Source organism: Sinohyriopsis cumingii, chromosome 18 (genome assembly GCF_028554795.1).
Source record: "Sinohyriopsis cumingii isolate HCF-2022 chromosome 18, ASM2855479v2, whole genome shotgun sequence".
Lineage (NCBI taxonomy): Eukaryota > Metazoa > Mollusca > Bivalvia > Unionida > Unionidae > Sinohyriopsis > Sinohyriopsis cumingii.
The window spans coordinates 43,972,523-44,094,418 of NC_142978.1; the positions used below are offsets into that span (position 1 = coordinate 43,972,523).

At 36.0% G+C, this 121,896-nt stretch overlaps 3 protein-coding genes and 1 long non-coding RNA gene across 8 annotated transcripts; 2 read left to right on the forward strand and 2 right to left on the reverse strand.

Moving 5' to 3' along the window:
* Nucleotides 1-32,748: 32,748 nt before the first annotated feature.
* LOC149776513 (myosin catalytic light chain LC-1, mantle muscle-like) lies at nucleotides 32,749-45,680 on the reverse strand. Its single transcript, XM_089940954.1, has 6 exons — nucleotides 45,550-45,680; nucleotides 45,187-45,214; nucleotides 38,252-38,398; nucleotides 35,826-35,993; nucleotides 35,373-35,459; nucleotides 32,749-33,284 (listed from the first exon to the last, which is right to left on the reverse strand). The coding sequence occupies exons 1-6, from the start codon at nucleotides 45,550-45,552 to the stop codon at nucleotides 33,250-33,252; spliced, it is 468 nt and encodes a 155-aa protein (XP_089797080.1). The 5' UTR covers nucleotides 45,553-45,680; the 3' UTR covers nucleotides 32,749-33,249.
* Nucleotides 45,681-58,420: 12,740 nt separating this feature from the next.
* On the forward strand, nucleotides 58,421-59,653 carry LOC149776514 (ribitol 5-phosphate transferase FKRP-like). Its single transcript, XM_089942455.1, has one exon. It carries the CDS (start codon nucleotides 58,675-58,677, stop codon nucleotides 59,362-59,364), a length of 690 nt encoding a protein of 229 aa, XP_089798581.1. The 5' UTR covers nucleotides 58,421-58,674; the 3' UTR covers nucleotides 59,365-59,653.
* A 15,593-nt stretch (nucleotides 59,654-75,246) lies between these two features.
* LOC149776515 (uncharacterized) lies at nucleotides 75,247-79,550 on the forward strand. Its single transcript, XR_016416055.1, has 2 exons — nucleotides 75,247-77,317; nucleotides 77,579-79,550. It is a non-coding gene; the product is annotated as an uncharacterized LOC149776515 (long non-coding RNA).
* Nucleotides 79,224-121,637, reverse strand: LOC149776516 (uncharacterized). Of its 5 annotated transcripts, none has more exons than XR_016416054.1 (11): nucleotides 121,505-121,637; nucleotides 114,300-114,508; nucleotides 111,679-111,747; nucleotides 111,198-111,212; nucleotides 109,941-110,052; nucleotides 104,164-104,292; nucleotides 100,753-100,812; nucleotides 100,224-100,339; nucleotides 98,216-98,316; nucleotides 88,220-88,442; nucleotides 79,224-79,897 (listed from the first exon to the last, which is right to left on the reverse strand). XR_016416054.1 is itself a non-coding variant. In XM_089940955.1 (10 exons), exons 1-10 carry the CDS (start codon nucleotides 121,517-121,519, stop codon nucleotides 88,339-88,341), a joined length of 930 nt encoding a protein of 309 aa, XP_089797081.1. In that variant the 5' UTR covers nucleotides 121,520-121,637; the 3' UTR covers nucleotides 80,563-88,338. The 5 variants fall into 5 exon arrangements, 3 of the variants coding, with proteins under 3 accessions (XP_089797081.1, XP_089797082.1, XP_089797083.1); XR_016416053.1 differs by having other exon boundaries at nucleotides 88,055-88,442; XM_089940955.1 differs by lacking the exon at nucleotides 79,224-79,897 and having other exon boundaries at nucleotides 80,563-88,442.
* Nucleotides 121,638-121,896: the final 259 nt, after the last annotated feature.

Sequence of the window (121,896 nt, forward strand, 5' to 3'; positions counted from 1 at the left end):
ATCCATCCAGTTTTGATTCTTGGATCGACGCTTCGCACTCCTCCTTCACCTAGTTCTTCTGTGCAAGATTTACAAAAACAACCCTTGTGGGTGTGGTGTGGAGAACGTGTGCCTAAAACGCAAATCGTCTTTTTCTGCCAAATCTTCGTGGTGTATTGTGTCATCGGGGCAGCCATTGCCAATTTGAGTTTGCAACAAGGAGACAAACAATTGTGGACCATTTTATTGAGCAGTTGCATGGGTTACCTGCTTCCTAATCCCTCCCTGAAATTCTCCTCGAACGGGAACCCCGGGAACCTTGTGTCCAGTGCCAGTGCCAGTCACCACTTCAACCACAATCAGAACCCCATTTTAGACGGAGACACGCCTCTGACGTCCAGTAATATCCCCTCGGACAGCCACAGAACTCTGGAATTATGAGTCACCAAAACCAATTTTACTTAACTTAACCCAGTGACAGTTCCATGGAGGTGTTTCCCTAGAACACGTTGTGCTGTTACACGGCCAAATTACCTCAAGCCATCCAGTTAGATCACGAAGCCCATTGGGAAGTGGCTTTAGTAGATATCATTCACCCGACCCAAGTCCTCAATGTCCTTCGCAATCAAAATTTTTTTTATGTGGAAGTTCATGACGAGCAAATGCAACAGTGGATGGATAGCAATGTCAAATATGACAAGAAAACCCGTACACAAAAGTACACCACCTATCACTTGTTCATTCCCCCAGGCTATTATTTTAGTGGTCATCATTTGGTCGGCACCATAGCCTCCAGGTTTAATGTCGTGTTTCTGAAAGCTTTGGAGCATGTCAACAAAAGTGTCACCATGGAGTACCACAAAGCAGCTCGTCGCTTCTTGATGAAATTTGAACGAAGTAAAATCGTGTCCATTTTATTTTGTCCTGAATTGTTTGACATGTTGGGCGGAGACATGGACATGAGAAAGGCCATGCTCAAGAAAAACGAACTACCCATCGTTTAAGACAACGAGTCTTTTAGCAAGTTATTTCGTGCCCCGGTAGAACTGAACCAAGGACTGAATTTGATGTTCGTGTATTCCGATGTGGTGGAGTACAACGTGGTGGGACACACCTCCGTACCGTTACTGCGTGTCATTCCTTTCAAAGTAGATTCTGCCACGGACGCTGACGAGGAAGGTGGAAACACTTACCACGTCCACCGCGAATTTGTACATCCTCACTATTTGCCTGTCAGTAAGTCGTATTTGGACACGGTCAACATTGCTATAAAAGGAGATCTGGGACAAAATATTCCATTCACCAAAGGAAAAGTCACGGTGAAACTCCATTTTCGAAAACGGTTCTCTCACGACTCGTAAGTCATGTATCCAGTGTACCGAGGGGTTGCTCGACAGCGTGGACACGGCTTAGGAGATATGTTAAAATCGGCCTTTCGTTCGGTGGCCCCGGTGTTGAAACCGATGGTGACACGCGGATTGCACGCCTTGAAAGATGCGGCACTGACGCAAGGCAAAGAATTTCTCCAAAATGTCATCATCGACAAACAAAACCCTAAAGAAGCCTTCATGAGGGCAGGCAAAAATGTCTTGCTGCAAACGGGCAAAGACATTTTAGGCCAACGAGAAACACCTATAAATGCCCTGCACGCTACCGAGTCAGACATTCAGCAAGGACAAGGCAGAAAGAGACGACGAAGAAAACACCCTTTCACCAGACTTCAAGCGAGAAAGGCCAAGAAAAGAAGAACCGTTCGAGACTTAGACGTTTTCGATTATTGAGAAAAGAGACAAAAAAAATGATGCACCGAGAATCTTGCGCTTGTTCCAAGACGGAACTGGATATGTTTGCCATGCCCCCCACGATGATGCCGAAGCAAGAATCCCAGTGGGTGAAATTTCACCCCGTCTCCTCACTGACCGATTCCGCTCCCATCGAGTTTGAAATCAAAGGACAGCCCGAAGATTACATCGATCTGAATAGCAGTTACTTGTACCTGAAAGTCAAAATTCTATATAAGACTGGAGGTGCTATAGACGATGAAGCAGTAGCTCCCGTCAACAATTTCATGCATTCCTTGTTCAGTGGAGTGGACTTGTACTTGAATAACAAACTGGTCAGTATCAGCATGGATACTTACCCTTATCGTGCCTACCTGGAAAATCTCTTGACGTACGGAATAGATGCCAAGAACACTCATCTCAATGCCTGTGTGGTATGGGAAGCTGACGAACCTACCAAGTTTGAAATATTGGAAACTGATGAAAAGAAAGACAACAATGATGGATTTGTAGAACGAAGAAAGAGAATCACGGGAGCCGACACAAGTTTAGAACTGATGGATCGTTTGCATTTGGACATGTGGTTGCAAGAAAAGTATTTGCTGAACGGGGTGGATGTTCGCCTGAGACTGAATCGTAGCAGTGCCGCTTTCCATTTGATGGCTGATAGTGACCGTTATAAAACCAAAATCCTAGAAGCCAGACTCTACGTACGCCGTGTGGAAGTGTTACCTAAAGTGGGAAACGACATCAGTCAGACGTTGAGCAGAACGACCGCCAAGTATCCCATACGACGCGTGGAAGTGAAAACCTTCACCATTCCCAAGGGACAGCGATCCATGATCGAAGATCATCTGTTCCAAGGACAGTTACCCAAACGTTTGATCGTTGGTATCGTCGAGAATACAGCCTTCAACGGAGCTGCCGAAAAAAATCCTTTCTACTTTCAACACTTTGGCGTGTCCAAAATCGAAGTCAGTCGCGATGGCAAGATCTTGTGTACCCGACCTTTCGAACCGGACTTTACCAAGAAGAATTACTTGAGATCGTACTTGTCCTTGTACGAAGCCACCGGACAGTTAGGAACCAATACCAGTCACGGTATTACGTACGAGGATTATGCAGGAGGCTACGCTTTGTGGGCTTTCGATTTCACTCCAGACCAAGGCAGCGACGAGGGACATTTCCACCCTATAAAATCCGGCCAGATTCGTGTGGAAATTCAGTTTAAAGACCGAGACCCTGATGAAACGGTGAACGTCATCCTGTATGCAGAATTCGATAATACGATAGAAATCAACAGTTTGAGAGAAGTCATCCTAGATTACTAGAAACCATGGAAGACTGTTATCCCTCTTTACCTAGTGGAGAAACTTTTAGTGTTGGATTATTGTTAAAAAATGTTAGAGTTGTTGTTGTTTAGTGTTAAGTGATTTTTGAATAAAAAATGTTGTGTTTTGAAAAAATTGTTTGATGTTATATTGTTGGATTATTGTTAAAAATGTTAGAGTTGTTGTTTAGTGTTAAGTGATTTTTGAATAAAAAATGTTGTGTTTTGAAAAAAATGCCTTTGTCTTTTGTTTAGCTATAAGAATGTTGGATTGATGCTCTTTCATTTCTTACTATCCCTCTCATGACACTCACTAAACGTTGCGACTCCAAAACCGTGTGGGGGATGTTTTCCTTCACGTCCGCGCTTTGACTTTAAGAACCGGGTTGTTTCCAGTCTAACCATCCATTGTCGACTCATCCTCCTAAGAAGATGTGCTCCAAACTAGCTAAACTCAACGAAGCCTACGTGAATTTGCATAGGGTCAGACACAGTCTGATACCGAAGCCAGAAGAAATAGAGAATGTGAGAATGTTAAAAAACACTGAAGACCTGATAGAAGAGCTCTTCAGAGAAGAAATGAACAGGGAAAAAGAAGAATGGACAGAGAAGTACAGACTTCAGAGACAGCAGCAACAACAACAAGAGCAGCAGCAGCAACCTGAAGCTGACAGAGGCTTTGTCGATTGTCGTATCGACACCAAAGAGTTCTTCTTCTCTTTCCGAAGAAGCAGACCTATCGCCAGAAAGTCTATCCTCAGAGGACATCGCATTCTTAGAAACTAAAAAGAATGCCATAGCAAACAAAACAAAACAGCCCTTTTCAGGGCTACCCAATACTCTAGAAAAGAAATAACAATCGATTTGCCAATGTGTGTAGGTAGAGTAGTGTGAAAATAAACACTAACTCTTTTTTATAAAAATGTGAGGGTATGTGTTTGTGTGTTTGTGTTTGTAAGTGGTTAAGTAAGTTGGTATGGATAGTAGATTAAAATGATGTCTTTTTTGGTGTTTGAGGTGTATATTTGGAGTTAGATTGGATTGCTTTGCGTATGTGGATAGTCTATTGAAGTGATTTATAAAAAATTTTAAAATAGTGATGGGTAGCATAAAAAAGTGAGTGAGTGTTTCTTTTAGGTCGGCGCGTTGTTTTATGGTCATGATCTAGGTAAGATCAATTGTATGTTTTTAGGGGATGTTTTCGTTCACGTCCGCGCTTTCACTATAAATTGAAACTCGTTCAGCAGTCCAGCTACTCTTGTTGATTGATCAACACCAAAAATGAACACGAGACTGGAGAAACTGTTGGAACTTCATGTGCATCTGGAATATGCCAGGCGCATATTAAATGAACTGGCCGCGGAAGCCATTGTGGAGGAGGGAAGGATAAGAGAGGAGGAGGAAAGAAGAAACAAAGAAGAGGAGGAGAGAAGATATAAAGAAGAAGAGGAAAGAAGATACAAAGAGGAGGAGAGAAGACACAAAGAAGAGGAGGAGGAGGAAAAGGAGAGAAGAAGAAGAAATTTTAGAATCCCAGAGAGCGAAAATTGGGATTCTGAAGCAACATATCCTGCCTCTGCTCTCTCCCCCCAAAAGGTAAAAAGTAACTGGGGGATAAGATGTGTATGCGGCGCCAGGCCTAGAAGGTGCCACCATTAACCAGGTGTCCATGAAGTTCCAAACAAAAAAACAGCCCTTTTCAGGGCTACCCAATACTCTAGAAAAGAAATAACCATCAATTTGCCAATGTGTTGGTAGAGTAGTGTGAATATAAACACTAACTCTTTTTTAAGATAGTGTGAGGGTATGTGTTTGTGTGTTGGTGCTTGTAAGAGCTAAGGTATGTTTGTGTGAATAGTAGATTATGGGTTTCTTTATTGTTTCTTAGCGTAGGTGAAGAGTATAGTTAGGGTTTTGTAAGCGCTCACGTAAGATTGTGTGGATAGTAGATTATGGATTTTGTTTATTGTTTTTTAGCGTAGGTGGAGAGTATAGTTAGGGTTTTGTAAGCTCTCACGTACGATTGTGTGGATAGTAGATTATGGATTTTGTTAATTGTTTCTTAGCGTATGTGGAGAGTATAGTTTTGGTTCTATTATATGAAATGAGAAAGTAGGGGGATGTTTTCCTTCACGTCCGCGCGTTGTTTGGTCATGATCTAGGTAAGATCAATTTTATGTTTTTTAGGGGATGTTTTCCATCACGTCCGCGCTTTCACTATAAGAACCCACAAAGTTTGATGTTGGAACCATTCTAAGGAATAACTGAGACAAAAATGACTCAAGTATCAGTTCTATTTAATTTATTGAGAGACATCTATTTCTGGATAATGGATGTAGAATATGTTTTAGGAAGAATAGAAGAGGAATGGAGGCATGGAGATATGAAAGACTTTATAACGAGTCAAGTTCAAGGCCTAAAGACAGCAAGAGATATCATAGCAGGGATGATTGAAGAAGAAGTCAGTAAGTCAAGAGGCTTCATTAACCCACCTTACTTCAGAGTGGGAAGTTTGAAAGAAGCACTGGATCATGTCATCCAAGTCCGGTGCTTCCTAGAAAAAATATTGTACTGGACAGAGTGGAGAAATGTAAAATGGGGATTGGAAAAGGTGAAGAAAGGGGAAGATCTGATGAGAAAAGTAATGGAGGAAGAAGTAGAGAAGATTAAAGTGAAATGGAGGGAAGAAAGAAAAGATGTGGAAAGCAAAAAGAAACAGACAGAGTTTGAGAGGATGAATGAGAATTGGATCAAAGTCCAGGAAAAGTTTAGAGCCTTGGGCCATCCAGACTGGATGCCAGAGGAGAAAAAGAAGAAGAAAGGAATAATGGAAAAAGTGAGGACTTGGTGGAAGAAGTTAAGGAGTTAGAAGAAGAAGAAGAAGAAGAAACCCAAAGGCCCTTTTCAGGGCCAGCCATATTTCTCGAAAAGAGATAGTCTTTCCATTGCCTACCCCTTTTTTAAAAAAATTTAAAAAAAAAAAAAAAAAAAAAAATCCCATGTTCAATTTCCCTTGACGCTATAAAGTCCCACCCTGTTTAAATTCCTTTGACGCTAAACCGTCCCACGATTTTTCTCCATGTTAATTTCCCTTGACGCTAATCTGACCCACGATTTTTCTCCATGTTAAATTTCCCTTGACGCTAATTTGACCCAGGGGTCTCTGTAATGCTAATTCCCATTGACGCTAATGTACCCCACTTTACTACTATCATATTTGTAATTTTCAATATATCATTTCTAAAGAATAACAAACAAGAAAGGAGAATAAACTATACACTCTGAAACAGCGGATCAAACGAACAACCTACGGTATTTTACATACCGATGACAGCTTGGACTGAGTTAATATAGTAAAAACCGAAAGTACGGTAGAACGATGAAGAAAATCACGGATCAAGATATTCTCATCAAGCAGCAGAGAGGACGAACAGACCACTTTTTGGAAGGGTCCAAATGCCGAAATAAACCTTCTTAAACAAACAAAAAAATCAAATGGCGTAAATAACTTTAAAAATCAAAATATTCTAACCACGCTGAGGCTTCTCTAATTGGGTTAGTTCATTTTTTTATTTATTTTTTCTCGAACTGAAACCTTATCAAAGATAAGCGCAAATATATTACAAAATTGAACCAACTTGAGGTCATACCCTCTGTACTGTTATAATTAAATCATTATCATATCAATAATGCCACTAGCTAAAGAATCTTACACTTCTAGATTAGTTCGAGAGAGACTAGAAGCAATCAAAATATTCCTCTTGTTCGTGATTCTGTTAGACAAAAATTGCAAGAACGTCAAGAAGCACAAGTTGAATTTGCAGAAGGCACAGAATAGTTATTTAAACCTGTTACAAAAGTAACTGAAAGAGTTGCAGAGGTCCCTGAAGGTCCTCTTCCATCAGTACGACAAACTGTGAGGTAAACTGAAAAAATATCAAAACGAACTAAACAAACGAAGAAGATTTTACGAAGACTTCCAACTGATATAGCTGCCGTACAACCTCCACCCGTCGGTGAAGAAATACTTGAAGGTATTGGCAAAGTTCGTACTGAAATCGCTGACGTGAAAAAAGATCTTGCACCTAAACCTAAAGAAAAGAGAAAATATTGCACTGATTAGTAAATTTAAAGAAGGTGTTGGTGAAGAACTTAAAGACAAAGTTAAAAGGAAGGACTTTTCTCGTGTTGCATATAATAGTATTTATCGAAAGTCTGAAATTTTAAAACCTAAATATGTTAACATAAACAATGATAATTATTTTAAATGGTTATTTCGTATGTATTACGACAAAAAATAGGCTAGAGCCGATGATGAATTATGTAATGAATATATTGACGATATAAACAGATTTTACTTAGAGGAAACAATAAAAAGCAAGAGCCTTCGTATCAACTTCCTCCACAGCAGCAAGAAATAGAACGACAAAAACTTCTTCCACCACAGCAAGAGCCCTCATATCAACTTCCTCCACCTCTGCAACAAATAGAAAAACAACAATCTTCTTCACCGCAGCAAAAGTTGATGTCGGAATTTGAAAAGTCTGAAGAGCTTCTTGAAAAAGCAAAAGTAGTAAAATCACCCTTAAGGCTATGGAAGACAAAAGCGGAAACAAGTGAAGAGGAAGGGTCATTCTTCCCTTATTACATCAGGTGGAAGTGGTCATATTACTGGTCCTAACAATGTTCTTTCTGATGTAGAACTACTATAAATTCTGATTGGAGGAAAATGTACTGGAAATAATTCTCCAGAAATCATTAATGAAATATTTGATATTTGTCGACGATTATTTACCGGCGGCATCATGGATATTAATATGTATCTCTCATTGATGAAATTGCTGATGATTATTACAGTGATTAGATAAATGAATAACAAATAAGATGATTATACATAACGCTCAACGTGGACCGATCACGGGCAGGGTAGTAAATTCACGATTACCAACTTACAAAGCATTTTACGGTGATGGACTCGGCGATGTTGTTAAAGGTTTATACCGATTGCAAAACAACTAGGAATGAAATCTATTGAACTTGTTCGTGAAATAATTCCTGGCGTGCAAGACTGAGAGTAAAAACAAATCTCCTTGGTATTAAAACTAGGGGTCCGACTGAGTAAAAAAACAAGCGTTGGTATCAAAACTTGGGGTCAAATAAAATATTTGGGGTTCTCTGAAGCGCAATTGAAGGTAAAGGGAAACACTGTATTGCATGTTTTCGATTCGATATTCACTGTCACTCGTTACACTTTTATACAATCAGTACATGATTCTAATACAAAACTATTGACACAAATATTATTATAAATATTTTATTAGAATTTTAAGTCGCATTACATTAATAATCATGTTCTCAAAGGATGGAAAATTTGGAAATGACTGGGTGTTGTTTGAGTGCACACATTATGCGAGTATCGATGCAGCGTATATTACCAACGTCTAGTGTAAGCTTGTTAAGGTTCAGATATGACGTATGAATGCTGAAAAAACAAATAAATAAACGAAATCCTATTATGTAAACTCACAATCAGTAAAATATCTAGTATTCCCACGCTATCAACAACAAACATCTTTTTATTTTTCGGGTGAAAACTGCCTTAAATCTACAAAACAGTTTTAAGTTTCGTATATAGGGGATACAGTTTTAAAATCTTTGTTTTAAAGTATTGTTAAAGTTTGGGACATCTTTATATCAGTATAGTAATATAGCCGTTTAACGCTGCGGCAATACATAAGATAAAATGCAAGTCGACAGTTTCAAAACTGTATAACAAAAAGAATAGATACACATGTTTGAATGATATTTAAAGAAACAACATATTTTTGAAGTAGAAACCGTTTGGGTTTGTCACTCATGCCCTTGCTACTCGCGAGAATGAAATTGTTCCATTTCCCTAGTGAAATATTCTTTTAATAACAAAAATGGACTCAACATGTGTACATCACAAATCTGTTTGAAGCTGCTGTCACGCCAACAAAGTTGAATAAAATCAACGATGGAATTATCGTGTCTATAGTGCAGTGTATGTTACTAGAGATGTGCACATTTTTCATTATAAGGAAACTAGGCTTGTCAAGCTTTCTGTTAGTAACGAATGTAAACGACGAATGCTATATCAATAACTATCACTGGTAAGCAGCAGGAGTGGTATTACGATTAGGACAATGACAAATAGGCGGTAATTCATACATCTAAAGCTATTTGCCTTTGCTCCAAGTCATTATGCTTGATTCAAGAATGATACTGACAGTTATTTATGTCCATCATCTTTCCATCATCTTTCTCCCTTTTGGTCCGTTTCCGTACTAGTTTTCCATTATAGGTTCATAAGAAAGACGGACAGAGAATGAGGTAAAACTGTAATCCGTACTTGTACGCACCATTTACAATTATATTTTCCAAGCATACAGTGACCACGTGCTCATAGTGACGACAAACCACACCTTTACGGTCCGTAATCTACTGCGTAAAACGACCAGTGATTATTAATAGTGAAGTTCTTCCTTCAACCTTATCTGCAATAAACATCTGCACACTTAATAACATGATATTCTCTCTCTCTCTCTCTCTCTCTCTCTCTCTCTCTCTCTCTCTCTCTCTGGCAATACCAAATGAGATCATAATTTCTTTTCTTTTTTTACGGGGCCGGTCTGACCAGCAAGACCCGTAACCCTCTAAATTTGCTAAATAATAATAATACTTTATTCAGTAATTTATGCCATCGGCCCATATTATCAAATACAATGCAAGTAAATAGAATGCAAATAAATAGAATGCGCGCCATGGTGTATAGAAATTAGATGTGGTGTTCAACATGCAAGAAAGGAAGGAAGGAAGGAAGGAAAGAGCAAAACAAAAAAGCAAACTGCTCATAATAGACAAATAACTATAAAGCACCATTGTTCTGAGTGGTACTGTCAGTATGGAATGATTCATGCCTCCATGTTGTTTTCTATTGTTCAGAATGGTAACCGAATGTAGTTTTAAAAGGTTATACTTATTTCAGTTGTGTGTGTGAATGAAAGACAAAGTTAAAGGAAATAATATGAAATTGATTTTACTAAAGCTGTTCTACCTCATATACATGTAATAATTACACTATTAAGAATAGACGTATACAGAGTTAGACAGATCTAAGCATATATATATATATATATATATATATATATATATATATATATATATATATATATATATATATATATATATAGTTAGAAAGTTAACTAAATAGCGATACAGTTGGATTGGTGCATGGTAGAACAGAAGCATGGGCTGTATAAATGACTGGACTGGTTGCCAAATGAATTTATATTTGAATGCAAAGATAGAATTTTGTGTCTAAATGTACGGACCGATTGATGAATGAATTTATACTTGACTGAAAATATAGAATATATAGTATCATTGGAAATTGTAAACGCTTCAAAACATTTTCAATAATAAGGTACTTACTCAAAAGTTGCATCTGTTCTACACAAGCTAAGTGATATATATATATATATATATATATATATATATATATATATATATATATATATATATATATATATATATATATATATATATATATATAAGACGTTGTATGATAGGTACGATAATGCAGTTAGGTGTTGTTGAATGGGCGGCACAACTGTCTTACATGTATTGTTTACTCAACATTTTAACCGGTTTCTACCAGCATATTAAACGAGAGGGGGGAGGATGGAATCATTTAAATTGGAAGTTTTTTTATTGTTTAATTAAACCAACGTTAGGTCAACAATATCGGTTGTTCAAATAGCTGGATGAGTCTGTCATGTATGATTTATCTGCAAAACTAAGATGTTTCTTTTCTTTGTTTTTAATGTTAACCCAAGTGATTTTTTTCGTTTTGTTTAAAATTCCAAGATTAGCTTAAGTGAATCCATATTCGTCTTTACGAATTAAGCAAAATGGGACAAGAAGAAATCAGGTTTTTTTTTAAATTTCATATCACTTCTAAAACATATTATGAAAAGATTGTGAAAAGAATTATCTGCTCCGTCCACCGAGAAAAATAATTTTGTTTTCACACGCGTAATAACGCACCACTCTATTTAGACGGAACGCTCTGGAAGCATAGAGAGTATAATCTCACCCACGCGACAGAGAAATCTACCTGTTTTTGTTAACCTTACTTTTCCTATTTCAGTCTGGTTACCTCAGACCAGCCGTCTCAGTCATGGTGACCACGCGCTAGGGACTACTTTATCAAGGGACGCAAGCATTGTTGCCTTCTGTTTGGCCTGAAGGAGTTGTTTTCCGATCAAGCAAACGCCGACACTGAGGGAAATTTACCAAAATAGTTTTTGGAGGAGAGAAACAAATAACTTGCAAAAATAATATTTGAAAATGCCGATAAAGATAAAACAAAAAGAAAATGGTCTACGAGCTAGGGAACATCTTGACTAGTACATGTAAAAGTCGTTAATGTTTATACCATTGTAACCCAGCTGAATCAAACACCTACTTGCATCTATTGATCATAAACAATGCACTTACCAGTCAGAAGGAATCATTTATCCGTCTACACGTTATTCCACAAGCAGATTTTCGTGTAGTATATCCTTTCGCTACTAATAGCAGCACTTGCCATATTTCCAAGACAGAAAATATAAATTTTCCAAGAAACCGTGAACTTGATAAGATCCGCACATGGTTATCCGATAGGTTCTGCATTTGGAGTGTGTTTCATACACGGGGGTAATTTTGCAACCTATATTAATTACAACACCAGGATGTTACAAACAATTTCACCTCCTCCAAAGAAAAGGAGAGTTATATAAATAGTGACACAGATCTCTAGTCACCCGTGAATAATCCAAGCACTGTCACTCATGCTAATGTAAATCTTCGTTATGGCCTTTATAGAGCTGTGTACCAGTATCATTTCATTATTTACAATATAACTCTTCTCAATTGTAAATAATGAAAATGAAATATTTTTTGTAATAAATAATAATTATTTATTCTTAATTTCAAATAGCATCGGTATAAATGTTATGATACCTCAGTACTAACAACGGTTTTATGTTGTTATTCTTTTCTTTTTTTTTTTTTTTGGTCTAACGTATAAATTGCGTACGTCGGCTGGAACGGTCAGGCAACAGCCCTCATTAACGTATTGGTATTAATGCGCCTCATGTGCACATTTGCAAAAGTGAACAATTATTTTCAGTTTAGAGGAAAATATTGAATGAGAAAAACAATCTACGTTGGGGTTTGCTCCGGGACATAGAAATCCCAGTCGCGGTGTTACATTATATGTCTCCTCACTCGGCAAGCCTCTTGGGGATGCAAATAATGTAACCCCTTGACTGGGATTTCCTTGTCTCTGTGCAAACCCCAGCGTATATTCTATTAATCATATATGTAGGAAGAATTCTAAGACTAAGTACTGTGAAATTTATAGCTGCATGACCCCTAATATTTCGAATGTATCTCATCTTAAATTACTGATAATGATAATTCTAAGAATATATCATATATCTCCCTACCACCCCACTCTACCACCACGAATTAAGTGGAATAAGAAACATCATTTTTGTCAGATATATTAATTTTAGAAGTTACTAACTACTCCTGTTGAAAAAAAATGGACGACGCAAATGTAATTTGTAGTAACTTCAAAACCGCAGTCAAATATCAAGGTTTATATCAATCATTAAATTAGTTTTTATTGTTGGTTTGCCTTTTACGCCATTTTTCAGCTCATGATATATACATGGCAGTCGTTTTAACTGGTTGAGAAAAAAAACCGATACGAACTATTGACCGCCGAGAAGTTACTGGTAAGCTTCTCAAGTACCCACATTGGCCGAGCGCGAGATTGGATCACATAAAGACCGAGGCGAGATGACAATGATCGGTAAAGCTGACCGCTTTAGACCACTCGGCCACCAAAGATTAATGTAAAGAGTAATGAAAAGTATACACTTCTTGTAAATTCCGTTGTAATATTATGCAATATCTCTCCCGATCGATCAATCAATTGATAGATCTATCGATTAATCTACAGTGCGAAGCCTTTCGCATACATTAATAAGGGGGTATAGATGGTTGAGAGGGAGAAAGGACAAGAGGACAGGGGAGAGAGAAGATAGGAAGAGCAGAGGAAGTATAGAGGTACATGATGATACAAACTGAACGGGAGAGAACGGGAGTGAGGAAGCGGGTGAAGCAGCTACGAGGGAGTGAAAGGTTGAAGTGAAAGACGGAAAAAATCGAGGATAGTGTAAAAGGTGCTTACTCTCACATTCATATCATGCCTCACCCGACCCCCCGACCCCCCCCCCCCCATTCCCTCCTTTATCTCTTGCCCTAACACCTTCCATATGACGATGCACATGATATGGGGTTGACGATCTCTTTCATTTTCCACAATCGACCTTGGTAGATGAATAACGTTTTGGGACGTATTTTTTATTAGAACTTCGTACATTTTTATGTATTCCCAAATTTCACAAAAAGTACGGGGGGGGGGAGGGAAGGAAGATTGGAAAGGAGAGCAAAATACTTTTGTAAAGAAAGTAATAATTAGAAAATATGAAACGTTTAAACAAGAAAAAATATATCCGTAATTAAGGACGTGAAATATAATGAAATGCAAATAAATAACTGCATACGTTTTTTCTCCCGAATCAGTGGAAAGAACATTTATAAAGGTGAATTCATAAGCTATATCAACGAGTTCTTAACCCCAGAATAAAAACACGAATGATGCTTTGTATCTTTTGCATATAAAAAGTATTCTACATTTTATAAATATGTTTTCTTTAAAGCGTGAATGAAATTCAGACAAACTGGGATTTATACAAGTTCGCATTGGCGCGCCTGAGAACGTCGACCAGTGAAGGTCAGACAAAAAAGTATAAGTAAGTTGCCGACTCACACAGCTTACATAACGCCCTTCAGGCGTTATTTGCTGTGTGAATCAGCAAAAAACAGTTTATACCACGATAAACTCAGGAAAAACAAAGTTAAACTCTTATAATTGAAATTTCAATTATTCGTTATGTTATTTTGTTTGAATCATTAAAAAAAAAATAGAAATCTTAATTGAACGTAGTAATACATGTTTGGATGGAGCCCCGAGTGGCCGAGTGGGCTAAAGCGCTCTCTGTTACGGATCACTGCCATCTCACCTCTGTTTGCGTGGGTTCGAGTTCAGGATTCGGCCATTGTGGGTATGTGAGAAAGCTTGCCAGTAGCTTCTCGTGGGTCGGTGGTTCTTCCCGGGGTTTTCCCGGGTTCTTCCTCCACCATTAATACTGGCCGCCATGCATAGCTTATCGTGTGCTGAAAAATGGCGTTAAACCCCACAGCAACAACAACAACAACAATAATACATGTTTGGGGTTTTTCTGTTACGCAGCTATATATAGCACTTGGGATTGTCCTGCTTGATCGTAATAAGGTCATCATAATACCAGTCCTTCAACCAATGGAAGCCAAATTTATTCAAATTTTTAAAAACAAGAAAGTAAGAATGATGTTTTCCTTTAATGCAGCAGCAGGGAGGGCGAACCGGCTCTAATTGGTTCACCTGTATTTCGCCAAAATACTACTTCCTGGGGGATCCCAAAAATCGTTTAAAAAAATGCGCGATTGTCGGTGACGCGTTAAGAGCGTCGCCCTCCCTGATGCAATGAATTAAAAAATTGTTATAACAAATAATGGCCAATATCGGAGAAGCGTATACTACTAGATTAGCTCGAGAGCGGCTAGAAGCAATTAAAAAATATATACCGCTAACAGATGCTGTCAAAGAAAAACTTCGAGCAAGACAAGAAGCGCAAGTTGAGTTTACAGAAGGTGCAGAACAGTTATTTAAACCCATTACAAAAATACCAGTAAAATTGTGACGGGTATCGTAGGGGATATCGAGGCTGACAAGGAGGATATTCTTCAATTATCAAAAAAAAAAAACTGCGGAGGTTACGGCGGCGTCGCAAGATGTTATGAAAACCCTGCCGACCCAAATTGCTGAAGCTGTAGAGGCTGCCAATAAGACACGCGCTGAAATCGATGATGTTAAAAATATTGTCGATAAACTACCTAAACCAGAAATAAAAACAAAATATTTTATTCAGGAAGGTTACGAGGAAATATTAAAGGATCCTGTTAGGTTTGCGGCGACGAGATATCGACAAAAAAGTCAGTTACTGAAACCACAATTTCATAATACTCCAGAACACGAGTGGAACGCAAGAGTATTTCGTGAGTCTAAAGGTATTTCACGGATCGGTCAAGAATATAAGGAGGAATATGATGATTTTATTCGTCAAGTTAATCGACTAAGGAGGGCTGAAACACCGCCAGCGCGGAAACTTCGGTCACGGAGACGAGAAGCATTGCCCGACTCGGATGAAAAATCCGGTGATGGGTTTTCAGGAAGTGGTTTTATTCCCTGTCCTAACAGTGTTCTTTCTGACGTAGAACGACTGGAGATTCTCATAGGACGTAAACGAGCTGGAAATAATTCTCCGGAAATCATTAATGAAGCGGCTGCTATTTCTCAACGATTATTTCAAGGCGGTATCACTGAGGCTGATATTTACCGAGAATTTATTGATGAGCTCATTGACGATTACAGCGATTAGATAAATAATAATTAGATAAGATGACCATACATGCCTCTCATCACATGCCCCAACGAATTAGGGTGGTAAATTCGCGATATCCTGTCTACAGCGCGCATTACGGAGATGGACTTGGAAGTGTTATTCAAGGATTGTTTACAAGAATAGCTCCAAAGGCGGGGCCAATTGCAAAACAATTATCGGCAAAAGCTATTGATATTATTCGCGAAAAAGCACCTGGCGCAATCAGTGTTGTTGCTGGTAAGGCGTTTTCGTCAATTAAAGACAGAATAATGCAATTATTACGACGGCGAAAAATGGTTCGGCAGCAACCAGTAAAATTACAAAGCACAGAGGCTATGCCTGCGGATGTAAGTAAAGTAATAAATCAGGCTGCAAATCAAAAACTAGCAGCACTAATAAATCAACAGGTTGGTGTGCCTTTCTCCAAAGAAATAGAAAAAAATATAACTTCGAGTTTAATAGCAGGAAGTGGTCTTCGTGTTAGACAATGATTTAAATCAACACAATTACAATAAGATGTTTCAACGTGTATCCAACGTAGCATTCGATATGGATAAACCAGTTAGAAAAGATGAATCCTTGCGCGATTATCAATATTATTCCTATGATGCAAAAACACCTAACGCGCAGGGGAGAATTGAATTTCAAGTTCATGACACAAGTAGATATTTTCTGCCCAGTGAAGCTTATATTGAAGTCGTAGGTAGAATCGTAAAAGCGGATGATACTGGATATGGAATAGGTGATCGTATTGGTTTTGTTAATAACGGCATAATGGTGCTATTTAGCAGAGCCACATACTCGATTGATGGAAAAGATATTGAATCGTGTTTGGAAAACGTCGACGTTGCCACGACGATACTTGGTCTTGCAAGATATTCTGATGGCTACGCAAGATCGGCTGGTCCAACAATGATGTTTGTAAAGGACACAACTAATCATCCAGAAAACAGAAATGTAAGATGACTGCGGCTGGGGATGCAGTTGCAGCAATGAACGATTATTTCAGCTTGGGTTTTGCTGTACGTCGAATGATGTTGAACGACAATGAAGAATTTTCATGCGCGATTCCACTATCTCATATTTTTGGATTTTGTAGAGATGTCCGAAAGGTTATATTTGGTGCTAAGCATGCAGTAGTACTCGTCAGAAAAAAACTCTGACAATGATGCAATATGGCGAGCTGATGGAGTTGATCCTGGTAAGGTAGTGTTATCAAAACTATCTCTCTGGATGCCAACAATGACTCCATCGGTCACTGAAGAACAACGGCTAATTTATTTTATGAATCAGGGTGGAAAATCAATATTATCATGGCATACAATGACAACAGATAGCACTTCTGTTAACGCTCCTGGGTTGTTCACGTGGCAAATAGGATCACAACAGGGGGTGTCAGCGCCACGACATATATTTATCGCGTTTCAGGGAAATTATAGAATAAATAATCAAGAAGCAAGTCCAACGATATTTGACCCATTTGGAGTTTCTGAGGTTTCGTTAAGAATAAACAGACATCAAGAGCCCGCTGAAGATATAAATCTGGATTTTGAACACAATGATGTTGTGCGTGCATATTATCGATTGATGTCTTATGATGGGCGTGATCAAAAACTTGACACTGGGTTGCAAATATCTCAGCGTGATTTTACAACGTTGTATCCGATCTATTACTTTTCGTTGGAACATTTGGATTTATTCAGAAAATCTATCGTTGATATAACCGTTCGGGCTCGCTTAGCTCGAGTACCAGTAAGAGTAGTTGGTCCACCGGAAGTTCCTTGAGGCGCTAGAGCAATTGCGGTCATACTAAGTGATAAAACGATGTTACTTGAAGGTGTTGGTGGGCGAATGAGAGTTATTGATGCGCCAGTGGAAAACATGTAGACAATTAGAACAACCGCGTTTATTATAAAATGTTATACAGTCACGTTAATGTCACTTTGACTCCTGGTCAGGCGAAAAAATTACAATCAAAGAACGCGAGTGTGTGGGGGCAACGATAACACTAAAAAATGATCAAATCGCTAATGGTGGCCCAAATAAGTTATCGTTGACTAAAACCCAACTGAAACATTTCAATAAAGCAAAGCAAGCAAAAACCGGAGTTCAACTTGATTTCGCTCCAAAAGCTATCAAGGATATGGTTAAAACCGGTGGTATATTTCCACTCCTCGCAGCAAAACCAGCGCTGATAGCTGCTGCTGCCCCAGCTGTCGCAAAAGCAGCCGCGTTAGGAGCTGTTGGGACAGCTGCTGGAATGGCATTAAAGAAAACAACTGGAAAAGGATATATAAAAAAGGAGCGAGTCTAAGACTTCCAGGAACTCCACCTTCATGGTACCCAAAACGGTTTTAACATAATACGAAGTATTGCACGCACCGATGTCAAATTTTGATTTGCTCGATGCTGCTAAACAACTTAAAATAAAAAAATTCAGAGGTGTTTTTATGCGAGATCAATTATCACAACAACCGAATAATCCAGAAACTGGAATTATTAATCTCGATAACAGCGAACGCCCTGGAACTCATTGGGTTGCTTACGCAATCGATCCACGTGGAATTATCTATTTCGATTCGTATGGGTTAGCACCGCCAGTTGAATTCCTCAAATACGCACGAAGTACTCCAATTCCCGTTCCAGTCTGGTATTCAACGCTGCCAACACAAACGCTAACTGATCCACCAATATGTGGCCGTGAAGTAATTAATGTTCTTGACGCGATATCAAAATCAACCAAACCGCCTCACAAAGTCGTGCACGAGTATACCGTGGGCCGATTTAATGCTTTAAACAATCCTTAAAGAATAAAGGTAGATATTTACGGAAGATCTCTCATCGAAGCAAAGATAAATTTATCAAAATATGCGACCAAAGATGAAATTTACAATCTTTTATCGTTATCCGGGATAGACCCAGATGAGGTTGTTATTTTTCAAGACCGACATGGCAAGCTAAAAACTAGTGATATCAAATTGAATGACATAGTTCTCAGGGTTCTTGGAGCTGTCCCGGACAACATTCCTGTGTTTACTGACAGCGGAAAAATCAGGGATTCAAGTATATCGTTTACAACCATCAGAGACGAGATGAAAAAGGTTGTAGCGAATCGCTTAAAAAATACCGGTGACACAATGACAGGTGAACTCAGCATGAACGGAAACAAGACAACACTGTTAAGAAATCCAACATCCCCGGAAGATGCCTCAAACAAACAATATGTTGACGCGCATTTCGCAACCCTAGAAGCGTTATTATCAAATCGTTTAAAAAACACTGGTGACACAATGACAGGTGAACTCAACATGAACGGGAACAAAATAGTAGCTGTAACAACTCCAAAATTTGACAACGACGTCGCAAACAAATTATACGTCAACACCGTAGACAGTAAATTATCCACGCTGCGGGCCGAGTATGACGTTCAGGTAAACGCGTTTTCAAGACTTCGTAGAAACTTTCAAAAAATTAATGAAACCGCAGAGGAATTCTTCGGCGCTCCGCACACCGTTGACATAAATCTTTCTGATATCAAAACCAACATTGACACGATCAAACAAACACAGCAAGATATCGTAAGTGGGATTCCTGAGATCGTTAACAAAACCAGTTTGATTAAAATTCCACCTGGAGTTACTCCCGGGCATTTTACCAATATAGTGTACACGGTATCATCTGGGTTCGCAACATGGTCTAAGCAAAATAATACTATCAAATACACCGCAACAGCCACTGGCGTGTACAGGTTTTCTGTGTTCAGTGCTGCAACATTTGAGATTTTCACAACATATCCCTGGCGACATTCCACCGACAAGTTTTCCGGGGTTGTGACTGTAATAATAAATAGCGGAACCGAAGAAGAGTTTATACTGGAAGCAGCCTATAAGACATTAAACGCAACATCTTATTGGTGGTGTTTGGAATTTGTAGCTGTAGCACCTCAATTGGTTACTGCGTAAGATAATAAATGGCTCCCCTGACGAAGTCAACGACAACAGCATCAACGACAACATTAGATGCGCAACAATATAGATACGATCAAGTACGCGAATGGCAATCAGAGTTAAAAACCCTCATCGACAAATACAACCTAAAAGTAAAAAAATATAAACGACGAGTAGTCATCCTGGATGCGTTAGTATACTCAGTATCCGCGTTAGTTTCATCCACCGGAGTAGTATTATCAGTGCTAACACCAGTAATAATCTCAGTAACAATATGCGTCTCTTCATCAGCGGCAATCGCAGGAGTTTTTAATATAATCGCAAAAAAAATATCCTCATGCACGAACACAAAATTGAACGATTATATCATACAACTAAACACAGCAACAGCCGCATACTCAAAATTGTCGTCGTTGATATCATCAAGCATCGACGATACAACAATATCAGATTCCGAATTCGCGTCAATGGTTAAGATATACGAAGACTGCACCCCCTATTTAAAAACAACAAAGAAAAATAATGACAGAATTACTTCAATAGATAGTCGAAAATACAAGCCCCCAAAGAACTTCGATGATAACGGTAAGCTCGACTAACCCTGAATTTAGTATTAATTTTCCATCTGCGATTCCCGTAAAAGAAATCGCACTAGCACAATTACGAGCATATTACAGTTGGCTTAATATCAAATCAAAATCATTTGGTGGATTACCAGCGAATAATTCGTTTGTGTTTGCAAATAAAAACAGACCCGATGGTACACTCGACTGGAACGTCATTGGGATACCAACCGGGTCTTATCAAATCGAAGAAATCGATGAGGAATTACAACGTCGAATAAAAAATATCACAGGAAAAGAATCCAAGATTAAAACAACCGTTCATGAACCAACCCTGTCTTCTGCGATCGAAATAAGCACCCCAGACTACGCCGTGGATATATATCAGAGTTCGATCAGAACAGTGTTAGGATGGCCTGAAATACCACCTGAAGCACCACCAATACCACCAGAACCTAAAAAGTCTGATTATGTCACTGATAAAAGATCGTATCATGGTTATATCCCAAAATATGAAAATAATCTGTTATGGAAAGGTGTAAATACTAAACCGGATAACAGCAGATTTCATATTACACGGGGTGATGCTTAACGTTGGGGGTGGTATTATGGATCGCCGCAGCGACCGTATCTCGAGCAAGATATCAAAATTACTCTCGAGAATATTAGCCGTGAGTATGAAACGCAACAAAAAAAATTACGTCAATTATTTACTGAGTATCTCCTTGACACGTCGTCGGCAAAAAATGAAATTATTAAGCAAATTGAAATATTAAATCAGCTTGTATTCGACATGGAAACCGTTCATCAAGCTATTATACAAACAGCAGTGGGATGGAATAAACAAGTTTTTATCCATATATAAAACAACATAGGCTGATCTACCGAATTTTAAATTTCCCGGGTATAACGCAGACGAACTAAAAAAATCCACCTCCAAAATCATTGATGGTTTCTTTGACGATATAATCACTGCATGGAGAAAAACACTGCCACCGGCAACTATTCTCCTGCACAACAATGACCCAGAAGGGACAGGGCGACATGTATCCCCGGAAATCGTAAATATAACCCATGTGGTCGCGGTCAATCTTGTGTGCGATGTAATCGATGGCATCTACAACACGGACACTACAGTATCAAATCAAGCCCAGCAAGGATTTGTTCTTTATTCATTCACCCCGAAAGATATACCACCTGGATATCTGATTGTGCAAGAGCCGATCAATTCGGTTTATTAAAGGTGTTATAATCCACTGTTATCAAGAATAAATTTCAAACTAACAGACCAATCTGGCCACCTTCTGGATTTAAGGCATGAAACGCTACATATTAATCTACTTGTGCGATCGTAACGATCTGCTATCGTAAAGATTTCTATCCTAAAAATCTCATTCAAAAAAAATCCTGACAGTCAGCGTGGATCATTTTTTTTACTGTCGCTCAGAATAATAAATTTATTTTTCCTGACAAACCCTGATTTCTAATTAATCAAACCTGTATTATATAATGTACCAGCACGTGAAGGTTTTTATACACGACAAGCAAACACTTGAAAACTACATCAAAGAGGTGTTCATGCAGTCCCCGGTCAGCACAGTTGATTTGGTTATTGATGTATTCGGTAATGAAGACTTTTTATTAACGCAGGGACAGTTAGATGAACTGCGTCAAAAACGTATTTGTGTGATCACATGTGACAGAGATCAGATTTTAAATTACGCGCATTCCTGCATTAAATTTGATCGGCTTAAGGAAATATTATTTAACTCATCAGATGCAGGTCAGATTGATTGATGTAGGTTAAAAAAAATATTCTGTATCAGATTGATGAAGGTAAAAAATATATTTTTTTACTGTCAGTGCAACCAGACCGACATCTACTTTCAATTTCATTTCCACGTACTTGACTTCATTTCCCAGTAATCGCCTTGATGAAATCTTTGATTTTATCAAGGGGTTTAACTCACGATCTGATATAATTTTTTTCAACCGTCTTGCACGACTCCGTTATCTGCATCTACATAGGAAAACGAAATCCAGCTATTAAACTCGTATGAAAAACTTGATTTTGGTTATATTTTCTGCAACACGTTGGAGTGAACTCTGGTTAATACCGAAATACCTGCCAGCCGCGTTCATTGACTGAAAATTGATCTTTTCGCCGGTCGCTATATTTAAAGATTGAACCGCTCTCTTTCCAATGCTCTTAAACCGACCAGCTATTCCACGTGCAACATTCTCGCATTGTGTGATTGCTTGTAGGTTAGATAAATTATTGTTAAGTTTTTGTCCGTCAATATGATCGATCACAAGGCCGTCTTTAACCTCTCCAAAGAAACATTCGAATACAAACCTGTGATTGTAATATATTCTTTTATTCCCAACGTTGAACATACGATAACACTGGTCAACAGTGAAATCATTACTGACTTGAAAAGGCCCTAATCTGTAGTATTTTGGTGTGCCGAACACGAATATAACTGTGAAAAATTTGTATTGGCTCTCGTTTTGAAGATATTCATATACCTCATTTTCTATGTTTCACTGTGTAAATTTCTCCAGTAGGACTGCAGCAACATCCGGAATAATGATGTAACATTGCATAATACCATCATACTCACATCATCCACAGTTGATTGCATCATTTTCTGATGCAATGCAATACTAATGCCATGCGGCTGCTGAAGTAAGTTGACGTCAGCAGTGTACTATACATGTGTAGGCCTATTATACTAATGCCAGGCGGCTGCTGAAGCTGACGTAAGCAGTGTACTATATAAAGCCCAATCAGATAGGTTCAGCATTTAAAATATTTTAGACGTTGTGCGAGACAGTTCAAGCTACTGTTACATAAAACTTATTATTTTATCCATTTACGTACAATAAAGAACAGTAATGCCTCGAAAGTGTGTTAATACCGCGGACAATTTTTGCTATATTTGTGGGGAAGTGACATTTGCCAACCAGAAGAAAAGTATCAATTCTCAAGTGAAGAAGGCATATCATCTTTACTTCGGATGCAAGGTTGGTGGCCAAGACAAGCCTTGGGCTCCGCATATATGCTGTGCTACATGTACAACACAGCTTTCACAGTGGTTGAATTGCAAAAGGTCATCAATGCCGTTTGCAGTCCCAATGGTGTGGAGAGAGCCAAGCAACCACCTAAATGACTGTTACTTCTGCTTGGTTCCTCCTCTTTCCGGCGGAATAACGAAGCGAAAGAAGTCGAGAATAGTCTACCCAAACATTCCGTCTGCATTGAGACCAGTTCCACATGGTGAGGGACTTCCTATTCCAGAACCTCCAGCAGAATATTCTCTTGATTCATCTGACGAAGACAAAGGTGAGTCGACCTGTTCTTCTCCTGGTCCATCAGCATGCAGTGATCCAGATTTTCACTGTGGTGCATCATCAACCCCACACAGAATAACACAGGAAGAACTAAATGACCTGATTCGTGATTTGGACTTATCAAAGAACAAGGCAGAATTGCTAGGATCAAGACTCCAACAATGGAATCTTCTAGAAGAAGATGTCACAATTACTGCATATCGAAAGTGCCACCAGCAATTGGAGCCTTTCTTCAGAAAGGAAAGTAATCTGATATTCTGTTCCGATATTGAGGGCCTCATGAATGCTTTAAAAATCACTCATGACCCACAAGAATGGAGACTATTTGTGGACTCTTCGAAACTGAGTCTCAAGGCTGTGCTTTTGCACAATGGAAACATTCTTCCATCTATTTCAGTAGCGTATGCTGTCCACATGAAAGAGACATACGATAACTTAAGACAGCTACTGAATTCCATTGAGTATAACAAGTACAGCTGGCACCTCTGTGGTGATTTGAAGGTAGTTGCCCTTTTAATGGGACTGCAGCAAGGATATACAAAATACATGTGTTTCTTATGCGAGTGGGATAGCCGAGCAAGGGAAATGCACTACATGAGGAAGGAATGGACTCACAGGCAGAATGTAGCCATTGGAGAGAAGAATATCCAACACCCAGCTCTGGTTGAGGCTCAGAAAATCTTGCTACCACCCCTTCACATCAAACTAGGTTTGATGAAGAACTTCGTGAAAGCCATTGACCGGACTTTGCCAGCATTCCGATACCTGCATGAAAAATTCCCTCGACTCAGCGAAGCAAAGATTAAAGAGGGAGTTTTTGTGGGTCCTCAGATTCGAGAGCTTTTCAAAGATGACCGGTTCAACAACTTGCTGGAAGGTGACGCGAAACAAGCATGGAATGCTTTTCGCCTAGTTTCTACAAACTTCCTCGGAAATGTTAGGGCAGAAAACTATAAGGAACTAGTAGAAGACATGTTGATGAAGTATAAGAAACTTGGCTGCAATATGTCTCTAAAGATTCACTTCCTTCATTCCCATTTGGATTTCTTTCCTAGCAACTGTGGTATTGTTAGTGATGAACACGGCGAACGTTTTCATCAAGATATCGCAACAATGGAACAAAGATACCAGGGAAAATGGTCCACTACAATGCTGGCTGACTACTGCTGGACACTCCTCAGAGATGCTCCCGAACAGCTGTACAAGAGACAGGCGAAGAAATCTAAGATGTAGTCAATGACTTGATTTTTTATAGGTAGGCTATTACAGTTGACCTTTTACTATTGGAATGCATTTCGTTATGTAAACATTAATTTCTTGCAGATTACAAAAAAACTAGAGCCAATTTTGCAATTTGACTGTCATATTCGTGTTCAGCACATAAAAATTGATAAGAATTGACTAATTTTATTTCAGTAACATGACTTTTGTAAAAATTTGTTGTCCAGTGTAACCAGCATTGTTAACAGCACCAACTGTTTTTTTTTACCTGCAATTTCTAATTGTGCCATCACGTGATCCTTCGTAATTCTTGATGTTACGGTGTCGGACAAATTCCTGATTCATTTCATATAACAATGTCATTTGTCTAATTTATAATTTGTCTGAAACCTAGTTATATAATCGCGCTCACATTTCAGCGCATCATTGTTATTTTTTTGTTATAATATTGCTTAAGTTCACGATATCTTTTCCCCCCGCAACTTGCGCATAACTGTGTTTTACCCCTGACCCCAACACCACATCGCAGTCACGGTATTGGTCCCAAACTCCCATTTCGAACACTTTGGGAATGTTCCCCGCAGAATTCTTTTCTACAGGATTTATTACACAAAGTTACAGATCCCACTTTAAGCCACCTGCACTGATTGGTTTGAGGCATTATATATATCATTTCTTATTTAAATGTTTGTCTTAAATACAATACGGAGGAGTTTGAGAGATTATCTGCAGTCAAGCCCCGGAAAGCTTCTAGATTCGATCTTGACAGACTAACCCCTGATTCGCGAAGGCAAGCCCGACTGGTCTGTTTCATATTATCAGAGATGCCAAAGAAGAATTTCGTAATGATGGAGCATCTTGGTCTACATTCAATATTATACGCGACACTGACGAAGTCAGCGTTGACTCTATCATTGATGTTACAATGAGTGATGCACGAGCGAAAACAATCATCGATTACCTCAATCACAAATATCATTTCAGAATAAGGTTTATTGTGCGTTCGGATGATGACAGGTGGATTATCCGTGACAAACGTGACCCTGTCCTTGCTAATGGAAAAACCGCTCTGTTAAGTAAAGATTCCAAACCAGGAATGTTAACTGGGATTTATAAACCATATTACGCTCGATCGTATCTTGTAACAGCGGTCATTTATGGACTCTATGAGCTAAATGATAGACCAAACATTAATGATCTTACTTCGATGAGATTTTCAAAGCTGAATTGTGTAGCCGAGCGAGTAATGGAACATTTTAAAAATGCGAAGCGTGGAAACGGTTTAACTGATCTGCGACGTGAAAAAATAAACAAATGGGATGAATCGGTTAAGGATACAGGAGCGTCAATAAACGATGTCGCTGAGTTATCAAGTAAATTAAAATTTCCAATGGTAGTAAAAACATTAACCGGGGGGGTTTTATGTGAATCAGTAAATAAGTCAATGGGAGCACCAATTGAAATTACTGACCATAACGCTCACGCTTGGACTAACACGTAACAATATTTCCACGAAATCGTGTTGTGAGATATTACTCGTCAGAGAGCTTTCGGAGTGGAATGTTTGATGCTATTAGCCGAATAAGCAGAAATGACCCTGTGTCATTGTGGTTGTTTAAAAGTTCCGAAGATGGCGAATATGATCAATTTGTAAGACCTAACGGCGAATTATATCGTAAAGAATCTCTCCACTAAGAAATGAGAAAACTCGCACAGAGATATTCAGAAAATACTGAGCAGTTATTAACCAATTGTTTTACAGTTCCTTCAGTTGCTGCCCACGCCGCGAGAGAGAGAAACTCATGGAGACCAACACACGCTGAGTTCCTTGAAGATGTCCAGGATAGTTGTATCGAATACGGACACGGAGGTTTGTGGAACACCGAATATAATATCGGCGAGATGATTTCCGTGGACATGACCGCGTGTTATCCCGGAAGTTTTCTTGGGATGGGCGAGTGCGCCGGATATTTTAAAAGATGTGGTCATCCTTGTCATGAGATGGTAAGAGTATCAATTAATGGTCCATTACCTGATTTTGATCTGACAGGATTTGCTCGTGTAGTGTCGTTCAAATTCACTATGAATCTTCATCCTTGTGTTATGTTTGGTTTGGCAGACACTTTTCGGAGAAACGTTGGGCGCCAATAGTGTTATTACGATATATACTTGACAGTAAAATATTGATATCGTTGGTTGTCAGTGAAGCAATTATATCATATCGACCTCAGACTTCGGTTTGATTACCAACACCAGAGCGTATCAGTCTCGATGAAGTCATCGAAGAATATTCGCGGTAATATCCGGACCTGTCCGCGGATGTCATTGTTAATGATGCTCCTAAAATTCTTAAGATTAAACTCAACAACAACGAAAAAACCGCAAAAGATCTCGGTAGAAGAATAATCGGTAAATTTACTCAGGGTGGTGCATATGACCATAAACGGCATCACTCATGATTGATTATGGATGATGTTGAATTAGATTTTATAATTATTGATACCACTGCGAGAAATATACTTTGTAATCGGGAAGACGCTTACTTGTCTGACGGAACACGGTTGGGCACAATTGTTAGTTACATCAATGTAAAATCGCCTCAGTACACACATTTAAGATCTCCGATGCTCGCTTATGTTTCTATAAATTTGCTATTGATGATAAATAGATTTCCTGACACTGCAGTTAGAGTTGCAACAGATTCATTTTATATCGATAAAAAATATTCAGAATTACTGGCTCGTTTCACAAGCAATGATGAATCATGGAGTTCGTGGAGAATAAAAAAGGAGATGTTACATTGCTATTGTGAATCCGCTGATGTTGCGGTTAAGGATAGTTATTGCAAATCAGAATTATCAGAAATGTCGTCGGCACCGTCTGTGTATGATCCAGTATCCAGACACAAAACCGTTTATTTGAACGGGCCGGGAATTTCTGGTAAGACAACTCGAGTAATCGAATTATTTCGCCAGAATTCAGATATGATTGTGCTAACACCTACACACAGATTTGCCAGGGAGATGAAACAACGAGAAGTCAATTCTTGTACTTATCATAGCTTTTTCAAATACAGCGGTGGTGTGTGGATTTCAGATCGAATGGGAGATAAATATATTCCAAAGGTTATAATTTGGGATGAAATATGTACGGTACCGTTAGAAAAATTAAAAACATTTCTCGATTGGTTATTTAAAAAAATACTGCAGTGATCACGGTCAGCCACCTCCGTTTGTTGGACCATCCCCACACGATTGGTTGAAGAATTTTGTTGATTATTACGAAGTAGTTACTGATGATCATAGATCTCTCGATGCAGAATTAAAGGAATTTAAAACATTAATCAGACTACAACCGAATAAAATTCAATGTGAAATTATGCGTGAAAAAATTTCAGAAACTTCCTTGAACGACTTTTGGAAAACGTGGAGACCAAACGATTTGATAGTGGCAAGTAGAAAGATAGTCAGAGACACACTTCAACGGCAGTTATTTCAATTACACAAGAAAAAATTTTCAACACTGCCGGTGCCATTGTGTTATAGACCAGCTGATTCGCGGATACAGAATATCGACGTTGATATACCAGAACAGTCAGGGAGGAAGCAGAATCTTGTGCTGAATGATATTGTCGCAGTTGATGTCAATGTTGTTGAAAATGCACTGCGCGCCGATAAATCCCCGTGGAAGCTAGGATACGTAATGACGATTCATTCATCTCAAGGACTGACTATCTCTGATACAGTTGTTTGGAATATTGATGATCGAATCGAGTGGTCAAACTTAGTTTACTTAGCTGTGTCCAGAGTTAGAAGAATATCTCAACTGCGAAGGATTGTTTTGGATGAGTCAATGGCTGATGAACTTAATAATGAAAACAAAAGTGATATAATCAGAAAAAAATTAACTGGTTACAAACAGAGTGACAAAAAAAAATAATCGCGATTTTGACCTTGATGTTGAATTTATTATGACACTGAAGCAACAACAGAATAATCATTGTGCAAGCTGTAACTGTATAATGTTATGGCAGTATTCGAGTAAACACCCTAGACAATTTACCGCAGATAGAAAGGATAATCGTCTTGGTCATACACGCAAAAATGTGATGCTGACCTGTCTTGAATGTAATCGACGACGGGGTGCTAGTTAAGTGATCTAGGCTTTAATTGTTTATCCTCGGGAATTACTTGTAATTGTTCACGTGTGAATCCACGTTGAGGAGCAGACGAATCCAACATGTAGATTGCTGGTCTACCAGTAGATCTAGTTATGATAGATATCTTGTGTGTCGTGATGCTCCAGATAGGATCAGTCGCTTTTTTTAATACCTTTTTCAAGTTCACCTGGTTCATATAAATATCTCACAGTGACATCACCCAGTATTGGTTGTGCTGAAAAATCACGTCGTTGTGGTATATGTTTTTTGGATATTGCGTTAATAGGTTTCATATTGGTTGTTCGAGTAATTTCATTATTTAATGCATTTGGTAATCTTGCAATCCATTCACGAGATCTCTTGTCCTGAATGAATTCCTTCGCGTATTGATATCCAAATAACTGCTCAGCAAGTGTTCGATTAAATCGCTCAACAATTGCCTGATCACGGTGAATTTCAGTATGTCCTCGTCTGATGTTGACATTATGTTGCTTCATCAGCGATGATACTGCACCCTGAAATTCTTTGCCAGGATCAACTTGTAAGAGATGTGGCCATCATAGAGGTCCTTGTTGATAAATTCGTTCAAAAGCATTGGCTACTTCAGTTGATGTCTTTGTTGACAACTGTTCTGCATCTTTTTATCTACTTGCAACATCAACTACAGTTAAAGCGCACTTATATAATTTGACGTCTTTGGATTTTAATAGCATCATGTGGCAGAAATAATATGTCAGCCTGATGAACTTCTTTAGGAATACTGACATTGAAATGAGCAAAGTGAATTTGTTTAGGCGGTCGTTGGTAGATATGCCATATTGCCTGTTTGGATAACCAATTTTTAGCAGTAACGCGCGTAACTTTTGCTGCTTCAGCGAGTTTACTAATTGCTGCGCTACCCCTCCAGTATCCTTTTGGGGAATAATAAATCGACTCCATTTATAATTAATTACCAGCAGCTAGCGCTAATTTACCTTTCATTGCCGATTTTATTAACCAACTAGCTAATTTTTCCTTGAGAGATTTATCAGTGATGGAATTTAGCGCGTGAATTAATTTCACATCTGCGAGATGTCTATGCTGCAGATCTTTACTTTTATAAGCTACATCATGAGCATGACACGCCTTATCAATAGCGTTTATCGGATACTCACCTGATTTTGGTTGATCTTGGTCATCAAGTCTGATATCAAGTCGAGTTCCTGGGCCGCAGTAATTATATCCTGGAAGATGTTTTTCTCCTAGGTATTTAGCCCACGGAGTCCCAGGTAGTTTTGTCAATTTTGCTGCGATGTCACACCCCTGTTGCTTTTTTTTTTACTTGATTTTGGCTTTGATTTTGACTTTGGTTTTGGTTTTTCACCTGACTTGCCAGTAGAGATAAATTTAAATTTCTTTGTACCGCATCGTTCACACTTGCCCGTAACCGCAGATCTATTATTTTTTGTTGTAATGGTTGTTAGATCACTTGTTGGCGTACGCGCCCTGCATTTAACACAATATAAATCCATATTTATTTTATATTATTCTAATGGAGATCACTGACTTTTCTGCTACAAAACGACGAGAACCAGTTAAGCATATTGCTGCGTTACCAAATTCTATTCGAATGATTATCATTGGTCCATCTGGAAGTGGCAAGACACAATTACTGTTGAATTTAATAATGAAGTGGATGAAGTGGGATAAATTATATCTGGTAGCTCCATCTGTAGACGATCAGTGTTGCTACGAAGTGTTAAAAGATTTTAATGAAAGCGCAAAATCGTTAAGCGGAGACGATGTTGTATTTATATCTGACATCAATGAAGCGCCAAGTATTGATGATATTGATGGGTCAATTAACAATTTAGTTGTTTACGATGATGTAATGTTGGATAAACAATCAAATCCCGCCAGGATATTTTCCAGAGGTAGACACAAAAACACAGATGTAATTTATGTAACCCAGCGGTATACACAAATTCCTAAAGTGATCAGGGATAACTGTAATATTCTTACTGTCTTTAACGGAGTTGATACTCACACGTTACGAAATATTCATCAGACCTGGTGTAGTGGTGATATGAACATGAATAAATTTAAAAATTTCTTTAGTCGTTCTAAAACAACCCCATACGGATTCGTAACATTAAACTTACATGATCCCCTAACACGGTATCGAATTGGGTTAGATAACATTTTACATGATTAGCAGCAGGGAGGGCAACGCTCTCAACGCGTCACCGACAATCGCGCATTTTTTTTTTTTTTTTTGTTACGATTTTTGCGATCCCCCAGGAAGTCGTATTTTGGTGAAATACAGGTGAACCAATTAGAACCGGTTCGCCCTCCCTGCTGCTAATGCTTACTTCTTGTCTGCCTTCACTGGCAGTGTTTATCTTATGCTGTACACGTGACTCTATAGAAGTGGAAAAGTGGTTCTCCTTACAGTTCATACAGAAATGAACGCAATTCGTTTTGATCACGTGGTAACATTCTGACCAGTGGAAATGTTACTTTCCTGTACCAGCTACTGGCATTGCAATTATATAGTTATAATGAAGGTGTTTAATATACAAATACAGACTGAACATCTGTATACAGCACTAAATCAGCCATGTAATATTCAGTGAGCGTGTGGCAAACCGAAACGTATATCTTGCATCTTATTTATAGATAAATAGATTAAACTGTCTGATTTATGCTCACTTAAATCTTTAAGATGTTTATATCTCAAAGATAGTAAGATACTTGTTCATTATCACACTCAGTATGAGTAATGAGTGTGGGGTTCAGGCAAGGCTAATTTATCACTCATACTGGTCCGGAAAGAGGTGGGCACAAAGATTGCTTTGTTTTGCATATGAAGTTACATAACGTATTATGTAATTTGCATCATAAAAGTTACTACAGGCATCAAGGAAAACAAGGACAATCTAACCTGTAGTTCATGGTTTGAAATATGGCAATAATACAACTGGCTTTTATTTCTGTTCCCATGGATCTTGACCATAATACATGCATTTGATATTCACCTAATACGTTTTTACGTAGTTTTTCTAACCCTTTCATGCAAGCATCAAAACATGGTCAATAAATCTGAGACATACAACGAATTTAAACAAATATACAAAACGCAAAGTGAACATGTGATAGCAAAAGTCGTCACACCAGACATGCGCTTGATAAGCGTGTTAAAAAAAGAACTATTCTAATCTTTTCGATCCAATTTGTTCAAATTTGGTCAACTTAGGGTTTGGTCAATTTTCCCTCTCAATTTTATGTTTTTGCCGCAATCTTTGAGGCTTTTACATCATCGTTTGCATTCGAAATACCTTAATATCAGAGTGATTTCTTTTATATTTGTCATATTCTGTAGGCTGGTGTTTGAGAGATGACGTCCTTTAAAAGGTTGTGTTGCAATCATCTTTAAAAAGCAACTCATTTGATTCTAGGTTAATGTATGACAAAACTGGTATTTATAATTCTTTCTGTTGGTCTTGGTATCAAAGAAGTAGTTGGAATTGTTGCATTTTAATTTGTATGTAATTGTGACCTTAATTGATGATGCAACAACATCATTTGAATAACCTACAAAGGTTCTAATTTCAATATAGTCCGCTAAAATGTTTTTCAAAGTCCAACAGTGTTATTGATATGAAATTGCTCATTACAAATGTTGACGGGTAAAAGGTGAACGACGCACGACTAACGATACATAGTGCTATCCGGATGCAGGGCGATACTGGAAGCTCACTTGATCCTGCTAACAGGAAAGTAAGAAATCTTCAATTTAAAGTAATATGTAGAGAAAACAAGTTTATTCGGGGAAAATTTATTACACTTTTCCTGAGTTTCATAGAGGGAGACATAATGGGTATCTTTGTCCATATTTCCCTTGTGTTCCCTCAAGCCACAGCCTCATACTGACAATGAAATGACACAAAATAGTCTTCAGCAAAGTTCCCGTCAGCTGGATCTTGTGACCCGGATGACGCAATGCAGCCTTAAGCAGTAGCGGTCACAGGATCTCTCAGATAATAAAGTAAAAACATGAACATTCGCAAACTTGACAGTTAAGAATTTATTCGGGTTGGTACTGGAGATATACAGTATGGTGTCGCTTCTAGTTGCTGGTAGATGGCGCTGTCAGTCTTTTATACGACTATTCCCCAGACTGTATTAATAGGAAAAGAACTAATATCTCTTATCGATGAACGAAACAGCACAAAATAAAACTATACAGTTCTAAATTTGGATAACGACCGTATTGGAATAGAATGAGTAGATGAGCTTGATAAGGTGGTTTAGTTGGGTCCAGCCATCACCCTTTTTACGCATTCTGCAAAATAGTAAAAACAAAAGAAAGAAAATAATCAAATATTTTTTGTTTTGTTTTCATACAGTATGCTCTCTTAAGGAATGATAATATTTCAGCAAATAATCTCGCCAAGATAGCATTGGACCATAAACATGAAACATTTTTCTTTCATTCAGAGCAATCTGATAAATGTCAGTTCTTTATAGCATAAATCATAGATAATGTTCAGGTTATGCTCTTTTAATGGAAGCATGAACAATATATTATCTCAGTGGTTTATTAACAAAAAATCGTAATATGTTTTGAAGAATAAGCAATATACTATCCCGGCATTTTATTAACAAACGGCCTCGATATGTTTTGAAAATGTAATATCCTAGTAGTCTATTAACAAACGGCCTTGATACGTGCTGAATGTGTGTTATAATAGTAGTCTGTTAAGAAACGGCCTTGATACGTATTAAACGTGTGCTATCCTAGTAGACTATTAACAAACGGCCTTGATACATATTGAACGTGTGCTATCCTAGTAGTCTATTAACAAACGGCCTTGATACGTATTGAATGTGTGCTATCTTAGCAGTCTATTAATAAACGGCCTTGATACGCATTGAACGTGTGATATCCTAGTAGTCTATTAACAAACGGCCTTGATGCATATTGAACGTGTGCTATCTTAGTAGTCTATTAACAAACGGCCTTGATACGTATTGTACTTGTGCTATCCTAGTAGTCTGTTAACAAACGGCCTTGATAGGTATTGAACGTGTGCTGTACTAGTAGTCTATTAACAAACGGCCTTGATAGGTATTGAACGTGTGCTGTACTAGTAGTCTATTAACAAACGGCCTTGATACGTATTGAACGTGTGCTATCCTAGTAGTCTGTTCACTAATGGCCTTGATACATATTGAACGTGTGCTGTCCTAGTAGTCTGTCAACAAACGGCCTTGATACATATTGAACGTGTGCTATCCTAGTAGTCTATTAACAAACGGCCTTGATACGTATTGAATGTGTGCTATCTTAGCAGTCTATTAATAAACGGCCTTGATACGCATTGAACGTGTGATATCCTAGTAGTCTATTAACAAACGGCCTTGATCATATTGAACGTGTGCTATCCTAGAAGTATATTGACAAATGGCCTTGATACACATTGAACGTATGCTATCCTAGTAGTCTATTAACAAACTGCCTTGATACATACTGTACTTGTGCTATCTTAGTAGTCTATTAACAAACGGTCTTGATACGTATTGAATGTATGCTATCCTAGTAGTCTATTAATATAAGGCCTTGATACATACTGAATGTATACTATCCTAGTTGTATATTAAAAAAGGCCTTGTTACGTTTTGAAGCATGGACAATATACTATCCTGACAGTTATCAACAAAAGACCTTGATTCGTACTGAGGAATGTACAATATACTATTTTAGCAATTTATTAACAATACTCCTTGATAAATATTGAAGCATGTGCAAGATATGATCACAGCAGCTACAAAGATCCTTGATACGTATTCAGCATGCATGTACGTTGTTTCTTAAAAAAATTCCTTGATACGTATATAACATATTGTTAAGAGTTTAATTGAATTTATCATGCTGAGGCACATCAGACATGCTTATGCAATGACATCAAAATCAAAGACTTTAAATTTCAGCGACTTGAGAGCTTGTAATAATACATCATCAAAAGTTTGCAGAATTGTCCGGTTACTAGTATATGACCTGGGGATGTGCCAAGGTATGACATATTATAAATATTTAAGCATTGTTTATCAGTTTCACGTGTTTAAAATAATCTCACATCCAGAATGGGCAAGCTGTTTTGGTCTATAATTTTTGAAAAGACAGGGGTCTACAAGAAAGATTTGCAGAACATAGAAACTATGTACACCATCCACTCAATTCTGTATTGGCCGAGACTATAAAGAAGCAGGTCTTGCAAGGCGAAATTAGAATGGTCAGATATTTGCATTGCGCGTGTCTTTATCTTTCACGTGAAAGTTGACAATATTAAATACATATTATGTGATCCTCTGTCTTCTTATATTAGCTCACCAAGTCCAAAAACATATGCAAAACAATTATGTTTCTTACCCTCATATTTGATATTGCCTTCCAAATCTTCGGTCACATCAATGTATTTTAAGATGTCATCAATTTCCTGGTCGGTAAGCTTTTCACCTGAAGAATATTAAGCATATAGGCATTTAGCTTTTGATACTATCACATATGATCGCAAATAAATTAATTATACTCGAACTCAACTTCAGTACATGAGGGTTGCAACAAATATCTCCTCTCTTAGCAATTTCCAACTAAACAACGTAAGATGAATGAGAAAGTCTTAAGGTTTTGTTGGTTATGATTACATCACCCTTAGTCAAAGAAAAAGTTTATATTACCTAATGAAACATTAAAACTGTAATTCATCGCTAAAAAGGCTCAAAATTGAGCACATCGAACCCCGTTCTTTCAAATTGAGTAACCCCACTGTTTACACCAAAATCGAAACATTTATACACCCCTAACCACTTTTGGTAAACTTACCAAGAGACCTGAGCACGTGCCTCAGTTCGGCACCGGAAATGTAACCCTGTCCTTCCCTGTCGAAGGTTTTGAAAGCCTCCATGAAGTCAGCAAAGGTTCCTGTGTCCTTCTCTTTCAATAGTTCCTGGTAAAGGGGCAGAAACTCCTCGAATTTGTATGCTTTCTCACCTGCAAAGTCAAGTATCATCTAACATTAGAACGGTGAAGCAAAGCAGTATAGCTGAGCGATTTATACCACCCCACTCCACCTCACTTCCACTCATCCCCCCCCCCCATATCGCTGTTCGGGTACGGGGATAGGGGAAGAAAGGTTTGAGGGGATGCTGGATGTGAAGGGATGAAGGGTTCATTGGCAGGGGCAAATTATGTCTTGGGAGCGGGGCACTTAAGATATAAATCTACAAAGACACCCTGAAAAATGTTCTTAAACTAGCGATGCGCAAGCAAGGAGGGTATAACTTTAATGTGCTTAAATAATTAACGTTAGTCCCGGAGATCAGAGCAGGTCACTTGTTGTACCATATACAGTGTTAAAGTGATAACGTCTTGCATGGAATTATTCGCTTTTATGTTAAGTGAAAAACCCAAATCTTGCCTAACTGGCATTATTTTAATTTTAGCGCGCGTTTTAAGGCAAGCAAGGGCACTACGAAGTAATGAGCTTGCTTTTATCATCATATTCGGCCAAATACGCTATCTAAGCATACATTTCTCGAAAGGGCAATAATTTTAATATTTTTTAAGCTTTTTTTGAAAATTTTAACTAATGCGCTTTGCGTGAAATTGTGTTTTGAAATAAGTGGGTCAGACGTGTAATCCAAACCGGAATATGCACTGCCAGCATGACGGAAGTAGTAATCTGTACTTAGTGACGTCATTCTCAAGGCGAGAAAATGTTACACTGCAAATTTATATCAACTTGTGATTAAAATCGGTAGACCATATGACAGATTTATAATTTTTTAAACACTAGATAGGCAATTTTAATAGGACTGACCACCAGCTTACGAACTGGACTGCTACTTCGGCGATTTTCAGCGCCAACCTACATTGTTATAAATACGACTTAACCCTTCGCCATCTTGCCGAAGTGTCGTTAAGTATAGTCTAAATTTTTTATTTCCTGTTCAGTGTTTATGAACATGTTCGGTGAAATTTGAAACAATGCATAGTAACGAGCAATTTGCAGTTTTATTCATCCGGATTGTGCTAATAGTTTGGAGTAAGTCAAAGCGATGTGAATCCTAGTGCACAATCAGCAGCCATTTTCTCCAGTTACCATACGTATAAAAAATTTGAATTCATGTTTTACATGGTCTTTTTTATTTACTCGTACAAATTCATAAATACCTTAACCTTTATTAGTTCAGGGTAGTATAACATATGTTTCCATTTTTTACGATTTGCAAATTCACAATTGTTGAGGAAAAACCTCCTGCACACTTATCTTAATCCGGTACTGTTGGTCAGTGTGGGCTTCACTCAGAATGTTTGTTGAGTACAGCCACAGTCAATTTAAAATCGTAACATGCTTATTTGTATTTCTTTATTTTCAAAGACGTACTAAGGATTCGTGGTTTGTGCGTGTTCACTAACTGTAGGAAAATATACTAGTAACGATTTAGTCACCGGCCATGTGTGTGGTTAGATGAAAAGAGTGATGGGGGTGTCTTAAAGGTTATCTAAGTCTGGTTTGAAAAATGTCGGATGGTCTTGATTCGACAACGTCATACAATTAGCACAACATTAACATCTTGATATTCGTCAAGATAAGTGTAATGCTGCTAAGAACACACAACACTCAACATGTATGTTGACTTGTAATGCTAAGAACACACAACACTCAACATGTATGTTGACTTCTTACTTGGTAATGAATATACACTCGAATTGAAAGTCGCTTTCCTTCAACATTTAAGCAACTGTTGTAAAGATGTTGTTATCAGCACAGTTATTCCCCTACAAGCACGCAATGATTTTATGCATAGCCTGCGATATAACTTCTCATCGATCCCTTACAATTTGGTTCAAATGACCCGGTTATAATAATACTCTATTCAGTTTACACCCCATCTACTCCCCTTTCATTCCCCTCACTGTTTAACGTCAAAATCTTTAATAAGTGAAATTAATATTTTTGCTTTGAAAATACTTTTCGCATAAACCAATATGATTTTGTAAGACTGTACTTCAGTAAAATTAAATGTTGAATAATACAAACTATTTACATTTGATTTTTTAAAAATGTGCACGTAGTGAAAACCTGGGTGTCGGGGGACTTTAAACCTGAAAATTCCAAGAAGCTTTCGGTGTAAATACGATGACATAATAACTAACACGTAACCAAAGTTAATATTAGTCAGCGTTTGCAACACGTCAATGTTTGATTGACGTATGGAATTATCGGCCACTGCATGTATACCAACCCATTTTCTTGGTGCCTCCGTTATTTTCCACTATGGCCCTGGTAGGATTGTGTCCAAGACACCTGAGAAGATCTCCGAGCTTGAAAGCATCTACCTCCCCATCTCTTCCGTCCCAAAAGTCAAACAGGTCGAATACTTCTTTCGCCTCTGAAAGGAAAACAAAACTCAAAGTTGAAGATTTTTTTACGCCAATTTAATATTGTATTGGTCACGATGGCGAAGATACTATCATTGGGAGAAAACCGACGACGCGGATGGGCAACCACTAATATCAGCATGCTTCAGCGCCATAAATAGAACCTGCAGCGGCAGCAATGCAAAACGAATAGCTTAACTACTGCTCTTTGCATAACAAGATAGATGATCTTAGGGAAACCCTGAAGACATAGAATATCAGAGATACATAGCACTGTCATTATTCCAAAACTGAAATATCTTGTGAGATACGGGTATTTTAAAATCTAGTGAAAAGCGGCTGGTATGATTGTAAACATGGTTGATGAGCGGTTAAACCAGGCACTGCTACATGAATACATTTGAAACAATTGATGGATTATTCCAAGTGAAATCAGAGCAAGCAGCATACATCATACACAACTGTGATAATATTTAATTATTTAATTTATGCTGAAACACATGCAGGTGGCCAAATAAAGAAACATCAATTTTCGAAAAACGATTATTTAAATATAGACTGCAACATGATGCTGTATGATAAACAGCATATTTTAATCTTCTCTTGAATTATTAAAAACGCAGCACTATCGTGATCTCTTAATGAATCCCATTCTTGCTTACGTCGTTATGGTGACGTAAATAGAACAACCTCATTAACAGGATCATTTGTCATGAAACGTGCATACTAAGCTCCATCCAAATACATTTTTTATGGCTGTTCTTCGTTGATAATGTATTTATTTGTATTCTGAAAGAAAAATGCCAGTGACAAAGTTTGCCCAGGGCGATTATCGTCGTTTGGCAAATCTTGATAGATGGCAAACTTACGTCACTGATCAGATAACAACGTAAAAATAAATTTTGATTTTTCAGAAAATAAATTAGCAATGTGGTTTTGAATAAATCAATACAAATTACGATTAATTCACCTTCACATTAGTTTTGACATAGTTCTTTGCTTTAGTCTGCAATATAATATTGAATTCTTTATTTTTAACAGTAATTAAATATGAACACACTTGTGCATAATACCATGAGGAAAACCTGTTTTGTGCCTTGCAATCTTTCTCAAATAATGCATTACCCTAATAGGACGTCACCGATTGGAAATGAGCACAAAACGGCAGGTGATCGTCAAACTGCAAACGCTCCGCTTTGCGATTCTTTGTTACAGTAATGTTGTCAAGTACCTGGTTGCCATGAGTAATATAAAATAGAAAACGACATCGTGTAAACTTTTCCTATCAAGCAGATGATGGGTGATTTTGCGAACATATCTGCAATAATGTCAAAATGTTCTAAGCTGTTATTTGATCAGCGACGAAATTTACATCATATTAAAATGAGACCTTTCTAAGATGTTGTCAAGATAACATTTCTATCAGATTCCAAATTTACAAATTATTTCAGGAAACACATGCAAAAACATTTTTAAAGATTAAGCATTAGAATGTCTGCAAGTAATCGTCATCACAACTATCTGGGATGGCCATTATAATGCTGACATCGATATCACTTTAAAAATTTATTTAAGTTTGGTTACCCAGATATCGGCGTCTCCAGAAGCCATTGTTCTTTACATCGCATTTCTTATTCAATATTTTTAAACCTATGTCACAACGATAAGTGCAAACATTCTGCTGCAACATGTGAAAAATAAGTAATAGTAACTTGAATGGAAATTTAGTATAGATTTGTTTAAAGCATATAACAGAGGAGATTTATGTTAAGACCAATTCTGCTTTCACCGCGTTGCAATGGACAGTCAAAAGGGGCCTGCGGAGGAAAAGGAAGCAAACGAAAACGATGTTCCCTAAACGCTGGAGCGCTACATGGCGCAATTATTTGTTTTTACGGTGAATTACATTGATAAAGAAAGTAAGGTATGCAAGATCCCACATGTAAGGTAGAAGGAAAATAGTATATCATTAAATAAGTACTCCAGTGCTGTATTATCGCAGCAAACGGGATTTCCCGAATAATTTTGAACACGTGTCGTCTAAAGGTTATTTACAAGTGAAATCTGTAGCCAGGAAAGACACAAATCTATCAGAACACAATTACCTCTAAAATGTCAACATTTTTGTTAATTCTACATTGCAAAACAACGAACATCACTTTTTTTGAACTGCATGCAATTCCATTGATCAACATTATATCAAAACTCTTATCAAACTTACTACATCCTCAGTGGTTCTTGATTACGACATATACTCAGTGTATGGTCGGATGTTTGATGATTATAGGTCATATACTGATGGCGACGTACATGCCCTTACCAGGTTATGCTTGGAATTTCATTCCAAGATAGATACAATGGACTACAATAGACTAAACGTTGCTTATGACCTTACTTATCCTAAACAAAATAAGAAAGCAATAATATTTTAACTTCTTTTAAATCAGTAATGTTGCAATTATATATATATATATATATATATATATATATATATATATATATATGTCTGTGTGTGTGTGTTTGCCCAAATTATATATATATATATATATATATATATATATATATATATATATATATATATATATATATATATATGTCTGTGTGTGTGTGTGTGTGTTTGCCCAAATTGCACTTAAAATTCAGACAAAGTTGTATAATATTTTTTTGTTTTAATTTCTACTGTTGTTATCACAGATTTCAACTTACCTGTCATTAGTGTATTCAGTTTAATCATCGGATCCTTATTTCTAATGGAAATATTCAGCCATTGCAAGCGTGGACATTATTTCTTATCGGTGAGTTGGCATTTATGTTTATTATTATAATATGCGTGTGCTACGTTAGTAAGGCAATTACCGCGATAATATCGGGTTGTTCCCCCATGGGACGACAGTCTGGGCCAGCCTCCATAAGCGGTTTTATTTATATTTACGGTATTGGATTGACATATATTTCTTTCTATAGGAATAGATAGAGGGAAAGTCAGAGAAACTTCACAATTTGTAACAATGCTGCAATAATAGAACAGTTTTAATATAAACAGATTGTATTAGGTACCGCGATAATACAGCGGTCCAGGTTAGAGAGGAAATATACTAATAAGTAAGAATACTGTAAGTGCAATTTATTTGTGTAAAAGCCAGTTATTGTCTTTGACTTCATATTCATTACAACGCCATAATCTAGATAACGTCAACACTTTCTCAAAGAAAGGGAACATATATCTTGATGTAAACAACCCGTTATTGGGATAATTATTTTAAAACTGAAACTGACATATGTACAGTCTCTATGCGGGTACAGTCTGGACAGGCCAAGACTAGCTGCAGCACCAGAATTAAGCCTTCCCATGGTTTTGAAATGTGATTTGATTAAGAGTTAAGTGACATAATATGCAGTTTTATTATATATTTCAACTGAGATAATGAAACATATCAGTGGGAGAAATATTAATATTTTTATCGCAACAGTGGTGATAACACCTTTGGAACTACTGTCTTTTCCCAATTTAAGAAATATATATACCTTTATTTAAGTTCTTCAAACTTGCATTTCTATAATAAAACCTTTTTCATTTTTCTTCTGCCGCTTCTCTCTCTCTCTCTCTCTCTCTCTCTCTCTCTCTCTCTCGCTTCTCCTTCACATCTGGATGAACAGATCTTAACATGTGTCAACTCCTGACCCTCTCTTATACCCTACGCCGTTAATGAGGTAGTTGAACTAGCATCACATTCGTGTTTGGAAACTAAGGATAAATCGGGCGTTGATTAGTTTTGATTGCAAATTGAAATACACGGACAACTGAAAATTTGATAAAGCGTCTGCTGCCGAGCTAAACTGCAAGCTTGGCAAGGACACACAAGCATTTACTTTTAAAGGTAGAAATAAGCAAAGTGAAGAAAACAATCCTTGCAAGTTAGCTCATAATCATTGGAATCTTTTGTTCCAAGATGTTGCTTGTCGTAATCTATAAGATGTTTCGAGTTACTCCACCCCAACAGTATCAATCCGCACAAGAAATATGTTAACAAAGATAAAAATGTCTTCATTTTCCTAAGAATATAGTCATTATTTTTGGCAAAGAACACAGTTGGAAATTAAATTTTGTAAAACTTTGTCACAAAATTTATTATTATCTATGTAATAATGCATCTATAAATCACATTGGCACATAATGGCGAAACAACCCACATGCAAAATAATAAAGTCTACGAAATGTAGCATAATTTAATTTTATAATAGTTCAGACCTGCGCGAACTGCAATGTAGTTTGAGTTGTCCAAAGTTAGACCAAAGCACACCTTATCAGTAACAACGACCTATTAACCTTTTACCTGTTGGACCATCATTTTCTCTTTCCGATGCAAGAACGCGTTTTCGATTTCATACATTTTCAAGAAACAAATGGATTATAAATTGTCTAAAATGAAACTTGTCTGAACTGAAGTTATAGATTTATCATACAAAATGTCAAGATGAGACAACAAGCAATGTCTCTATGAACTTTCTTCCGTGACACATTTTAAAATTTTATATGATAAATGGATGGCCCAACTTGCGTTACGCTGATTAATCAATGAAGTTTTGGATTATTAATATATATTTGAATGCTGTTTAGAAAAACTGCCATTTATTTTGACACACTGTAATCTTTGATAGATAGAATGTAAACCAAACAGTCGTGATATTGTCGCATTGATAGATCGTTATTAAGTCATTCTGGCGAACTAACAATCATCTCCTTGACGGCAATTCAAAATTGCTATTATTTACATAAGTTTTTTTCACCCCTAGCATGCGATGAAAATATTGATAGCGTACTATAAAGAATTTGTTTGGACAGTATCGAGCTGACTCCAAAGCCAAGTTTGACACGAGTCCAAAGTGTGATGTACATGATTAACCTGGCAAAAAACCAGATCCGAAAGAGACGAAATAGATACCTCCAAAATGAACAAATTTTAATCATTTCGGAAGCCTATTCCATATGTATATTGTATATTACCTACTAATTTTGGTATTATTGATACACAATTCATCAATCATTAAACATACATTGGTGTGTATTTGATATCAAAAACAGATTTGCTCCAGTTTACATTTTTATATAACTTTTTTACAATTATATTTAAGCATTAGTTCATCTCCACATAATAGGCACTTTTGTTTCCTTTTTGTTATGGCAACATTTGTTTCAGTGGCCATTTCGTTGCATTTGAAATACAAAGTACCCGCATCTTGTTCTAATGTCATGCAGTATTCAATTTATAATGCCATAAATAGGGGCATCCCTAAATCTTGAGGGCCTGTTGAGCACGCTGGCCACTGTTCTAACATAGTGTTGAGTGGGAACTAATCACTTTTACAATTTCAGCCAGTTATCAAATTCCTATCAAAGTTTATTTTTACTTTTGGAGTCGTGTATAATACATTTCCAAGTCTGTGATTCAGATGAAGAGTTAGGATATGAGCGAAGACACAACAATCACGGTCTAAATTTTATTTTAAAAAATAGTATTATTGCTAGTAGTCCCTGAATTCATCTAGACTTAATGTTTAAGTTAGGACTTGATTTTTACTTTCTGATCAGTAACTTGCGTTTTAGCAGGTAGACATGAATTAAAAAATAAATGCATGAGAAACAAAATCTGCGCTCCGAGATATACGTTGAGATATGATACAGACAACGCGTGGATTCATTTCCATTCAGCAACTCTAACTGTTTGTAAGTAGACACTTACACCAGGTTGAACATGTGGAATCGGATTAATTACGTGCAAGCACTGAACATAGGCTTCCTATATCCCATACATGCATATACCAAACAGGCTGTTCAATAGCCACTACCGAAATATTGCAGTTACTACGCATAAACTGGGCCAGACATGTACATACATGTTCGGTGTGTGTACCAGACGCCACACAGTGATAATTAAGTAGCACAGAACAGCGTGAGCAAGGGCTGGGATGAATTATTGGTTAATTGTCAATTATGTTCTCTTCTTCTACGGTTATCTAATATGAACCATATTAATACCATGCATGGTACTTTTTAGTAGTAATAAATCATAAACAAGAAAACTGACAATCTTTCCTTTATTATGTGTGCATTAATTAAATGAAACATGTTTAGTCTATTACAATGCTAAATGTGTTGGCTCTCCACTTTTTTTTTTTCAGAATGCGAAATGGACGATATTGTTCAGGCAAGTTTCATTGTAAGAGTGCATACATGGAGTTAAAATAATATTTCATTGTATGTGGCAATGAAATTCAAATTCTCCCTCCCCCTTTTATTTCAATGGTTTATTTATATCGTAATTCATAATTAGGTCAACATTGAAATAAAAATTATCGCATATTCTGACCGAAAGATCCAAATTCAGTGTTTATTATGGATCCATCTGTTTCATAAAGATGTTTGAAACCCGTGGTTTAAGACGAAACAAATATTCGCAGCATATTTTCGTTGTAACTAAGCTATTTTTAAAAATATTTTTTACAATATAAACCCCCCTAAAGATACCCAAGCACAAAACTGAAATGATAAATCACACAACCGTTTGCATGGCACTGGTATCAATATGGAAGACACCAACCATGGGAAACGCCGGCTCAATTTGCTTGCGTAGATACAAACGAAGGAAAAATACAATTAACGGAATGAATTTGGAATGGATTAGAGAACATATAACAACAAATAGTTAACTATAAAACTGGGGAATAAAAAAGCATTTGTTCATTATATACGGAACTGTTAGAAGCGTGCTTTAGGGTATCACAAATTCACATATCTTACCTTCGATTTCGAAAGATGTAAGGTTAGCCTGGAAGAATTGAGACATTTTAAAGTTGTGATTTGATAATTAAACAAAGTGTTTTTTTTTTATAAAGAAAGTTTTCACAACTATTTCCGTTCGTAGGTCAATGTCGATAAACGCTAACACAGATCTAAAGATAATCTTTAATACCAGCAATTGAAGTATGTTTAAAATTCGATTGATACACATCACATAAATTCTTTAGGTATAGATTTACGAAAGTTTGAATTTGAAATTTAGAACAGACTGGCATAAGGCTAACACAAAGAAATATTTCTATTCATTAACTCATAACACAAATACCGTTAAAACATAGAATAGTAGTAACTAGGGTAACTTACCATTATATCGACTGGTTGCTGCTACTGCCGCAAAGCGAACAAAAGAAACTAGCTGATTCTCTATTTATCTCTGGTTTACATGGAACATTTTCATTTCATCCGCGGGGGTGTATAGGTTGTTAAGAGTGCCTGACGCCAGCGGGGAAACTCTGGATCTAAAGCAATAGAAACATGAAAATGTACAGAATATTATGTATAATATACATGTATACAGTGCACAATAAATTTCGAGGCAACACTCTTTTGCATTATCACTATAAAAACTAATTCCGATTTACTTGACCAGTTATCACGAACTAGAATGGGCTCGTCCTGAAGTGATTGAATTGCCCTTCAGCCCTAATTGCAGTCAATGGATGAAAAGTGATACTCATAATAACTACAGTTAGCTGGAACATGTAAATAGTGTTTTCAATTGCGTATTTGTCCATAGGAAATATGTTGATGTACTTTTGAGTTTCAAGAGAGTCTAATATGATATTCCCATTTAGAGATAAAATAACATACAATATGGTGGGAGGTGGGGTTATGTTACTGTTAATATAGTATCGACATATAAGGCGACTGCGTACATGTATCTGAACAACAGGTCGAAAGGAAAAGTGTTTGTGAGCGGATATTACGAAATAGGATTACGCATCTGTGTGCACAATGCGGCATACGGTCTCTATGTATCTTTATCAGATTCAGGTTCTAATTAATATGCCTCATGAGTCAAGATGGATGACTTTAAAGCGATAACGATAGTTTCTTTCCCCGTTTTTGACAGATATAAGCATTTCGCAGATGACCTATAGGGATACAGCACTCTGTTTTACCTTAATATATGCAACCTTAAAGCATCCTGCTGCACGGGACTTTATATAATTCTTTGTACTTTATTTCCGATAAGAACAAAATGCAGTATATTAAAAAAAATTATCTATCTTGATAGACGATCAATGAGAGTTGCTGTCAACTGGTGATGATCGTAAATATACACTCGATGTTTATAAATGAACGTCATGGATCCATGCTTACATGTATCTGAACAACAAACCGAAAGGAAAAGTATTTGTGAGTGGATATTGCGAAATAGGATTACGCTTCTGGCATTTTTGTTTGCGTATATAGCTGTGTGTGTGTGTGTGTGTGTGTGTGTGTGTGATTTGGATTTTTAACGTAGCTTTAACAAATTTTCAGTCATATTGCTACGATGTCTGCAGTGTGGCAGTTTAAAATGATGTCTAGCACTAGGACATCATGCCGCAGACATATAGCATGATGTCCCACCCAGTCACATTATCCTAACACCAGGCCAACCAGTCATAACACTTACCTCGTAATGCTGAGCACCAAGCGAGGCAGCTGTTAGTACCATTTCTTTGGTATGACTCAGTAGGGGATTGAACCCGTGACCTCTCGCATCTGAGGCGGATGCTCTAACCACTCGATCACCAGAATGGTCCATTCATGAGGAAAGGTAGTGTTTATGTTTATGGTTATTATTTTGGTAAAAAATAATGTTGAAGGAATTCATGAGTTGTGGATTTGTAATAATTAATGCACCACTTATTCCTATCTGACCTTAATTTGTTCTTGTTTACACCAGTCCAATAAGAAAATGACAGTTTTACGTATGACTCAGCCGAGGATCGAACCCACAACCTTCCGCATCAGAGGTGGCCACTCTAACCAATAGGCCACCGGAGCGGTCGAGTATATGGCTGTCACATTTACATTAAAATGGGCATTCAAAAAAGGTCTTTGCTTATAAATTTTAACCCGTTCTACAGCGCTGTAAACATATTGAGAAAAGATGAACTACGCTGTAAAAGATTATCAGAACAAAATATTTCGAAGAAATGCATGGGTATAGACATACAATAAAATTACTCTTCTTCTGCAAAAGGGATAGTATAATTATAATGTATACAAAAAACTTACAAAAGGTTATGATAAAAGAGAAGTATGATTAGGAAGATTTCGTTACAGAACATACCGCCGCGGGATAAAATATAGAATACACGACTGGATGGTCGGAATAATACAAAGACGGACGGACTGTCAAAGTAAATCGTACATATCGTCACTTCTTACATTTATATTTGCTTCTTAAGAAATAATACTAATCATAAAGACCATTTAAAGTTTTACTGACTGTAGAAACCCTTGGCCCAGAATGGTCTCGAACCAACCACTACTACCATACCTCGACATGAACATTTTCGGTACATTGAACAAAGGAGCCTCTCCATAATTAAGTGGTAAGATACAGAAAAACTACCTCTCTTGGATGCATGTTAAAACAAAGGGTATGTTATCAGTTTATTGCAAATATAAGTGCTTAATAAGCATTGTCAGAATGAATATGCATAAAAAGAAGTGTCCGAATGAATATATTTAATAGGAACTGTCCGAATGAATATTATAAGAAGTATGCGAATGAATATGTATAAAAAAGTGTCCGAATGAATATATTTAATAAGAAGTGTCCGAATGAATATGTTTAATAAGAATTTTCCGAAGAATACGTTTAATAAGACGTGTTCTAATGAATATGTTTAATAAGACTTGTCCAAATGATTATGTTTAATAAGAAGTATCCGAATGAATACGTTTAATAAGAAGTGTCCAAATGAATAAGTTTAATAAGTGTCCGACTGAATATGTTTAATAAGATGTATCCGAATGAATATGTTTTATAAGAATTGTCCGAATAAATGTTTAATAAGAAGTGTCCGAATGTTTAAAAAAGTGTCCGAATTAATGTGTTTATAAGACGTGTACGAATTTATGTTTAATATGAAATGTCTGAACTGATATGTTTCATAAAAAAATGTCCGAATTAATATGCATAATAAAAAGTGTCAGAATGAACAAGTTCAATAAGAAGTGTTCGAATTTGTACTTTGAATACTAATATGATTCTCAATCAGCTTCAATGCAGCATGCATTTGCAAATATTTACACATTTTTTTTTTTATAGCTTTCATAACTGAATAGTAACCAAATGTGTTCTTTCTTTGAAGTAAATAAAATTTCCAATGTGCGCCCCACATCCGGGGCTCCACGCGGAGCTATATCATCTATAGCCAATAACGTAGGGTACATGTCCTGATGGAAGCAAAAGTTCATTATCAAACAATTAGTGAGCTGTCACATGAGAAATTGTTCATATAGACATATAAATACAGATTAAAGCGGGGGAAAACACATTTATTGTATTTTCTTGATTTAGTTTTCTCAATATTCTTAGAAGACTTGACTATCCATTAATGGTACATATTTCAGATTTATATATACCTATAGAAATACATGGCGGTCTCTTTTTGTTGTAGGGTTTAACGCCATTTTCAGCACAATATAGGCTATGCATGGCGGCCAGTATAAATGGTCGAGGAAGAACCCGGAAAATCCCGGGAAAAAACACCGACCCACGAGAAGCTACTGGCAAGCATTCATACGTACCCACACTGGCCGAGCCAGAGACTCAAACCTACACAGACAGAGGTGAGATGGCAATGATCCGTAACGGTGAGGGCTTTAGACCACTCTGCCAGTAGCCCTCGCCCCATGACGGTCTCTATCAGTGCAGGTACAGTTTAAACGGAGGACAAGTTTAACAGTTTTGGTAAATTACAGATTGTGATATAAAGAAGACTTAACAACTGGCAATATGGTTACCGACTAATTCCCCGCCTTACACCACCCTGCTTTGCCGTAAATACTCGCTTATAAGTCGAATCCAACCACAAATTGCACAAACCCAGATCATTCCGTTGCATAATGCACTGACTGACCTGGATGTATCAAGTTTGTCAGGAGTAATTGGTAGAACAAAACAAAAAAAACAAAAACAAAAACAAAAATACAAAAAAAAAACACATAGACTATGGCCTTGCCTGCGCATCATGAGCCAGTAGATTATTGTTTATGATGGTATCATTAGGACAAGACATTAAAATCAAGATATCTGCTCAAGAAGTCTAGGTACGAACTATAGATGCATATACAGGTAATTTGACCTATGTAACCAAACGTAGTAGCAGCAGCTGTAGAGAAAGTGAGCGATCTTTACATATGTAACCTTAACAATTGGTAGTACTACTAGTAGTTCATCAAAACGTGCCACCACCATCCCTTGGATCAAGAACAGATGGCAGAAATAATCTGCTGGCGCAAGTGGGGAAAGTTATTAATTAAGATCATCACAGCACGCTGTAAGTGGATTAGGCACGGGGTCAGTTAATATCTAAATAGCGTGTGTTTCACAGTTCAGGGTACATAAGGATAAGTTGTTGTTGTTGTTCTACGGTTTAACTCCATTTTTCAGCACAAGATAGGCTATACATAGCGGCGAGTATAACTGATGGAGGAAGAACCCTGGAAAACCCAGGGAAGAATCACCGACCCACGAAAAGCTACTGGCAAGCTTTCCCACGTAGCCGAGCCTTGGACTCGAACCCGTGCAGACAGAGGTGAGATGACAGTGATCCGGAACGGTGAGCGCTTTAGATCACTCGGCCCCTCGGAGTCTCCCATAAGGATAAGTAAATAAATAAATTAAATAAATAAATGGATCTTCAGACAGACAGACAGGTAGTACAGAGAGAGAGAGAGAGAGAGAGAGAGAGGTTGGATGGATGGGTGGGTGTTTAGGTAGGTAGGTAGATAGATAGATAGATAAGACCCCATGTCCTCATATCCTCATTAGGTACAATAATAAGCCTGTAGTTCATATTATATGTACATTTGTTTCTAAATATAATAAGCCTTTACTTTAAAACATAATTTCTCGCATTCTATAGATAATGACACTTTTTCTTCCTAAGGGATTTGAAAATGTCTAGCAATCCATTACACGTCTCTGTCATATACGCCTCAAGTGTCAAATAAACAGACTAGTATAAGCCTTTCGAATCTAGATTTCTAGTTGTGTATATGTCCATCTGTTTTCATTCCATGTCGTTCACACTTGTGCGGTGCATTCTTCTTCGTTTCTTGATCGTGATTGTCAGGCTCGATTTTCCTGCTTAATTGTCAGTCTCGACTGAGTAGAAACGGGAGCCGTCAGTAAAGAGTACACGCAATGTGGGCACGTAAGAAAGCTTGCCAGGAGCTTCTCGTGGGTCGATGGTTCTTTCCGGGATTTTCCCGGTTCTTCCTCCACCATCTATACTGGCCGCCATGTATAGCATATCTTGTGCTGAAAAATAGCTTCAAACCCTACAACAACGACAACGACAAAGAATAAACCTGCGTAAATAATATATATATATATATATATATATATATATATATATATATATATATATATATATATATATATATATATATATATATATATATATGTGTGTGTGTGTGTGTGTGTGTGTGTGTGTGTGTGGTTTACCTTCCAACTATACGAGAGAGAGAGAGAGAGATGGAGGGAAAGAATCGTGAGATTTTAATAATTGTGACAATTTATGCATACTTAGTGTTTGCCAGTTATACGGAAGTAAGCGAGATTTTCGGAGATCATCATATATGGGAAAGAGTAATAGAAAATTATATTCACTCTCTGTCATTTTCCCCACAAAATTTAGCTCTCTTAATTCATGAATATTGAAAACACATTTTAACAAAAAGGCCGGTGGTCTAAATCACTCACTTTTACCAGTCACTGCCATCTTACCTCTCTCCCGTTGTGGGTACGTAAGAAAAGTTGTAATTAGCTTCCCGTGAGTGTGTGGTTCTTGCCGTGATCTTCCAGGTTTCTTCCTCCATCAGTTATAGTGGCGCTAAACCTACGACAACATTTTTGGTGTTAGTAGTGATATTTTTTAGTCTCATTTGCTTCTTATCTTTCCTGTGTTTTTTTTTCTTTCTATCTATCTATCTATCTATCTATCTATCTATCTATCTATCTATCTATCTATCTATCTATCTATCTATCTATCTATCCGGTGGTTTAGTGGTTTGAGCGTCCGCCTCGGATGCGGGAGGTCGCGGGTTCCAACCCGGCCGAGTCATATCCAAGACCTATCAAAATGGTATTAACAGTTGCCTCGCTAAGCGCGCAGCATTAAGGGGGTAGTGTTAGGACTGGTCGGTGTTAGGACTGGTTGGCCTGGTGTCATGATTATATGTCTACGTGGGACATAATGATACGTGTCTGCGGCATCACTATAAACTGCCACACTACAGACATCGTAGCGATATGACTAAACGATTGTTAAAGCTACGTAAAAAAATCCAAACACACACACACATTCATCCATCCATCTATCTATCTACCTATCCATCTATCTATTTATCTATATATATATATATATATATATATATATATATATATATATATATATATATATATATATATATATATATATATATAAAAACTAGGCACAATTCATCCATATGACTATTCACCCACTTACATACCTATCATCCCACAGATATGAATAAAATGCAAGCCTTCATACGGTTCAGATAATGATGAATATATGAACTTCACTTTCCATGTTAGAAATGTTCACGAAATTAAAGCCATTCATTGGATATATCTCTTTAGGACTCTTCCTAACGCTGTAATTCTCTTCTTTTAAAGTATTGTTGCTTTGATTTTTTACTTGATGCACTAGCCAATAAATGTGCCTTCATGTGTTATTTGCTGTGGAAATGAGATCCGTACATGGCTGTCAGCATTTCTTTGTACATTTAAAATGGTTTCCTTTCTATAAGGTCTCCCTTCTGGTGCTAAGCGGTAGACTTGATATAGCTTTGTCAGGAAGTTATAATGTGTGATTTTGGATCACCAGCTTTCTTCACATATCCATCAATGTCGAATTGTAATTGCTTACAATTTATTGGCATGCAAGCATATCGGTAGACAGGAAATTGCACAGACAAGCAGACAGACAGAAGGAGAGACAGGCAAACACACACACACACGCACACATGCATGTATGCATACATACGAACATATATATTGATCACAAAATATCACTATTTGTTGTTGAAGTTCATAATAGCCTGATATGTCGCTAATCGTCTTTTGCTCTTCAGGACATGCCTTCCTTCCCCATATTGGTAAAAGGAAGATCTAGTCTTTATTGATCACCAAACTGCGTTCTAATCCAGCTTTAATTATCGGATCTGTTAGATATGTACTCATTTGGTTAAAGTTAGAACCAAAGTCAAAGAAAAATGGAGATGAATATTTTTGTGATGGCGCAGTATAGTTCCACCATTGTAATGTGGATGTCTCAGCACTCTTCATAGGATATGGCGGTTTTGTTAACAGCAACAGGGATGACTAAACAATCGTGTCCTATGCATTTATTTATTATTTATATATGAAAAGTTTAAACTTAAAATCATTAAACTTCACAGGGACCATATGCTATTGTATTGATATATATTATTTGCCAATTAGCAAGCATTTGAAGTGTATGTTCATACACGACATATCGTTATGGCCTTACATATAGAAAGTTTCGAAGAGTGAGGTAGATTTAATTAGCTTTCAATCTACCTACTATTGGCAGCGTAATCTGTAGGAACTCACTGTAGAAAACAAGACCTTGTAATTTCTTTTCGTTGTATCCATTGTGAATTTGGTTTCGTGCATTTATTTGAACATACATAATGATGTGCATATTATCAATCTATGTCAATAACTGACACGTGGGGGAAAACCTGCAGAGTTTTGCGGCATAAAGGCTCTGTTGTATCTTTAAATGAACTTTAATGTGGTTGTGAAACAATACAGCATGGAGCATGGTTTTATCAAGAACTTTGTGATTTATTCAAACATTAACTTGTTTGTCTGTTATGCATATTTGATGCAAAAAGCATCATAACTTTTAGTGGGGCATTTCTTGCGTTATTGATTCGAATTTTGCGGAGCCAGGGAACAACTCGACGCCAAGCAGCAATCACCAGACTGTAAAGAATGGCCATAACATCAATTATTTTTGACGGCTCGATCTGTTTGCCAAATCTCTCTGGATCCATGTTGTTCCAATGCAGAATAACCCAATCAGGCAATCGTAATGACGAGAATGCACTTGTGACCCTATTTAACAAAGATCCATTTATTCTTCAGGACAAAATATAGGAGCTACAACAAGTCATATCATATTTCAAATAAAACCGCCTGGTGGCCAGTTAGGACCCTGGGCTAATACAATAAAAATTTCATGACAAAAAATGTCAGTTGCATATTTTATATTTGCCAATGTACAGTTCGAATGATCGAGAGAGAGAGAGAGAGAGAGAGAGAGAGTATTGCAACTTAGAATTGTGCAACTTGGAATTGTGTAGGCCTTATAAACATAAAGAGGCTTTGTCATTTAAGAGCGTAGATTTCCTGTCATCCGATACATTTATTTAACCATGCTGCAGCAATTTTCTAGAAAATAAACATCCAAAGAAACTGAATTGGAAATGATGGTCTCCATGGGAGAATATAGTTTTAAAATCTAATAATTATTAAATAATTATTTTCATAAACAATTGGAATTGTTTTTGTAATCACGTATAGTCTGACTACACTTCATGTTTGATTGTATCCCTATCGATTTCAATAACGATAATCTTTAATGTGATAAAGAGTGCACAGAACTTAATCAACTGATTCATTGATTTGTAGCTTCTGAGCTGAATTGACAAGCATGGCCCTAACGTTAGCCATTCCTGTGCCTTTCTTACTTAACGGACTTTCCATACAAACTCTCCGCTATAATGAGTACACTATGGACAACTTGATTCTTAAGACAACATTGTGACGTAGTCGTCCTCTTCGTTAACTGCCGGATAATTCTGTAAATTACCATAATGCTGAGAGTTTACTGTATACCCTTTGCACACTTGTACATAGAAATTACACCGCTTGTAAATCAACGTGAAAGGCAAATATGCAGTTGTCATTGTTTTCCTTTGCTTGATTCGAGATTGTAAATATCGAAGCAGACAACATAGTATTTTCCTTCTACTTACATATTGGTGTAGTGGCCATTACACACCTTCAATGAAAATGGACTTGTCCAGGAATTGGAAATGACTGGCGAACAGGTCGTGTTTTACACTGAATACTTCCGTTTGGAATCACATGCCAAGACGATAAGGTATTATAGGGCCCCATCTGGACATAATCAGGTTTGAAATTATAAATTAATAAACAAACTGACTAAATTATGTGCATATTTTATCTCATTTGTGCGTTTCGTCTTTTAAATCAGTAAGGTGGCAGACAAAAAAAAATATTTCAACAGCAAAAAAAAAACCTACACAAAAACGGGGAGGTATATTCAGACTATAGTAATGAATAACAATCCATTCTATTTGTAACAAAATTATAAATCATGTTTAATTGAAACATATTGTACACCATGTAAACCGTTTGTAATGTGTGCCAAGTGAAAGTAGTTAAAGAACTTAACAGTGCATGTTGATACAGACAATCCTAATTACAGGATATTGTATTATTACAGATGCTGTTCATGGCGTCTTATTTAATTTATTTTAGTTTTCCTGTCGTGCCGTACGAAGCATGTTTTAGTAAGCATGCATACATTTTCATTACTAATTCCTTTCAAAGTTTTGACCCTCAGAGCCGCTGTTACGTTCCAACAATTTAGTTCGAAAAATATGATCGGATGCCAGTACATAGTATGTCAATTTATTGTTAAAACATGTTAAGCGGATTGACTCAGTGGACTTCAATTTATGGTTAAGGCATGTTTAGTGGATTGTCTCAGTGGACTTCAATTTATAAATAAAGAGTGTTTCGTGATTGTCTGGGTGAACTTCAATTTATTGTTAAAGCATGGTAAGTGCAATGTCTCAGTGGACTTCAATTTATGGTTAAGGCATGTTTAGCCTATTGTCGCAGGAGACAACGTTTATCTTACCAATTCATTTTCACAAAGGGAAGCTGTTAGTTTCACACACTTGTTGTTCTCACGAAGTTACTTTGTCTTTATGTCGTGGTCGCGATGTTAACGTGTGATTAAATTAGCTTTCGATTACAGTATGTATACACACACACACACACAAACACACACACACGTGACAGATTTTTCTAAATTCAATATGATCAGTTCGTTAAAAAGTGTTCTGTTGTGTCACACATCAATGAAGAAAGAGACATAATAAATTAAAATGTTTTTGTGGACATCGACGACAGCCCTCGTTTAGCTGTTTGATATTAATTATGTTCTATTCCCTATTTCAGGGAAAGAAATAAAATAGCACAGCCCCATGATCCCCCGACTCTTCACCCCCACCCCCACCCCCACCCATAACTAGTGCATCAGTTATTAATTTTAGTATCTTTTTTAAATACGTGGTTATAAAGTTAAACATTAGGGTCGCTGACACATTGATGTCGATTCTGCATTTGGTTAGATATCTTGCTTTGATATAATGTAAGCTTTATTGAGGAATAAACGTTAAGAATTTATTTATTTTGTCCAAGTGACTTGTTTGACAAAGAACTTGGCCCTATCAAAACTATGCAAAGTACAGAACAACAGCATAAAGACTGAGTAAATATACACCTATAATGCAAATAATAAACCTCTTAAAGTTGTATTCATCACATGTATACTGCGTTATGTTAGCTATTTGTTCGTTATGATAGCTTTTCCTAATACACGTGTGCAATATTGCTTCATTACGGAGGCCCCGAGTGGCCGAGTGGTCTAAAGCGATCACCGTTCCGGATCACTGCCATCTCACCTCTGTCTGCGTGGGTTCGAGTCCAAGGCTCGGCTAGCGTGGGTACGTGGGAAAGCCTGCCAGTAGCTTTTCGTGGGTCGGTGGTTCTTCCCTGGGTTTTCCAGGGTTCTTCCTCCACCAGTTATACTGGCCGCCATGTATAGCCTATCTTGTGCTGAAAAATGGCGTTAAACCCTAGATCAACAACAACAACAACAACCTCATTGCGTCGCAAATTATATCATGACATCATACAAGGCAAAGGAAAAAGACATACTATCCGAGGCATCAAAATGTGCCCCAAAAGTTATTTTGCTACACTACTTTCTTTTTTTAAAGAAGAACAAGTAGGCGTTTTTAACACAGTCCAATATATGTGTTACTATTCTATCGCTACCGCCAGGATTAGGAAAATGCTTCGAGATAGATACCAGTCGCAAAACGTAAGTCTGAATTTGTAGTGACACATATATGATAATGATATCACTTAAATAGTTGAATAAGAATTCCATATTTTAATTCTGTTTGCTATAGAAGATTCATTTATTATTTTTTTTTCTTTGGTCTGTGGGGTGTTTTGTTTTTATACTTTCCAAGACTATTCTATCGTTTTTTCTTTCTAAAGTTTAGTCTCTAAAATTGTTTCACAAAGGGAATTCCTTCGACTATGCAAGTAGGTCTTCGTTTGGTTGTGTATTATCTGTCTGTGCTGCTGAAAACAGTGAATAAAAACGCAACATAGGCAATACAGTAGTGCGCCACATCATTTGTATTTCATTGACGATATAATGGCATTTTATAAACGAAAACCAATGTCGGACAAGAAGAGCTGAAAAAATAAAAACGACGTGACTATGATTGAATCATTTCTGGCTCATCATCCGGAGCAAGTGAAGTTTCTTTCTTTGCTTATCAACACTTGTTATCTAATATTGCTCCTTACAGTTGCTTTAGCTGTCATGGTTCGACAATTCGATATAACTATAAATGGTCCCAGCTCTGAATAAATCAATACATCTGGAAGTTACAGCAATTACAACATGGGTACACGCACTCGGAGAAGGGAAGACTGTTACAAATAGTGGTGAACAATGATAGCTTGGAAACAAATGACTAAGTTAAATATTCTCAAGTAGGAGATTGACTTAAATTCACCAACTGCACGTTCAGTTTGACAGGTAATAACTCGCATAAAACAATTTTGCAAGTCGTTTTGACATTGCATGAAAAGGACTTCAGCAGTAAACGGGATTTCAGTGCTTCTGTATTTAAATCAGCTATGTTTCAAACGTTTATACCATGCGAAACACATTCCAAGAACAATATTAAAAACATATGACATATCGATTTAAATTATACTAATTTTAGCAGTCATCTTTTCAATTCAATCCACGATGGCTTTGCTTCGGATTGCATATCTGCTATAGGACCCATTTGAGCAATGATACACGATCAATTTTCAGAAATTCATTTTTAACGACTACAGTTACATCAGTTTCGCGTCACAAAATCTTACGATGTTGAAGGATTAACTGGTGCGGTTCATTGTGCTTTCCAGTGTTTCAGTTTCGGATTTGAAAGCATACAACGCTCCCAAAAGGAAAGCATGTCTTCCTTTCTACTATTCTCTTTACATACTAATTATTTAAATTGTGCGCAATATTTCATAGTATCCATTATGTTTGACTACATAGATAAGTACCTAGATGTTATAAGTACACTATTAATGATAAATCTGAGATGATCTGCACGAATTTCGTTTGAAAGATATTAGTCGAATAAAATGCTGGTCAAGAAACTGTCTACTGGTGTTGAAGGAAGTATTTCAAATACTCTGGTACTGCATTGCAACAACTTCCATTGGACGGTACATCAAGTTTGAAATGTATTTAACTGCTGACTTGCACATGCGCAGAAGTTGTTAACATGAAGCTTTTGTTTATCCTGCATATTCTCTTTGATCTTCAAAGACAGAATCCACTGATGAAACAACGGGAATGCAGACTGATGTAAATTCTCTTCTCCAGGGTAGCTGAACGGAGACACTATATTTGTTACAATCAATTTCTCTAAAGTCGTTGATACTTTCCTATGTTATCTGGACATTGTACGACGATGATACATAACTCTTTTATTGGAACATGATCAAATATGATTGCAAAGAAGCACAATTCTTTAGGTTGTATTTACTGCCGCAGAAGATCTCTTGCCATTCTTATCGCAGCCTTTCATTTAATAGTGATAATCATCTTCAGTTCCATTGATGTAGAAACGTTAAATGGGACCGTACTTTTGGAAAAGAAAACATTTCTTTCAAATCAATCCTTTAATTTTATACGCATAAATGGAAGCGGACTGAGTAATCACTGGAACTCGTTAAATCGATTTCATGATTATTACAAATATATAAACCATACACGATATGGGGCTTTTACAGCATTAATGACCGCTATGGAATTTAAAGAGCTTCTTGATATATTTTTCGACTTTGTGGAGATTTGCAATTCATTTAATATCAGCTTTATGCTTTACGGTGGTACACTACTTGGCGCCTATAGACATCACGGAATAATTCCATGGGATGACGATATAGACGTTTTGCTGAATATGTCTGATAAAGCAAAGATTCAACATGCAGTGCGGAATATAAGATCATATCATCTGCACTCACCAAAAGACTGGCAATGGAAATTTTATAAACAGAAGTCAGATGAAAGCATTAATGTGAGCAGATCAAAGTTGTGGCCATTTATCGATATATTCTTTTATGAGGAAAATGAAACACACATCTGGGACTGCCTGCCAAATTATAAAACAGCCTATTCCTACAAGAAAATTGATATTTTTCCTTTACAGCTAAGGCCGTTTGAAAGGAAACTGCTACCAGTGCCGTGCAATACGGAGATCATTTTATCAAAAACTTACAACATTCACTTGTGCTCAAACTCTATTTATTCCCACAAAAATGAATCATACTTTGAGGCAAGCAGGCAGCACTCCGTGCCATGCAGACGACTTCATCCCTATTATCCGTTTGTGTTCAGGAGTTATGAAAATGGGTATGTAAAGGAAATGCTCAAAGTAAACAATAATGATATTCATAGCGCACATTATTTACACAACAATTGCTAGATGATAGTTATAATGAACGGTATATTTCGAATACAACGATGTGTAGTAGATTAACAAAAGTTGCATAATTATATACAAAAAGCATTATAGCAAATATTATATATTATAACACAGACTGGAAGAGTCTATGCAACGTGCGTCGTTATAATCGCTGTAGCGTTGTATGCAATATAATTATAAGCACAGTTTTCTTTATGTACAGAATGTATGATGTAACATCATGACTGGCACTTAATCTTCCAGCTGTGACATGTTACTGCAAATGTGCAAACATTCCCAACAGCATGAAATCATGCGTGAAAGTACATATGTAATAAATAGTGTAATATATCGACAATGATATCTTTCTATTAGATCTTGAATCTCTCTCTCTCTCTCTCTCTCTCTCTCTCTCTATATATATATATATTAAAATCCTTAATTTTACAAATTTCTGTCAGTATCTATGGATGCGTATAGAATATATTTTTGATATTTTTCTTAAATAAAGAAATATACTCTTCTGCATGAATGAAAGTCCTTTCCATATTAGAATATTAAAAATAGACAACAATATGCTTTTTTCTTCTTCAAAACGTGTTGGCACCAACCGTATACAAAAATATATGAAGTCAGCTTTCATATCAATGAACATATATGACTTTTCTTACATTTTAGCGTGCATCTTGAGGACGATGTTGATTACAATGAGAGACACGATGATTATAATAAGTGTAACAACGATGTTTAAGACATGATAATGATTGTAACAATTATTATTATTATTATTATTATTGGTAGTATTATGATAGGCGTACTTCACAGAAAGTGAGAGAAGAAGAATGATGTGTTTGGACGATATATATAGGATATCTACGTTTTATTGGGTAGATATAAGGAATTATTTTTATATCAGCCAATGAATTAGTGGATTTTCAAATAGAAATGGTTATAATAATTCACTGCTGTTGATATTTTCTTTATATCTATAAAAAGCTAAGCACAAATTAGAACTTTTTTAATTATATTTAATGACAACAAACATCCAGTTGCATGAATATTTTTCCACATTCAGTTGCTGCACTGGCTGTATTGCTACAACAATATAGAATTTCCGAAATTTTACAATAAGTTTTGGAAAGTTACTCATAAAAAATTTAGCTCATACAAGCATTGCTTTAAATTGTGTATTTCATTAAAATGATGACTGTTCTCATACGACAAAAATAAAGATATTTAATATTTTGCCGCATTAATAAAGGCTACTGAATAATAGTGTTACGTTAGGGGTATTGTAGAAACATCACAGAATGGTCGCATTTGATGGACTTTATAGCGTAACATACGAATTTACCTATACAGATTTTGGTCTCGGTCTGGTTCATTTTTGCATACAAACTTAAATTGTGTGACCTTGAAAAGCTTGCTGTCTTGCTCGGTAACCGACGTTGCACACAGATTTCATTTGGCACTCAATTCGATTTGCGTCAAGTCTCATCTATTTATTTTGCAATTGTTTTCAAACATGATTATGATTGTGGTGGCACGTTAAAGTCGCTACTTAAACAACTGTATTACAACAATTAATCATGGGTTTTCCATCACACTTATTCTGTTTGTTGTAGAGTGTACGAGGTATATGGTACTCGATGGATACACTGTATATTAAATAGATGCAATAACATTTACACGGCAATTTTTGATGACACCTCCTCACTAGTTACGTAAAGTAACACTTAAGCTTTGACGAACTTTAGAATCTGTGAGAGAGAGGTGGGGGGGGGGGAGGAAGAAAGAGCAGAAAAAGAAAATGAAATACGCTTACATGTGAGAACGCAGATTTGAATAGCACAGATGGGAACATATAGACTTCATAAATGGGGAATGAAATTAGTTCCAAACGTTATATCGTCACTTTGGAGAAAAAATTTTTTATCACACTAATACGTTTCAACATTTCATTATGATATATATAATGCAATTGGAAAGATTTAATTGTCAGATAAACTGCTGTATGGAACATATTGTCTCTTTATAGCGATAAAATCAGCAAATGATAATATAGTAGGTTCTTAATTGAAATAGTATTTAACACGACGATAGCAGCAATCTTCCAATTGTCTTAAGTTAAGTTACGAAATCCGTAATTTGTTTGTGAGAGGTACAACTAATATGTATAGGTTACTGCATTTGCATGGAAAAATATGAACGAGGTTTTTTTTCTTCTTCTGATTAATACTGCACGACATTCCGAGTTCATATCTTCCCATATAAATGCAGTAACCATTTTATTATATACTCAGTTTCTTATTCCACCTAATGTTTAATTATAAAAGATACACATCAAGAAACAGAATAATTGAATTGATTCTGTATGAATAAATACATACACAACCGTAGATTCATCAATACACAATAACTTGTTTGCGCACACAGCACCGAAAAAGTGACCTATGAACTTTGTCGCGCGCTCGACAGTAGTTTATAAAAAGAATTGTTGTTTTAGTCTACTGAAAAGTAAAATTTAGAGTTATATTGTGAATGAATGTGAATTGCAAAAGCTTTTCCATTTAGTCTGGAATGGGTGGATTTTGTTTTCATGTTGACCTAACTCGAAAGTCCGGTACAGTTTCGGTTTGTATCATGTTTTGCATCACATGTCATTCGGATTTGCATAACTAATTAGGAACGTACATTTTGAGAAAATCCAATATGCATAAATATAAGTATATGTTTTACCATACTTAATACCAGCTAAAGAAAGCAAATATGTATGCCCTCTTACTTGCATCTCACTGTTTTAGGGACACCAGCTTTGACCAGTATCATACAGTGTGTGTCTTCTATCGCTAGCCTAACATTTTATCAAAATAGTTTACACGAGGAAAATTGCAGAGCAGCTGTTGTGCAACAGTCACTTTAGCCAACGGATATAATAATTTTTTGTCGTCTTGGCTTATTGGCTCTAAAGCTCTTAGTTTCCTACCAAAACCTTCAGTTGCAATTTTTTTTCTCTCGAATCTAGTATTCTGACCGACTTGTAAAATGGAACGTTTCGGATTGATATGCGATAGCCCTTCGACTCAATATGCTTTTCTATGCTATATTTTCACTGACCCTAGAACGTACTGATCATTGTCTGAGCCATTCTTTTTGCGAAAAGATACGAATATTTCTTCTAAATAACTGTTTTAATAATCAGAACAGTATTTTCAATTGCTGCGTATCTTACGTTTGTTGTTGACGTTGCAAATTATATACTTCCCGCGTGCGCATTTTTAGCTTCAACGAAAAAGAAAAAGTGCTACACACTTGATGTAGAAGTGTTAAACACACACGCTGAAATCGCGATCATTCGGAAAGGTTCAAAAACGTCTTTTCTTTCTTTGATGGCGGACTACTGTAAAATGTAGCCCCTTTTAAAAATCATTTCGGATGAATAAACAGAGACAAATATAGCAAGAGATTTATCAGTACAATCTACGACCGAATATTTTACGATATGGCTACTTTATTCAAATTTGAATTTCACTTCCTGTTATCGTCAGATTATCCAATGTCAACAAACACTGCTTCTCCTCTATTTTTGTACTGCAACTTTCCCTTTAACAACATTGCTTTGTAATAAAGAATTCAGAAACGTGGAGCCAAAATGTATTTCCCCTTAATATCTGTCAAATCTATGTCAATACCGACCACGAAACCTAATGTTTTTAATTATTAGTTATGGTGATGTGGCGGCAGCAAGCGTGTGCCATAAAATATAGTTTGTATCCCTGAAAACAATTAAATATAATAATGACTGAATAAATTGAATAATCATAATGTCGATGTAACTTCACTTGTCAAGAGAGGTAATTACAATTCAATCATCTTTATTCCAATTGAAACTTTATTTATTTTCGTTATTTATTTTCTTCAAAACCCATAAAATTCATAAAATCAAAATGTGTAATCCGTTTACATTACACTAATTCACTAGTTCATAAAACTTTCTTTGTTAAGAGTAGACATTTTAATGACTCGGAGAAACCGTTCCCAGAAAGTAGAGAATTTCAAGATTTTCAAGAGTTCTGCTGAACTTTGATTATAAAAATTAAAAATAGGTTATTGAAAGGATTCAAATAAGATGAATTAAATGATTTTCAGTCAATGAAAATTTTCCAGCTTGCAACAAAAATAGACAAAAAAACAAAAAAGAAAAAACCAAACGAAAAATAAATTCATGCATACTTTGCAATACTGAGGTTAGGCCGATAAACCTGTCCCACGTCCATGATGCTATTGATTTTCGGTTTAGGGGCTGATATCGTATATTTATTAAAAGCTGCACAAATCTGCATAAACTTCTTAGTGCACACATCGGTGTACATTTTATACATTTACCAGTATTTCTCTAAGCCGTGGATAGTTGTTTTGGTGAAATGTACATTATATCTCCGGAGCATATACTATGTATGTTGACTTCTAAATTCATGTGGAATGCACAACCATCTGTCATGTGGTCATTTTAAATGTAGCAATAATAATGGTTGTTACCAATTACATGTTGTCTAAAGTGCACGCAGGTTTGTTCCGGAAAGAATTAAATGCAGCAAAATTGTAGATTTTAATGAACAGATGACATGATACCCTCATATCGTCCATCAGTATCAACACAGAGTTTTAGGACTGATTTATCGGACTATACTGATATGTCCTCCATCATACAGCAGCCGCAACATATGGCTTTTAATTTTCGTATAACTATTCTGCTCCTTGTGTGAGTGTGCGTGTATATATATATATATATATATATATATATATATATATATATATATATATATATATATATATATATATATATATATATAATTAGAACCTAGGTTTAGAAACATGTTTACTCCTTTGACATTCACAAATAACGCCAAGAAAAGATCAAACGTTATCCATAGATAAAACTATATGTTTATCCCCCTCCAGAAAATAACACTCAGAAACTTAAATTTCTTCAAGTTCAAAATTACTCAACATAATTGTCAATAATCAAACAGCAGAAGAAAACAGATCCAACCCAACATTTTTTTTTACACGATAACACGGTCCATTTATACTTTTAAGTTAAAAATGTGTAACAATACAATCTGGGCAGAGAAAGATATCATGTGTTTTAGAAGTCTGATCAGCCTATTTTGGCGTGTTTTAATGATTCTTGACTGAGCATATCGCACAATAACAATGCATTTGCGGCAGTAACACCGGGGGAACGATATCGTAGAACTGTATCAACCTTTCTTTACCAGAAACCAGTACATTTCTAACGGAACAATGATTACTATATATAAATACCATGCTGGCACAACAGCGTCAGCAATAAACGGTGTTTAGTCAGTCAGTCACCTCCAGCTACAGCAACAAGAAATGGGTATAAATGGTACCGCCCCAAGCAAATCAATACATCTAGAACTTTAGAAATTACAAGACATGCTAATTTGCATAGAGCACAGGAGTTAAATATCATGTAAAGCGATCACGTCTCTACTAGATCTTGACATGCATATAGATTTGTGATGTTCCACATTCAGCGCCATCATATAATTGTCTGCTCCCCTATATTCACCACTCATCTGAATTGCGGTGTATTGTATGTCAGCCGATAATGGTGGAGCTAATTGAATTCAAAAGGATACTTTGTTAGTTTGACATCGAAAGTACGACTACATACCCAGAAACCATTATATGTTGATTTGAGTGACATGTATTTGCACAAATACGGAATGGAAAATTGCTTATTTACGAGTCCATTCTAGTTTTGTGCTCCGGTTGTCTCGATCATGTAAGAACAGTGTTCAAATCTAAACAATTTAAATTTGATTGGATGATGTTGTCTGCCACCGCATCCAATAAAATTCACAGACCCGAAGCACAGAAATATCTGCTCGATACGCCAAGGAAAAGATAGGGTTAAAGTATCGGAACCTTGGCTAGCGAAAATGGGAAACAGCTAACACGAGTTGAAAAGCTTTTATAGAATTGTATTGTGTACATCTTTTGCACAGGTAATATCTGGTATGTCATAAACGATTCGATATCAGCTGTGTAGCATTTGCTATTGGTAACGAGCAAAATAGATGGGTCCAAATCGGCAAGTGTAGCCTATATAACCAGGATTTAATAAAACAAAATGTTGAACCCATAATAGCTTCATGTTACGCTTATAATTAAACCGATATTTGTCAAATCTGACACCATTGCCCCCGTTTGTTTTAGAAGTAGTTTCAAATGTTTAAAGTTTAAAAAAATCATTTCAATTGTTTTCTAAATAAAATAGTATTACCGAAGTTAGGGAGTCTCTAGCTTCGGAAACAACAATGTACACACATTTCTACAGCAAATACTAAATGACCTACGAGGTAAATATCTCATGGGAAGTGATACTAGAAAAAAAATGGCTATAATAACTGTTTAAAGTTTGTAAGTGTGTGCGCGCGTTTAGACATAAACTGAAAAAGATCAAAGTATGGTGGTCTTGACAGCTGTTCAACCTCATTTCACGGACTATCGCATTTATATAACGATAGTCATGGATTAGATAATTTTTGCCAAAACTACAGTCCGTCGAAAACTTTGTTTTGGATAAACAAAATTAAAATGCACTTTTAAAGGAGACTAGAAATCAAAATGTACAGATTTTAATTCGACTGCCATGTTTATAAATTAAATATCGTAAGCGGGTAGTGATTATATTGCGTGGAAGACACCACGATTCCGTAAATTGCCGAGTTTTTCCGAGTTTTGATAAGACGACAGATCACGTGGTACCGTGACGCTATACTAGCCAGTCCTCGAATACAGACATAAACATTGGCGAGCGAGGCAGACAGGAGGGGACCACATTTGGGTTGCACATTCAAAAGTTGAATCTGCAGTCTGATATAATAGTTTATGTACTGTACTGGTAAGTGCTAAAAGAAATTTGTTAGGCACAGGCCCCGGGCTGGTGACTTAAATAAACTAAAGTCCTGAATGAAATTCCACAAGCCCGGACAGTTCATACCTGTCAACTCTCAAGACGGGAGAAAAAACCTCCCGATTTGGGGGGTATTTCCTCATCTACCTCCCGATCTCGTAATATCTCTCAATTTTGCGCAGCGAAGTCCCGATTATTACATTATGTCTATCAATTTTCATTTGTCAGAACAAAAAACCACAACCCCAAACCATTTATAAATAGATATAACGTATGCAATCCACAGTCTAAACTGCCACACTGCAGACATCGTAGCGATGTGACTGAAAAATTGTTAAAGCTACGTTAAAAATTCAAATCACACGTACACACGTCTAAATCCCGCACTGGACGAAATAATAAATATCATACAACAGTTTTTTTTTTCGTTTTTTTTCTTCTTCAGTAAATAGAACGTGAAGATTAAACATTATTCAAGTAAATTTCAGATGTTTTTAAACAACTACAACAGTACTATAGTATACAAAAAATTAAAAGAATAAAATTGTCACCAATTAGCTTAAACGAATGATCACTTTGAAATTTTCTCTGCAAACAAAATCGCATATCCATTTCTGCCAAAGAAACTCGGCCAGTTACCACCTGACATTCCTCTCCCGTATATGAAAAGTTTAATTACCATGATTAAATTACAAGAATAAAACAAAATATACCATGCAGCATATGTGGCCCTAAAGAACTAATTCTGAATAAAAATTTTATTCAGCAAACAGTGTTACATGCATTAAGACTTAAACCTAAGGAAATAAGGTGGGGCATAAAACTTGAGAAAAACAGTTGCCAGATGTACGGTAACTTGTGACTGCAGATTTGAACTGTTAAAATGAAGTCCATGGCATCGTAAGTAACAACAAAATAGGCATCGTTTATTTGGTATTCAATTGCTGGTGCTTACACATACACACGCTGTCGAACATGGTTTCTTTGAAGTATGTCCGAAGGGCAGTCCTTTTCACAAGATCAATGCAAGGATAAGGAGTATGTTCATTAGTCACACCGGCTTTTTGTTGTTGTTGTGGGGTTTAACGCCATTTTTCAGCACGATAGGCTATACATGGCGGCCAGTATTAATGGTGGAGGAAGAACCCGGAAAACCCCGGAAAGAACCACCGACCCACGAGAAGCTACTGGCAGGCTTTCTCACATGCCCACATTGGCTGAATCTTAGACTCGAACCGCCGCAGACAGAGGTGAGATGGCAGTGATCCGTAACGAAGAGCGCTTTAGACCACTCGGCCACTCGGGGCCCCCACACCGGCTTTATTGTTTGCGTACTCAAATCAAAACTTTAGCTATTTTGCAATTTAGCCAGAGCTGACCAGAATATGCAAAAGGGGCTTGTCATGGGGGAATAATAAGGCGTATCACAGGGAGAAAAGGCACGTCACATGGGCGGTCGCACATTGGGGCAAGGGGGTTGGGGTCAATAGGCTCCCCCCCCCCGTTTCTATTGTCAGACAGTTAATGTGAAACTTTGACCTCTTTTCTTTTAATCGCTGCTTTTTAAACTGCCCAAGGAATAATTTTATATCAGTTAAAATTATTACAGATTACCGTTTATACATACTACATTTTTTAAATTTTAATTTTTATAAGATTACAGAAAATTGTGTTTTCTCGAAACACGACAGGTTTAGAATCTTATTTTTAGTAAAGCTTCCATTTGGTTAAAATCAAATCTAAATTTCACCTAGGACAGTGGTGATTTAATTTAGATTGTGCCGTGTTAAGGCATGTATGTCAACATCTTGAAAATACATTTACTCATTTCACCAGCGCGATCAAAGTTTCCTCAGGCAAACAATTTTTGTTTCGACAAGCCTGACGGGCACCTCACTTTGAATACAGGATGGACCGGGACTAAAACCAGAAGGGCCCAGGGTGTCGGGCTATGCCTATTTTCGTAACTCACACGTTTAACACTTTTTCCTAGGATTTAAAATGTCCAAAGGTATGTATGGAACAGCGCCAACTTTTAGTCTAGGCCAAGCATTTGCGTATTTTTGAGCTGTCATTTTTTCATGATCCCTCTGGTAACATTCTTTTGAGAAATGTAACGAGCACATAGTGCTGTATGGTGTTGCCTTCAAATCGACTCGTTTGTAATAATATACCCATTCTTTCATTATGCCTTTGTCTTTCGGAAAAAAATATGTCCACAGGCTTTTCTTAATGTTCTATTACACCCGTAAGCAACGCAAAACGGTATTTTTACTATGGCAACTCCCACTTGGGCTGCTGGAGTCGCTACTATGACGTCACATCCCGAAAGTAACCGAATAGGCGCGGAAATTTTGCATACGAGGTCACGGAAATTCAGCTCATAGAAGATAGGCCAATATTTAAATATTGGCATTATGGTCACAGATGATATTTCAGAATAAGGTTTTCTGCTATAGTACTTTTATTATTATTCTATATTTCCATTGGTTTCTGGTCTCCTTTAAGATGTTATTGTCTCAGTGAAAAAAAAATGGAGTGACTTTATAAATTCGTAAAGCGTTTATAGACAGATTTAATAGACGTTTGTTATTATTTAACCATTAAACAAATTCATTAGTATAATCCCTGACAGACCTTACAGTTTTGAATGTTAATAATTTTTGCTTCTTTATCTCGATTGCACTTTCACTCCCAGGTTCTACACAGATGGCATACTTGTGTATTTTTGAATAATGTTGAGTTATTAATACTGCTTATAGCGGTAGTTTTTCCACTCTTTTTTTTCCCCTGAATCTATCGACAAGTAAATATTAATTCCATACAACACGGGCATATTCCAACATGGACAGAAGTTTTTAACAGTTTTGTTGCTGTTGTTGTTGGGTTTAACGCCATTTTTCAGCACACGATAGGCTATACATGGCGGCCAGTATTAATGGTGGAGGAAGAACCCGGGAAAACCCCGGAAAGAACCACCGACCCTCGAGAAGCTACTTTCAAGTTTTCTCACATATCCACATTGGCCGAATCCGAGACTCGAACCTACGCAGACAAAGGTGAGATGGCAGTGATCCGTAACGTAAAGCGCATTAGACCACTCGGCCACTCGGGGCCCCAAACAGTTTTGATTCACTGTGCCTGGTAAATTTCCTATTAATAAATAAAAAATATAAATAATACATTCCTGAATTTTTTCAAAGAAAATTCTCTTTTCTTTGTGGAAATTTTAAGGAATTTCTTAAATTTGAGGAATTCCTCAACTGTAGTTTTCAATAATAGATTTCCGTGAAAGATTTGAAAATATTTTTTTTTTTTTTTTTTGGTCTAATCATTTCACTATTTCTACATCACACAAAAATACCGAAATTGTATCGTAATGATATAACATCTCATCTGAGATGAAATGAGACAATTAGTATATCTGGGACTCGATTTCAAGCAACCAATCCAATTTATTATTATTATTTTTTTTTAATTTTTTTTTACAGTGTTTGTCATTTAATCCGTATTTAATGAAGTCCAACTTCACATAAAACTCAATATATTTACCTGGCTAATTTCCTTCAATTTTAGGCCGAAGATGCCATGTTTCTACAGTACTGGTCCCGATTATTTGTTTCTTGTGGTGCAGCCATTTGGTTCATAGCGATAGCGTGAACCTAATACATACTGGTGCCTCTCCAATAAATAAAAGTTGTTTTGTTTTAAGAATGATAGGTTCGGAAGGCTGGAAACACTATTTAGAGACCTCTTCAAATAAATGTGAGGTCTGTAATCGAATTAAAAAAGTTCCATAAGTGATTTAAAGACGTCTACAATTCATTTATAGATCTGCTAAACCAATGTTAAATTAGAGATAGGTCTATAATTCTACTATAGAGATCTGCAATTGAACTAAAAGAGTTCTCTTTAAGTTGTATGGTTCTCCAACTTAATTACAGAGGTCTACATTTCAATTATATATGTCAATAATTATCTAGATCTCTAAATGAATTAGAGATCTATAATTGACATTTAGCTCTCCAATTAAATTGCAAAAGTCTCTAATTCAACAAGAAGCATTTCTAAAGAATGAGATTTCTGTATTTAACTGAATACATGTTAAACGGCCATAAACAACTACAGCCAGGGCATGGAATGATATACTAGAGACAGCATATGTTTAGAGACCAATTTCATGGCAGGCAGATACTCTGAACTACAACAAAGTTGATTAATTTCTCAATATACCACAACAATTGTAGTGTAAATACTGGCAATATCCAAATCATATAATAACAATTGGATCCCATTTCATCTTTCCTAGACAAGAGTTGTTGATCCCCTACATCAATGAGGAGTGACAAGCCTTGCCAAGTAAATACATGTCCTATTCTACTCTTTTAGTTTTGTTCTTCTACCTTGGTAGTGTCACACTCTTACATCGGTGAGACTCAAAAGCATGTGTACATGGGCACAAGAAAGTACATTTAATTAAAACATCTGAACGACTAACGAAACATGAAAATAACTAGAGCAGAAACTGTTAAGTGTCTTAGGCACATTTTCATTCACCTAAAATTCCGAACTGAATGTTAGTATTACATGTCAAGTGATATTTTCATCACTATTATGTGTATCTCTATTACATGTATTTGTTTATCAGAATATATATGTCTGCTGTCAGTCATTCTTTATTTATCAGTTTTATTTATGGATTTAAATATATGGCCCTATTTTTAAAGGAATAGCGAAGAACTCATCACAGGTGTCAGGAGACGTCGCCCAAAGGATCATATATAGTAATTCTGAGATGTCGCCACATGGTTGTTAAGGCTTTATTTATTGTTGTTTTCTTCAACTTAATAAATTATTAAATCAATAAAATTTGCAACTTTTTAACTTTTCCATTTGATCAACTCCGCTTCTGTACTTAACGAAAAATAAGTGTTATCTGTCCCTTTTGCTCTGCTCTTCAAATCATTAGACGCATTTTATTTGGGGGAAAAAGAGGGTGTAAGCATGATGTGATGTCTGCAGTTTTATATATGTAGGGGTTCCAACCTAAAAACCCCCAAGTCATCCTGAGGTGACTTTATGGCATGGACCTCTATAATCCGAAATCGACTGAATTGGCGATGACCGTCAATAAGCCAAAGGGTTATACTATCATCTCTCTAACTGAACAATTTAATCTGATTGTTCATTGAGATTTCCTAACCACTGACGAATGATGCTTGAATTCGATAAAAAGCATCATCGACGCCTCCTCAGGAAATGCGGTCGCTACAGAGTTCATCATTATGGCTAATGCGCAGAATTCTCTAAGTTTCTGAAAGATCACTTGTACTATGCCCATCATTTAGTTCATTTCTTCTTTTTTGTCAGTGTCTGTAATTTTATTATTTCTCAATAATAACAAACCATTTTGAGCTGAACGAGAAGTTTAAAAAATATTTCACTACTAAATTACCAAAGCAAACTGAACAAGATTACGTTATTTTATTATATATAAAAACACCATGATCACGGGTACATTTTTGGTGAATATTAGTTTCCTTGATATGAATATTTGCAGAGATAGTGTTATCAATATTTTTTTAATTACATTTACATCTAAAAATGAAGCATGCATACTAGATGCAATATTAAGTAAATTTAATCGTCAGGTGAAAATGATTTAGGCGATCAATACATTTTTTCAGTTCTTCAATTGAATGCTTCCAGATCATAAATGTCATCTAAAAATATGAACCAAAGAGATGGATTAAACTTTCGTTTTGAAGAAAATCCTTTTCTAATTTACACATGCAAGGGAATAGTATGAAGGAGCCATATTAATACCCATTATTTGTATGTAATTTGTATTATTAAATTGAAAATAATTTTTTTCCAAGATAAGTTTTATTATTTTACAAATATCTTCATTAGATAGTGTGCTATTATTAGGATTGTTATCAAGAAAATACTTAAACGCTTCAATACCATCTGCATGCGGAATGTTGGTATATAGTGATGTTACATCTAATGATACCAGGATTGAAATTATCAGATAGATGTAGAATAGACTTCAATATTTTAATGAAGTAGTTGTATCTTTAATGTATGAAGGAAGTGATTTCATTAAAGGTTGTAAAACACTGTCAATAAATTTGGATAGGTGTTCAGTATATGAATCACAAACTCATATAATGGATTGGATAATTTAAAGGAAAATTATGGTCAAGATTTTTATGAGTTTTGGGTAATATGTAGAATTGAGGTGTACGTATGTTAAGAGGGAAAGTGACAAATTCCTCATATACAGATTTTGTTAAATTAGCGACCTCATTAATGTATGTTGACTTTTTTTAATTTCTAATTGACGTTCGACTTCTTTAACAATCATCTTGATTCATAATAATAGTTTGACTTATCCTTTATAATCACTATACTATCGTCATTCATTACATTAATAAAGACTTAATTTTGTCCTTAGAAATATCACCATGATATTGCTTTTTATGATTACCACTTATTATCTCTCTTGTGATCACGTATATATATAAATCTAAATATGAATCACGTAAAAGATGACTTAATTATGTTATAAAAAGATTATCTGGGTGACAAGTTTTGGGATGACTTCAACCAATTGGGGCAACTTCTCCAGATACGTTGGAAAAAGTTTTCCGCCAAAGCTACTATTTATCATAAATTTCACCATTCTTCCAATCTAATTAAAGCTCGGAAGGAAAACAATGATTTCATAAAAAGGCTACCTGGCATAATGCGCTCTTTGACATAATTATGATGTTAGGTTTAAACGACGTTCAAATATTCAGTTTAGAATTAATAGGTGCCACCCCTTAATTCAGTCAACGAAGTAGCTCGTAATTTTAATCTTTTTCTGGAGTGCTCCTGAAGTAGTGATATGATTTTCAATCAAATTTCATTAGTGACCACCTAATAACAACATTCACATGTGGTCTGAAGACAAATCGACACAGAGTGGTGTTAGCTTCTTCTGTTTACAATGGTGACATCAAATCTTGTGTGCCAGCTTTCAACTGAAATCATTTTACCACAGACGTCACCAATCAAAATCTGAATAATCTGTGCACATGGAAAATAGCTGGATATCTCTGTTCATGGAAGCAATTACATGGCTCATAATATGATGAAACATCAATATTATCAGGTTTTATTGGAACCCAATGCTGTTTATGACCAATATCTTTAAAGACTCAATACTGTTAAAATGATTTGGCATATATGAGTTTTTGCATGTAACGGCAGCATTGTGCTTTTGAAAAAAATCAATCTTTTCAAGTACATTAGTAATTTTTATAATGCTCCTTTTCACAAAATGTTTACCTGCCCCGAGATTAACGAGTGCAAAATGAAACATAATTCCAGTTTTCTGCTTTTCTCAATATCCATAAAGAGCAAAAGTTTTAATCCTACGAGTTTTCAAACAGGTGCATGTAACCTCACAAGATATATTTTAGCTTTTTCCTTTCTTCCATCCATCTGCGATCCTTGTTCATGTTGGACAAATCCACTTCCACGCACAACTGGTTTCTCTTTTTAGGTGAATATACATAGATTTATTTAATGTTCTGTATATGTCCCAACCAAAGGTCTTTTCACCCTACTCTTGAAATGGTACTAGCACTATATATAATGGGACTACAAGTGGGCAAGTGGTCTAAAGAGTGTTCACCTCTGTCAGCGTGGTTTCAGCTAATTTGTATAAATATTACAGGATGAAAACGTCACAAAACTTTAAGAGGGGCATGAGATGTCAGATGGCAACCAACATAAAACCTGTTCTCTGTAGCAACATACAGCACCATTATAGAACATCGTCTCTCAGCGCCTTTGCTGGGGCAAAAACTAAAGAGCATTACCCCACCTCAAGTGCTTTGCCCCACGCTGCCACTGTGTGGCTGTTACTACAAGATCAGAATAGGATGTTGAAAATATTACTAATTTAAACAGATGATAAAGTAAATACTTATCACAAAGAAAATAATGTTGAAATAAATGATGGAAAAACCCTCAATAAATTCATGGGCCAGCTGCAAGTACTAATACCAACACGACTTTGGGTATCTAAGTCTTGCTCGAGGAAATGTTTTATGAGGATCATAAAATGTACATTACTGTCCACCCATTGTTTAGATGTCGTATATGTAGGTTCTGATTGAACATGCTTGATTAAGGTGATTATTGATGAGTGGGTTTCAATGACCCAGAACTTTGGTCCGAGTCTGTAGCTGTTAACTAATATTACTGTGCAAAAACCATTAGTTACTTAATCTACTAAACCGTAAACATCACAGCTAGATCCCTGAACTTATAAACTTCTTTGTTTCTCGACTATCCCAAGTACAAGCCATCCACAAAACTTGGTAAAGGTAATTCTTAAGCAGACAATATTCTGCAATAACCATTTCTCGCTGAAAATGACCCCACATTCGAAGAATCTCGTGTGTTTAAGTGCACAAGATCTGCAAACACTGGTTCAGTGCTAACGCTATTATGCAAAGTCACCATTGTTTAGCAAGTGACCAACACTGTTTACTCAGTGACCTTTAGTGACAGTTTAGACCCAAAAATCGACATCATTTTTAACCTAGCATTGAAGATGGTCACAAACTCTGGTAAAGTACATGGTTTTGAACTAAAATTGGTTTGCAGAAACACATTTACTATTTGTGTCGCAGCGACATACATCTTTGATCCTCAAATCAATAAGCTTCTTCCTTACCTCATATACATGCCATACACAAAGTTTTGTCCAGGTTAGTGATGAAGTGATTCATGTTGGTGACCTTGACAACAATCTTATTTATGTAGCTCATTCTATAGAATACAATCGTCTTACCACCAAAGTATACCATACAACTGTCAAGTTCTCCTTTAACATGCATGGTAAACTGGAAAATTAGCATGAGAAATGAAGCATTAACGATTGTCTTAAGTTAATCAATTGATAAACTTATCAACTTTAAATAAATGTTCATTATGTTTGTCATACATTTCAAAATTTTCCTAACAGTTGCACAAGAAAATTAGTAATGCAAAATGGGATTTCGGCAGACTAAACAAAGAAGCAAAAACAAAATATAGTGCACCAATTGAGGTCAAGCCAATGGGCATCATAATTTACCAAGTCAAACCCCACTTTAGAGCACGTGTAGATGGAAAAATATTTGATATTAACAACGGTAGTTGCAGGTGCTTAGAAGTGTCCTATTTCAAGCGCAGGAATGTCTACTGAAGAATAATATTTTTCATGATGGTTAGTATTGATGAACTATTTCGTGTTGATAGTAGCAGATCATTTCATATGACAAGTTGTGATATACAAGATTTTTGTTGTTGTTGTTGTGGTGGGGTTTAACACCATTTTTCAGCACATGATAGGCTATACAAAGCGACCAGTATTAATGGTGAAGAACCCAGGAAAACCCTGGAATGAACCACCGACTCACGAGAAGCTACTAGCAAGCTTTCTCACTTACCCACACTGGCTGAATTCAAGACTCGAACCGGTGCAGACAGAGGTGAGATGGCAGTGATCCATAGCGGAGAGCGCTTTAGACCACTCAGCCATCCCAAGATTTATGTAACATCATTTGTATTGAATATTTTTCGAGTTTACAGATTATAAAGCAGTCTCTTGCACACAATAATCCACAGACTCATTCTTGGTAATTTTATAAAAGCTTAAGATTTCTGCATGTTTCATCTTTCTGCAAGAGTGTTTCATTCAGTTTAATAAAAAGGTATTCCTGTCAGCAAATTTTGGAAGTCCAGAAATTTTTTGGTCAAAAGTAATTACAGAAAAATTCAGTTAAACAGGAAACATGACTTTTTCAATCTTCATATACTATTTCCAATGCTAGTGCCCACTTCCTAGTCAATGTAAACAATCTACACCCAGAAGTGACAGCCTTGTTTTGATTTTTAGTGACTGGCATCATCAAGAACTGCAACTTTTCTGACATACACATTGCAAAATAAGACTATTGCACACTGGGCTTCAGAAAGGCCACACATTTTCTGATGCTGAAACTGCAAATAGATCTTGTGTTCCACATCTACATTTTACTCAGCCTTAACTCATTCGGCCCCTGAGGTTTTTGTCATTTTCGCCTGAAATGCGAGTAGGAAAGACATTTGGGGGGGGGGCTATTTCTGAATACATTGTAATACAATGGCGTTCAACAAATTTTCCACGAGACTAATGCCTAGTTGTATTAGAAACATCGTTATCCATTGGTTATTTTGCTTGCGCATGAGCAAAAGAATAAAATTTTTTTATTTTTTTTGCTTAATGGACCCATCATTTTTGTATGGAGACCACTCTTTATTCCACATGCTCACCTTATCCACTCTTTATTCCACATGCTCACCATATCATAGTTTTTGCCAAGTTTCACCTGTTTGTGTGCAGTTCAGACCAGTCTGCCTTAGATCTGAGGCCAAAAGGTCTAAAATCCGGACAAAAAATCTCATTCTGACCACGAGCGAATTGTGGATGAAGAAAAAGCAGGTCCAAAAAATGAGGTTTTTCCTTCTGTATTTTGTAATGCAACTAGAACTTTCAGATTATATGGTATCATTGTAGAGCTATATCTGCTTTTTGTAATTCCACCCAAGTTGGTGTATCTTAAATGACCTTGATGCTGCAGAGCTCGGAAATAGGGTACAGCCTCATCACGCCTACAGGCAGGATTGGGGCCGAATGAGTTAAGAATGTTTGTACAGTTGCATTTTGTCTGACCTAATCACCACCTTGTTTATACACGTTTGAAAAAGCAAAAATTAATGTCCTGCTTTGATCATTTACAATGTCTTCTTCAACAGGGTCTACATCTTTAAGAAGGTAGCTATTTAAATTATGGCTGATATTTTAATGATGGACTCCATCTTTCATCAGGCAGCTATGTAGATGACCAATGTTATTTTAATGACGGACTGCATCTTTAAGCAGGTAGCTATATAAATGATGGCTGATGTGTTTTAATGATGGACATAATCTTTAAGCAGGTTGGTTGGTTGTTGGTTGTTGTGGGGTTTAACGCCATTTTTCAGCACACGATAGGCCATATATGGCGGCCAGTATTAATGGTGGAGGAAGAACCCGGGAAAACCCCGGAAAGAACCACCGACCCACGAGAAGCTACTGGCATGCTTTCTCACATATCTACATTGGCTGAATCTGAGACTCGAACCGGCGCAGACAGAGGTGAGATGGCAGTGATCCGTAACGGCGAACGCTTTAGACCACTCGGGGCCCCCTTTAAGCAGGTAGCTATATAAATGATGGCTGATGTTTTGACGATGGACTGCAATTTTAAGCAGGTAGCTATGTAGATGACCAATTTTGTTTAATGATGGATGGCATCTTGATATAGATAGCTATATAAATGATGGTTGATGCTTTTATGATTGCATCTTTAAGCAGATAGCTATATAAATGATGACTTAAGTTATTTTGATGATAGACTGCATTTTTAAGCAGGTAACTATATAAATGATGGACTGCATCTTTAAGCAGGTAGTTATGTAGATGACCAATGTCATTTTGATGATGGACAGCATCTTTAACCAGGCTGCTATATAAATGATGGTTGATGTTTTTTATGATGGACTGCATTTTTAAGCAGGTAGTATAAATGATGGTTGATGTTTTTTTATGGACTTCATCTCTCAGCAGGTAGCTATGTTGATTACCAATGTTGCTTTAATGATGGACTGCATCTTTAAGCAGGTAGGTATATAAATGATGGCTGATGTTTTAATGATGGACATCATCATTGTTCAGGACCGTATTTACACACGTCTCGTATATTTCACGAGTGTGAGGTAATGTAAGGTCTGAAATGGTATTAGCTGGAGCATTGCTGTTGCATGCCAATAAAGTCATAATGACCCAATTTTCAGAATACATGTGCACGTATACATACCTATTTTGGGAAAACTGAAGAGAGGAGACTGATCTTTCAATCAATGCATGCAATACCAGCATGCATATGTACACAGACAAGTTTTTTTACCATTGAGTTTCATCGTATCATATCATCATCCATTCATTATGTACATAAAATACTTGAAAATAGGTGGAGTTTAATAGCTGTGAAATGATAATGTGTTGAGCTTCAACAGACTGGTAAACTTTTAAGCCCTCTCCTGGAAACTTGCATTACATTATTTAGCTTACATTAAATCTTTCAAGAACTGAAATTTATGTATGCACACATGTATATTGTAAAGGATGCACGGATGACAGGAGAGTCAGCAAGTATGCATAATTTGAATGTAGCATTCTCTTTTTGATATTTAATGATACATTTTGCCATCATCGTAAAATTCATATTGCTAGATGAAAGATAAATTATTTTGCTTTGTCAGCATACAATAGAGAGACAGACATTACTGTTTGGCTGGTCATCTGTCGGCTTATTTTGGTTGGGTGGTTTTATAAGTGCGTGTGCGATTTTGATTTTTAACGTAGCTTTAAATAAATGTCAGTCACATCGCTGATGTCTGCAGTGTTGCAGTTTATAATGACGTCAGTCACAATATCCTGACACCAGGCCGACCAGTCCTAACACTAACCTCTTAATGATGAGTGCCAAGAAAGGCAGCTGTTAGTACCATTTTTAGTCTTAGGTATGACTCGGCCGGATTAGCCAATGTTTTATTATAGGACATTCAACACGTTTCTAGATGTTGGTATATCATGTCAAGGTATGTATGCATTACAGGTATTTCAGAACATTTGTGGTTTAATGGTGGCAGCTAAATGTAAAATTTGAAATCATGTTGAATAAATGGGAGCTAAGCCTGTCTCTCTCTCACTTGACCTCTTACAGTATGTTTGCTTCGTTGGTTTTTAAAAAAATCATTTATCAACATATGCTGCATTAATATCAGAAATAAAAAAAATATCTTTTTAGCGTAACATTTTATTTTCAGACAAAACAATTTATTTCAAAAGCTGTGTTGCATCACTCATTCGTTCCTGCCTGCATGGGCTACATTCTGAACTGAACTGGAGGCTGAAAGAAAACTTCCTGAAAACATGAGTCCATGTTAAGACATGCGTTGAAGATGGCAAGTTCATCAAGGCTTTACTACTGTTACAGCTGACTGTTGTTAATTCAAAGTCCACATGGAAGAACCAAACTCTTTTCTTATCCTCATAAATGTAGACAAGCAAGTTTAACTTGTTTCCAAGTTTTATTCTGATTTTAGAAATTAAAGTCATAATAAAGAGTTCAAGTTCTTAACAGTTTAAAAAATAGAGAATCAAAATCTGGTTTTCACCAATTTCTAAAATTTGAAGAAAGCCTTTTAAATATTAGTGTTAAATCATTACATCTGGGAGGCACAAATAAAGTTTGAATTCACATTGTTGAACACAAAGTGTAGGCACATTGCTGAACAAAAAGTGTAGGATTACAAGCTTCCAAACATTTTTGTCATATGTCTCCCAAATTTTGACCCTATATACTGGCTTTGCCATGGTTTTTCTTTGGAAAATGGTTTTAGAAAATGATGGCACTAATCTTCTTCATTGGATTCCACCCATTTCTATGTTGCTTCTAGAACTGACCAAAGTTGCTAAAGGTGAGAAGAAAAAAAAATGGCAATGAATAATATACAGTTTAACTCAATCTATCTAGCAATGAAAACGTTAAAAGTTTGTAATACTAGAAGACAATGAGCAAACAGTAAAATTAAAAAGAGAACTAGATCCAGAACCGAAAATGTCATGGTGCAACCCATTTCAGCTTAACCAGACTTTTAAACATTTCAATATTCTTAGGAGTTACTTGAGCACATGATAAATTGTTTTACTGCAATAATGCAAATGTCCAAGGAATACTTGATTGTATAATGCAGATGCCAAACTTAAGGTAGCAAAACTGTAAAAGCAAACAAGATTTACCTATTTTGCAGCATTATGCTCTACATTTTTCCTTTATAATGTTAAGTCTACCCAAATCTGCAAAAGGTCGGCGAATAGGAGGCTTTCATGGTATCATGCAAAGGATGGTTTCCTCCACAATATTAGCCATCCACTGTCACCACAATTAAAATAAAGGTATTAAAGTAAAACTAAAGCATACCCGACAACCTTCCAGATGCCGCTGGAAATATTTTCAAAATTTTTTTGTGGTTGCAAAGGGGTCATCAAATCTAGGCTTAGTAAGTTGCATGATTATGTAATGAATCAAACATATCTAATATATTAATCAGTACAAGTAGCATTTTTAATTTTTCAGGAATGTTAAATGCAGGGGCAATATGATACTATTGGAATATATTTTTCTTGTTAAAAGTAACAAACTTGTAAATATATTCTTTCTTCCTATGTGACTATATGTACCAGTACAGAACCAGTAGCAATTTAAGCCCAATGATAATAAACTGTTTATCTGTTCATCCAATTCAAGGACAACGAATTCTTAATCATTCTTGGGCAAAACAATAACTACAAATTACTAGAATTATTCATAAACTATCTGATCTTTTTCTCTTCACTTGTTCCATCATTTTGCACCTATGTACGATCTAGCAGACTGATTTATTGTTATTCTATCACATACAGAAGCTATATTCAATGGCACTGTCAACCATACTTATGCTTCAATCCTGTTCTACCTGAACAGAAAAAATTCCTGTTGAAAATGTTACCCACAAACATTGATTTTCCACAATTTCATGAATTCAGAATGCAATGGATTTTTTTATTAAAAAAATTACAACCATTCTGTGAAATCTAGAATGGTTGGCATATCTAACAATATGCCTCACATTTTTATCTTAATTATAAAAAAATAAAAAATTCCCTATTCTAATACACAATGTTATTTCCAGATATTTCATGTGCTGTTCTTCTTTTGGGCAATTTTAAACTGTTCTGGATCAGGCTTCAGTTTCTTCCCCTGTTGATGTCAACTCTACACAGAGCTATGAAGCTTTTGCACTTTGTCAGGTGTTTCAGTTACAGAGGCAGGTTAATCCTTGATGTAGTCCACAAAACCGATATGAAAGTAACTGAACTTGTGAAGTTTGTCAAATGGTAGAATTCACAATAAAACTTTTCTTGTTGATATCTTGCTGAAGGTATTAATGAACTAAATGCTTTTCCAAATCAGGATATTTTTTTTAAAGAAGTCTATATATTTAGCAGTCTTTAATGAATCCTTCCACTCCCCATCATGGCTGGATATATGGAAATTAATCTATTTCAAATCAAAATGTCTGTACATTTGGCATTTTATAAAATATATGTGTGTTTGTTTGTTAAATAATTAAATTATGCAATTCTTGTTATTGTGGAATATCTTTGTTGTCTTGCATGAAGACTGTAAGGATATCAGAAAGGAGAAAGGATTTTAGTAATAGCAGGCAAGTATGACATAGTTAAAATCCATTGAACCCCAAAACTACATTTTAGCTACAATAATGCAGTACCTGCCATTACTACCTTGCTAAATTTCCATCCTCGAGGAAGAAGGATGGTCCTATTGTGAGTTGTCCAAGTAAACACATCATCTACTGACAATTGTAAATGCTATTTTGAAAATGGAGGATGGCCTGACAAAATGTTGGTCCAACACAAACGGCTTCATGCATGAATACAGTGCTCCCACAAAACATTGAACAAAGGCAGAACAGAGTGAAGGTGGAATGAGATTGCCAGCAAGGGACGTTTATGACATCATCATCAAAGAATAAGTAGGAAAAGCAAAGATGCAATAGCCCTCACATCACAGGTTTTTGTTTTCACAAGTGAAAAGATATTCCTCCATTAAAGAATGGCAAGTTGTTTGACAGAACAATCCACCAGACAATGGTGGCTCACATACTATCATAGGTACTTTTCTGAAAAAGAGATGGTTTCAACCATCTTATTTTGCTTTAGATTTATCTAAATAGAAACATTAAAGGCCATAAACAGAATGAAAGAGTTAGTCTTGAACATCCCAAAGACAGATGCATCCATGCTTTGGGTAAAAAAAAAAATGCAAATGGGCATTGACAAATTTCTCTTGGGGATTTCAATAACTCATTAAACCATGTGCCATGTTTCTGTGTCATGAAGCAGCACCATGCTTCTGAGCTCTCTAACATAAACACCATTTAAGTGGTATTACCAAAAATGGTCAAGATGTAGTTGTTACGTGGTTTAACATCATTTTTCAACAAACGATAGGCTACACATGGCAGCCGGTATTCTTGTTGGAGGAAGAACCCGGGAAAACCCCAGAAAGAACCATCGACCCACGAGAAGCTTTGTTGTTGTTGTTGTGGGGTTTAATGCCATTTTTCAGCACATGATAGGCTATGCATGGTGGCCATTATTATTGGTGGAGGAAGAACCTGGGAAAACCCCGGGAAGAACCACCAACCCACTAGAAGCTACTGGCAAGCTTTCTCACATACCCACATTGGCCGAATTCTAGACTCGAACCCACACAGACAGAGGTGAGATGGCAGTGATCTATAACGGAGAGCGCTTTAGACCACTCGGCCACTCCCATGAGAAGCTACTGGCAAGCTTTCTCATACCCACATAGGTAGAATCAGAGAGTCAAACCCACGCAGACAGAGGTGAGATGGCAGGGATCCATAACAGAAAGCACTTTAGATGACTCAGCCACTGGGAGCCCACCCACCCCCAATGTAATTGTGTAATGTTATCAAATAATGCACTTTCTAGCTGCCTTAAAAAATACAGTGGACTAAATACAATTTTAGGGACTGATTTTTTAGGCTGAAAATTACTGGAACTTCACTTCGTGGCCTTAAATCTAAATCTGGCTAGTCTGAAATGCATAAAGACCAGAGACCCTTTACAGAAAGTAAAACAGGTTTCAGATCTGAAGTTAAATGCGACCAGGACAAGATTTTCTAATAAAGAAAAAGAAAAGAAAAAATGAAGTCAAACATTCACCCTCTGCACATACACAGCTCTAATAGCGAATAAAAAAAAAACACCATCTTATATACACATAAGCATCCATTTACCTGAATATCTCTGAAACTGCTTGGATCCATTCAGAAGTGTCTCCCAGAATATGTTTGCTGCCTCAATATCAGGTGAAAATTAAGACAATTCCCAGGGGTGCAATGAGCAAACACCAAAAGCAACTGATTTTCTCAAACGTGAAAACTAGTAAATGAAATTGGAGTCGATTCCAAAATCTACTCCCCTTTTCTAAATCAAACCCTTTATATACTTACTTACAAATCAGCATTTGACATAGTCATCTAAAGTAACGTCAGATCATCCCAATTTTATTAAGTACATTCATTGCACCTTAGTAATATCTTGACAAATGCATACATTTTAGCTGTCACAATATTGGATTACCTCCCTTTGTCAGAGTCTGTTGCTTAAGATAAGCACTACATATCTAGGCAGGAACCAAAATAGTTCTTGTTGCTGTTATAGGGTTTAATGCCATTTTTCAGCGCAAGGTAGGTTATACATGGCAGCCAGTATAAATGGTGGCGGAAGAACCCTGGAAAACCCCAGAAAGAACCACCAACCCACAAGAAGCTACTGGCAAGCTTTCTCACATACACGCACTAGCCAAGACCGAGACTTGAACCCACGCAGACAGAGGTTCTGTTGTGGAAAATATTGACACTTTATCATTTCAGCTGGTTCCCAAACTGAAATAAATACCAGAGAGTTTCAAAAGAGTAATTGTCAAGAATGTGCTATTGACTGAATATTTATTATGAAAGTAAAATCCAGACCTGCCAACCCTAACGAGACCTTCTAAGGCAGTCAATTTTTTTCTTTAAATGGGGAAAGTTTTCAGTAAGGAGTAACAAAATGTAATGTACTGCTATTTTCAAACTGGAAATCATGCATTTAAAAGTCAAGAAGTCTGATTCAAGACTTATGTACTGATGGTAAACATTATGTAAAAGTTTACTTTTACCTTAATTTCCTCCAGTACAGTTTAAAAAACTGCAGTTCCAAACACTACAGAGCTCAATGGCTTCTTGATGTCTCTCAATCTGATGTAGTCCTTAAAAAAGGCTGCGGTGTTTGCAATGTTTCCCCATCATGTGATGTACTCAAATCAACATATGATGTCTATTAAACATAACTGTTGCCCTTCCTGCTTTGCCCCCAAAGAATCTGAACATTCTATTTTATTCTTCTGTTCTATCAAAACTTTTTTAAGATGCTTATTGTTCGTTTCATCCTGGCGGCAATTTAAAAAAACAAACAAAAAAAAACAATAGCTTGATCATGTAGACATTTCCAATTGCAAAAAATATGTGCAGTTTAAAGCATTTGAGGTACCCTGGCAAAATCAGTCTGGTTCCCATAATTCTGCTGATTCTAATATGAAACCCCATTTCCTAATCAGACAAGAACAAGCAAGTATCTGGATTTTACTGCAAACAATTGCATTTCCATAATTTGTGTTTTTATTTAAAACGTATATACCTTATTGGGTAAATTCTGTAAGACTTATGCCAAAATTGAAAAGTCTGCAAATGTCATGTTAGGCCAGAGGCACCTAATTTTATGAACCAGTCTATGTGTGGTTGTATATTAAATATTATATTTCAAGTAGAAAAGCAACTATTAGCTAATAATAATAATAATAATGGTCAAAATAATTTTTTGCATGTATGCATTAGTAGGCTTGACCTTAAACCTGGTCACCTCTTGGTCTCTTGACAAAGCTTGTGCTAATCCCTTAACACAATGTCCATTTTAGAGTAGCTCCCTAAAGTCTCTATACTGGAGAGGATTCTGGTGTCTGTAAAACCAGGAGAGTATGAACATAGATTAAATATGTGCTTTCTGTGTTGTCAAAAGTATAACCTTCCTCAGCTGCCTTTGCTTGACTTATAGGATGGGAAAGAGATGGCGGCTTCATCTGGAACTCATTTTAAGTCTACAACAATTCAGTTTGCTCTAAGGGTGAGACTGGACAATCCCTTCCTTTCTCCTTACTTAGAGAAGAGAGATGTGGGTATGTGGGAAAGGCTGCCAGTAGCTGCTCATGGGTCAGTGGTTCCTCCCAAGGTTCCCTGGGTTCTTCATCGACAAGTTATAGTGGCTGCCATGTATGGCCTATCCTGTGCTGAAAAATGGTGTTAAGCCCTACAATAACATCACCTCATGGGTCGAGACAGAATTATCCCATTCTTTCTCTCCTTTGCAAGGGAGGAGTGGCACCTCCCTCCAGTTTTCTTTAATAATGAAGACAGAGAAGGGGCTGGAGAGGGCCTATGTACAGTCTAGTTCACAAACTCAGAGATTCATGGTGCTAAAGGATGTAAAGGGAAATTTTACAGAATTACTACTGGGTTGTGGAAGTCCTTTAGTCCAGAAAGGCTAGAACAGGAACATGGGGATTGGAGGGGGGGGGGGGGGCGGTAAACAGACCTGATAATTTCCCTAGACTGGTAAGCTAAGCCTACTGCAAACTCACAGTAGCATATAGAAAGTGTTAGGTGGGTGGGTGGTGTGTTGGAACAGCCAATTTCACAAGACCATTGTTCAATAGCCATATGTGCAGTCGGAAGACCAATGACTAAACCTGGTGACCAGTCATTAGACAATGACCAGCCATTCACCTGAGAACTGAACAAAGAATATCCTGGAAACTTAACTCTGTTAAATGAGATCCCATCAATTTATATGCATGCCAACTTTAGCAAGATGACAGCGCTCTCCTTCTACTGGACAGGCAAGACTTGCATATGGGTATTGGTGGCTTCCTCACACCAGGCAGTGCCACAGATCCTCCCTTATTTGAGTGGGTGGGTTATTTCCTTCCAAAAAGAAATGACACTGAAAACTATAGGGAATGAAGGAGGGGTCTTCATTAGAAACAGACATGGCTCCTTTATTCCTGCCTCTATAGTTTTGTCGGCTGAAGTCCGAGGAAAAAAGGGCTATACTCTGTATAACAAAAGTAACTAAGATATGATAGTGATCATCTTTGTAGACCTACAATTGCACATTAGAGGCAATTCCTTCTGGATTGGAAACTAGTGCTATGAACTGCAAATGCAAGTTATAACATAAGATATTGGATTACTACTGTAAATAATCATTTTTTTATCATGGTAACGGTGACTTGGCAAGTATGATAAATATCATTCTCTTTAAAAGATGTCAAAAGTTTACCAATTGTTTTTCTTTACAATGTTACATGTCAGTTATTGCATCATAATGGTGAGAACCAAAATAGTGTTATTCAAACATGTATCTAAAACTAAAAGACTTCCGTTTCAAGACTTGGGATTTCCTGCCAGTATCCGGTTCTCCTCCTATTAAAAACCTCTTTCAGCCATCAATGGTAATCAAAAATACTTGCTAAATGCTGGTAGACTTCTTATAAATTCAATGCATGATTATGAAATCTTAAAAAAAGAAAACTTTAAATTTTATGGCTATTATCTATTGTTTATGTGGATTTTTTATGCCTAATTTTTTAACAAAAATCTGAAATGAGGGGAAAAGCACCAGAGCTGCCAACCCTAAAGACTCGCATTTAGTGTTAAGTGATAAAAAAATTTGTGAATTCATAAAAAAACTTTATACAAATATCTATTAAGAATGAAATACAGTAATCTTTCAATATCTTACAAATTCCTACACTCATCCATTCCAAAAATAGCCAACATTGCTTGCTGTTAAAATAGCCTCTTTCTTTAAAAATACCAAACTGGATCAACAATAAAACCAACCTACATATTCTGAGATTCCACCCTATTGCAGCCTTAGTTTCAGGCACTAAATTGTTCATGGGTACTTTCAACAATGCATCTCCATATATAATAAACTCATCTTAATCGAATTCTTGGAAAAAGCAGGATTTATTGAGCATTTAAAGAATGTACAGTTGCTATGTGGTGCATTTTAAAGAAAAATCCAGCTTGGCCCCCCATATGTTTTTGTGTGTGTGACTAGGATTTCTAACGTAGCTTTAACAATTGTTCAATCACAAAACTACGATGTCTGCAGTGTGGCAGTTTATAGAGATGTCAAGCACTGGGTCATCATGTTGCATCACCCAGTCACATTATCCTGACACCAGGCCGACCAGTCCTAACACTAACCTCTTAATGCTAGCGCCTAGCAAGGCAGATGTTAGTACCATCTTTTAAAGTCTTTGATATGACTCGACCAGGGTTCGAACCCACAACCTCCTGTATCCGATGCGACGCTCTAACCACTAGGCCACCAGAGCGGTATGACAAGTTTTTGTAACTATACAGTAAAATACAATAAAAGACTTGTTAAATGCAAATTGAACACACTGGATCTAGTTCTTCTAATATTGTGACTAGCAGTATGGGGCAATTATCAGTACCACTGCTAAACTAAAACTTAACTGGATTTTATTTCTTATTTAAGTCAACTGAGAATTAGGGTATTCAGGATTTTTTTTTGGCATGCAGCGTAAATCGGTGAATCGCAATCAAGAAACATGAAATTTATGTCAAAATTGTGATGATTGGCAGCTCTGCAACACATCTGCTTTTAGAGACACCACTAACAGAAAGACATCAAAAATATCGTAATAAAGAAAACGGGGAGATTCAGACCAATCCCAACAAGAACAAAAACACAAGTGCATTCACTCTCCCCACGGTAGATTTAGATGGAATACCCTCTAGTGAAATGCAGAGAAAAAGAAGCAAGGATATCTTATGGAATCTGACAACAGCAAAATTTGTCCAAAATTAAAATGAACATATTTCCTACCGATGTGTACATACCCTCTATCTTTAAACTATCAAACTCTTCTGCTACAACCCACATCTTCTTCCATTCCTCGTTTCACAATTACCCTAAATTCTTTCTTCCATCTTCTTCACACTTCAATGAATTTGCTTCTTCCATATTTTCCCTTAATGCTGATTTTCCTATCTTCAACTGATTACCTCAAAATGCTTTTTCCAAAGATTCAAGAAGCTACTCTTTTCTCCCCCTTTCTTCTAAACCATTCATTTTTCTTCTAAAATTCTTTCTTCTCCCCTTTCCTTCTTAACCACTTCATATTTCATTCTTCAACATTTTCTTTCTTCAATTTAACTTCAAACTTCATTTTTCTATCTTCAAACTTCATTTTTCTATCTTCAAACTTCATTTTTCTTTCTTCAAAACCTTTTGTAAAAGCAAGAATACAACATTAGTATGCATAATGTTTATTCACAAGACAAAATTGAACATAAGGCTACAAAAGTTAAAATACAAAAGTTAACAAAAGAGAAGAAATCAATCATGATTACAACATTAATACTAATAATGATGTGGATGAATACACCAAAACATGGCTTTAATGGATGCCATTAAATAAATGGCAACTGCTCATATAAGACATCATGTAGGAATCCAATTTTCTTCTTTTCATTAAGATGCTTAACCATTTTGTGAAAGACACCTGTCTACTAAGAACAAGACTGGCCCTTTGAGTGTCCTTTATAGACAGGTCTTTTCATTTGAGCTACTTTAAACACGAGACCAAAGAGGGCTTGATATCACTCACCTCATTTAATGTAGCCATTGATCATTTCACCCAGCAGGCTTATTTAGAATTCAAAGTCAAGCATATGTTAACAATGCAAATACTGCTCATAAATAACTGACCTGGTTTCATTAAAAAATATTTCCAAAGTTTTGTAAAACTGAATTATATACTATGTAGGAGGGTAACATGCTGTCAGTCAGATGCACAACACCACATCAATGTGTGCAGACTTCACTTATTACATAACCCACTTATGACCATAGTGAATTAATTAATATACACACTGGATCAAAAATCCAATCCAACTGGAACTTTGTCTCCATAGTGGTGTGAAGCTCAGTCAACCAGATACAATATTACTTCATGACTATGCATAGAGATTGATGATAATCAAATTCATGAAACAGAAGATGGATAACACAAGACAGACACAACTCCATACCATAAGCTCATATGACCATAGAGACATGTGAACTGAAGAAAAAAATGATATAAACAACAAAAACATGGAGAAATGATTCATGAAATATTTGATGATACATCGAAGTTTTTCAATAAAATTTACACTGAAGAAAACATTTCAATGTTGACGTTTGAAAATGGCTGTTCAATTAGTCCAAATGTACTGGCTTTGAGAGGCAGTTAAAAATATGCTTACTTAGCACTTATGCAATGTTAGATACTGTATGATTGTTTCACTGGAAACATAAATGGTACAAATCTTTTTAATCATAAAAACACTTAGAAAAAGCTAAACAATCAATAAATAGTCTAGTTCTTACTTGAAATGATTACTATGCAGCGTTCTTACTTGAAATGATTACTATGCAGTGTTCTTACTTGAAATGATTACTGTGCAGTGGTCTTACTGGTGTAACACTAAAGATCGAGTTTATCCGAAGAACCTGCTGCCCTGTGTTAAGTTTAAATTGAAAACCTAAAGATGGATTGTTTTATATTTGTGTCCACTTGACAAATAGCTTTGAAAAGTATTTCTTAAACCCCCAAAACCACTTTTACAATTTTAGTTTAAAATGTAAACAGAAAGAAACAAAATGTAAACAATGCTCGTTACTTCATTTTTCCTAAGTCAATTGTTTTTTTTAAGCCTTTTTGTGATCATGTAATACTAAGCATGTATTTCACACAAGAGGTACCTGGCTCATCTGCTTTTCTAAATCCCATTCAAATTTTTGTTATAGGCTTGGGGAATACAAAAAAAAAATTATATCTGCGATAACACAATATATCTGTTGTGAAAACTTTAAAAACATTTTGTCCAAAGAAAAAGCACAATGAAATGATCATTTCTCTTGCAAAATAAATCAAGCCATGCTAAGCTCAATCTTCTAAGGATATTGATATTTATGAACTAAATTACTAAAAGCCTCAAGTTTTTCTAAGAACATTTCATTTGATCCTTCTTATTTGTAATACATTTTTTTAAAGAGTAAATTTTAAAAACAATAACAGCAAATGATTTGTTACAAGACAAAGCATCATTTATGAGATAGAAATAGATATTTACATGTCAAGGAAATGTTTTGAGTCTTTTCAAGCTCATACAATTGAGAGCACCAAGTAAATATAGGTGCATTTGACCTATTTTATAAGCTCCAATGTTTATAATTTTTGGAAATTATCTAGATTTTGTTTTCTAGATTAGGACTATAAAGCGCCAAAAGTTTCTTAATCTGTATCTTCAAAACAAACAAGTTTTCTGTGAGATGATGATGCACAATGTGCATCCTTAGCAAGATATAACCATAGAAATAATTTTCTCTATTCTAAAGATTTGTTATAATCTACAATAGGGGTCTCAAACTCAAACCATCCTGAGGGCCACATGGGGGCCTTTTCAATGGCACATGGGTCACACCAACTTTGTTATCTCTCATGACACCTTAGGACACCAATTGTTTTGAGGGCCACAGGATACAGCTTGGCGGGGCTCATGCTGCTTGCAGGCCGCGTTAGAGACCCCTGATCTACAAGCTGTGCAATCCATATTTATGACCGCAATCTTAAATTGCATCATTTTATCAAAAATCAAGTGAAATGAATACATACAGATTTTGAATATTAGTAAACTATTTACAAGATGTTATATACATTAGTTAAGATTATGCTGATGGTCTGCACCATATAATTATATATCTTAGACACATAATGGCTGGTGGGCTGCCACACAAACTGCCAGGCAGAAATATGCTAACAGTTTAAATTAGCTGGAATAAATATCATTTTTGTGCAAGTTCTGCAAAACTTTGTTTTTCCTCCTTATTTTCTCACACTTTTTGTCTATGTTGGTGACTGCTAGTAATAAATCTTCAATCAGCCAGTGACTTAAAGTACTAATGTTTGTTAAATCAATGCCTTCTGCACTGCTAGAAAAATTGTGATAATTACTTGATGACATAACTGCTAACATCATGTTTTACTTAGGTATATTGCACAGCTAAGAATGCATTGAGATTGGTAAATTATATAGTTGCATTTCTTTTGTCTCTTAATAAAGGATATACAACAAAAAATTACTATTAAATGTTAATAAAAAAAAGCAGTATGATTGACCTAAAAAAAATCATTAGTGATTAATGTCCTGCCATACAACAGCCATGAATGCTGTCTGTTGCAGAGAAAGCCGATTTCTTGGTAACTGTGCAACACTGGAAAAAAGTCATTTACATACATTTTTCCTCGTACATCTAAAGGAAAGTCTATGATCTTGAACCTGTGCAATTCTGATTGCTTTTTAAATGTTCATACAGCTTTTACCCTTTATCCAATAGGCTACTTGTCTCCCATGTGCTTTTTAAATGTTCATACAGCTTTTACCCTTTATCCAATAGGCTACTTGTCTCCCATGCCTTTTTATATAAAAAAAAATGTAATGTCTATTACTTTGGGGATATTAAAAAAAAAGTACAAACGGCACTTTTAACAACTATATAGTTACATCATCCTATTCTGGGATATATATATTCAGCAGTTAATGCAAGAAAATGCACATTAACCTTTACATCTCCAAGTGACTGGATTGACTGAACCCTTAGCTATACAAAAGTATGAAGTTAAAAAAAAAAAATCCTCAAACATTTCATCCGTAAATTATATGGGAACATGGTGAGAGTCAATAATAATATAAGGATATGAGCAAACACTGGCATACATATCACTGGCACTTCACTGTATAAACTTGGAGAAAGCAAAATTGTTCCATTCATGGATAATACCACAGTGACTGGCATATTGTCTCAGAACTCCATAAAGTTCTTCAGTAGTTTACGCTATATAATTAGTTAAAATTTGTTATGAGACCTTAATTTAAATTCTTGCTGATAAAAATGATGACATTTCAAAGAGCTCAGGATTTAAAAATAAAACAAATTACTTCATGAATTACTGTAAACCAACATTTAACACTCTCAAATATATAAAAAAACATCCCTTTTTTTCATGATGGTAAATTGCTTATAAATTTTATACACTCACATGAGTGTAAGTTATTTACTTTTCACATAAAAAATTCCTCTAAAGCAAATTAATGACACCCAAATGATAATGCAACATGAAAATGATATTTTACAAAGGGACAATCAGCACTTTTGTTGACCAGGATCCACTGAAGGAACTGATGCTTACTGGCCAATAAAAAATTTGTAAGAATTCAAAACAAGTTCATCTTTTTCCTATTTTAAATTTTTAATTTTAAATTCGTGTCATATTTTCAGATATTCTAAAACACCAAATTTGATCTCACATGTCTAAATTAATGTTGACAATTAAGTGCAGTACAAAGATCTCTCTAATGGCTTTGGACCTTTAATCTGATACAAATGATAAATTAATGAACTCCTTTCAGATACTGAAACATACACTGGACAAGATTGGTTTTATCCACAAAAATTAACTTTTTGTATAAAAATCAAGTTCGTGAACTTGCATCAATACAAGTACAGTGGTCATCCTCTTGACAGGGGTTCAGAAAAAGCACCTCCCTTTAACTTTAATTAAAGGCTACATTACCAGACAACAAAATAGAACTTTGTACGATTCTGTCCCTCTCAAAACAGGTACTCCTTCTACAAGGCCGGAATTTAAGTACAAAAGTAGGTATATTTGTAAAAATAGGGACAACCTTATTCTTCAGATAGATCTACAAACTGGGTTTGATAAAATCTTTTCACACTTACTCATGTTATCTTGCTTACAAGCCATCACATATTAAAAATACCCCAACACAATCAAGAGCTTTGACCTAACAATCAATGTCAGACATTTATCAGAAAGCCATGTCTGATGTCAAATTAGCTTGTTTACTGAAAAAACAAACAAAATAAAATGTCTGATAAAATTTCATTCATGTTCAATTAGGTATGAAAGTAAGCAGTGCCATAACTATATCCCAAGGTCAGGAGCTCTCATTTTTGAAGTTGCTTATAATTCGGTAAATATATTTATTATATCTACATCATTTCAATTCAGGACTAATTACAGTAGTACCTCATTAAAATGCCATTAAATGGAGTCATACATTATGCAGCTTTATGATGAACATTTAAATTTAGCATCAATAAATGAGGTGGATCTAAGAATATACCCAATTTATAATAAGAACTGTGTTATAATAGTGGACCTTATAGTGAGAGTGTGCAGTACATAGTGCAAGAGATAAGTAAGGACCAAAAGTCAAATGCCATTCTTTCCAAAATAGTAATCAACAACAAAATTTTTAAGATGACTACTATGGTCGCCATGTTGGAGGTCAGATCAGCACCATCATAAGGACTAATAAGTTATCATAAAAATTCTTTTACTGAAAACCCATTTTCAATGTGTTCTTCTGTTTTAGACATTTTTTGGATGTCAAATCAGCATTTTTCCATTTAGGACCCTCTACATTTCAAAAGTGTATGTCAGATCGATATAATTTTCATTTAGGACTATGTACAAGTTATAATCTTCAAATGGAAATCCCATGACAATTTCACCAACCATTTAGTAAGAGTCTGGACAAGACTTTCAAGATTATGCTGGATGTCAGATCTGCAACATTTTTACTGAAGGCCACCCACAAGTCATAATAAGTGTTTGAGTGAAAAAGCCATATAGATTTGACAACATGTTCTGGAGATACAATAAAAAGATTTTGAAGATGGCCACCACAGCCGCCATAACAGCTATTCCAGGGGCACCTTATACAATAAGGACAAACTAGACCTTAGGATGTCACTGTCAAGTTTCATTACTTTCCTTCAACTGGTTTAGGAGTAGTAATAACAAACAAATGTTAATAGATGATGGATGCAGGCCCATTACCTAGGTCTTCTGGTCTTCGGCTGATTGAGAGAAAAAAAAAGAAGCAATTATCAAACTGCACTATGTTTTTTATATATACCTAACTTGGTCTTTGCAAAAGTTTTGGAAAAATACATGAAGAACAAATGAAGACTACCTACATGTATGCCAAATCTTGCAATCAAAAGTTGAAACTAGTCTATGATTCTTCTTCACCCACAAATAATAAAACTATGACACACAACTGTTCATGATTGACATTTTAAATTTTATACATCAAAAGCTTCAGATAAGCTATGCTGAAAATCCTTTTGTAAAATCAAAATACACATATCACTTGCCTGAGAAAAATACAAACTTTTTAACACTTCAAAATCTGCATTTAGCTGCAAAAAACATGTACATTCTGAAGTCACTTTTAATATAGTGCAAACAATGAAAATCTCCTTTTCAATTTGTATACTAACATGTACTAATTCATTAACATTTAACGTATCAACTTGATTATTCAACTGCCAGGCATGTATCCATTTCTGGCATTTCATAACACAAATCTCAAGGCAAACATGTCATAAAACCAGTTAAAAATTGTCTCAAGAGAATGAACAAAGTGATTAAGATACAATTCTTAAAGTCTACATGAAAAAGCAAGAATAAATCTTTTGTTCATCGTATGGGCTTTGTTCTCACATGCAATACATCTAATAGCGACCTGTGGAAAAAATACAAAAAGCATCATATTACTATTTGGACTTGACATTTTTTTTCTGGAAATCTATACTAATTCCTACAGATTAATTTCCTTCAAATGCTTGATGGTTGATGAATATGTGTTTCTGTAATATAGCTTTTTTGTACTACATACATGAACAAGGCCGGAAATGTTTTTTGACAGACAACCTTGGGTGAAAAATGCAGCTATGTAAGAAAAAAAAAAATGGAAGTTTTACTTGCCAAGAACTTCAATCATATCTCCATTTCAGGCATTAGAAGCATTCCAGGATAATCTGACCATACTTTACAAATAAACACTATACTAGTGTTGCTTTGCCAAGTACAATGTTCAAATCTCAGAACAATTTCATTCTCCTATTTAGGCGAGAACAGGTGGCTGTTTAGGTGCTGATACATCAAGCGTGATTAAAACTTTTGCTATGATTTTAAGCAGTGAATTATTTGACACTGCCATAGGTTATGTTACTTACAGTTATGCTCCTGAAGCTATTTGTTTACGGAATATATTTTAACAAGTAAAATCCAATCATAGACAAAATCCATTTTTCTGTATATGGCAACTTTCAGAAAGTTACCTCCAGTAAGTAATGACATCCAATATCTAGCCAGACTATGAAATTCACTTAACTTTTTTTCCTACATATATCTGACAACCTAATAACCACCTCTCCTTCCTCCCAATCTAAGCCAAAATCATCCGTTTGGTACCAGTTAAAAAATATGTTGCACTGGTTCATACAGCTTACTGAATTCCAGACCTAGAGAAATGCTGTTCCATGTGATTTATCGTCAAAACAGACAGGACATTTTTACAAAAATGATCACTGTGACATGGATTCTCTTTCAAATTTGACAAAAGTCTGATTTTTGGGGTAACAAAACAATTAAACTTACACCTGATCCATCACAAGTAATGTCAGTTGCATTTAGTAAAATACCTGAAAGACAGACAGGGTAGATCACCATACATTATCTCTTGTGACAATTAGTGACTTCCACACAAGCTAGCATTTCTTAAATCTTCTGTGTGCCATTTACTGAAGCTTCACGGTTTTCTTCTTAATTATTAGCTAGACTTTATGTCAGAATCCAACTGATTTCATAATTTTAAAGTTACAATATTTTTACTACATGAAATTAACATCAAGTGACCAACAGTTAAAGTCTCTCAAAAAAATGAAGATTACAACCAGAATAGCTTTACTTCTGTTCTCCAGCTGCCGTTGCAAACAATAATAAACTGATGTTGACAATAAAAGTAAGGTACATTTTCCAACCAAAAATGATTTTTGTTGCTATTTACTTTTAAAATGTTTTGGAACTTATCTTTAAACCAGTAATATAAAGCCAGGATTATCTTAATACGCCATTTAAACGCATCTACATACTATCAGCAATCCGATCTCTACTGCCATACATGGAAATCTGACAGATATCAATAATGTACATGTTACTGTGACCTCTTGAATTTCCAGTCTACTTATTTTAGCAACATATCAGAAAAAACTTGTGAAATTGTGTTAGGGAGGTTTACCATTAGTAAAGATATGTTCCTAATGATGCATGTCATTTTCAGAAATATTAAAGTTGTGATTTGATTGGTGAACCAAATGGTCAGCATAACTTAAGCTCATCGGTGCCCATCATACCTAGGACCGTGGGATCTGATTTTAATCCGATTGTGGTCATCAGCTAAATAAAAGTACTTAACCTAAGTTAGTAAATAAAATGTACCTTCTTTGGTTGCAAAGGTGCAGTACTAACCGATTTGCATCAAACGATCAAGTTTTCTGATTTGAACATGAACAACACCTGAACATTAAACATAATTTACAACAAAATCAATAATGCATGAAATGCAATTCACCGAAACTTCATTTTGGAATAAGGTTTAGAGCTTGTAAAGATTCATCCACTCCACTCTAGGAAGGATACTATGCATTTAGTGCGCCAAAACCGAGTGTGGTTGTTAGCTAAAATAGCAAAACTTTACAAAATCAAGTAAAAGATGAAATATGGGATAGCACGAGCTTTTGTTGTATGAGTGTGTTACTAATAAAGGATATAATCGACTCGAGGTGTCAAATCATGAATTTTAGGTATCAAATAACAATAGCTAAGAAAAGAAACATCATCTACAAAATGTAACCTCAAACAGAGAAGTATAAAATATTGACTACAATGACTTCCTTCTTCAACAAGAGTAGTACTCAACAAGATGCATCTCCACCCCCAACTTCGACCATTCTAGATAGGATAGTATATACTGAACATGCAAAAAAAGAGCCCCTATGGTAATGAAATACTTGTAAATATTACAGAATCCAATAAAACATGAAATATAGATCACAGTAACCTTTTGTATAAATGTGTTACCAACAGTAATGTATACAACCATCTGATCCAATCATTCTAACAACATAACAGTGGTGCTCAAAATAAGGGTCACAATGACCTAATTTAAGTAATGTTTCATAATTCCTGGTTCAATAGTGTGCATACTGATTGCAAAAAATGTATGTGGTTATGAGCTAAATGCAAAAGTTTAACTTAAAAGATAATAAAACATTAAATATTGGTCACATAGACCTATGCTGAAAGACTGTCACACTGTGAGATGCATACAATCAACTAGTTTGATGATTTTATGGTGAAATAAACTTAACAAATCTAAACAAAAGTCAATAAATATGAAATCTGGGTCAATATGGCATGCTTTTGTAATAAGCATGCAGAACTTCATTCTGATGCATCCTCTCTCCAAGCTTCATAATTCCATGTGTATCTAGGGAACACAAATCTTTACTAAATACAACAACTTCACCAATAATGTGCAAATAGTGTAATTATATAAAGTTAGCCCTCTCCCCTGCTACGAAACCCAATATAAACTTCTGTCTAATACTGAAAGAAAGTGTGAGATGCAGCAAGGCTATACAGGTGTGTAAATGTAAGGGTAGTACAATAACTCTTCAGCTGGCCATTGGACATCCCAAGTTTAATACTGCATGTTCCAACTCCCCCTTCAACTAGTCTCCACCATCAGCCACCCGATGATCATCCAGGGACCACAATGCAAAACTGACCACAATATAGTGCATCTTTATTCTATGATTACACATATTAATTTTTATCCCCAAAATTTCAAAATATCATATTTATGAAATTTTTCTTAATATTCTACACTTCAAAGGGAATCCAAGGGCAGGTGCCAATGATGACCACAGATGCAACTCTTGCAAATTGTTACCCCAACTGGGATCATAGCCTTGCCAATTTCTACCTTGTAATTGACAGATGGTTGTACAGAACCATGGAGTATATCACAATAACCTTGCTCAGCATGCAGATACAAAAACGTGATTTTGCTTACGTGATGAATATGATCTTGACCGGGACCTGGATCTGGAGTATTTACTGCTTTTTTTGGTACCTTCATAGTTGGGAGAAGAGGAGCGTTTCCTACTGAATCCACTGTGATAAAGTATAAATAACACCACTATGAGTAAATTGCTAAAATAGTGTTACTCTATACAAAAAGTCTACAAAATATCACAAATTTTCCCCAAGACTGAAACAATGCTATATGTTGCTCATTAAACAAAATATATATTATGCAGTATCTCTCAAAAAAGGATTTGTCACTGTATATAAAATTTCAATAGCTCTTTGAGACCTCAACTTGAACAAGGTTTTTTGAAGTTCATTTTGTATAGGTCATCACAGTAGGGAAGATGAAGGTTATCAAAGAAAATGAACAGCAGCAGGGAACTCTAAATATAAAAAGCAGTCCTTAACTTACACTATTGCCCTTATTATTATCTCCTAAAAAAGACTCCTCATCCAAGCTCGGAATTCCTACCGCCAATCACACAGAATAGAACAGAAGAAAAAGAAGAAAAAAACAAAAAACAGAATGAGTCTAAATACCGTATTGTAGGCTTGTGTGTGATGCGCTTCCTCCTTAACTTGGATCCAGGTTATGTTTTTGCAACCAAAATATGGTCGATAGAGGGAATCTTACATAATTAAATTTTTTAGTTTTACCCACAAAACTCTACATTTCAACAGCAGTAATATACTACCTGAAAATTTTAGATATTTTAGATATTAGTACTTGAATGGCAGCTTTTCATCCCATTATAATCACTCTGGTAGTCTTAACAGGGACTTCACTAGGCTTCGCATCTCTCGCCAAATGTGAAAGAATTTTGAAAGTAGCACTATTTTTTTCTGACCAGCGGAAGTTGCATCAAGGAAATCAAATGTCAATACTCTGGTGCACCAAAGGCCGAAGTTAAAGGGATAAAGTAGTATGCAACACCCAAAATATGGTTATATGTAACATCTTCCAATGATAACCGATTAAACAGACCCACAAAATAAGCATGGCCCTTGTTTCACAAGCTTAAATCCTTGTGAATGAAAGGGCCCTCTGATCGAAGACAATCCACCTGGAAATGGTTGATATCAAGATATCAGTGCTGTCCTTAATAGCTAGGAAAAGATGCTTCCAACCTTTTCTCCCCTTGATGCAGCCAAAGAGAACCTTAATTACCCTAACTGGCCAGAGGAGTCTATCTGGATCATTCCCATCATACCAGCAGATGTAACTGAGACTGAGTGACTCTGAAGGGAGTTGGCTACCAGTGGCTGTTTTTTCCCCCAAAAACAAACCAGGTAAACAAAAACGAGTAGCAGACTCCTAAATTGTTGTCGAGGCACAAAAAAACTGCACAATGGACAAAGAGAGCATGAGAACAATTTTAAGCTTTGTCCAACAATTCATATTGAGGTTTTGAAAAAGCATAAAACATAATTTTAAAGAGGTAATAGTTACAGGTAGTGTACCAATGCTATTGAATTAATATTTTTAACCAAAACCTTACTTAAAGTAAATGTGTTTTGACTGTGGGCAAGGTAAATGGGCCAAGTAAGCATGTCAGAGAATGAACTGTGTTAGCTTCAATATAATTCACACAAAGTATGAAGTAAATCCATTAGAAAATATAAGCAAATGAAAATCTGAAATCAAGCCTTAAACTTCTGCTGCAGAAAAGTGACTTCAATTTCTTGCTTCCCACTAATGTGGGCTTGACAATAAAGACTTTCTGAGGCTCGTTTCTTAATCTGAATGTTCTTTTTCAATTTAGAACCATTTAAGAAAATTCCAGCAGTATGTGCAATATTGATGCTCAAGTCTGGCTTAAGTGAAAATGTCACATAGGTAAAACCAGTCTTGCATCAAGGTTTGCCTCTTAAAGAGTCCAAATGGTCCCATGATATTGGAAGACGTGGGTCATCTACTGGTTAGCATAGCAAAGACATGTAAGATCAACCTAATTATACAAGATGCTACACAAAGATCCAATAATACACACCTAGTGGGTTTACCCAGGTAGATCCCTGGTGTAGGTGTGTGTGCCCTGTGTGTGATGGAATAATCCACCCTGATTCTTCTACCATCTATCTCTGAACCATTACATCGGTCTTTTGCCTAAAAAATAAAGGAGATCATAAAATTATAATGACTTAATTGATCACTGACTTGGCCTTTATAAAAATTACCTTTTATAAAGAACAAGGTTCTGCTACTATTTAAAATTTGATACATCACAGATAGCTTTTCCCAGAAGAACTTTGTGCTTAAGTATCACAATAATTTCTAAGGATGTAAATTGCTTTTGTATGTTAAAAATAAATACAAAAAAATACAGACCCCTTCATTTTCCTAAATTTAAAATTAAGATCTGCTACAATTATATGACCTATTTCTAAATTTTCTATCATATTTTCATTTACTGTGGTATTTTAAATGTCTCATTAAATCCAAAGGTAAAAGAAAACGTTAATGATATGAAAACGATAATTTCTGCACTTGCAGGCAATTTAAAGAGATCATACATTTACCTCAATTGCATCATCAACTGAATGGAAATACACAAAAGCAAATCCTCTGGATCGACCACTCTGAAAATTGAAACCAATATGATCATTAGCATTTAAAGTTTATGATATTTAAATACAAACTTCAATTTTTTTTCTCCAATCATCATGAGCAGAAACCAAACACTCCATTTGGCAAGAGTATGTCTTTGAAGTGGAAGGTATTAGTGAAATCATATGCCCCATTTCATATCCACCAACCAGTGCAACTAATTTTTTCTGCAGTCTGATTGAAATATTAGGGGCTGGCAATTTAGTTAATGTATGCATGGAGGGGGGAGGGTAACACAAATACATATGCTTGTGTATGGGGGTGGTTCAACTGATAATGTTTGTACACATAGGAAATGGGTGGGGTGGGGTGAAACCTATATAATAAATTACCTGTTCGACTGGGTTCAGTCAGCACTTGAATTTTAGCAGACATTAGTCAAACTGTTTAAAGTTATGCAGCCTATTTCTTTGATGCAGCCAGACATTCAACGTCGGTGGACTGTTTTATTAAACACATTATTACTAATCCTGTATGGTTTCTGCGTGGAATAAATATAGTCCGTTGTATAGAAATGGGGGGGGGGGGGAAGGAGATGTGTGTACGCATCAAATGTACAAATGTGGGGGTGGGGGTTAAGTCTTAGAGGATAAGACTTTATAAAAAGCAGCTTGTTCTTTTTTTCAAAATACAATCAGTGTAATGAGAGTAATAAGAACAGTGAAGACAGATTCATTCTTTATCATTCATTGTGTGGTCCTAGGTGACAGTGGTCTAAAATACTTGACTTTATTTATCACTGCCTGTGTGGCTTTGCATCTCAGACTCGGCCAATATGGGGATATGAGAAAGCTTGCCAGTAGCTTCTCATGGGTTGGTGGTTTATACTAGAGGTTTCACAGATTCTTCCTCCACCAATTTTACTAGCTGCCCGTCTTGCACTGAGAAATGGTGTTAAACCCCAAAACAACAATCATTCAATACTAACTATACTAACTACCTTCAAATCAAGCAGTTACAAGAAGCAACTGAGGCACAGATGAAATGGACTGGTCGGAATATATATTATACAGAATGTTTAGAAATAAACTTTTTCAAATATTAGATACTTGTGCGCCCATTTATTACAACTGAATTTGCTTCCAAATTTGACTTTATATATTGTCATCCTCCATTCATTTCTTCCAAAGTGACACCGAATTACTGATGCATTAAGAATATAAGTAAACTTCTTGGAAGTCAGTTTTCTGACCTGTCAGTTAAGATAACCAGAGAAAGCATGACATTTTAACTGCTTTGCAAAAATGGAATCAAAACACATCCTGCTTAAAAGTGTACATGATGATGGGTGAACAGTCACAGACAATGATACAAGTAAATGCAACTAAACTTTTAATTGTAAAAATGTCCATCTTTGAGCAATTGTCATGTTGTGTTTTGAGCCTGTGATTGTCTTTCTCCCTATCACTATTCTATGTAATGCAGTGTTTTACATCATTGCTGTGATCTCACATGAGTTCACTTCTTGATCATCCTCTTTTCAATTCCCACTATTTAATGAATATGTATGACCTAACTTTGCTTTACACAAATTGATAGAGATTTCTTTGGCAGTTTTCTGTAGAATTCCACCTTTTTCATAGGGTATATAAATCAGAAGCCTGGCATAATGGTCAAAATGGTAAAATATTTCCCCTAGGAAATCAGTCCCATTTTTGGCCAGAAATCAGAATTTTTGGCACATCAATTATTTGTTGTTGTTGTAGGGTTTAACGCCATTTTTCAGCACGTGATAGGCTATACATGGCGGCCAGTATTAATGGTGGAGGAAGAACCCAGGAAAACCCCGGAAAGAACCACCGACCCACGAGAAGTCAATTATTTGTATTAAAACTTTAAATAAAAATGAATTTTGACTAACGTCTATATCTTATACAGGAAATATTTGCTTGCATATTCAGAAATATTTAAATGCACTGATTCAATCTAAAATCAACCATAGTGCTCTACTGTTCTTTATTTTCATGTGAAATACAGTTTGCCATCAAAGGAACTTTCTTGCTGCAGAGATGAAAACCATGGGCTAATGGCATACGGAAACTCTAAAATGAATCAGATCCAAGTGTAGCAAAAAGAATACCAAAACATTTATTAACAAGAGCCTCTCTTAGGGACTAATGCTGGCATAAAAGAATTTCCTGGAATTAAGATAATTTTTTCTTTTGCCTTTCAGTGTTGATATTCTTCAGGAATAATATATAAAAAATTAACTGCTGTGGTGGACATACTGGATTACAATTTGGAACTAAGTTCATGTAGGACTATCAAGGCATCATAAAATGTCTTCTGGTGGAAACCGCATACTGATATGTCTTCCATTTGCGATGAGTAACAATAACAATTTTCAAGCATAATGCCATGGTGGCCAAATTCAATATTAGATATGCATCGCTTCTATTTACCAACTAGATATTATAAGAAAGCTTTGGGTGAAAGCACAATTTTGTTATGACCAGCCATCAATGAAAAGGAGTGACAAGATTTTCAAAATGGCCATTGTTGATGTCATATTTTATACTGGATTGGCACCATTTTCATTTAAGACCAACTAAACGTTCTGTAAAAAAAAAAAAACATGCTGAGAAGACCATTCATTCAGGAGATGATGATGGACACTGTAGCAGGCATACCAAATGTCTCAAAGGAGCCATTAGTACCAGTTAGACATACATTTTTTTTAAAATAGTAAATGATCCATGTTGAAATGACCATCATTTCTGTCATAATATTTGCATGATGGTTATCGTTGGGCCATATTTGACATCGGCTGGTCACCATTTTCATTTTAGACCAACTAAATATGACAAGTCTTGTGGCTAATTTCCCATGGCAATATTACTTTTCATTCAGGAGGATTTAGACCAGCCAACCCAACCAAGACCTTTTCTGGAAGGCAACCAATATTTTCCCCAAAGTCAGACCAATTTTCAGTAATGTGTAATAAAATATCATATAATAATATTGTAAAGTTACAAAGATGCATTAAAAAAGTTGAGAAGTGTAATCAGAAACCGACACAGCGACGGTAAACAATGCTTAACATTTAAAAAAAAAAGTATATAGACTATAATTGCCTCCAGTACACAACTGCTGTTCCAAACCCGATGAAGCCCAATGGCTTCTTGATACATCACACCAAGCTGTAATCCTTTGCTCAATTTTTCAATTTCATATGAAAAAGTAGAGATAACAAACTTGTGCTAATGGACAAACAACAGATTAGCTGTTCAGTGAGCAGTAGAGGCAAAAAATTATTTCCAACACATTCCATGAAGATTAACCCTATTCCACGCGTGCCAGAGACATTAAATGTTTTTACCAACCTGTCTGTCATATACTATTTGAACAGTATCAAGAGAGCCGAATCTGCTAAATACGTCATGCAATTCTCGTTCCTCTGTGTATAAACTTAGACCAAATACACCCAGGCACTTTGATGGTTCAGGATCATCCTAGAAAATAAAAGGCACAAATTAATTTTTGCAGACCCCTTGCAGAGCTCTCAGAAAAACCATTTCCAATGGTAAGAATAACTACGATTTATCCATGGCAAAATTTCTTAACCATTGTTTAGTTACCCAGAAATTAAGACTTTGTTCACAATCACATCACAATGTGGACAATGACAGTATGCTGAGATTGCAAGGTTTTATTTTATATAAGTTACCCAGTACCTTTTATCATGTATGAAGTTAAATCGCTCAACAGAAACTGTTTAAACATATACACAACAAAAAATATATAAGTATTTTAAAAAAAGTTCAAAACCTGTCAAGAAAATCAACAAAAAATGGGATCAGACACCAGAACCCAACACAATATATAGAAGTCTCCAATCTGGCTTGGCGCTGTATTTAAGCTACCTGCGTTACAAGTAACAGATTAACATACAATGTCTCCCTCTGTGGGATTCACGAGACATAATCAGGGTTTAAGCATTTACCAAAAACTTTACACAACTGAAAACATGGTTGCATCTAGTATGGTGGAAAAGAAACTTCAAGATTCCAACAGATCCACAGCAAATATTATAAGTGCAGTAAATGCATACTGTGTTCTGTATATTACAGTATAACACTTAATGCATGAGTTATTTATATCATTGTACAATACTAAATATATACGAGTTATTTATATCACTGTACAATACTAAATACATATCACATGTTCTATTACAGCATAACACTTAAACCTGAAATCAATTTTGTGTTTTCTAGTAAGTTTTTTAACAAAATAACCATTAAAGAAACAATCCATGGGCTGCAAATCAATTCACTTGTTTGGCCATTCATGTATCTAAAACAGTCTCATATTTCTTGCGTGTCCTGCATGTGAATGATGCATGTACAATCAAGATTTTCACATGTTTTAAATCTTGAATCACCTGTTGGTGAGCTGATAATTCAACAAGTCTGTCAAGGGCTGATGTCTGAAATCAGTATATCCAAGTTTGAAGGAATTTTCTGTCAGATTTTGCACAACAATTACAAAGCATATTTTTTTTTTTTATTTCCAGTTATGGTCGATTTTTCTTCCATGTCTGAACTGAAAAAGTAGTTTTTAATTTCTTAATGCTGGATGGACCTGCGGTTTCAGTTCCAACATATTTCAGGACATCATTATTAGCATCATCTGATATATGACAAGTTGCAGTATTCATTTCCTGTCACTGTCCCTACTGAAATAAACATCAGAGCTCTGCTATCCAAGTATTAATGCTAACTAAATAAAAAAGCGCCCAGGTCTCAACCGTTTTGCCATTTATGCATTGTTTTGCCAAGCAAGCCTCAAACCTTTGCCTTCCTGACCTTTCTTAATAACCAATCAGAATTAAGAATGTGACATACAGGAAATATGTGATGTGATTCACATCTACACAACATATCTGCCGAGAGTGACAAACAGGATCTTTACATAAAATTTTTAAAAACAAAAAATAGTGCATTCTTCATAAAAAATAGACAATTTTTTCCCTGCACGTTTCATGCATAGAAATAAAAAAAATGTGTGGGAAATCTTAAAGGGGGTAGGATTATTTCATGATGCATATCCTAGATGCAAGCTTTTGAGTACACAAAAAAAAAAAAATATGGTGTACTGACTCACAAAACTTTAACGAAAAGAGGACTTTGTAAGCACTAATGGCTGTGATCAGATCAAGTAAGCTTGATCTTGTATTGAATGAAGAATATGCATATTTTCATATAATGGCTGACAAAAACAATTAAAAAAAAAATACAATTCAAGTTACCTACAAAATGTGGAGCCATTACAAACAGACTAGTTGGCAACTTCATTTGGGCCAGGGAGTACTGTTTTAGATTTCTTTTTGTGATCAATAATTTTAACTAGCTTCAGCTGCCAAAATCAATACAGGATACATTATTACATTATTAAGACCTAAAGCCTGGCTCTCTACACTCAAGTCAATGCATTTCTAACTTCAAATTTAATGCATAATATCTCTTGCGACATAAATGTAAGGATCATTTACACAGGCTACTCCAGAAATAGTGGCAACACTGCCCATGCAGAACATAGCCCAAACTGAGAGACACATTAGGGTGATTTTATGTTCCAAATGATCCACCTGAAGCTTAACACAAAGGTGAAATTTACAAATTTTAAATTATCCTCCACTTTCAGTTAACTCTCATATGCTTTGAAATACTGTCTCTAAGCGCAAGACCTGCCAACTCTAAAATTACTGCAGTAAAGCAATCAATAATTTTTAATAAAGCTAGAGTAAGTTTTCAATAAGTGCAACTAAATGTCATGTACTGTCATTGTTGATTGGAAAAATATATCTTTATAGTTCTATGGTTCCCACGCTTTTCCAAATATAAATTTCCAGGTCTTTTCCAGGATTAAATTAATTTTTTCAAGGTTAACATATGACCATCACTGAATGGAATTAAAGAACATTCTGGATTATAAAACATGCATTTTCCAAATCTTAAGATGTTTCTCTTTCAAGACTCTGCAAAACATGTATGTCAGAAAAGATGATCATGTAGAAAACCATAAAATGAGTCACACGAAATTGGCATTTAAAGCCATTTCAATGTACAGAATACAAATTCTAACTTTAATTTGCTGTCCTGCATTATGTTAATACATAGAAACAACACAATGAGCATAAATTATTTTGTTTCCTTTCAAATCCAAAGAATTCTAGAGCAATATGTGTGCATGTTATACAAAGTAAACATTTCATCACAGTATGGAAAAATCCCAATAAATGCAAAGTTTTAGAATCTTATCTTGTAAAGAAAAAAGTTTAACCCTGAAATTATCTGTGCCAATAAAATCTCAAACAAGATTTTTCAACCAACTTAAACTCCTTAAGACGATTTGGTTAAAAATTCCATCATTTAAAGACATTTACAAAAGGGTTGATTTAAATTTTGACAAGACCTTCAAAATTATATATTGTTGTATAAACAAGGACTGAATTTTCTGTTAAAATCAACCTGTCTTTTCGTAGTTCAACAAATCAGTCCCCAAACCTGTATAGATACATGGACTCTTATCGTTTCTTAAGATATAATAAAAGAGACGACAATTTCCCACTGCTCCCGTACCATTCAAGATCTGAAACCAATGCTTTAAGCCACATATGTCACTATGTAATAATTTTGCACCAATTATTCCAACTCCATTTTTCACATTTTCAACATTTTGGATGGAGTGTGTGTTCAGAGCAATTACATATAAAAATTGGAATCAGCCACCACCACAAGATAGCTTATCAGTGGGCCTAGCAAATTTAAAATAGGTTATATCAATTTACACCTGCATGAAATCGATAGGAAAATTATTTATATTCTCACAGATGGCAAGTATTATAATGGTTATGTCTTTAATCCTCGGACAAACTATAAACGAAACTCAGCATAGATGAAACCTGACCTGGTACTTGACATTTCTGTTAATTGTCACATAACTTAACAAATCTAAAACGACATTGGAAGTCCAATAGTCACGTGATATCAACAACAAACTCCTTTTTCATGTTGTTGTACAAAAGTTCAATTATATTAAATGAAAGTCTGATACCTTTTGTAAAAACCAGAAAGAACATATAATTCTCAACATATCTGAGAACTACAAGAAACTTGGCCAGCCTGATTCATCAAGCAGTAGTCTGGTTCCCTGCTTCATATGTTCCCTACGCGAGAGCACATGTCAACGTGGGAGTCACGTGATACAACAAAACTCTGAGGTTGGTCTCGGAATAAATATAGAGAATTTTGTGCTCTTTCGTTTTTGTATTTTTATTACAACCAGCATATGACTGTCATTTAATATTTTTTCCCCACAATAACTGAAAATGACGATTGTGAGATTCTGTGGGCTCATCCGAAATGCTATCAAAATCGCTAGAACCTGCTAAAATTTCATCAATGCACTAGTTTCATCGTCTTTCAGCTGATTAAAGACGCAACAATTTTAATACTCTTGCAAATTCTGAGAAAATAAATATTTTCATATCAATTTCATGTAGGTATAAGTCGATTTAACAATGTTTAAGTTTGCTAGCCTGTTAGCTAAGCAGCTATGCTTTATTACCATCATGTTGGTATCTTGTGATGCTTGGCTGGTTTTCATACCAACAATAAAAGAAATACGGATATCGAGCTGTCTGTGAAACAAAAAATCTACTAGATGAATCTCATCTACTTAGCGTTTGGATTGTCTCCAAAAATATATTGATGGCAAGCACCCAAATGATCCATACTGCAACCTCCTAATATTCTGGCTAGAACTCGATAAATTTAACTCATGATCAGTTCAATTACGACTCAATTACGTAATTGTTTCGGGCATCACGTTGTGGAGGAAAATTCCTTGGATTTTCCCCGACTTTTGTAGATATTTGCAAAATTCAAGGACTTCACGGTCAGGAACACTGTAGTTTATAAATGATATATTATGCAGCAAAGACAACGCTATATTCAACTAAAAGGTGTAAAGTACATTTCGGATTTCAGACCTGCAGTACAGTATCAGAAACTCCATGTCCACTGGACGTAAATGATTTCTTAATGTAATCTTGGTGTTTTCTTTCAATTCTCATGGTGGACAAAATTATTTCTCAAACAGAAACCAAGACTCAAATTGCACAACATTTTGTCCAATAAATGCAACTGTTGCCGTTCCTGCCTTCTTCCCCTCCATGCATGGCTATGTGTCTAAATAATGTAATATATCCTTTTGTGCAGTATGTTTGCACTTTTTAAGAGCCTGCTTGTCTCCATGGTCATCAACGTGTTTCATTTGCCAGATGACATTTCCAGACCATGCAAAACTATAGAAGCAAAAGCTTGATGATACTGGGTAGTTTGTGTACATGGAAATGGGTAAACTGAAGAATCTGACGTACCCATGTTAAGATATTTTGATTCCCTTCCCACACATTAAAGTTTTAAGGATCGGCAGGTCTGGCATGCTTATAATTGCTTCCTATGGAACCAGACTCGAACACTTGACCACTTCATAAATTCTCCACATGTGCTGTGCTTTAATACACCCACCAATAATTTCTTGTCTATTGCCACTTTATTTTCCTGTGAATTGCATGTTTATATGTTCTGCTCAGTGTGAGACATCTGGACGTTTGTCACAGAGGTCATTTTGGTGTTTTCAGTTTTCCAAAATATGTGGTTTACTTCAACGGACACTGTGCTAACTCGCAGCTGCATGAAAGAAGAATCTGACAGCTTTTGAAAATCAGTTGTAAACAAACATATTCTTATTCCGGACATTACCCCCATTTCCTGGAAGCATGGAAACCATTTTACACAGACCCCATTCTAGGGTACGGATAGATGGATGGACAGGAAAATACATATTGATGCCAATGTGATCATCATTATAAAATGTGGGGTTGTTTCAGGTGAAACCTTCATAACAAGACTAAGTGTTGCAGAATATCCCGAGTGACCAATGTTGACATTTTTTTAAAAACAAGTTTTATTTTCATATATGGACCTGAGCCAAAAGTGCTGCACCCACACGTAACTAGCTCTGATTTACAATCAACAACCAACGAACAAAATTCTTAATTGGCTTGCAAAGTACCGACAGTGATACATACCCTATCTCCCTGGTGCCTTCGACGAGATGACATAGGAGATCGACTCCGGCTGCGGTAATTACTGTATCGATCTCTGTGGTCATACCGATCATATCTGGGTGACCTTCCTCGACTGAAAATATATTAATCCACATATTGTGAGCAAATTAGTGATTGGTAAGTACTAGTGAATATATGAAGACAATCAAATTGTCAGACATGCAAAATTGTGCACTTTAGTATTTCTAGCGGTGCAAAAAAAGCATTTACCCAAACCCTCAACACCAATAATGGACCAGAGTTAAAATTAATCAAGAGAGAACAGAGTGCAAGTTATTGAAGAGAAAAAACATTATTTAACTTCAACATAAAGGAATATGAAATAGCTATACACATTGTTGAAGGTGATTTTATAAATCTCAACCTGGGGTTCCAATGCTAAAATGGCAGATGGATAGCGATAATGTTCAAAAAGTAAATACAGTGATCAAAGGAGCTGCAATATATGTAAAAATACTGAAACAGTATATACCAGTATTACATACTGGAAGATATCATTTTCCATTCTGGATTGACCACCTATTTAATTTATTATTACCCTTTCCTTCTTCAAACCATGAATTTTTAAAACCAAGCATAAATGCAATCTCATCTTACAACAATTTGTCAGATGGTTAAAATATATATTTTTTTTAAATCATTAAGATTACCATAATATATAACACGCATATTTTGTTAAAGCATGCTGGTAAATTAGGTCCTCAAAACATTTTGTAGATTTTATTATTTCCTCTGCATCTAAATAATTATCAGGCTGCATAAATGTTGTCTTAAAAGTCTATTATAAGCTGACTTTCTGCTACAGAAGGACATAAAAAGGCTCATTTAACAGTCATAGTAAAGAGTCCAGCACAATCATACTTTTTTCAAAGAGACATAACAATACTAAATATTGGAATTGGGTTTTCACATCTGCAATATCTTCATCCTAAATAAAATAACTCTGCTAGAATAATCATTGAATAGTAAGAAGAATGTAATGACCGAATAATTGAATGGGTTAATTTATAGGCACTATGCTGAATATGACATGTTGAGTTTGCAACTAGGAACTACAACTTGAGTATAGAGCAAGTAAGGCAAATATGATCTCTACCTATTCATCTATCCTGCATGCATTATTCATTTAAAAGACCTGTACAAATAAGATGCAGAAAACACAAGTCCCCCAGAGAACCCTATCAATTGGGGAACAGCCACAAATGAATTAATATTTACCTCCTGCTCCTGGACCTGAAAGAATGAAGGAAATTCATTAATTTCAGGTAAAATTTTTTATGTCAGCTTAATTCAATAACGTATATCAACTTAAAATGCACAAGTTAACAAAACAATCAATCTAAGATGACACAAACTCCACATTTTACTCCAACCGACACTTACAATCTTTCTTCTCTCAGTTCTTTTTTCATCCCATTAAATGAAAATGAAGGAAGTCGGGAAATGCGAATCAAAATTTTAAAACTCATCCTACTGGAAGTTTTTCAGTACAATGAACTAAATCAATGAAAAATATGTCTCATAAAAATGGCCAAATGGCACAAAGTTTAAGACTAAATGAGGATTTATTTATCAACAGATCTATAACTTTCACTGGCAAGAGGCTGTCCATACAGCATTTCAAGTTTCCTAAAATCTCAAAGATCACATCAAGCAGTCAATCAAAACCTAATGCTGGTCGATTTTTGTTACCACTTACCTACGTCTTTTGTAATAGGGGCTTCGGGACCTGGATCGTGAATGTTTGTGGTGTTCTCTGCTTTTGGACCTGTACCAAGCAAAAAATCATGGTCATTTGACAGTGCCAATCCAGTATATAAATACAGATAGTTCATTACATAACATTAATCATGAGCCCATCGAAGCAAATGATGCCCTGCCGAGTCAAAAGTAAGAAATGAAAAGAATTTCCAAGAATTCAGAAAAAGTCCATTTCTTCTTTTCACATCTTGTGAATGTTGAAACCACCTGTGATCTTGTTCAGCAGCAACAAGGTTATTAAATTAACCCTTGTGGAAGCCATACTGGATGTCAGATTGGCATTGTTTTCACTAAGGACAAACTAGACATCATAAAAAGGCAAGTCATCAAATTCTAGGTTGATAAGATTTTCTGTTCTTATGTTACATGTTTAAGCCTAATAAACAGTAACAAAGAAAGAGTGAAAACAACAAGCTTTGAAAAATTTAACAAATATTTTATTTCTCTGGAAAAACACTGTAAAATAAAAAAATTAAGAACTTATGGTTTTAAGAAATCAAATCCAGAAATAATCCATGAATTACATTTTAGAAGTCCTAGTAATGAAATGTTCTAATGAATTCAAGCTCGAGTCCTGACAAAAATTCCCAACTGGAAGGTGATGACGTATACTGTAGCTAGTGTTGTGTCTACAGTTCTTTGTTGATTCACAAACAATATACCGGTGTTTGAATTTCCGAATAAAATTTCAAGAAATGTCTGTGTCCAAGAATTCTGTATGAGCACTCAAATATTTCCAGGAAAAGATTAATCTTTTCGAATCCAAATAATCTGAAAAATTATAATGTAACTCCAAACTGGTCACAAACAAACATTTTCCAGTGTAAAAGCCCAACTGAGAACTATCTCTCTAAACATCAATATTAAATCCAACTACTGCGCAATTTGGGAAAACCAAAAATTGTGAAATAGAGGCTGTTTACATATTAAAAATCATGTATTCCCAGTATGACCTTGATAAAAACCAATCACTTTACTCCAAGAATAAAATATAAATATAAAGTTGTTTACTTGTCTGAGTGATTTCTGAATCAAGGTCGGGAAGTCAAAAATAGAGTTTCTTTTATTAGGTGTTTATGAAAAGAGTCAGGTCAAACTGATTTTTCTGAAAAAATGCCAAATCAAGTAAACAAGACTACATTACTTTTACAAGTAATGAAATTAAAACTAATTTTTTAAAAAAAGTTACAAACAATTAAATTAAATCAAATATAAATTAAATCAAGTATACATAACATTTTTTTAGGGCAATTAGCAATAAAAAGATATTCATGATGGCAATCATAGTGAAATACTAGATTGGTACCATTTTTATGTGGGTCCAACAGATTAAACTCATGTTACGATCACATACATTCTGTTATTTTAAAAATCAGCATATTGTCCAGTTTCATCATTTAAGGGTTAATACAACTACTTCATTCTAGGCAGCCACCATGGTTCAGCTGTTAAAGTGATGGATTTCAGACTGAAACGGTTACAAGTTTCCTACCAATGGATCATTGTGTATGCATCGACAAGGCACTTTATTATAGTCTACTCATGCTGCTGTGCTGTAAAATACCAAAATGAATTTTATTCACATTGGACATCAGTATTTGTCTACATTAAGGATTATGTTACCCCCCCCCGATTATCAGCTATTTACTAAGAGCCAATAGCACAAAGGTAATATGCCAGGTCTGCCAGTTGAACTCCTCATCTATATGATGGAGATCACAATGGTGTTTATAAGCATGTTGTAACTAATTTTGCCTTTGATCTCCCACTACACATTTTGTTGTTGAGAGCACAAAATAGGCCATACATACCAGCCAGTGTATCTAGTGGAAGAACCTAGGAAAAACACCAGGAATAACCACTAACCAATGGGAAGCTACTGATAAACTGCTTTTTGCATATGTGTGTCTGTGTGACCTGCTAAAACACAGGATTGTAACGTGCAAATACTCTGTACCAGAATATGTAAAACATAGGCACAGAATATTGGTAGAAGTTAAAATTTTAAAGCTAACATTTGGATATACAGTAAACAGCTTTCAAAAATGACATTTGGTACAGGATTTGCCTTTAGCTCAATGCTACTAATTGGAACAAACTGTGCCACTAAAAACAAACCAGACCTAAGACAATTTGCAAGGACAACTTGGGAACGCATCTCTGTAATATGTTGCTATGAATTTAAAATAAGGACAGTCTTGTACAGTAAAAGAAATGTGTGGATCTCCGTGATCTTTACACAATCAGTGATGGAAAAGTGATAATTTTGAAACCCAAACTGTGCAACAGGGAACACATGGGTTGTACCATGAGTATTTTATACTTAAGTCTACACAGGGAGAAGGCAGAAAATAAAGCAAATGTAAGAAATGATAAGTTGTGGCATGGGCAATGCCTGGTAAAGATAAGATACCACACGTCTACTTTATATTACAGTACATGTGCTGAAATGTTTCATATTATAAATAAATTATATACTCATTTATAACAGAACTGAAGGAAGTGAACTTGCATATCAACTGATCTTTTGAAGACAGAACAAACTTTTAAACTTGTTACCTGGATCTCCTCCTCCTCTTGTGACTTCTAGAGTGCGATCTTGAACGTGACCTAGACTTTGACTTGTAATGAGAGCCAGATCTTGACCTTGACGGTGTCCTGGAAGGAGTTCGTGACGCAGCAGAATGATCAGATTTCGGTGACCTCTTTACAGATCTCCTTTCCTTAGATCCTTCTGATTCGCTAGAGGGAGACCGTGAATCCCTTCTCTGAAAATACAGCGAAACATGTCTTGAGTGACCACCTGTCATTTGCAACTACAATCATCATGCACAGACTGATTCTACCATTTAAATTCAATGTCATCAGTGACCATAATTTTCAGACAAAAAAAATGCATTTCAGCATTGCTATGAATGACTGTTTCACTAAAAACAAATGAACACTGGTGATGTAAATCCTCACTGAAGATTCACTGTTCCTTCTTTCAGGCTGTCACATAGGTATTGAAGTCAATTTAAAGGTCTGTATTGTTTACCGATCTTTTGTGACGAAGCACAAAACCCTGACAATGCCTTAATAAGTACTCTTTTGAAAAGGTTTCATTGTTGTGATCAAATATGTCCTTCTGTCTTTGTCTTAGTATCCCAAAGTTTCCCTGCCTATTACATCAATAGTGCAGATAGTATGTCAATACTTCCTATTTTTATTAACCGATGTTACGTCAGCACAATGTCTCTTCCATGATGTCAGTTATGTTTTAAGTTTAATCATCCCACTTTAGTTACAGATTTTAGATTACAACTTGTAAAACAATTCACGCAAAGTAAATTCATCCTCCATAACACAATGACCATTTTTATTAGATTTTCTTTTCTTTTACCGCAGTATAACTAATTTAAAAATAAAATAAAATGATGGACATAATGGTGTTAGTTTGCTTTAAATCATAGCAACATGTTTGTCCGTGTTATGTGAGAGCCAAAAACGTTTTAAAAAAGGCCCCTGCCTCAGAAAGTTATGTTGTTGGTCCTGAAAATGAATGCGGTATACAGTGGTACTATGTTATAAAATTCAGCAGTACACCACAGTACAAATCGACTATAGTTTACAATGAACCATAATCAACCCTTTTCAACTAACAAGGCATGAATTTCACTCTTCCTCAGTGAATACATTCCAGACGGTACCCTTGAGACTATGACTCTTTTTTTTATATCCTTGGTGCAAGGTTTTCTCTGTGGCATCCATAAGGCATAAAAAGACCTAAGAAAAAAAAAGACAAAAATTGCTCAAGTTGCCTATAGGCTGAATCTAGTGCACACCAAGCAGTTTTGCTAAGGGATCATGCAACCAGACGAGTGGGCATTAAACTCATCTAAAAAAATGTGCCTTTTTCCGTTAGGAAAGCGAAAACAGCTTTACCCTGTGATTTTTTAGATGTACATTGTATGACCACACATTTTGAGATGTTGCATCTCCTAAGCCAGCTATTTCTGGTGTTCTGTTCGATGCGAAATGTAGGTATCAAGCTATCAAATAGCTGGTGTTGATTTCAACTGCCAACAAACAAAATCTTGCACATTCACAGGCGTTTTGCTAGCTGATCGACCAATAATTCTTTCCTGAGTAAATTACAGCAGAGATGTGTTATATGTCTCTGGTTAGAGCAACTATCAGTATTAGCTGATTTTGACAAGTTATCAGCTGATGATAAAAACATAAATTTGTGACTAGAAACTTAAATAATACTATATAAATAGCAATTTGTGAACAGACTCAGTGAGCTGAAGATTTTAACACCTGCATGTGCATTATTAATAAAACCAAAAATGTGCAGTCCTATCAATAGACTTGTAATGAAGCTAGAATGTGAGTGGTTACATTAACCCCTGGTGGTTTTTGTCATTTTTGCCTGAAAAGCGAGTAGGAAACACATTTTGAAAGCTATTTCTGAATAGATTCGAAAACACCAAATCCTCGGCGAATAACATACTTCTGTCTAGTTGTGTTAGGAACATTGTTTTTCAGTGGCTATTTGGCTTGCGCATGAGCAGAAGGGTAAAAGTTGATTCTTTTTTTCTTTTCTAAACGAAGCCATTAGTTTTGTATTCAGACCACTATTTATTCCAAATGCCCATCTTATCCTACTTTTTGCAAAGGCTCATATGTCTGTTTGCAGTTCATACTGGTTTGTCGTAGATCTGAGACCAAAAAGTCTAAAAAAATCTGGACACAAAATCAGATTCCGACCACGGGCAAATTTTCAGTAGAAAAAAGTCTGGTTCAAAAAATGAGGTTCTTTTAATTTGTATTTTGTAGTGCAACTAGATGTTCCAGATTATTGCTATCATTGTAGAGCTACATCTGTCTACCTTTCTATCATACCACCCACTTTAGTGTATCATGCATGACCATGATGCTACAGAGCTTGGCAGTAGGCTACTACCTCCTGCCCCATTAACTCGTTGCTAGGGGTTAATGTGTTAAGAAAGCCGTTTGTACTAAAAATAGATGCACTCACATGTTGGCTGTTTTCAATTTGGTTAGAAAGGTGTTAGTTCATTCAAATAAGGACTTTAATGCTTCACCATGTTATTTATTATGAATAGTTATGTTAATGTTTTATTGGAAACAAAGAAATTGAGATCAACAATATGGTACGAAGATGTGTGAATTTGATCTCTTATACATGTTACAGGGGCTGTTTCAAACAACTTTTAAAAATTGTGAACTGCTATTTTATAGTGAACTTTCATTATAAAAAAATCTTGTTCAAGGGCAGCTAATTAAGCATATTTCCTAACTGGCAATTACAATATTGCAGTCTAGTTACTTCTATCAGTTAAAAGACTTGACAATGGTATGATAATTTTTATAAGTGTATAAAATGTATTTTTATAATACACATGCAACAAGGTTTCTAAATGAAAATAAAAGAATGCAGCTTTGCAGGGATGGTCCTGGCTTTTAAAAAGCTGTCGCCAAAAAAATCGCCAACCTCAATATTTTGTCGCCAATTTTCAAAAAGTGTCGCCAAAAAAAGTAGTGTACATTTTTCCAAGTGTTAATATAGTCTGTTAATGTAACAGGCAATGAAAATTACAAAAGATGGATTAGTTAATACTTTAATTACAAGAAGCATTAACAAAATGTTACAAAGTGTTACATGAAGATCCGTCGCGATTTTAGGGCTACCCACTTGTTGAATGCAATTTCAAAGTCTAATTTTTCACATCTGTACATGCTGATTCTCATTAAATTCTCGAGAGATGAGATGCAGAGCTTATTTCTGATGTCAGTTTTTATGAAGTTCATCTTACTGAATCCACGTTCACAGTGTACAGTGCTGACAGGTGACACCAGTAGTCTCTCAGCAGCCCCCCCCCCTTTTATGGCTAGCTTCACAAAGCTTGTAGCGAATTGCTTCCTACATCCCAAGAATGATCACTGAATGCTGTATAAATTTTCTCGAGAAGAAAAATAGGATCTCCATTCCCACAAATGAAACTTACACGAGTCAACACCTGGCAATATTGGACCGTATATATAAGCATAAATTCACACCCAACTTCGGGATTCTTTCACTCCTGTATTTTGAGAAATAAATAATTATTATTAATTATGCAAAACTGCTTTTTTTTTTTTTTGCTATTTCTTGTTGCGGAGTTTAAGTCTCTGCAGCCGTAACACAGGACTGATGGCAAAAGGAAAAGATCAATGAGTAAAATGCTGCACTGGCGACAGATGAATTGTGATTTAGATTGTTTCCATTTGCTTTGTATTTATACACAGTTGTCGGTACTTCAAAGCTTATCAGTTTTCTATGAAGGTTCAGCAAAACTATTGTATTGGTATATGTATAAAAAAAACAGAAGGATTAGCCATACAAATAATTGTATCTGTTCTATTCGCGTCTTCAGAAGTCGGTCAGTTGTAGGTATAGTGCGGTAGCATGATTGACTGTATCGCAGCATACAGTATTCAGCCCAGATGTCAGCATAAGCAGATTATGATGTAACAATGTACTGTAAAGATGGGGTTGTCAATAAGAACAAAGGATTGTTTGTGTAACAGATTAATACCAATGCATTGCTTAGTCAAGTTTGTGGCTTCCTTTCGTTCTGCCTTTTAATTTATCCAGTCCAAATTCATGATTGTATGTACAAATTAAATAACCAAAACGTATGTCGCCAAAAAAATCGCCAGATGGGATATTTTTGTCGCCAAGAAGGAAAAAAAATCACAATTTGCGACATTGGCGAAGCCCAGGACGATCCCTGCTTTGCATATTGAGAAATAGAGGGCATAATTCAAATAAAAGAATGAAAACACATATGATAACTCGCGCACATCGGGGTCCATAAACATAGAACGCAATACGAGCGAGGCGCGAGTTACCTCCAAAAATTGAAAAACAATCGATTTGACATCGAGAAAACCTGGGGGTGGGGGAGGCTTTAGGGAACAGGGCTATTTAATGAATGAATCCTCATTTTACAATCACGTCGATAATAATTTTTAATAATGCACTTTTTTCTAATGAAGTTTTTCATTATTCTGTTTAAATAACATTTTTTCCTCAAAATATCCAACATATGAAAGATCGTTCCACCTGGTTTGAACAACCATCATGTGTACGCAAAAAATCTGTGTATTGCATCACTGCTTTTTGTTTTCTTGATGAGTCTGGTTCCTGTAGTGGTATTTAATAGTATCTTGCCAAATTGGTAGTTCACAATTTGGGAATTAGACAAACTGTTGATACACCACCAAACAAGATTCCTTTTTTTAAAATAAAGACATGCAATATTTATTTTGTGACACATCTACATCGAAACTGAATTTTTTTTATTGTTCAATTAGTACAATGTTAATGTCGGGATTTCATTGGAAGTAATAATGAAATTTCTCATCATCCCTGTGGATATCTCTAAATGCCAGTTCAAGAATTCTCTGAAACTTGCTTGCCCACAATGGTCCGTATCTGTGAAATCAAGCTCTTTATTTTATGAAGTATTCTTTTCGCTTTGCTGCCCTGTTATCTTTGATCACAGTTATGAATGAGTCGGTTAATGTAAGGTAGTTTCTGCCCTATATCATTTGAGAATAAAAACCACTGACCCACAGGAAGCTACTAGCAAGCTTTCTCACAGTAGATCCGCCCTCAGTGACAATTTCTTTGCGTCACCAGACTGAAGAAACTGCTGAACCATGACCACAAGCAATCTTGACTTGGTGAAGAGCTCGTGAAATTATTATGAAAGGTGGTATAGCATATGAATACTGGTGATCCTGCTTCATGCAGAAGGTATCCACTGCTGATGTTCTCTTCTCTACAACTGAAGGGATACAAAGAAGAGGCCTTTTGTTCAGCCTTGTCTACTGTGGCTTCATACACAAATTATCCCATTCACATGCTGCTAACAACACCCAAAAAGTCAACAAAATCCAGCTGTGAGCCACATAATTTACTGTTTTCCTTCGCCAAATAATAGGCACTAACTTACCATGAACCACTCACAGAATTATAAGCCTAAGTATTGCTAATACATGTAGCAAAAAGTAATTTCAGTATAAAATGTTTAATCTTAGTCGTACATGTAAGACCGCAATGATGCTATTTATGTTTTGGGCATCAGGGTCTTACTGCCTAACGAACGGTACTGTGCAGAGTGTTGTTGTTGTTGTAGGGTTTAACGCCTCTTCAGCACAAGATAGGCCATACATGGCGGCCAGTATTAATGGTGGAGGAAGAACCCGGAAAAACCCCCGGAAAGAACCACCTACCCACGAGAAGCTACTAGCAAGCTTTCTCACATAACCACATTAGCCGAATCCGAGACTCGAACCGACGCGGACAGAGGTGAGATGGCAGTGATCCGTAATGGTGGGTGCTTTAGACCACTTGGCCCCCCCCCCCCGTGTAGAGTGTTTTGATGTTGTTGTAGGGTTTAATGCCATTTGTCAGCACACGATAGGCTATACATGGCGGCCAGTATTAATGGTGGAGGAAGAACCAGTGAAAACACCCGGAATGAACCACCGACCCACGAGAAGCTACTGGCAAGCTTTCACACATACCTACATTGGCTAAATCCGAAGCTTTAACCCACGCATACATAGGTGAGATGGCAGTGATCCATAACGGAGATCGCTTTGGACCACTCGGGGCCCCAGAGTGTTTTGATGTCAACTAACATCATAAAGTCACAAGTGGCAACTAAATTAACAACACTTTTCTACAAAGTGAAGTCATAATGTTTTAGTCAGACCTTACTTACTCTGATGTCTTTTCTCTAATAAATTCAAATTCTCACAAAAGAAATGGACCTGTTTTCAAGTTTCGTTGACCTACATTTCAGTTTGCAGAATTTGAAATATTATTCTTAAACAAAATGAATAAAAAAATATATGCATATTGGAACTGTAAGCAACGTTTTGTTTTCCTCTAGAAACATATCCCCCACATGAACCTACTTGGGCATACCTTGACTACCATCGCATTTCAACAAATTAAAATGTATGTCAACAGAACATGAAAATGCGTCCATTTGCAATTGTCAGATTTTGATTCGACCAGGTTAAAAACAGCAAATAAATATATTAATTATATATCAATTTGTGGAAGAGTGTTGATGTGAGCTGACAGGTGTGAGATATTCCTGAAACGTTGATTACTCATTCCAATGTCAACCGATATCGGAACACGCTATACTATCCCGTTATTTGGGTAGTAAGACAAAGCATTAAAACACAAATAACACGTGTTACGTCTTACATTGTAGGACTAGTGTACTCTATACCTTGGAAAAGACTCCACTTCGTATGAATGTTATTTATTATGCATATTTTCCTAAATTAACAAATTTTACAAATCAAACAAGAGACATTACAATGAAAGAATTAAGTGCATCAAAATCGAGTTCTCCTTGATATAAAAAAAAAAACAAAAAAAAAAAACATGGCTACATCGGAACAATGCATCGATAAGTATCAAAATTTAAAAAACGACTTCCACCCATTTGACGTGAAAAGGCTCAAACAAACAGAACCCTGAAGCTAAATGCGAAGGGTGGAGCTTCATATTCTTTTTTTAACATCAAAATTCGTGCCATTTTAAGAAATGTGAAGTGACTCTGGAATCTATGAAAACATTCCGACCGACACCTGAACGCAAACATCTGATCCACTTGCGATTAAGTATGAAATAATTGTTCCTTGTTATGTAAGTTTGCATTTCTGCTACAGTCTTAAATACTTACTTCTTTATCACTCATTTTCGCAGGCCTTCAGTACTCAAATGATCAACTTTCGATTTTTAGCGTGGGTGATCAGTAGATACTATGGCGCCACCAACTGCATTATGGGTAGTGAAGTGAAGAGCCTAAAATACTACAAGACGTATGATAGACACAGAACAACCATACACCACGTAGATCAATCCGGAATGCAGTTTGAACTTATCAAAATAGGCACAAAAGAGATAACTCATTCTTGATGAAACAATCGCTTCTTCTTCTTCTTCTCCTCCTCCTCATCCTCCTTCTACTTCTTCTTCTTTATCTACTTCTTGTTCTTCTCTTCTTCTTCTCCTTCTTCTTCTTCTTCTTCTACTTCTTGTTCTTCTTGTTTTTCTCTTCTTCTTCTCCTTCTT

Bases quoted from the DNA above. Each gene is read 5' to 3' on its own strand.
- LOC149776514 (XM_089942455.1), top strand. From the start codon at position 58,675: ATGACCGCTATGGAATTTAAAGAGCTTCTTGATATATTTTTCGACTTT.
- LOC149776516 (XM_089940955.1), bottom strand. The intron at 100,813-104,163 runs GTTGGTAAAAAC...TTCAATTTTCAG, and splicing joins AAATAGTATATGACAGACAG to AGTGGTCGATCCAGAGGATT. The intron at 100,340-100,752 runs GTAAATGTATGA...TTTATTTTTTAG, and splicing joins CAGTTGATGATGCAATTGAG to GCAAAAGACCGATGTAATGG.
- LOC149776513 (XM_089940954.1), bottom strand. The intron at 38,399-45,186 runs GTAAGATATGTG...TTTTCCTTTCAG, and splicing joins TACATCTTTCGAAATCGAAG to AGGCGAAAGAAGTATTCGAC. The intron at 35,994-38,251 runs GTTGGTATACAT...TTGACTTTGCAG, and splicing joins CGGAGGCACCAAGAAAATGG to GTGAGAAAGCATACAAATTC.